The sequence below is a fragment of the Episyrphus balteatus genome, chromosome 1 (genome assembly GCF_945859705.1).
Source record: "Episyrphus balteatus chromosome 1, idEpiBalt1.1, whole genome shotgun sequence".
NCBI lineage: Eukaryota > Metazoa > Arthropoda > Insecta > Diptera > Syrphidae > Episyrphus > Episyrphus balteatus.
Window position 1 is genome coordinate 9,339,187 of NC_079134.1, and position 144,179 is coordinate 9,483,365.

General features: G+C 30.6%; 1 protein-coding gene and 1 pseudogene across 1 annotated transcript; one reads left to right on the plus strand and one right to left on the minus strand.

Moving 5' to 3' along the window:
- Positions 1-26,439: 26,439 nt before the first annotated feature.
- Positions 26,440-27,335, minus strand: LOC129907002 (uncharacterized; annotated as a pseudogene).
- Positions 27,336-31,194: 3,859 nt separating this feature from the next.
- LOC129907005 (major royal jelly protein 5-like) lies at positions 31,195-114,206 on the plus strand. The gene is made up of 5 exons (XM_055983039.1): positions 31,195-31,213; positions 31,410-31,458; positions 77,545-77,632; positions 113,614-113,910; positions 113,970-114,206. Exons 1-5 carry the CDS (start codon positions 31,195-31,197, stop codon positions 114,204-114,206), a joined length of 690 nt encoding a protein of 229 aa, XP_055839014.1.
- Positions 114,207-144,179: the final 29,973 nt, after the last annotated feature.

The following is a 144,179-nucleotide window of genomic DNA, read 5'->3' on the forward strand; positions in this document are numbered from 1 at the left end:
TTGTTCAGAATGTATGTTTTACCAACATGGTTAAGGAAGTTAAGAAAACCAACAAAAATATTTTTTTTTTTAACTGCAATAATAAACAATGACGCATATCCTAATAAAACAGCATGAATTCTCGTCGAAACCCAAACAACATTTATCATAAAATTATGAGGCCGAACAATATGATGTTAAATTTTCATTCGACCAGGACACACACACACACCCACACACAGACAAAAGAACATACAAATAGTTTAATGTTTAATCTGTTCTTTACGTCTTTGTGAACATGGCCATTACCGTTTTATATGATTTGTGTATTTTTGTTCTTTTCTTCTTTTTTTTTTTTGTACACATTGAATAGACTTCATTATTATGTGATACGTCATCGCATGTTAAAAGAGCTCAATGTATCCTTTTTTTCAGCTAAAAAAAAGAAACAACTCCCACATACATAACGAAAATTTAACTATTAGCCTGGGTAGAATACACTCTTTTTACGAATGATTGCACACAAAGTCCATAGAGAGATACACGGATACACCGATTAATTTATCGGTCAAATAAACAAGTGCACAGCTGCTGTGAAGACGTGCGTGTGCGTAATTATTGGCTTTTAAATGATTTAAGGTGCATACAAAATGCTACTTTCGATATAATTTATTTTGTGATTTGGTAATACATAGTTTGATGATGAGTTTTAAGAACGCACGTGTTTTGGCATTCCAAAGAGTGTTGAAATTTGAAGAAAAAAGTTTGGGTAAATAAAAAATTAGTTCAACTCTAAAATTCATTTGTTAAATGATGTTCATTTAATAGTCGACCGAACGACTTATATTTTTAAGGCTTTTTGACGTCTTATAAATCGATGAACCATGACAGCCACCACAAAAAAGTGACGCCATTTTCTAACGTTACACTCTCGCACTTTCGCAGTGCGGCAAAAAATTTCAATTCAAAATTAAAAATAAACTATTAGAGATACAAAAAATTCTATAGCTTATTTGAAAGATAATAACCTAAAGCTTAATCCAAATGAAGGATTTTTAAAAATTCCGTCATTTAATAGGGTAAACAGGGTAAAACGGAAAGATGAAATTTGGACTAAAATCTAAGAGCGAAGTCGTAGGGAATTGATTTTTTTTTGCTATAGATAGATGAAATTAATTTAAGAATAAGTGAATTTAAGAAGAAATTCTAAAAAATTTTGAAACTAAGCTATAACGTTTTGTTTGAACGTTGTACACGTGTTGGGGCTATGACAAAATGATGATTTTGGGTAAAGGAAATTTTTTTTGACAATTCTAAAGATGAAAGGTGAAAGATGAGGGAAAAAAATTAGGCGTCTGATACGGATTTTTTTCCAACACTCTGCGTTTCGAAATATGTATGAATTTCTGAAAAACACCTTGTTTTTTATAAGTTTTTTTGGGTAGTTTTTGATTTTTAGCTTTTTTTTTAAGTTTTCAAAAAATCTCAAACTTATAACATGTTTTGGCCTTATGCTTACATGTTCAAAACCTTGGAATCATTTAGTGAGTTTTGACTGAATAACAGAAGAAACAAGTTTTTAAAAAAACACGTTTTTTGACCGTTTTAAACCGATTTTCATCGTTTTTTATTTTTATCTTTTTTTCTTTAATATATACAGGAATAAAGTATGTAAAGTAATGATAGACCATGACTACGACTATATGTGTGCGAAGTTGCAATAATTTTCGTAAACACAATTTTGAGATAACGGTAAAATTAAATTTAAGAATTCAACAGGTTTTAACTTTTGACCAAGAGCAGATAGAAATTGTTTTGAACTTTTATGAGCATCCTGATACAATAACCTTTCATTTGGTAAATCACACATAACGATAGACTCACTACAAGCTACACAATGTTAATTCAAGAAACATGCGAAAAACCTCAAAACACCAGTGGAGATCTGTTGCCCCCCGCACAAATACCGTAATCTCAGTCTGGAAATTCGACATGGTTGACTTTAAAAAATTCTAACTTCTCTTGTAGGCATCTTTGAAATTAGATTGATACGTCATATGAAAGGTGAAATAATAAGCTTTTACATGGTATACATTTTTTTATAGGTTGTCAAACCAAAAAATTGATTCCATAGCCTGAGAACATAAAAATAAATGTTTTTTTGCTTTTTTTAATGAAATTTGATCGATTCTAGCTCTTTTTGTAGATGTCTCATAGACCTGATCGATATACATACTTTGAGCTAAGACAATAAGCTTTCAGATGGTATAAAATTATTGTTAGAGAAAAAAATGGAATTAATGACGTTAGAAGATAAAAATTCATGATTTTTTTGCTTTTTTGATGAAAATAATTGTTTTCAATAAATTATTTTTATACTTTTTGCGCATTGCAAAAACTTAAAAATGATTTTACTCTTAAGAAGAAATACTTGGCTTTTAAATTGCCAATTTTTAGCTTTTTCTTGTAAATTATGATTGTTTGAAAAAAGTAAACGCTTCAATTGACTCATTTTAAACAAAGACAACACCTGTTTTCCGACGACGTTATCACGTAAAATCATCGTTCGTAAACCGGCTTTACAGACAACCTCTTTTTATTTTCAATTTTTTTATCGCAAATGTTTAATTTGTATTGAAGTTTTTGCAATAATATTTGATCTTTTTTTAATTACACAGGGTGTCCCAGAATAAGAAAACGAAAATTAAAGGAGTTGTTCTTAGTTATATGTATTTTATTCTTAGAAAAAAAATCGTTCTTCAGTAACGTTCTATCTTTAAAGTTGATGATGATTTTAGAAAACCCTTGCTATATTATGAATTAACTCATATTTATTATAATTTCTTTGTTAATAATAGTGATATTAAACTTGGTAAAGACCTTTTTTTTTAGAACAAATATTATTCTTTGTAAATGTGTTTAAAACATTTTAATATCTTTTTTCATTGCTCAGATATTAATTTTTAAAGCTATTATCGGCTATCCTTCGAGGTACGAAAATTTTACTTTTAAATTTAAAATTTAGCTATTACCATGTTCTACTATTCATGCGTACACATTTTTTGCGTATCTTGAACCGTTTTCGAGATATCGATAAAAAAGTCAAAAATTTAAGATATATGCGATTTGTTTTTGACATTATCTATTTTTTGGTGATGAATATCCAAAAAATATTAAAATCAAATTTGTTAACCCTGTTTAGACCTAAAATTTCGTATTTTTTTTTTTTTTTTTTTGACATTAAAAAAAACATGAAGGATTGTTTTTTTCACAACCGAACGAGCGGCTTATTTGGCGGTGAGTGCGGACTAAACGAATTTGCGGGCGGCTGGAGGTCGTAATTTTTGTCCAAAAATAAAAATACGAATGTAGGTCTAAACAGGGTCTACAAATTTGACTTTAACATTTTCTTGGATATTCATCACCAAAAACTAGATAATGTCAAAAAACAAATCGCATATCGTAAATTTTTGACTTTTTTTATCGATATCTCGAAAACGGTTCAAGATACGCAAAAAATGTGTACGCATGAATTGTAGAACATGGTAATAGCTACAAAAAAGCTCCTTGTAATTTTCGTATCTGGAAGGATAGCCGAATTATTGTCAAAAAAGTTATTGCGGAAAAAGCTCATAATAAATTTTGATCGAAAACTTCAAGTTAAGCTTTTTTAAGCATCCCCTGCAACTCCAAAATTTAGCTTTCTCGGTCATTTTGCATTTCTAAGCCTTTTTTCCGACATAGTGACTGGCCTAATATAGTGTTTTATTAATTTATTCTTATGAAAAAAAATAATAATAAAGAAAAAACTCATTCACAAATTCACCAAAAAACTTCAAACATTTAATGATATTTGGGTAAACATTAGTGATGGGAACTATCAAATAAAAACTATCAAACTATCGATAGTTGTAAAATATTCATTTATTCAATACTTTTAAATCATTCAATCATTCATTTAGTTACTATTTTCATTTGAATAGTTTTTTTTAAACTATAGTTTTGTCATTAAAATAGTTTTTTTTATTTGATAGTATTCTTATTTAAACATTATTCTTTTTCGATAGTTTTTTCATTCAAATAGTTTTTCATTCGATAGTCTTTTAATTCATTCATTTAATTTTCTTAAACGATAGTTTTTTCATTTGAATAGTTATTTTTATACGATAGTTTTTATTCGATAGTTTATTCGATAGTTTTTATTCGAATGAATAAATGAATGAATGAATAAACTATTCGATAGTTCAAATCATACAGTTACTAACTATCGATAGTTCAAATCATTCGATAGTTCCCATCACTAGTAAACATGCCCATCAGGTAAAATCTTAAGAAAAATGTGTTTTTTTTTTAACTTAAACTCATTTACAAAAAATATTTGAACGGTCTTCTTTAATTTTATATGCATTTTAGTGATAATAACCTTCGGAATCTTTTGAAAAGCTTACTCAATTGCAACATTCCACCTTCTCAAATTCTTGATGAAATTGTTCATCCGCCTTCAAATTCATGCTTGCATCACCTCCTATAGCTCAAAAAAACCTTGCCTTCAAAACAAAAAAAAAAACACCAAAAACGGTGTAACCAACAAAAGCCCACACACACGCTTCAGAGAATCTTTTCTGGCTTTCATCATTTTTACCTTATTGGGTTTGCCACTATTTGCACTGCAACAAACATGCTTGCTCTTATAATATTGCAGGAAACCTCACCATGATGGAATTTCCCTAAACCACAAACTTGCACATTTAAAAAAAAAAACAAAAGAAAAAAAATATAACTTGAAACCCTCTAAAGTCAAAAGCGGTTTTCAAAGTGCCTGCCTGACGAGAATTCTGCTGACCGCTATGTTGTGTTATATTAAGGAAATACTACGAATACGAATACACATTTTCAAGGATGCACTATAACTGGTGCAGCAGCAGCAACATACACAATCGAATAATTTAACCAAACAATTTTGCCAACCTCAACGCGCTTAAAATGAAACATTCACCAGATCTCCTCTCCCTGATGATGATGATGATGATGGTTGAACCACAAGTGAAAGGATAAAACAGAAAACACACACATACCAAGTTAAAGTGGCGGTGTGGTGGCGAAAGTTAAAAAAAAAGGATATTTGTATGAAAAAATGAAATCCAAAAATACCACAACTTTTCCTGCAAACCCACGAATCACCACGAATGCACGAGTTGCTAGCTGTTGTGTAGCAAAAAATATCCTTAAAGGACTTATTTTTTTATAAAAACAAAAATCCAAACAACTATTAAAAATTTGTCACACGCAATTAAAAGTCCCAAAAACAAAAGGACTCCTTTACCCAAAAGAGGATTCATAGAAATAATATTTCGACTGTAGGCGACTTATTTCAAATGTTTTCTGCGAATCATCTAAAGTGCTCGCTCCTACGCTGATGTGATATTGGGAATATCCTGGCTAAGCGGAAAACAAAAAACCCGCAATTCCCCCGCTATACTACAACATCATGAGTGTGATGTGCGTTTACAACGATGATCCCTTTTACACACCTCCTCTGTTACTCACCATCACTTCCCCATTTTGTAAATATCCACAAGTACGGACGGAATTCCGGGTAAGGGCATTCACCGTTATGTATCCGAAATGGAGAAACAGAAACGAACAAAATTCGCTATAACTTTCTGCGTGAACGTGAATTTCATTTTAAAATTGTCAAACGAAAAACAGCTGGTGCTATTCCTGGCTATGGGAACTATGAGGCGGTTCTGGGTTCTGAGTTCTGGGCTTCTAGCAGCAGGTCTGGGGACTATAGTATGGAAGATGCCACTCAGGATAAAGATAATGGCACGTTGACGTAGTAACAAATCGCATGCTTTTGTGGCAACACTGAAAGAGAATTTGTGACGTGGTTTCATTGAACATGTGAACGTGTGTGTTCACGGTGAACGGTGATGGTGACGGTGAGTAGTAGTAGCACGTTGGATATGGTTTTGGTCCTTCTCATCGTTGGTAGTCGTTGTTGTTGGATGGTGGCGTTACTATATAAAGCTCTATTCAAGTTTTCAATGTTCATCTAGTTTTATTTTTTTGTTATTTCGTGTCTTTTGTCTTACATATATGAAAAGGCTTTTGGGGTTTTTCTCCTTAACTCAGCCAGAACCTTACTAAGGGAATCAAAATCGGTTGAGATGGGGCTTTGTGAGGGATTGCAAGGATATTATGTGACACAACGAGCGGGAGCTCCTTTCTACCAACAACAACTACAACTGAGATAGCTGGAAGCATGGTTCTGGAAATAGAACACATGGGGATTTGTTCCTTCGGCTGGACAACAAAATGGAGAGATGTACTTTTGTACACATCGCAGTCGTCGTAGTTTTTTGTGCTTCTCTTCTTTTTTTTTCTTAAAATATATGGCAATCCAACAACATATGTAGAATTTTGTGCAAATGTAATGTGTGCGATATGGGGACTCTTTTTGGATTTATGAACTCAAAGTGGTTACAAGGATTATGCAAGTAGGTACATATCTATTCAGTTTTTTTTTTTTGTAATTTGTCTCTTTTTTTTTCTAAAGTTCTTGGTTGTAAGTTGGATATGATCTTGTGTTATAACACCACTCATGAGATAAATTTTGTCTGAATTTGACATTTAAGAATAAAATTTAGGAGATTTTTCGCAGTTTTGTTATGCTTTCAAGTAGATTATATTATTCACGCAGATATTGGAAGACAATATAAGATGACCATCAGAAAAAATTGGTATTAATGTGCGTTTATACAAGTGTTGAAATTTTTGTGAAGTAGCTATTCCAATTTAATGTTTCCACAAACAATGTTTCAAGAGCTTAGATTTAAAAAAAAAAAAAAAAGGTTACGCATACGCCGTAGTGACCCATTAGGTGAAACACTGGACAAAGATTTTAGCTTAATAAATAATGCAATTTTTCCAGATGTACTGTTTTAAAACCAAGATATTCTTATGTGAGTGTAATTAATTTTCAAGAATGGAGGCGACCTACAGTTCTACAGAGTCCGACCGTTAACACAGTGTAAAATTTTTGACACAATTGAGGTGAATAAAAAATTTTCATCTGTTAAAAATTTAATGGGCTCTGGGACCTGGTTAAATTAGGTTAAATTTTTTTACATATGATTTTGTTTTTTTTTTTTTTTTTTATTAAAAAGGAGTTTCATGGCAGAAAAGAGGCAGACAAAAATATTAAACAATTTGAAATTTTTTTATTCACCCCAATAGTGTCAAAAACTTTTCGCGGGGTTAACTATTTAACGCAATTCACACACGGCCTAAATTGCATTATACTGTGAAGATAGGGGTAACTGGGGTTAGATGGCCTAAGGGCCAGTAACATAAAAACTAAATAATTTCTTTCAAGTTTATTGTTCTTATAAATTCAAGCATAGTTAACTTCATAGTTTCATTTTATTAATAAATATCGTATAAATTAAAGATAAACCAAGGAAAAATTAAAAGTTTTCAAAAAAAGTTAAATTTTGAAAAAAAAAATAAGAATTTGATTTTGCTCATAAAAAAGTCATTTAGAGCTGCAGAAATATCGTGTTTTATTTCATTTCAAAAGTTCAAACCCTCACAATAGAAAAACTGTTTGATGAATAAATCTGCAATTTCGCAAATTACGTAATTTAAGCTTCAATAATTAAGCCTCAGTTTAATCGTATTACCCATAGATATAACATAGCGAAACATTTTCTAAAAACCATGAAAATGCCGATTTTGATAGCTTTTTTAAATTGATCTGAAAAATAAGAAACAAATTTTTTACTTTCTTAAGAGAAAAGTAAAAACAAAAAAACAAAAAAATTGGGAAAATTTTGGTTTTTGAACAGTTCCAACGATTTAACTATTTTAACAATAGAAATAAAAATATTTTAACATAAAATTTTTAAACTTCCATTAAGAATGAAGCTTTCATAATGCTTTTTGTTTTGTCAATATACGATAATTTTTTACTAAGATACAGCCTATCAAAAATCACAAAAAAAAATAAAATTTTTGTTTGTTCCCTTAATTTTTTTGGCTAGGGTACCATAGCAAAATATGTTCAAAAATTTTAGCAAAAGAAGTTGGAGCATCCTTTTAGTTTTATTGCTGGGAGGTCTCTTATAGTCCAGTGCATTTATGATGTTCATATATGGGCACTCTCGAAATTCACCTTTCGACCGCCATCTTGGATTTTAGTTTTAGTTGAATATCTCGATTTCTATTTATCCTACATAAAAGCTGTATAAACAAAAAAGATAAGAAATTAAATTTCACGTCTTTTATGTTAGGAACACTTTTTCGATTTTATGAATATTAAAAAAGTTACAAGCCATAAAAGTAAAAAAAAAACGAAAAAAATGACAATTTTAAAGTTTTAAACACTTTTTATCAAAATTATGAAAAAACGTTCCGAGAAAAAATTATTCACCTTAAAATTTTCTACAACTCTGCTATACAACTTTTTTTGTATCACTATAATTAATAAAGTTATTAATACCTTTTCGTTAAAAAATACCCGTTTTTACGGAATGAAGAGACTTAAATACAAAAAAATGAAGGTCCTGAATTTTCTCTTGCACCATAAAGCTATAAAATACTCATAAATTATTTAAAATTCAAGATTTGGTAAAAAAAAAATTAAGAAAAAAGTGAAACTAAAAAACACAAAAAAAAGTTGTAGAGAAGAAATGTAGAAATTAAGGTGAATAATCTTTTCTCGGAACTATTTTTCATAATTTTGATAAAAAGTGCCTAAAACTTTAAAATTGTCATTTTTTTTGTTTTTTTACTTTTATGGCTTGTAACTTTTTTAATATTCAGAATATCGAAAAAGTGTTCTTAACATAAAAGACGCAAAATAACCTACCTTTTTTGTATATACAACTTTTATGTAGGATAAACAGAAATCGAGATATTCATTTACCTAAAACTAAAATCCAAGATGGCAGCCGAAAGGTGAATTTCGCAAGTGCGAAAAATCAGGGTAATGATAATCAGACAATGCTCAATCAAATGAGCAAAAAATTTTGGGGGGTGGTACAAACTGCTGGGTCAAATTATAAATGCACTGGACTATTAAGGATATCGCACTGAACCAAATCCTTACGTAAATACAACGAAAAAATTCGTTGAGCCAACGAAAATTTAATTAATTTTCAGCCGATGAAAAATTTAATTGGCTCAACGAAATGGCTTTCATACGTTAATGAAGAACTTCATCAACTAACGAAAACTGTCGTATTTTAATGAAATTTTTCATAAACATTTTTGATCGCGAATTAATGAATTTTTACATCACTTTACGAAACTTTTTCATTGATTAACGTAAAATTTAATTAACCACGGTCATATTTTTCGTTAGTCAATGTATTTTTTGATTAATTTATGAAAGAACTTTCGTTAGCTAACGAATTTTTTCGTAAATTTAATGAATATTTTAATTAAATTACGAAAAAAATATTCGTTAGCTAACGAAACTTTTCGTTGTATTAATTTTGTTTTTTTAGTAGATTACAGTATAAATATTTATTGGACTTTTTAAATTATTAATAATTTAATACAGTCCAAACAAAAAAATGGCGTTTCGACCCGGTGGAGCTCACTTGGACTCATCAGTTGACTTATCCGTGAGACACCTTGTCAATACGCAAATATTTTTTATATTGAGCTCAACTTCAATAGATTTTTAAACAAAAACCTAATGTGAACTATATCCAGCAAGATTCAATTTTTAATCCATAAAACAGAAATGCACCCAAGTCTACGTTAACGTCTACGTCAAGGCAACGATTTTTGTTTGGTTAACTGATGTATTTTTTCATAAGCCAATGTAATATTTCATTAGTATATGAAGAATTTTCATAAGCTTATGAAGATTTTCGTTAGTTAATGTTGAATTTCATAAGTTAATGAATTTTTTCGTTACTTAATTAAAACTTTGATTAAGTAAGGAAAAAAATCGTATGTTTGTTCTTTAAAATGAGTATGAAATTTTTCGTTAATTGATGAATCTTTTCATTGAATTGGATTTTTTGGCACTAAAAAGGGAGAAAAAGTGTATGAAACGTTTTCATTAATTGATGAAGGTTTTCATATTACGAAAAATTACATATTTTCGTTGAGCCAACGAAAGTTTCGTTGGGCCAACGAAAATGTAGTGTATGAAACTATTTTCGTAATTTTACGAAATTTATTATTTTCAGTGCGGTTACAATAAGAATATTAATTTTTTATTTCTAATAAAATTAATTTTTAATTCTATTTGCTTATAGTTTTTTAGTATGAAAAAGCTGGAAATTAATTTGTAGTCATTATTTGACCAAACTTGAGGTTGTTTTGTAAAAGGAGTTAGTATTAACTAATTTTAGAAAACATATTTTTTTATTAAGCAAAAACAATGTTTTATTAAATGGCTTAAGTTCGTGTTTATATTTCTATCTATCTTGGTTTATTTAATTTTTAAAGATATTCTACAATTTCAGTCTGCTATCTAGTACTTCTGCATACGAAGAGTATTTTTCCAATGATAACAACTAGCCGCTGAAAAATTCTGTGGAATGCTAAAGTTGGAAAAACATCCATACATTTTTTGTAGAAAGGAGGGACATAACTCCACTTTATTAACTCCACTGTTAAAAAAAAATCAACTTATTTTGCAAAATCCTAAAAACTTAATATTGCGTTAATAGTGAGATCCGTTTTGGCAGTATCGAGCCAAAAATTTTCTTGGGTGTTATGTCCCTGTGTTAGCTTTTATCCGTGGTTGTTACAACTAAAATTAACGGTATCTGCTATCGGAAAGTTGTTATTTTTTTCTCAAAAACGGATCTTTCGATTTAAATTAAGTAAAAGTAATACTTTTGAAAACACAGTACAATAAATGCTACACAATAACCTTCTTTCACTTTTCCATAGGGATCACATGCTGTTATTTTGAATTGAAAACCCGCACCACTACATACATTCTACTGAACTCTGCCTTAACTTTTTTTTTTATTGAAAAAGAGTAGATCTTTATGAGCGACTTACATCTTGCAAATTTTGTATATGAGGAATATTCTTTAAGCCCATAAATCCATGCTCGCTAAATTGTATATTATGGGCTGCTCCTATAGGTTGCTATTTGTGATGACAAACTTGGTATTACTTTGGATCTTTTTTTTTTTTTGCGTCTTTGTTGTCAACGGAAAAGCGGTATTACCATTACCATTTTGGAGACAACAAAAAACGCACCACCACACCAACCAAGTTAAGCCACCCACATCCCTAGGGAAATAGGGATGCTTTATTCCAGATTTTTTTTTTTTCCTTCCTTCCCATTTTGTCATGATGTCTTTTCTTTATTTTTTTTAATAATTTTTTTTTGAAAAGAAAGAACAAAATATTTTCTTGTACCTAATTACACCAGTGAATCCGGTTCTCCTAGACGTGGCTGGTAAAAGGATTTGAAGAGGGATATTTTCTTTCAACAACCCAACAACGAACAACTATACAACGAAGACGATGACGACGAGATGGGTTTGTTTTTTAAATAATTTTTATCTCAGCTTTTACGGATTTGCTTGTGCCTCTGGGGATGGATTCCAAAGAATATGGCTATAAGAGTTTGGGGTTAAGATGTTGGCTGGCTGGTGGTGATGGTGATGGTGGTGTTGGGTATTAAGGCGGAACTTGCCTTAAGCAAAACGGAGAGCTATTTGAATTATGGAAAAAAGGCTGCTTTGCTACTCTACAAAACTCTCAGTGGGGTTATAAATCGCTTTTTGTTTATTATTATTTTTTTTTTTTGCTTCAGCTTTTCTCTGCTATTATTACAACCCCATTCCCTATTGTTTAACTTAACAACCTCTCCACAACTTTTTTAGATGATGGTGGGGCTTTAGTTGTCATTGTATTTTTTTGTGTTTTTTTTTTGTCACGACTTAACTCACTTCGGCTCGTGTTTTACGACTGAAGTACAACTTGTAATAAATCATTTTATACTGACGCCAATAATAAAATGTTAACTGTAATGTTATTTCAGATTATTGCCGGAAATTATGGTTACTAATTAATTGGCCTAGGGCTTGGCAAAAACAAAGTGCCAATATTTGTCTGCATACACACCTTCGCCCCTCACACACGTGTGGGCGGGTTATATGTGGGACACACACAGCAGAATAAATCGTTTTGTTTATTTGTTTTTACAATTTCAACAGGTAAAATGTTATTTTTTTTGCATTTCATTATGTTTAATGTCGAATGGATTTGTTTGAATTGTTAAATTATTATTATTTTTATTGTTTGGTAGGTGTGAGAGAGAAAGCGATATAGAGTGTGAGATAGAGAGAAGCGCATAAATTATGCATAACACAATGTTTAATTGTATTGTTCTCTCTCTATACTGCAGGCATGTGGAGGATCGAGAGAGGATTTATAGCTTCTACTTTCCCTCTAACCTATACCAACCTGCCCAACAACGCTACTGAACTGAATTCAACTCCTTAGGCATGTAGATTAATTTAAACATGTTATTTAATTGCGCATTTAAATTTGTTTTAAACAGCTTTGTACATAAATTGTGAAACACTTGTAAAATAAATTGGTTATTTTAATGGGTTTTCACGTTGGGCGCCAGTTAGTGCGAGTTTATTATATTATTTTATATACGCCTACTCTTATTCTCTGTTGTTGTTTGTTGTTTTTATTTTTACAGTAAATCGAAGTGGAATTAAAATTGCTGAAAATGTAATTTAATATAACGTGATTGCAATTTCTGCTTAATGAGGTATCAGAACACTTTATTGACTCTATCTTAATTTTCATTTTGATTTTTGGTTAAAATAAAAGCTATAGGGTTGATAATTAAGTGAAGGTTTTGCTGTGATGCATTTGGGGGTTCAAAGAAGTCCTTAACTTTAAACATGTACTATAGCTAAGAACTTACTAACATTGAAAGGCGTTTGAAAAGAGAAAAATACTGTCGAGCAAATTAGCATTTATGTGCCAAATAAGACAAAAAATGGTGCATACTTCGAATTCGACATAAATGTACCCAAATTCGATTTGGGTCTTATATCAAGTGGGTACAGGTAGGTAAAAAAAAAAAAAGTAAAAGAATTCTCAATTCTTTACAATTTTTCCTAGGGAAGTAGGGATTCTTTCTTCAAATAACTTGTTAGAATCCCAGCTCAAATGTGAATGATTTTCAAGTTGATTGACCACAAAATAACACTCATACCACATACCACTTAAAATAGTTTGCTTTTCGGGTTGGTCCCAATAAAGTAGATATTACTCAAGCCTTCCTGCATATTTTCCCTCACTTTTAACTGACACCGGCGGATCCAGGGGGGGGGGGGCACGGGTGCACGGGTGCAAAAAAGCGACCCCTTACTTATAGACTTTTATAAATATTATGTTATTGAGAAAATTTCTTCAGGGATACCTTTAAAAATATGTAAAGAAATAGTGTTCCAAATTTCAAAAGAATCGGTGCAGTAGTTTTGAAGTTATAAAGGGCACCGGCTTGAAAACATTAGTTGTGGGGAGAGAGATTTAAAGTTTTGAACCCTTGACTAAAACGTTCGTAAGCGAAGTATTAAAATACTCATAACTTGGTCAATTTGGCTCCAATAGACCTACACAATATTCTTGAGATATAAAAAAAATGTATTGCAAATGAAAACAACAAAACTGGGTTTCCCAGAAAAAAAGTACCTACCTATGTTTCAGTTTTTTTTTAATCTTAGGAACTTTAATATTTTTAATTAGAATGAAGTCTTTAGTATTTGACCAAAAACTACGAATTCATTAAAAAAAGGTATAAATATGTCCATTATATTGCAAAATTTTATACAAAATCAATTAAAAAACGAAAACATTTTTTTTTTTTACATTTCATCTTTAAAACTTAATTTCTCAAAAACTATTTAATGAAACCACTTGACTCAAAAAATAAAATAAATAGGTAAATAACTTTAAGAAAAGTTATAGCACAGGGTTATACGTGCATTTTATGATTTTTAATATTTTTTTTTCTCCCGGCTAATCTGGAGATAAGTGGGTAAGCACTTAAGTGGCTTTTACCAAGAAAATGAAAATTTTTCCTTTCGAATATTTTTTTTGTCATTTGGTACCTATTTGATGTGGAAAATGTGCCCAAATATTTTTGGCCAGGTTTTAGACTATAATACCGCACTGTGCGTCGTTAAAATTCGCTGCTTGTCAGTCAGTCGTGTGATACTTCACTTTATTTCTAACTGTTATTGCTGAATTTTTTGCCAATCAGTCCCTTGTGACCCCCCCCCCCCCCCCCCCAGAAAAAATTCGGGATCCACCCTTGGTTTCTGAAGTTTGCAGATTTTTTTTTCAGCGACAACAAAAGCACAAAACTTAACCACTGAAAACAAAAACATCATAATATTCTAGTTAAAGACTATTCAAAACACAATTTTACTGAGCTAAGTAAGGGGAGGCCGACACAATCCCGAAATTCTGGATCTAGAAAACCTAGAACCTCCAAAAATCCGAAATCTCAAAAATTACCTATATAAAATAAAAAATTTGCATACATTTTTTATTCATTTATATAATTTTTCGGGACTTCGGGACCCCATCCGGGATTTTGAATTTTTAGATTTTGAAATTTCAGGATTGTGGGTTTTCCGAATGTGTCGGTTTTCAACCCCCAAAATCACAATCTAAAAAAAGAGGTTGTCTGTAAAGCCGGTTTACGGACGATAATTTTACGTGATAACGTCGTCAGAAAAATTTGTTGTGTGCTTTTCTTTAAAATTAATCAATTTAAGGGTTTACTTTTTTCAAACAATCATAATTTAAAAGAAAAAGCTAAACAAAATTACCTTTTTTTTCTTTTCTCATTATATAAATTTTTTACTTGAAAAGCTAACAAAAAAAATTACACCATAAAAAAGCTTAATATTTCTTTTAAAGAATAAAACCATTTTGAAATTTTTACAATGTTTGAAAAGTATTAACATAATTTATTAAAAACAATCATTTCTTATGAAAAAGTGAAAAAATCACTTCCATCAATCAAAAATCCATTTTTTTGGTGTAACAACCTATAATAAATTTTATACCATCTGAAAGCTTATTGTCTTAGCTCAAAATATATATATCGATCAGGTCTATGAGACATCTACAAAAAGAGCTAGAATTTTTTGAACTCGATCAAATTTCATTAAAAAAAGCAAAAAAAAACATTTATTTTTATGTCCTCAGGCAATTTTATCAATTTTTTTCAATAACAACCTATACAAAAAATTATACCATGTGAAAGCCTATTGTTTCACCTTTTATATGACGCTTCGATCATATTCCTGAGATGCCTACAAGAGGAGAAAGAGTTTTTTAAAGTCAATCATGTCGAAATTCCAGACTGAGATTACGGTACTTCCCACACTGGTGGCTGATCAACAGATTTCAACTGGTGTTTTGAGGTTTTTCGCAAGTTTATTGATTTAACATTGGGTAGCTTGTAGTTAGTCTACCGTTATGTGTGATATACCAAATGAAAGGTAATTGTATCAGGATGCTCATTAATGTTTAATCAAATTTCTATCTGCTCTTGGTCAAAAGTTATAACCTGTTGAATTCTAAAATTTTACTTTACCGTTATTTCAAAATTGTGTTTACGAAAATGAAATTGAAACTTCGCACACATATAGTCGTGGTCATGGTCTATCATTACTCCATATATTTTATTCCTGTATCTATTAAAGAAAAAAAGATAAAAATAAAAAACGATGAAAATCGGTTAAAATCGGTCAAAAAACGTGTTTTTTTAAATATTGTTTCTTCCGTTTTTTAGTCAAAACTCACTTAACGATTCCAATTTTTAGCAAAAATTCATATTTCGAAACGCAGAGTGTTGAAAAAAAATCCGTATCAGACCCCTAATTTTTTTTTTCTTCATCTTTCACCTGACATTTAGAAAATTTCCCTTACCCAAAATCAGCATTTTGTCATAGCCCCAACACGTGTACAGCTTTCAAACAAAACGTTATAGCTTAGGGTAAAGTCGGGGGATATGGCACCCATTTTCGTTTTTCGTTATTACTTGAGAAATAAAGAAGATATCTATTTCAAACAAAAGCGGATTTATTTTAAAACTATTTTTTAAATACAAAATAGGTACATAAGTGTAATTCAAAGATAATTTCTTGTTATTTTTTGCAAAAATAAAAAACATTAAAAAAAACATGATTGAAAAAATGGAGGGTGATATGGCACCTCATCGAGGGTGATATGTCACCCTATTTCTTTTTGTGACACTTGTTGCATGTGTTGTTGAAAGACGTACACGAATCATGAGACCAAAAGTGACATTATGATTACGCCTTATTTCCGCACTTTTCAGCCAATCTGAAAGCTATTTGGCAAACTTTTAGGTTCTGGTCATTTAAGAAGCCTTTTTAATGTAGTGAAGTGCTTAAGTCCTGCTTTTTTTGACATTCAGCAGCTCCAACAGCTGCAGTGATCTGGGTTTTAGTCCACTTGGCCTGGTTTGCTGAAGTTTTTTGTAAATGCAATTGTCAGTTGAAAAATTAATAGGTTCAAAAGTAGATGCGGGTGAAATGGCACCGGTGCCATATATCCCGATGTTTTTGGGTGCCATATCCCCCATTTGACTACACTTCTGTTTTTTTCAAATGACACGAATAATCGCACGTTATGGCAATGAGCAAACACAAGAATATAACCGTTACCGTTCTTTTTGTGTTAAAATGAACCCTCGGCGTCAAATACTATTGGAACCACACGTACAACAATTTTACACAAAAAAACTTTTCGCTCAAATTGAACTCACTTTTTTGTTTGTCCATTTTTTAAATTTTAGTGGCAATGGTTACTGCGGATCCAAATGCATCCACTGAAAGCTTACGTCAGACTGAATTCTTTTTTGCTCTTTTTGCTTTGAAAAGAAGTCACTAAGTGGGAGATATTGAAAGGGTGCCATATCACCCGTGGTGCCATATCACCCGACTTTACCCTAGTTTCAAAATTTTTTAAAATTTTTTGTTGAATGCAGTTATTCTTAAATGAATTTTATCTATCTATAGCAAAAAAAATGAACTCTCTACGATTTCGCGTTTAGATTTAAGCTCAAATTTCATCTTTCCGTTTTACCCCTGTTTACCCTAAAAAATTTTTAAAAATCCTTCATTTGGATTAAGCTTTGGGTTCTTGTCTTTGAAATAAGCTATAAAAGATTTTTGTATCTCTAATAGTTTATTTTTAATTTTGAATTGAAATTTTTGGCTGCACTGCGAAAGTGTGAGAGTGTAACGTTAGAAAATGGCGTCACTTTTTTGTGGTGGCTGCCATGGTTCATCGAATTATAAGACGTTATCACGTCAAAAGTTTTAAATAAGTTATCATTATCATCTAGAATTGTTATGTGATATTCATTCCATAGCCCTGGTCACCTATCATTACAACAAAAATACTCTTTTATAGTAATAAATGGGTTAATAAATGATACCTACTATAATTCCCAAAACCTGTTAGCCATTTGTTTTTTTATCAAAATCTGAGAAAATTCTTATTAATTTCGATAACACATGGCCATTGAACCTTCTCGTCATTATTGTCGCAACATTAGATAACTTTCAAAAAAATAATAAAACAGAAAAAAATGTCAAATCATTTGTCAAAAATAATTAACTTCTCAAAACGCACGTAACTGTCAAATACATTCCCATTCCCATACATTCCCATACATTCCTACACTCAAACACATAACTAGTAGCTATCTAGTTTCAATTTTCAATAGAACAAATAAAATCCATCACATTCTGTCAGTTTGCAATTTTTTACCAAAAAAAAAAAAAAAAAAAAAAAAACAACAAAACAAAAGCGGAAATGAAATATATTTTTTTTTCCGGAAGTTCCCGCTCACCGCCATACAAGTGGAATTCCTTGTCTTTCTTCCATTTTGTTTTTGTATTCGCGTATTTGAAGAAAAGGGTTCACATCTGAGCTTGTGACGTTTTTTTCTTTTCCTCCTTTTCTTTTTTTTTTTGTTACAATATACATCAGAAAAAGTACACGACCGAAATTCCATCAAATATGGAGGCAGTTAAACGTTTTTGCACAAAGTTTCCTTCCGAAAAAGCAAGCAAGAAGAAGAGAAAGAGAAATATATTGGGAGAGCTGGAAACTTTTTAATCTGCCACTGACAGAAGCAATTACTCAAAATCGATTTCGCAAACAGGAAACAGTTGTCGCATAGGGACTTCTAGTTATAAATTTATTTTTGTTTGTGTGTGTGTGTGTTTTTGGGGGGAGGGAATTTGGTGTTTTTGTTGGTTTTGAAAGCAGCCACAAGCCAAAAACAAAAAACGAAAAAAAACAGTAACATTGATCCTTTCAACATTTCGGTCGTTTGACTTCACTCCCAGTTCTGCCACCACTTCGTCCCTGATTCCCATCCCAATTCGCATCCTAGCGTCCCTGATTCACTTTCTGTGTTTAATTTTACGCTCAAACTGATTTCATAAATTGACATTTTTCACTTCATTGAATATCAATTGATGAAAGCGCTTAAAAATATCACTCTATTCACGGGAGCGGGTTAACTCTAATTAAATATATTGGGGAGAGGTCCTTCGCGAACTTTACCGGAGAACTTATATACAGCCACCAGCGAAAAGGCATAATGGTTTGCCCTTTTTTGTGTTTTGTTTTTGGATCGAAATTTAAAAATTAGGACTTTAATTCCATCGATTTATCTTCACTTCAGGCTTTTTGCTTGCGCTATGTGGGTAGGGTATTTTTTTTTGTTGTTGTTGTATTTGTTGTTTGCTCCTGATTCACTTCCTTGAATGTTAAAAATGAATAATTTTAAGAATCACAACTCTGGGCAGGACGAAATTATTCAACCAAGAGCTTGGCATAACAGAAATAATAAAAAAAAAACGAAAAATAAAATAAAAAAACGCGAAACAGGCAGGATGTTGAAAATGGCAGGATTAAAGAAGTGAAAATATTTTATGTTCAAATAAAAAAAAATAAAATAAAAAAAAACTTTTTGCATTTCCTTTGTCCTTGGGCCTGGAAAATACACAGAAAAAAATGTGAAAAAAAAAAAATAAAAAAAGATGAAGTCAAATGGAATTCGAAGTAGTATAAGAACTTTGAATGCCCAGATGCATGTCTGGCTGTGAAATGCGTCTGCAGGAGGAATTTTTTTCTGTTTGTTGCCGCTGTGCCGTACTTTTCAGTCGTAGCCGTTAGGCAGGATGCCTGACAGGAAAAAACAAACAAGGAATGCGACACAAAAAAAGGGTAAGAGAATAAAAAAGGTATTTTTTTGTTTTTTGTTTTTCACTGAGATATGAACATTTTGTACCTGTATGATGGTAATTTCTTATTATTCCATTAGGAAGTTTTGTTATTTAAATTCATAAAAACAAAACTTTGTCCCAGAGTACCTATATCGAAACAGACGTATGTTGAAAAAAGGGTTAAAATAAAATATTTTGTCTACTTCTATAATAACCAAATGAAGGAATGTTCCCACCAGGACTTTTCCTATCCGTACAGATAAGAAAAGACAGTTGTGGTCAATCTATATAGTGGAAATCAGAGAGTATTTGAGTCGTTTATTTCAGAAACGACATAAGTCCATGAGCATAAACTTTTCAGGAGCAACAAAAAACTGTTCTTTTACTCAAAATTCTACAACACTTTAAATTTAGCATTTAGAAACCTTTAAAATATAATTTTTTTTAAGGTCTTAGCGGGTTTTAAGCCTTTAAAGTCGCTGGACTTATGTCGTTTCTTATTTAGCTATAGCTTTCAAACCCAGCTTTCGATTTTAATATGTAAATAAAATAGCAGTAGATAGAGTAAATCTTTAAATTTTTATAAATGTATAACTTAAACGCTTGCGTGTCATGATGTTTGCCAAAATAATTTAATAATGGTAAAATGTCATATAATTGAAGAGTTAAAAATGCTGCCACCGCGAGAAATCTGGCTATAACTTTTGAACCCTGAGCTTAATTTTAATAAATTTAATAGATTTAGATAGAGTAATTCCTAACCTTTTCATAAATGTATAACAAAAGAGCGTGTGTGTCAAGATTGCTGCCAAAATACTTTTAAAACTGGTAAAAAGTCATGTATTTAGCAGTCAAAAATGTTGCCACCGCGTGAAATCTTTCCATATATTTTGAACCTTTTACTTTCAGTTTTCGTATTTTATGAGGTCAGACATACCTAATTTTTTTTTTTTTTCAGAAGATAAATAACATAAATGAGAAATTTCCAAAAAGAAAAATTTTTGGAAAAAGTGGACTTATGTTGTTTCTGAAATAAACGATTCATTTTTGATTCCATTAGATTTCACCAGTGCCAGCCATACCAACTCATACCAAACAATACCCCCCAAGAATTAACAAAGCCTTGTGACTAACAACTCTCAACCATTTATGTGTGAGCGTGAGCGTAATTAATTTGCAAGAATAGAAGGGACCTACAATATACCGCAGAGATGCACTTTTTCGTGACAATGATACTCTTGGAGGATTTGTACCCCTGAAAATGAAATGCACGACTTGGTCGCAAGCAGGTACTTGCTTTTATGTTAAAAGTTGCTTAAATACTAAAGCTTTTTTAAAAATTCGTAAAAGCATATTTTTTTAATTATTTAAATATAAATAAATTACCTACCTAATTAAAACTTAAAAAAAAAAAAATATAATAATATATATGTATACTAGGGCGTTCGTTATTTTTGAATCAAGTTCCTAAGTGGAAAAACTGTTTCTAAATAATAAAAAAAAATTTTTGTCAGATTTTTATTTTGACACTAGAGGGTTTAAGTTTTTTCGCATTTGAAAAAGGTATGTGCCATTTTTTAAATATAGACTTGAAACAAATATTTTTGATGAGGTTCTTTTCTACATTAAACAACGTTTTCAAAAAGGTATAAACCATTTTTCTAGGACCAGGGGTTCAGTCAGGGCATGCATGTTTTTTTAGGTTTATTAAAGCAAGCATGTTTCAATAAAAAAACCATTTGAAATAGTATGAAAAATAAAATACAACCCAAAAAAAACATGCATGCCCTGCCCTGACTGAACCCCCTAAAAAAAAATGGCCTCATAAGTCAACACAAACTTTAACCCTCTTGGGGCGCCATCTAGTGTCAAAATAGAAATCTGAACAAATTAAGGGATTTTTTTTTATTATTTAGAAACAGATTTTCCACTTAGGAACTTGATTCTCGAAAAAAAATCTAAATAACTAACGCCTGCTTGCATGGTTTTTAAAAAACCTTTCATAACTAAGTATTGAATTTTTTTCCAACACTCCATTTTTAAAAATGTATCCAACAAATACGGAACGAGATAAGAACATTTTCAGGGATGATTCTTGGGTATATTCTAAGAAAAAAATTGTTCTACAGTAACTCTCTATACTGCAAAGTTGATACCCTTTAGCGATGATTTAAGAAAACGCTTACTTTGGTATGCCTTTACTCATGTCAATGTTAACCCATTTCCGGCGGCTACCAGTTCCAGTTGACTTAGAAACATGAAATTTTACACACTATCTGTTTTTGGTCTAATTAAAAGAAATCTGAAAAAAAAAATTTTTAGAAAAGCTTTTGGTTTTCCAGAAAATTCACGTTGCGTTTTCGCAACGCTAGCCGAAAGGGTTACCTATCAAAATTTTTAAAATAATTTTAGTATTTGAAATTATTTGGAAAAATTATAATTTTGACGATATTTTTCAAAAGTTCAAAAATTTTACATCAAAATTTACAAAAAATCAAATTTTGATAGTCCTAAAAAAAGCACGAAAAACTTTTTTTACAAAAAAAAAATCCAAAAACAGGTCGATTAGGCAATTTAACTATCTCTCCATATCTATTTTTAGTTTTTTAAAATTTATTAAATGGGTTAATAACTCCTTCTTATCTCATTCCGGGAATCCCTGTATAATATTTTTGTACAAAAAACCTTGTGAAAACCGGTTATGTCGTTTACGAGAAATCCGGACATTAAGAATATATACGGTTTTACTGGCCACCTTTAATTACGTCCAAAAAGTATCCTTAGCTCCTTCTTTAAGTAATCTTTGCCTGTTTGTGTCATTTTGTTTGTCAGTTTTGTAGGTAAGGGATGAAAATTGTCCATCAATTTCTTGTTAGGTTGGACAATATTGTATTACCCTGAAATTATTAATCTGATCATTCTTGAAAAACCCATTCTTCATCGATTTAAGTTTTACCATTTTAAATAAAAACCAGCATTTATCACTGCTCCTTAACAATAATAATTTTTCCAATTCTTTCTAGATGACCAAACTATTAACACTTCATAGACAGTTTTTCTCTCAAAAAAAAAAAACAAAAAACTGAAACTCTTCACATTCCACGTGTCGTTCTAAATCTTTTTCGTTACAAAAAAAAAAAAAACAAACAAACGAAAAAGTGAAAAACTTTCACCTGCCAGAAATGACAAACAAAATGCCACAATCCTTCTTTTTTCCCATTGAAAAATATACAAACCAAGTTGCAAATAAAAAAAAATACTAAAACTTTGAACTTCTAGTGCTGCAGATGAAATAACAATGAGCAACTGAGTGGTGTTGTAGTTCCCTAGTTGTTCCTTTAGCCCTCTTCAATACCTTCCTCACCTAGCAAATGCGGGCTAGGTTGATACCATTTCCATAAAATATTTGCTACTGACACCAGGTTTGGTATGGATTTTCAAGCACCCAGAGCAACAGTAGTAGAAGCAAGCTGGAGCAAAAAAAAAGGCTAAACGCAAACTTTTTCTTAAATGGGAAAACTTTGACTGATCCTACAGATGGCTTACTCGATACTTGCTGAAGCCGAAGTCCTTATTCGTCCTTTTTTTTCTATTTTTTTGTTGTACCTCCTACACCCTTCTCCATATTATTGGAGATTCTCCAACGCCTACAAAAACTATAAAACGAAAAATTCAAACTCATATGGGAGCTAAAGAGGATTTTGTGCCAAAGTATCACATCTCGCACGAAACTTTTGTTTACTTTTTTAAGTTTTTCTTCGATTGTGGGGATAAGACCATCGAACGCAACACGAACCCTTAAGGGTGAATCAGCTCAATACAACCAACTCTAAAGCAATACACAAGCTAAAGTTTTTTTCTGAACAAAAAAAAAGAGAAAAACTGAAAAAAAAGTTGGAAAAAGTGGTCACGAAACTAAAAGGATGAGGTGTCTTGTAAAGGACTTCCCACAAGGAGACAGCTATCGTTTTCTGATTTTGCCATTTCGACTCAATCTCCATTTGGCATGATATAGATACCTACTTTTAGATGGGGCTAGCTAGTAGCTGGAGAAACAGAAGAGCGGGTTATAAATGTTTGGACAAGTTTTAGGAATTCCCGCCTCGAGGTCCCTATGAGGCTGCTTGGAGCTTGACACAGAGACAAACAAAGAAACACACTTTGAAGAGTTGTTATATAGTTGGCTTCTTTCTTTTTTTTTTTTACTGGTTTTCGGAGAAGAGAGATGGTAAAAAAAACCGTCGCATCTATGTGAAAATGCGATACGAAAAAGATATATAAGTTTCTAAGGGGCAAAAAGTTTTTTAATTACGTCTTTATCGGGAATTTTTAATCAAAATAATCGGTAGTTGTAATGTGGAAATAGATTTTTGCCAAGTGTTTTCGAGAGGAGGAGCAATGAAGTGCGATGCTGCGGATTTTTTAAGAGCTGGAGGATGCTGTGGTATAGAAAAGTTACTTCGTTACTTAGTTTGTTGTTTGAAGGCCACATTCTTTTATTTTCGGAGGGGAAGTGCGCGCTTGAATGGTGTTGATTTAAACCTTTAATTTAACGCTTCAAAGGTTGCATAATATACAGCTAGCCTTATTTGGGAAGCTGTTGAAATTGGTGTTTTCAACTTTGAAAATTTTTTGTCGTGAGTTTAGTACTATATGGCTTTAAATTACAAGAAGTTAATTTAAATATTAAGTGAAGTAAAAAACACAGTGGCGTCACATTTTCACTTCCCACTTCTCGCTTATTTAATATATCATCAACCAACACGACAATATTCAAGACTATAAATCATGGAATAATCAAGAAAAACGTATAGGTATTCAAAACTATAAATTTATCAATTGGAACTTTTTAATGTAATCGACGTCATCCGCTATCAGTCTTAAAATATACCTTATAGACTAATAAGCAACTGTAGGCACCGACAAGATTATAAATAGCTATATAACAAATACCTGCTAATTTATTTAGCACAGCCATGGTTTTGTTCTTGATTTTAGTCTTTTTTGTTATAATTCACAGTCTCTTAAAGCAAGAATATTTGTTTCATCAATTGCTTGTATAAACTTGTATGAAATTCAAACAGTCTTAACACTAGATTACAAAAAAATAAAAAAAAATTTGGACACCAAGTACCGTTATACTTTTCGTAAAGATTTGAGACCAGAAAATTCGAAAATCGTATCTAAAAGAATATTTCTGGATAGATTTTTGAGATATGATTTTTCAAAGTTTATTGTCGTTGTTTTTTTCCAGCTTACTTAGTATTCGGGCTATATCTTGAGTAATAACCGACTAATCTTAACAGAAAAGCCGGAGCCTGAAAGCTGAGTAAATAATTCCAGATGTTTATGTGCAATGTATTAAAACATTTTTAAAAATCGATTTTTTTAAGGAAATTTTTTCAAGAAATACTTTATTAGGGGGAAGTGGTCACCCTTCGTACACGGTCACCCTTCGTACAGTGAGCTTAAAACAAAAACTAAACGGTATTCAAACACGTGCTTACTAGTGTGCATAGACATAGTAGGCGCCGAGCTGCTAGATAAATTTTGAATAATAAGTGCAACGGATTCGGTCGCCACAAGACTTTTAGTGTTTTTTAGTGCTCTGAGTAATTTTTTTATGTACATTTGATGTCATGTTGTGTTTAAGTTAAGTATGTTTTTGGCTAAACAGTAATGAAGAATTGTTGTTTAAAGTGTTAAATTTGTGTTTTAATTATAAATATTGCAAAATCTCAGTACATTTTTTCAAAAATCGATTTTTCTGCATTATGTACAGCTTGGGGAGCATTCGTACAGTCAAACATGGGGCACATTCGTACGCATACGTATGCCCGCCAGTAAATTTTCTTGAGCAGATAACAATCAAAACACGGAGTTACAGTTTTATTGAAATGAAATTTAAACCTCTATAATAAGTTTTTCGCATTCTATAGTAAATTAAGGTTGGTATTTTTATATATGTAAATAATAATTTGTTTCAGAATCGTCGAATCTTGAAAAATTGAGTTAATTAATAAATTAATAAGTAATTAAATGTTTTAAAACTCAAATTTGGCATTTGACAAACCAAAAGTTAGTCAAATTAACGTTTTAAATATCCTGTACGAATGTACCCCATGTGCTGTACGAAGGTACCCCACGGGTGGGGAGGATTCGTACAAAAATCTAATCCCAGTAAAATGGCTATAACTATTTAAGCCTTTGACTTAGAAGTGTCAAATTTTTTTTTAAAGTGTAATAATATGCATATTACAAATAAAGTCCATTTTCTCGAAGCTGGAGTGAGTAAATAAATAACTACACTCAGAAAAAAAAATTGTTATGCCAAAAGATTTATACTTTGTCTCAAGAAAAAATGTAGGTTAAAATCTGCCCAACAACTACTTTTTTTAACTTAAAAGACTAAAATGTTATTTAAGTCTTGAAAACTTTTAATTTAAATCAAAAAATTAAGTTCTCAAAATACAACAACTTTCATATTTAAATTAAGAACATTATATTCAATACACAAGAATAAACATTGTTGTCCCAAAAATTTATTGTATCGTTATTGTTACGTTTAAGAACGTAAATTGTTGTCATTAAAACTATTTTAAGAACTTTAATTCTTGTCCCAAGAACCCCTCAATAAATAAAAATTTGAAATACTTACCTAAAAAATAAACCTTTTAGCCTAAAAAAATAATTTAAGTTCAACACAAATGTACGATATAATTATATATTATTTTTTATTGTCATTGTTTTTTTTTTTATAGAAAAAATACAATATTTACATACATATAATGTACATGTTTATGATACAAGTTTCTAATTCATTTAAATTAAATTAATAAACAAAAATAAAAAAAATAAAAATTAAATTCAATACATAAAAAAACGAATAACAGTTTCCATATTGTTTAAGACTATCGACTTAACAGACATTGAAATTTTTTTTAAAGTATCATATGCTTAATAAATATATGAGATCTAAATTTAGATATATGTTTTGAAAAAATTTGTTGCATAAATTAAATTAACATAAGTATTGAGGCTTGGTGGAGTTTTATGTTTGCATTTTAAATCTTGTTGGAATGAGTCTTCAAATATAGAGCAAATATGTGCTTTGATGTACTGTGTATGTTTATTTTGGAACATTTTCCAATTTTTAAATTACCTATATCTTATATTTTCGGAACCTTTTCGTCCGAAGAATCTCATAAATGTACTTCTGTTAAAACATCTACACATATTTGCTCTTTTGTGAGTATTCCAAGTTAAAAACGAAACACGTTTCTATAACCAAATCAATAGCGCAAAGAAGATTTGGAACCTTATAACGAATTTCTTCAAGCTTCAAAGGAAACATAAAAATTTAATAAACAATTATTGGTTGATTCACCTACCACAAATATTTTGGGTTGGGAGATTGCATTATTCTTGATCTCGTCTTCTTTTTGTTTGAAATTATTGAAACTCACTAGGTGGATACATCTCCTTTTGGGCATCGGTAAATTGATGGCTTGGATTTTCTCTTGATTCTCGGTGGTAAAATAATTGTATCAAGCAAATTGAAAAAAATGCCTCGAATCTGAAAAGAATACAAACTTTTTTAATTCTATCTATTGAACTAGATGTAAAATTAGTTTACCTATTCCAAGTTGGCTAGAGAGCATTGTTTTATATGCTTCCAAGAAATATTTTATTTCCTTTTTCCTCAAAATCATTGGTTTTGTCAAAAAGTTTATCATCTTTTCCTGGGCAAAGTTCTTTAAAATCAACTTTTATTAAATCGCATCCATATATCGAGGCCAGAATATTAAAAATGCATGTGAACAGAACATAAGTAAATGAAAATTAAATACAGGAAAAAATTCTTTTCATTTAGTAGGTATAGCCACTTACATCATTTTCTTCACGCCATTTGTTTAGATTATATCCAAACTTTATTTTCTCCAAAAATAATTGGCTTTTGTTGAAAGTTTCTTCGATTTCATGAGAATTTAACATTTTCAACAAATTCTCTGATGAATTTCGACATTCTGCTAAAGCATTTACTCCCTCCACAGACATATTCCACTCTTGAAACAAAATACACTTTAGTGTCCAAAGTCACAATTTCAATTACTTATTCATTAATATTTTACAATTTATTAAAAATAATTATCTTTATCACACGAAGTCAAACTCACGAGTCACGCGCTTTGTACAAATCACATCGAAGTGAAGTGCCGAGCAAAATAACATTAACAGTTAGATTTTGCAAATTTTAGGATATCAAGAACTGAATTGTTGTTGCGAAACAAAAATCATTTAAGTTAAGAATTTCGTTCTTATAGTCTGATTCGTTTTGTTCATGTATGTGTGTACCGTAAGTTACACATGTAAACTTTATGTTTGGTTTTACTTTGTAAATAGGAATTGGGTTCAAAAGCAATAACACCTCAAAAGGTAGTGTTGTTGTTTTAAGAATAAAACATTTGTTCGCAATTTTCTCACCCGAAATTATTTTCCTATCCCATAAATGATTCTGCTTTGACGAATGCTAAATCTTCCAATTTGTTGATTCAACTACTTAATTTTTATTTTTGAATTTCAAACTTAATTTAAAAATAAAATTCTTGTTTTAAGAATATGTTCGTTGAGATAAGAATTAAAGTGTTAATATTTTTCAAATGCGAGTTGTTGAGCTGCCAACAATGTTTTTTTTTCTGAGTGTAAAAATAAATAAGTAAAAACTGTACGAAGGGTGATCACTTCCCCCTACTGAAAGAAAAAATCAAAATCTTTCGAATCCTCATAGTTTAAAATTTTTTATGTAATTTCTGGCAAAGATAAAAAGATAATTTTCTTCAAAATCTATGGAAAAATTATAAAGATAACTATGACTATTTTTGTAATGATCAATGTTTTCGTCTTTTTCTGTTACTCTTTGAATTTTTTACTATAACTTGAAAAGCGAAAAGAGAAAAAAAATTTTTTTTTTTATGTTTTTACTAAATGGTCTGTTCAGTGTTGCCAATAGTGCAGATTTATCTGAATTTTGCAGATTTTCAACACATTCCCAGACTTTTGAGAACCATAAATCTGCAGTGCAGATTTTATCTGCAACTGAAACTTAACGTTTCAATAACAAAAATAGATTTCATTTCAAAAAATCCAGTAAAATGTTATAATTATTTAACTTTAGTTTTCAAATCAGCTGGAATTTGTTCATAACGTTCTATATTTTTCCTTCTTGACTTCTTGATTTCATTTTCTAAAATTCAAATTGTAACAAAACTCAGTATGATTTCGATTTTATAGAGGAAAAAGCCTAACGATATAATTATTTATGAACACTTCTAGGGTTCCAGGGAAGAAGCTATTGATACAAATTTAACAATTTCAGCGAGAAAAATTATTCTCGATATTAATTTTAGCTGACACCTGTTCGCAATCTTTTTCAAATCGTGTCCCCCAAATTTTAAGAAATCTGCATTGCAGATTTTTTTTCATTGTTTCTGCAGATTTTTCAAAATATTTTAATGGCAACACTGGGTCTGTTTGAGCATTTAGATACATATATTGAACATGTAAAGGAGAAAAGAAGATACTTTATCTTTTAACATAAATGGTCACAAAACTTAAAGACGGCTAAAATTGGATAGAATATGGACTTTCAAAATCTAGTATTTTTGGAACCATTTTTTCTTTAACATATATTTTTAAAAATGGTGTTTTTCTTAAGTTTTTTTACAATATTTAAATATTAATTTTTTTTAAAAGGATACATGTTTAAAGGAAATTTAATTATCTACAAAAAATTACTTAATAAAAATTTTCAAATTCAGCTTGCTTTTCAAGTTATAGACACAAACTCAAAAAGTAATGGAAAAAGTCGAAAATATTGATCGTTACAAAATTGGTCATATCTTTTTGATTTATCCATAGATTTTGAAGAAAATTATCTTTTTATGTTTGCCAGAAAGTTTTCTATCCATAATACATTAAAAACTATGAGGATTCGAAAGAGTTTGATTTTTTCTTTCAGTAATAATGTTTTTTTTTTGAAAAAATTTCCTTAAAAAAATCGATTTTTTTTAAAGGTTTTAGTACATTACACTTAAACATCTCAAAATTTGGTAATCATTTATCTTAAAAACTCGGACTAAAAAACCGTCAGTGAATTTTTGACCTGAAACACTGAAACCTCGAAAAGACTCGATAAGTTAATATTTAAATTTGCGAATTCATTTTGACACTGCTGCAGGACGAGATTTTTTCTACTGCACCGCGAAGAAAAACCTCGACTAATGCCGAAATGGATCTCAATCAACTTGGTGTGCGAATCTGGCGTGTTTTTGGAATTGATTTTTTTGTACCAAAAATAACGGGTCCTGTCATAAACCGATTTTGGCAAAGTTTAATGTAAACGAAAAAGACTCAAACGATTAAAAAAAAAAAAACAAATGATGGCTTTTAGATAATGTCTGTCTTTTAATAAAAAAAAAAATGGTTTTTGGAAAAAAATAAATAATTTTTTTTTTTTTGAAAAATTGAATTTTCGTAAACTTGAGACTGAATTTTGGTTTTAGGTACTAATTAGTAATTGCTACAAAGTTTCATGAAAAAAAAAAAATTAAATTAAATTTGTATAAGACTACCTATTCATAAAAAAATAGTTAAAAAACCGATCTAACTAAAGTAAAATATTTTTTTTCGAAAAATGCAACTTAATAATAGAAATGACATTTCTTAAATAATTAAAATATTGTTTTTGCTTTTAAAAAGGTAATTTTATTTGTTTTCATTTTTTTTTTTCAGTAGGTATTCATTTACCAAATTTCTATACAAAAAGTCTTGAAAATTTAAGCAACTTCACTCAAAGAGCAAGTTCATTAAAAGTTGTTTTTTTTTTTCAATAGAAATTCAATTTTTTTTTACATAAAACTTAAGAATTGACATTTTTCAAATCTTAACACACCTCCAACTGTATTATTATGCTTCATTATACTCTGTGAGTCATTTTTCTATTCAAACATTTAAACAATTAAATTTTCCATCTCTTCTGCTCTATAAATAGAGTCTTTCGTCTCCTTACTTATCCATCTCCTTGCCTTTTTTTTATTTTATTTTTCGTTATATTTACATCTCTAATGTGTCCTACAAATCATTAAGTCCTTAGGATGCGTACCGTTTTATATCAATTCTCTATCCCATCATGTAACACCCACGCTAACGATTTACAACAACCCCTCCTCAATTATTTTATTATCCTCGCATTCGAATACTGAAATAAAATTTGTGTTTCTTCATTCATTTTGGCTAACAAACAACCCAGAGCCGCGAATATAAAATATATTCAAGAAAAGAGTGCAAACAGAGACTAGCTTAAGGAAAAGGGAACGAAAATAGATTTTTTTTTCCGAGAATGGGTATTCAAACTCCCCTCCTATCCCCCTTCTCCAATTGAAAACGAATAAAAATACGTTAGAAAAAAAAAAACATTTAAGCCAAAAAAAGGAATAAGAATCTAAGAAGATTACCTACCCTTAAGGATTTGCATTGAAAAGAAGTTGAAAAAAAGAAGAAGAGAAAAGAAAGAAACACTTTTTGTTCCGCTATATTCCACAACTTCTTTACCTATTTCAGCTAGATCCTCTTTTTTTTCAAAAAAAAAAAAAAAAAAAAACCAAGAAAGGATAATTGACTTTCAAATCAGCTTCCGATAAACTTTTATCACTTTCGGGTGTCGTGCAATCAATTTCGATGAACAGTTTCTCTGCCGCTCCAAACGCTACCGCAATGTTCGAGCGGATATCATGTGTGTATGGCTGGGAAACGGAAGTATTTAGGTAAACGGAAATAACAACGAAGGTAATCAAAATGAAATAAAAATGTTAATGTAAGTTTTTTTTGTCACTCTCTTGTTTGCCTTTATCTGATAATAATGTCATATACTGAAAAAGGTAGGATAATTTTCTTATTTTTGGATAAAGGAGGCTTCTAATGTTATCGTGTATTGAGAATGTTTTAAAAAAAGGAGGAAGGAAGGAAAAAAATAAGAAATTTAAGGCATTTCAATCCTAAAGTTGGCATTAGACTGCATTATAAAAGAAGTGTTATTTACTCTTTTTAACTTATATTTTTTAATTATATTTTTAGCCTACAGATGCATCTGTAGTTTTACTGCTCAGCATTACATCAATCCTTTGTATGTACGGAGAAAAAAGACTACATAAAAATAAGCGGATTCCGCATCAAATTAAGCGGATTTTTTCATGGTTTTTTTCCAAGATGACTTCCGTCAAATCTTTTTAATTTCTTGAATATGTAAATTAAAAAAATTCCACTTTATTTAGGCGGAAAATCATCTTATTTTTATATGGAAACATTTAAACTAAAACAAAATTTAATATTTATTTATAGACGGTATTTTAAGATAAAAATTCTTAACATAAGACAAATTTAAGTGGATTTCGCTTAATTTAAGCGGAAATCCTATAGTTTTAAGGTAGTAGTATCAAAAGTGGGCATCATCTTATTTTAACGTTTCTTTTCTTCTTCGTGCGGTTATAGAAAATCAAATTTCCTTAAAAGACTTTAAAATTTTTTACATTTATAGTTCCTGACATTCATCTCTTCCATCATAACTTCTAAACTACTTAGATTTGTTTGCCATGTGATGTATCGTTGGAAGCGTCTTATATGTCAGCTGGTTATAGGCTATATGAAGTCATACTAAATTAAATATTATAGCCATAATATACATGGATAATAGTCCCGCTGTGAATATTTACTTAAATTTTAAATTTCTTTCCTTAAAAATTTTATCTTCAATTCTTATATTTCTCCAAGAAAAAGTGAATCCTTATAAAACCAAAACAAATAATACCTTTTTTGACTACCTTACAGATTTCCAAGGCGACCATTGACATTGATATAAAATACTTTAAAGCCACCCACAGCAACTGTCTCCAAGAAATAAATCTTTATTTATAAAATTTGAATATATTAAGGTACCCATAGGTAAGAGAGATATACCTACTCGTATCTTATTTCATTAAATTTTTTTCCTTTTGTCTTTTGGTTTTTTTTTTTATATATTTTATTCATATTGTGCCCTTGAAAATATCTGCTTACTACGCGTAGGTATGTCCTTAAAAAAAAGCAAAAAAAAAAAAGCAAAAAAAAAAACAGATTTCAAACAAAGACAAAAATTATTAAAGCTTCGCTCGCACTTTATGTGGCTGCAAAGGACATTATTTTTATTTATGAGTCGCGTACGAATATTTATGACTGCCAGAGCCCAGAGAATATGTATAATTTTTTTTTTTATTTTTTCGTCTTCTTCAACACATTATAAGCAATTTGTTATAAATTTACGATGCCTTATTCCATTCAAGGCGAAACTAACAAGAGCCCGACCAAAAAACAAGGACGATGACATTTTGTGCGCCCTCCCCAACCATCCATAAATGTGTTACACACACTTGCCACCCCTAAACACAGAAGTGGCAACACTTAAATGCGTATACGAAATTATACGAGTGTACGCGAGGAGTATCTTCTGCTGTTTTGTCCTGCACATAAATAAGCTTTTAAAATAAAATTTACAAAAAAAAAAATGTAAAAAGTCAAAGGACTCGAAAACCAAAAAAAAAAGAAATAAAAAAAAGTTAAATAAAAATCGGGTCTGAAAGCATTTTTCTGCCGTTCGTTCTATAGTGTGTCTTGTATGTCCTTTGAATGATGCATTGAACATGGGTATTTTTGGTGTTGTACATCGAGTGTAGTCGTGTATAGTGTCCTTGCTCTATGCTCTGGCGAGTTAAGTGGCGATGTGAAATTACATCATTTGTCAGGATTACCGCCAGGCAGCGCCACCATTCCGCACCACACTGAACTGTCGTCCATTTTTCGTGTCTATCGTGTTGTTGCCTATACACACTTTGTAGTTGTCCTAGTCACCACACTCTCGCCTCCGAGAAAGGACACAAGAAACGAGAAACACATTGTCGAAACTTTTAATCGGTGGTGATACAATTTGTGCTGTGGTATTTCCTCTTCCTCAATTGTGACACTGTATCCTGCAAATATATATTATATGGTGTTTCCTTGTTAGATTTATGAGTATATTTGTGTGTGTATATGTGAAAGTGTTTTTTGTTTTGTTTTAAAAAACTTTCACCAAAGAAGTTCTCCAGTGATGGTGATAATTTAAAAGTTTTAAGAGATCTTTAAGGAACAACGAGAACATAAGTCTATATGGGGTCCTTAAAAGCATTTGACTACTAATTGTGAGTTATGGCACATATTTTCAAATGACCATTAAAATTATGATGGTTGGTAGATATTGTTTTTGTTATTTATTTGGATATAGAATGATAAATTATGGTCATAACGACGAGGATCTTTGTCACACAAATGAGTCCTTAATGTGTCTAGCTTTTTAAGTTATTTTGTTTTGAATTTTTACAAAATAAATTATATCTTACCTGAAATGATTTAGAAGAAAAGTGAAGTGGCTATGTAATTTAGATTTTAGAAAAAATCTTTTTTACTTTACGGGGGCATAAAAGCAGTAACTTTAAAATTAATATTTTTGGGTTGACTAGTTTTGGTAGGACAATTAATATTGGAAAACTCTTTTCTATTTCTGAAGTCGAAATTCAATTCAAAAACGACTTTACACTCGCTAAATGGCAGGATCACATTCATTTGTGGTTACACGGTTAAAAATTCTTTCATATTTTTTAAGACATTGAAATTAGGACACTTTCAATAAAAGAAAATAAGTTCTTAATATTTTGATTTTATTACACAATTCTTAAATAATTTTTTTATTAGTTTTAAATATTTTTGTATTGAAATTTTTTATTTTGGTTACGAAAAACAATAAAATGTAATAAAAAAGTTATAAAATATAAGAGATTTGAATTAAAAACTAATTCCTCAGCACCTAAATTATAACTTTGAAATTGAAAATTAGGCACTTTCTCTAAAGGGCAAGTATTGGTTTTAGCAAAATAAAAATTTTAAAAATATAATTTTTCTTACCCTCGATTTTTTTTAATCAAGATCTATTTCCCAATAATTAACTAAGACTAAAGTACATTGAACTACAAGACAAAGTACATATAAACGACTCAGCAGTGGATTTTATTTTTTAACAGAAGAATGTTATATTTTAGCCAAATTGCATTAAATACCAAACGATAGCACCAGCCATGGTTGATGGTTTCAAAGTCCCCCTTAACTGAAAAAGAACTTATATCTTACAAAATAAACAAGATATAAATAAAAAAAAACTGCGTCAAAAAATTTTAAGCAAAAAATAGTTTTTTTTTGGTAAAATGATTTTGAGTAGTTAGTCCAAGTTTTTGCACACGTATGTACGTAAATCAATTAAGATTTTTCGAAAGGTTTCAAAAATTCCAAAAAATCAAAAAATACTAAAAAAATACCCCTTAAATTGCTGTTGTTGTTTTCCAAAAATTAATGTTTTTAAAAATAGGGCTTTAAAAAAAATCCATCGGACACAATTATTTTTAATCATATTTCCATTGGTAGGTATGACTAAAATTTCTGAAAAAATTCTCTGCCTATACCTAATAACCACTTTGTCTTCACTTGTTTTTAAAAAACAGTTCTTAACTCAGTATTTAAAATTTTTTGAAGTCATTTTACCCTTATTTACCTAATTTAAATTTTGAATTTTCAAAATCCTTTCTTACTGTTCACATTTAGGATATGACCTTTCAAATTATTTAAAAAATGTTTAGTACTTGTAGGGTTTCATCAGTTGAATCGTAAGTGATGCCTAGCTGCAAGCAATTTTTGATGATTGACAATAAACTAAACTACCACCTAAGCCGATTCCACCCCAGTATTTTGACATTCTCGAACTTATGGAAGACGTGTTTATTTTTATCTAAACGACTTGTTAAAATCTTCTTAGCAGTTAACCCTTTCGGACCCAGCGTTACTCTCATGTAACATTTTTTTAAAAATTCGTAAAAAATATTAAATTAAACAATTTTGTAGGTTTCGATGTCTTAATTGAAAGATAATAATGCCTAGTTACTGGATTATTACAAAAAGTTAGTCAAATATCATACCTTAAATTTTTTTGTTTCGAAAAAGGGACTGAAATTCACATTTTTTTTTGTTTTGCAAAAAAAAAAAATGTTTATATATGGTCATAATTTTGAAAAAAAGATATAAAAAATGGTAATGCAGAAAGTGTTTTGTTTTTTTGCTTAGAAGAAGTAGCATACATTATAGTTTCATAAAAAGTTATTTTCTCAGTTCTCCGACTTTTTTTGGTGGTCATAGGCAGTGCATGTTACTTACATGTAGCATGAGAATAACATATTAGTTTTGCTTTTAAATATTTTGGAAAATAACTTTTTGCTATTCATATTTCTTAGTTGTGATGTTTTTGACCCGATAATTCCGAAAAAACATTTTTTAATAATGATTTTTATAGCTTGTTTTCCAAAGGGTTAAGAAAACACTAAAATTGGTTGAAAATTGACTATATTTTTTACGACAAATTTTCAAAAAAAGAAAATATGTCAATTTACTGAAAATGTACGTTTGTTCATTTATCCTTATTAAGCGTACCTACTAAGTCCCAAGAACAGAATTTTTTTAATTTGGTCGTAGTCCTTCCTTTCAGCTCACCAGTTTCTATATGGAACGTTTAAGTAGCCGTAATATTAAATTTTCGAAAAAAAACAATTTTTGGATTTTTGTGAAAAATTTAATTTTTTTTTAAATATGTCGATTATTTTCATTGAACATTTTTTTTAAATCCATTAAATACTTTTTTAGAATAACATACCATTTTTCTTTTTTTTTTTGAAAAATGAGTAAAATATTTTGGGAAAGTTCGATTTTATAACTCAAGTATAATTTTACAGCAATTGAAGCATACCTAAAATAGTTTATGATTAAAGAGTAGTTTACAACCTGAATCTAAAAAATTTGCATCTTGAAAATAAAAAATAGTTCGTTTTGTAAATCTCAGCATTAAATAAATCTTCTAATAATCCACAACATAATTGCATTACTCCCAACAACAATTGAAGTTATTATATCTAACTTTTAAATTCTGTCTAAAAAATAGATCTTCATCTTGGTTATTGGTATGAAAGCACAACAAAAAAAAAACTAAGAAAAATTAAAATTCACTATTACCTCACATTAACACATAATTTTTGTAGAGTGGTCGTTCTCGTTCCATTCAGCAGTATAAAATAGTTTTAAATAATGTGTCATTTCGATGGATAACATGAACATACAATTTTAGCTTGATTGGTCCCCCACTCTTTCACATAAAGTTCAAAAAAAAAAAATCTAATGCATAAGTGCAAAAAATAGTACGTATACACCACAGTGCACGTGGACAACTGTGCACTATGATTTTCTATTTTCGACATACATAATTACAAGGACTTGTTTAGGGTGCGGAAGTAATTTTTAAAATGTAAAATTGAACTAAAGGTCTTAAATTAACGATTCATATGAAACAAAGTTCATTAACACCGCCTACAATATTTAACAATGTCCAAATTATTTAATTAATCACGAACATTTTAAATAACCTAAATCCAAAGCTGGTACATTTTGCCATGTAAACAAGTTTGGAAATTGGATTTTTTAAGAATATTATGAATTCTAAATCCACTGACCTTTGTTGAAATTGAAAGGATTTTCTTCAACATTTTGTTGGCAATAAAATGAATTGTTAATAATAAGCATGATAGTAAAAATTATGACAACAAAACCGCTAGAAATAATAAGTTTAACCTTTTACTTTATTTCATCAATTTCATCAATGGAAAACGTTTCTTTTATTAATACAGTTGACCTTAAATAAACAAAAGTAATTAAGGAATAAAGGATTCATATGGGTGAAAAGAATTTTTTTCAAAGTTAAAGAAATAATGTAAAAACAAAATTGGTAATAATTAAGTAAGAGTTTAATGTCAAAGTGTCCTTTCTAACATAATCAAAATCAAGTTGTTAACATGCACGTTGAATTATCAGGACATTGCTCACGAATTCGATCATTCCATTAAAAAAAAAAAGTATTTAACATATCCCATCCGATTAATGCATTTGTTATCCGCAGGATATTACACGTTCCGGCTTAATTTCGCTATGTCTTATTGGTTAAATCGCAAAACCCGCAACTAACTAGTTTTCCCGATGACAATATTACACTCTCTTGTCTGTTGTCCTCGTCCACACAAAACCCATCAACACAATACAACAACTTGCTCCAAAACAATTCCACTTAATTCATTGACATGTTCTATTTGTCCACCAGAATTCAGATGCTGCTGAAATGGACTGGGGGATTGGCTGCTTGTTGATGTCCTGGTTTGGTGGTGATGAAATTCAGCAAATTACCCTACAGCACAATTAGTACTTTCGTATAGTTCCCCAGATAATTCCAAAAATTTACCCATAAATGTACAATGTACATTGAAGGTATCTTTCTCTGTTTTCTAGCCCAGGATATAATTGTTGATAGAGTGGTGGTTTGCATGTAAATATGTGGCAAACGCACGCAAGGACTTTTAACAACAAAGCTGAGGTTTTTGGGTTTTTCCTGACATGGGATATAATGGTAAGAAGCTTGCTTTTCAAGGCTGCATATGGTAATAATTTCCACACAGAAAGAAGAATTGCAATTGTGATTAAATATTCAAAAAAAAATTCTTGCCAAGGACTCTTAGTCACTTGTGATGGTCAATTTTAAGGACTCCTCTAGCTCACACAAATATTTTCTATAGAAATAAAAAATAACTAGATTCCATGGAAAAGAGTCCTTATATATGATTTGATGTCAAATAAAATTTGAAATACCATCAAACACACTTGCATATATGACATATATTTACATTCAGATCCTGTCAAATCAGAAGCAATTGAATAACAGTCACCTTGGTTATAAAGCTTAGACGATATGAAGACTACACAAATTTACGAAGGACATTTGAGCATGTTGATGAGTATTCAGTGTCACACAGTGCTGTCGGTCGTCCTTGCTAGCTTCTAGCTCTATATGCATAATAAATTCTATTAAATCTAACCAGAAAACACACATACTAACACATGTCCTTTCGGCTTTCATTCTAGGTTCTCCACTTAACGACTCCATGATGAATCGTGACGGCTTAATACTCTTGCAAACGGATTCTCTCTTATTTATGAATTGAGTCAAATTACTATGTGTATCGTATTTTATGGAACTAAAATGCCGCTCTAAGGACATCATATCCTCCCTCTATGGTTGATTTTTTTTTTTGGTTGTGTAGGTAATGCTAAAATAGAAGGATTTCAAAAAATCCATCCTCCTTCCATACATGTCGGTACCTACTACATTTTCACAAAAAAAAAAAAAAAAAATCAACGAAAGAGACAAGCCAAACAAAATTTTTGTTAATTCTTATTTATGGACTTGAAACGTTAGAACGAGGGTGACAGTGATGATTGTGTAAGTGGTGGGGGTAGAGCTCGAGGCTTGGAAGCTTAATACTACACCATCATCATCATCCAGCATCGATTTAGTGTTATGTGTGTGCGACAGTATAATATTCATTTTCACATTTAATTATACAAACGGGGTAAGTTATTATCCTAAGAGTTAAATGGAAGAGCTTAAAAGTGAATGAGAGGATTCGGTTATGTTAGTTTTTTTTTTTTTTTTTGTATTTTGTTTATTTTTTTTTTTTTTTTGGTTTTAATTTTAAAAAAGGATGAAGTGAAACGAAACAAATGAACTTAACACAGCTTGAAATTTAATACCTAGATTAAGTGGAAAATAAAGATATATTTTTTTTTGGTTGACGACAATTTGTGTTAATTTAGAGGTTTTTTTTTAGCTACGGGATTATTTTGTTTACATTGAAGTTGGTTAGTAATGTGGTTCCTTTTAATATTAAATTGTGAAAAGAAAACGCTTTGTTGGCTTTAGTTTTTGGAGCTTGACTTAAAATATGATATCAACTTTAAAATTTGTTAAGACTTATTATGCTCGCGAATTGAACTACACTGAAAAAAGTATTATTCTTAAAAACTATGAATCTCGTTCATAAACCAAAATTTATACATTTTTAAGAAAAATTCATTAAATTTAAGAACAAATTCTTAAAAAAAAAGGTAATTTTAAAGAAAGATTCATAAAATTTAAGAATCAGTTTTCATAAAAATTTTCATATGGAAAATATTTTTATGAATTTTTTTTAACAACGAATACGAAAGTTTATGAATAAATACATAAACTTCTAGATTCATTTGGAAAGAATTTTTTGCTGAATCTTAGAATCTGTACATACCTTTATAAACGAAATTCAATATTATTTTGCATTCATTTGTATTATGAGCTAAAATAATTTTTATAATTGACTTTTTTTCCCTTCTAAAATTGAAAAAATCTATTTTCAAAACTACATTTGTAAGAAATCCATAAATTGAGTTTTAAAGTATTTTTTCTTAAAATTAATGTATTTTTTTATTAATCGAAAAATAACGAATATTTTACCGTTATCCTGTATTCAGTATTAAAAACTTATTCTTAAAATTTAAGAATCTGTTAATACTTTTTATGTTCGAAATTCATATTTTTCCAAAATTTAAGAATTAATTCATAAAATATTATAAAAGTATACATATAATTTATGAAAAAATTCTTACGTTTTGAGTGTTTAAGTATATTTTCTTAAAGTCTATGTATTTTTTCATCAATCTGGAAAATAATAACTGTTGTTTTGAATCTATGCCTTAGAAGGTTTTCTCTGCAGATTAAGTTTAAATTCTGATATTCAAAGTGGACAGTCGTTGCCGAAACAAGTTTGTGAATAAAAAACAATATTTATTATAAACAGTGTTAAGCATTTTAAACCACGTAAACAATTTTGAAGAGTATAAGACATTATACTCTTGTTGGTTCCCGTTGCCTCTTTCCCATATACTCAGATAAGTATAAATACATAATTTGTTAAACATTTTTTTTCTTTTATATATTAAATATATTAAAATTTTTTTTGTTATAGGTACATAATTTAGATATTTTTGTGAAACGAGTAGGCACGTGAATAATCTTCAATTTTAGACAATGTTATTTTCGCAAAAAAGCGAAATATAATAGAACCGGCAAAGGGCACTTAATACTGCACAATAAAAGCCATCTTAAAGGCTATTTGCAACAGATCCAGTACAGCCGAAGTTGTCATTGCAAAATAAACTCAAGTAGCACACTGGTGTATAAATCAGTGTAAATTCATTAATTTTGGTGTAAAATTGAGGAAATTGAAAAAATATGGTGTATTTCTCAAAATTATTGGTATACAAATTATACCACTGTCTTTTCTGTACACCCTGTGGACATATAATTCACCAGAATGCATAAGTGGGAGACGACATATTTTTCAATGGCCGCCATTAAAAAAAAGAAGACAGCGATTAAATATTTTACTATAATAGTATATTTATTGACCTAATTATCCCGAATTCTTGGTTTTTTCGCTTCGGTATATTATATTATAAAAGAACTCTTCTAAAAAAATGTAAAAGCAACAAAAAAAATTATAATTTTTGAAAAACTGATTTTTAAAATCGAAAAAAAAATCATTAATTCACTGACATTTTTGAGGCGCTCGATTTTTAGAGGGGGTAGTATCTAAAATTAGTAGACAGAATGTGTTTCGTTTTAAAATTAGGCAAACAAATTCATATTTAACCATTAGTTTCTTATAGCAATATTATGAAAGTGAATAAAAATTCATTTTCATTTATTTCATAAGAAATGGTGTGAATTAGAATTCATCAAACTGTTTGAGGTAAAAAATAAACTTTGGCTCAAATTTTAAATCAGAATAATTTAAATGGTGTATTTTATCCATAGATTTATTGTGTATTTTTCAATTTCAAAGGGATAATTTTCACCAAAAACCAGATCATTTAATATACCACTAGCGCCATTTATACACCAAAATCGGTATATTTTTTAAACCACCGGAGTTTATTATATACGAGAAAATGGTGTATTTTTTATATTGAAAATGTATATCACGAAAGTGCAAAAAATACACCAAATATTTTGGTGTATTTTAGACTTTTGTGCTACTTGAGAAGCAAACACATCATGCTTGGAAAACATAGAATTTAGTAAGTTGTTGCATGTTATTTAATTCCTTTAAATATTTAAATTTTGTTTTAACGTAATATTATCAACATTCCTCAAATTATTCTATATAATGCTGTATTTACCTAAATTTTTAAAATTTTGATTTTTCCCCAACTTATTCAATTTTGTATTGTTTTTTCTTTCAGCTGCAGAACCTAATGCTGCCGATTACAATAAGGTAAAAGATAATTCTACCTTCTATTTCGATTTTTTGAACCAAATAGTACATAGTCATTTTACTAATACAAACTTTTTTTTTATCTTTCCAGATGATGCATCAAATAAAAAAGAAAAATTAAATTAAAAAATAAATTTAAAGTGATATTTATAGTTAAAGTGACCAATAAAACATTTTGATAATATTTCTTTTATTTTTAAAAACTGTTTCATTTCTTTGTTTTAGATTTTGGGTTGTTTTCTTTTGCTGTTTGTTCGATTGGAATACAATTTTTTTCAGGAACAAATTAAATGCTTGGAATGGTAATGTATATTATATGCATCTATATAAATAAATGCATACTTTTTAATGAAAAGTGCATTACATTTTATGAAAACAATCATAAAACTTTAAGAAAAATTCATAGTTTTTATGATTTTTTTCATAAAATTTAAGCAACATTTCATTCAAATTTTTACGGAATTTATGAAAAAAAATCATAAAATTTAAGAAATAATCTTAAAATGTAAGAAACTTTTCTTAAACTTTGTTCTTAAATTGTATGAATTTTTCTTAAAATCTAAGAAACTTTTCTTAAACATGTTCAAAAATTTTAGAATTCTTGTATGAACAAAATTCATAAGATTTAAGAACTTATTCTTAATTTTTAAGAAAGATTCATTAACTTATGAATTTGTTCTTAAAAAGATTCTTAAATTTAATGAATTCTTACATTGGCTCATTTGCCATGAATTTTTACATTAATTTAATGTACAAATTCATTAATTTTATGTACTTTTTTGGTTCAGTGTACCATCTGATGCTCTCAATCTTCAATTCGATGTCGACCAACTTATTGTTCGAATTAGTATTGACAACTTGCATGATGTATTTATTATTTTAAGCTATATACCACCGAGAAGCTCATTTGAATTATATAATGTTCATATTGATAATAATTGCTCTAAAATTTTAAATGATATAAAAAATAATCAAAATATTATTATTTTAGGTGATTTTAATTTGCCTTTCATTAATTGGTCCATAGATCCTGATGATAAAACTTCTTTAATTCCTTTTAATGTCAGTAATGATTCTGAAAGTATAGTTGTGGATACTTTCTCTGAATTCGGATTAAAGCAAATAAATTGCTTTCCAAATAGTTTGAATAGATTCCTTGACTTAGGGCCAGTTTGTTCGCAGTCGATTATCTTTTAATCAAGGATTATTCCATAGTAAAATCCTTGATTAAAAGATAATCGAGTGTGAACAAACCAGCCCTTAGTGTTTGTTGATACCGAGTTCAGAGTGGGTATTCACAACCCAAACCCACCTTCATTGAGTAATTCTGACAATCATGTTTGTCCTTCTCTAAAATTTTCCTTTTATAAATATTTAAAACTGCAAAATAGTAACCTTTCTTATAATTTTAAAAAAATGTAAATTTAATGAAATATCCAATTTAATTATATCTTCCTGTCAGCCATCTGTCTTAAACAACTGCGAAATTAATATTGCATATAATTTTCTTGCTAATTCTTTAAAAGAGGCAATTGATTTATTTACACCTAAAATCTCTAAAAATTATGCATCAAAACCTAAATGGTTCAACAAAAAACTAATTAATATTAACAACAGAAAAACAAAACTTTTAAACTATTTAGAAATTCAATTAATGATTTAGTTCTCTATAACAAATATCTTCGATTACAAAAGGAGTTTGATTTTTTAAACAAATTCCTTTATAGACAATATGTCTTGAATATGGAGACTAATCTAAAAAAAAAAAATAGTAAATGTTTTTGGAAATTCATAAATGAAAAGAAGAGCTCAGCTGGTATTCCAAACATAGTTCATTTCGATGGTGAAACATCTAGTGACCCATTTAAAATGTGTAATTTGTTCGCAAGCTTTTTTCGTTCAGTGTACAAACCATCTGTACCGTCAACCATTGAGAACTCCGATTCTAACTTAAACTTAGTAAGCATTGGTGAATTACAAATATCTTCTGAAGAAATTGAAGATGAATTGAGAATGTTGAACGATGATAAACATCCAGGAGCGGATGGAATTGTTCCATTAGTGTTGAAAAATTGTGCAAAAGCTCTGGCTTGTCCACTCTCATTTTTAACCGTTCCCTTCATGAATGTATTTTCCTTGATGCTTGGAAATTATCATACATTCACCCAGTTTTTAAATCAGGTTGTAAGAATGAAGTTTGTAACTATCATCCGATCTGTAAAATTCCTGTAATACCTAAACTTTTCGAAAAAATCGTTTATAACAAATTAGTATTTCTTTTGAAAGAAGTTATTTCTCCTCTTCAGCATGGCTTCGTAAATGGGAGGTCTACTACTACGAACCTTGTAGTCTTTAATAACTATTTAGTTAACTCCCTTCAACTTGGTTTTCAATGTGACGTAGTTTATACGGATTTTTCAAAGGCTTTTGACCGCGTAAATCATTCAATATTGCTATCAAAATTGAAAAAAAAATTGGGTTTTTCTCCTCGATTTTAAAATGGTTAGAATCTTACCTTACAGGTAGAACACAACGTGTTCAAATCAATAATATTCTTTCTGATTCTGTGAATGTTACTTCTGGCGTTCCGCAAGGTAGTCATTTAGGACCACTATTGTTTCTTATTTTCATTAACGATATTCCTGATCAGTTCAATAATTGCAAATGTTTAATCAAGTCAACTCTCGATTGTATTAATTTACAAAGAGACTTGAATAGGCTTTTCGAGTGGTGTGAATTTAACGACCTTCATCTAAATGTTTCTAAATGTCAGTGTATGTCTTTTTATCGAAGTCAATTCCCAATAATTTTTTTCATATAGTTTAGGTGAAACACCTTTAGCCAGAATTATTGAAAAAAAAAAAAGATCTTGGGGTTATATTCGATATTAAATTAAACTTTTCTGATCACATTGACTATATTGTCTCCAAAGCAAGCTCAATGCTTGGTTTCATATATAGTAACTCAAAAGATTTCTCAGATCCTTTTACGTTAAGATCACTATATTTCAGCTTCGTTCGATCTGTTTTGTAATACTGCTGCATTGTATGGAACCCTATGTATAAAACTCATTCTATGAGAATTGAAAGGATTCAAAAGCGTTTCACCAGAATGGCTATCAAAATTCTTCATTGGAATATTGATATGCCTTCTTATACTTCGAGGTGTTTGTTATTGGGAATTCAATCTCTTGAATCTAGAAGAATATATTTTGAAATAATGTTCATAAGAGATATTATTAACTTTAAAATCAATTGCCCTTTCCTGCTTTCTTTAGTTTGTTGGTATGCTCCTGAGCGTAATCTTCGATTGCTATTTCAGATCCCTTTTCACAAGGTGAATTATGGTTACAATGAAGCTATTACTCGTTCTTTAAGACAGGCTAACTCAGTTTGTAACATTACCGATTTCAATATGTTTTTAAGCAGAGATGTATTTAAAAAAAAAATATTATAGGTATCTTTTTTCTTCTCTGGTGGGTAGAATATACATATATTATAATTCTTATTGTATTCTGTAGTCTATAAGAGATTTATAACTCTGCTTGACGAAATAAATAAATAAATAAATAAAAAAAAAAATTCAATAGTCCTACATTGGGCGCCATTTGTGGGATTTAATTTTTCAAAAAAAAAAGGCAACAGCAAATTAGGTACCGATGAACAAACACGGTATGGCTGAAATCATTAAAATTTAGTGGTTTACCTACTTGAAAATAATATGAGACTCTCGTTGGGCGCCAGTTAAACTAGTTTTTTTAGATAAGATTGACGAAATTTTTCAAGCGATATTAGATTTTTTATAATTAATAAAATATGCACTGTTTCACAAAATGGCAATAATTCGGTTAATATGGTCAAACTTTGCAAAATTCCAAGCACATAAAATCATAACTACGCACCGAAAACTTTTCAATTCCTTGTGCATTGGATACAATTGGGACCTAAGCCTCAGCTCACAGCGATATTATAAAACACCAATATCAACACAAAACCTATTTAACAAATTTTCTGTAGGTAAAATTTCCCAAAAAACCTCATCCATCGATTTTCATTCGAATATGAGTAAGTGGTTGACTTCTCTTCCATTCACATGTAAGTCTGTCATCATCATCATCCACGTCATCGACGTCATCATATTCCATAGTGCAGTCATTGTATACGCCATCAAAATCAACACATCAAACTCTAACCTAAACTGAACTGAACTGACTGACTATGGTTGACGTAAAAATATGTTTTCTCTTTTTTTTTCACACACAACTCAATTCAATGGAGTTGTGTAGTAATCCCTGTCAAAAGGATATTTTATCCTTGAACAAAAAAACAAAAAAAAAAGCATATATCTATCCTTTTCTGTGAATGTTACACAGTTGATGATGATGATAATGACGATGATGGAAATAGTGGTTAAAATTCAACACGGATATTGGTGGTTGAAATCGACCTCTAAAGCTTTAACAATCATTGTTGCTTTATGAAAAAACAGGAAAAAGTAGGTAGAAGTTTTACACTGTACGATGCATTGTAAAGGAACTGGATAACAAAATGATTCGATACAGAAAATCGGGATATTTCAGACAATTTGTTGAGGTTCTTTTGTGTTTAAACTTTAAGGATACCAAGGATATGAGATTATCCAAATTTAAGGACTTTAAAAATTGCATATTTTGGTACTAAAGGGAAAATTCTGAAAAAAAAAACATTGAGAAAATACTCTTAATTTCAAACCTTCAAACGCTGCTTAAAACCTAATTGATAAATCTTTTTGGCTAATCTCAAAAGATGCATCAACCAATTTCCCGGAGAAACCACCACCATCACTACTTTAACCAATCGAAACAACAACAACACCTCGAATTGATGCATAAAAATACATTCAATTTGCACTAAAGTACAAAAAAGGAATGAATTGAGTTAAGGACATCTTTTCCATCCTGAATAGCAGATGACAGGTTTATTTTCATGTCGAAGCTGCCAAGAACCAGACACATCCTTCGTGCTTTGTTTTTTTTTTTGTTTGTTTGTTTTTCTGTCCCGTGGAACGTAATTACGTCATTTCAAATTCTAAATCTCGAAAGCAAAATCGAAAAGGATTTTCACCCCCTTCGAGAGGTAACAAGGATACCTACTTTTTCCCACCTCAACAAAATAAAAAAAAAAAAAAAACAGCCAAGTGCAATGCCCCTTCTGCACCACTCTGTCAACCGCCATTACCACCTACTGCCACCTTGAAGCTTGAATAATCCAATTTGCAGGAATCACCCAGGATAATAGTATCCTGGCGCAGCAGCGGAAGAACAAAACCAAGTGACAGACAGAAAAACACTGCTGCGTTGTCGGTGGGTTGTCGTTATAGTCGGGTGTCTCTGGGAGACACTTGCGGAAGGCGTCTCGTCTTCGATCCGTCTTTTACCTCTTTTACCCCTTTTCTCCTACTTAACTTCCTTATGTTTATGTTTCCTTGTTATGACATCTTATTTTCATTGCAAGTCCTGGCTTGGCATCAAATGACACCATAAAGTTTCCACTCGGGACATCTTTGTTCTATCACACTGCACCGCTCTGGCCGCTGGGCACCGCCGAACAAGCCCTATGGTGTTCTAGAACGAACAACTTGGAGAAGCTTGAAACACCACAGAAAACATAAAATCAAAGAATATCATGTCCGTCCAGTAGTCGTCCCCTGGATTGCCATTGCTAATGATAAAATCAGAGAGGTAAGGTCATATTTTCTATCAAGTTGAGTTGGGGTTAGAAGGGTTAAGGGGAATTGCACACTCTTTTGCACAGGTCTCCTTGGAGAATGCTTTAAGGAAAATGCAAATCGCTTCCTGCTGCTTTCGGATATACCACTTCTTTTCTTCTTCTTATTCTATAAAAAAAGTATAACTCTATCTCTGTTTATATGTTTGTCGAGAGCTGTCACAGTGTCAGGTTGTTTTGCTATACAAATAATCCAATAGTTGGGTATTCCTTCGTGCCAAGCACCACCGGGACTAACCTCAATTATTTTTTTACCTCCCCCAGAGAGAGAGAAAGAGAAAAAGATGGTAGAATATAATATGAAAGTATTAGAAGAAGAAGGAAAGAGGAAGGAAAAAGAAAGAAAATATATATATAAACGAAGAAGTGTAAACATACCTTAAGACTGTTGCCAAAGAATGTTGTGTCTAATCGTTCAGGAAATTAACACGTTAAAACTGTACTTAGAATGGGAATTTATGGTCGCATTCGTATTCGGTGTTAAGCAGAAAATTGGAGAATGGGTATGACAAGCGGTTGAAAATGGCACAGGAGTGAGGTGAGGAAGGTATAAGTATAAACGCGGTTTTATGCATTGGTAGCACGCAAATAGCCCGCCAGAGGGCTGCTATACCTAAATGGAAAAGTTAAAAGATATATGGTGGAAATAGATGGCGCTAAGGATGAATATGTTTAGGATATGCAATGACTGTTCGAATGAATGAATATTGTATGAGAGTGTGTGTTTGAGTGTTGTAAGTATTTTGTCTGCAGAAATATACAAATAGCAATTCTTGTACTTTCATGATTTTTACGAGCTCTTAAGTTACCATTGTAACTTGGTCATAAAATATAGACCTTTCGAAGAGGATGAGTTTGGGAAAAAGAATTTCATTTTATATATGGAAAAATTTTAGTTCAATGTTTTGTAACAAAGAAAAAAAAAGTTACTGTAAGTCAAAGTTTAGGAACAAAAAGAAAAAAGAAAACAGCATAATTTTTTAAGGTCTCGATTGTGCTCATTGCTAAATGCACAAAAATGTACCACTTAAAAGTTTTGGATGCGTTGTTTTGATTTTATGGGGTCTGAAATATTGAAAATTTTGGCCCCAAAAAGATGCATATTAACCGGATTATCGCCATTTTTGTAGGAACAAAGCATATATTTTATTAATGAGAATTTTAAGGGTCCCAATTTTTTCCAATGCTTAGTTATGCTTAGTTTTGACTTTATATAGCTTAGAATTTAGCAAAGTTTGACAACACAAAGACCCGTAGTATCTGAAATATTGCACTTTTTAAGGTCCCAATGGTTACCAATGCAAAGGGGATTGAGAAGCAGAGCAAAATAATGTATAAGTTAGGTATAAGTTTTGGATACGTAGGTTCTTTAGATTTTAAGGGCTTAAAATTTTGCCAAGTTTGACCCCAAAATTCGCATATTAACTGAAATATCGCCATTTTTGTAAAAACGTAGCATATTTTTGTAATGTTCATAATGCATAAAAATGTATAATTTATAAGGTTTGGGTGCGTAATTTTGATTTTATGGTATTTGGAATTTTGCAAATTTTGAACCCAAAAATACAGATATTAACCGAATTATCACCGAAATATTTCCGAAAACATAGCTTTTTTTAAATGAATTTTTCAATTGAAATAAAATCACTAGCTTCAATTTATTATCTACCGATCGATTTTAATTTTTCTTTCATTTCGATGTCTTCTATTTTAAGGATATCCGTTTTTTTTTTAGATTCTATTTTTACTTATTTTTATTACATGAAGGACAGTCGTCGTCATCGCCATTTATTTTGGGAGCATTTTGCGGATAGTATAATATTCCCCAATACGAAGATTCTTCCTCGTAATAATGCCAAAAAATCAGAATATAGTTTTCCTGGTTTCCTTTTTTCATAAAGAAAAAACCCAACCCTCAAGGAATAAGGGTAAAGTATATTTGGGTAGTAAAAACTTACGTTTATAGTCGACAACATTTTGGGATGCTTATAAGTTTCCATATACACTATTTACACACAAAAACCGAAAAGGTAAAAAGGATATAAAAAAAAAAGAAGATAATAATAATATAAAATCCCCAGCAATCATACCCGTAAAACTGAGTGAGTAAGTATATCCTTAAACACAACAATCACTTTTATTTCACAACTACTGTCCGGAAAAATTGTGCGTATAAAAAAAAAGACAACAAAAAATCAGAAAAGGACATGAAAAAAGAAGAATCTTCCAAATAAATATTTCTCTGTTTTGTCCGTTTGTTTGGGGAAAGAACAAGAAAGAAAATAGTGTACTTACATTCATGCCACTGCCACCCCCTAATCTCTGTCTGTGTGGTGATTTCAATAAATTTGATGGCTTTTTCTTCTCATACTTCGCAGTAGTTCGTACTTTGGTTTTTGTTGATGTCAATGCGATCCTCTTTTACTGTCCTCAAAATACCCTATTTTTACTTCTGTTCGTCCTTATACCTTATAGACGGGTTAAGAAAGTATACGCAAACCTGATATCCTTGTTGAAATTGAAATTGATTTTTTTGTTTTCAATTCTATGTTTGGTATATTTGTGTGTGTGAAGGAGGCAGGTGATATAAAACGAGATACAAATTTAAAAGTGATTTTTGTGGGTTTCCTTTTTTCCCTCAAGGTACTCGTATATTTCATGAAGATGATGATGAAAATCGAAGGGATAGTAGATATAGACCAAGGCCATTAGACTGAGCATAACCTTAGTTAAGTTTTTTTGTAGTTGTAGGTAATGATTGAAATTTGGAAAGAAATCACAAATAGAAATAACAGTGTCACCAAAAAAAGGAAGAACATCGTTTTTTCTTCAAATCCCACCGAATTCCAGAGTCATCTCGAGAGAGCGAAGAAAACTCGACTATAGAGAAACATGAACCTAAACCACTCTAAACAAATGAAAGATAAACTTATTTCTTTTCAATTCTGTGCTTTTCAAATAACTTACATAAATAAATAATAAGTGTATTATAAATGTATTATTATCGGGTACAACTTCCAAAAACCAAAATCCCGTAGGTAAACACAAAATCCCGAAAACCCAGAATCCCGAATGAGATCCCAAAATCCCGAAAACCGATATTCCGAAATTTCAGAAAACCCGAACTCTAAAAAATCCTGAAAGCCCATAGTCCCGAAAAGCCAGCATTCAGAAAAACCGTGATCTCGAAAGGCATTCCGAAATCCCGAAAAATTATATTAAATAAAAAAAAAATGACCTTTCTGGATCTTGATTTATGGGTTTTAGGGATTTAGGATTTCAGGATTCTAGGTTTTCGATTTTCGGGATTTTAGATTTTAGGGATTGTGAATTTCATGGATTGCGTGTTTTTCGTGTTCATTTTTTTTCAACAAAGGGTTTTCCTACGAGTCAAATTTCAGTCCCCATTTGCGAAATATAAAGGGATTAAATCTATCTTAAGCTAAAGCCTTAAAAAAGGTGGTGATTCGCTATTTTGTACTTATTTATTAAATTTTAAATTATGTTTTATGTAGATAGAAAATTAACAAAATTTTACTTTAATTTTAAGCTTTGACGAAAATAAAATAAATAATAAATAATAAAAATTTAGTTTCTAAAAAACCTCTCACAACCAACATAATTCAATTTTGAGTTCATCTAAAAATTCCAAAAACCCTTTCAAAGAAACCTCTATGTTTAACTTTATTAAATTTTTTTCCCCAAAAACTCAGTAAAAATGCTCTCGCCTGTTATAAAAATAAAATAATAAAATAAAACACCAAATGAAAAATAAAAAAAATATATAATATATATATAATTCCATGGACTCACTAGCACATCCTTTAATTCACTTAAATAAAAATTTTACCCTTTGGCAGGAAACCTTATATAGTAAATCGCTTTGAATAATTTTCACACATTTTGTTCTCCCAACCCTCACCTTCGCACCGAACCGCCATATACTTTACCCCCATCACACAACGCATAGTAACAAATTGATGCTGTGTTGCAGTATACATCATTTACCTTCCGCCACCTTTTCTGCCCCCCAAACATCATCATCGTCATGTATCCTGTTTGCACATCAGGAGATCATATCTAGGTGTGCTGTACAGCGCTATACCAACATCCTGTGCGAGTTTCCCTCACCGCCGCGCCGCAGCGCCGCCGAAAATTCCATTTGGCTAGAAGCGTTTTAGCTGTTTAAAGCGTCCTGAAAATATGCAACGCGCGTTTAAATTAGTTTGTGCTCGCTGAAAAATATATTACATTTTATTTTATTTTTATCTCTCGAACGACTCTCTCGTTCGTTCTATCTCTCACACTCTCTTTGGCTAGAATGAAAATTCCTCTCGTAAAACCGCACTATGAACAGAAAACAGACCCATGAATGAAAAATAAAATAAAATGAAATAAAATAAAATTAAACGCAAAAAAAAAAGTGGAAAAAAAGAATTAATTTTACGCGCAATCATTTCCAACATGCCCTCAGTTTATGATGCCCAACCGTAACCATAACACCCTACACACATTAACACACACACACACATTGTGTAAGGATATTTTTGCTCATTTCGTATGGAAATGTGAAGCTTTGAAATGGCATACATAATTATTCAGGGCCCCTGAAAGTATGCAAGGCGGAATTTGAAAGTGAGCGAGAGATGATGATCTGACCCGGCTCGAAGCAAATATCACCTACTCCCGCTGCTAGAGTTGGCTAATAAATTGCTTCAAATGAAGTCCATGTGGGTGAGAAAAAGGGTTGGTGCAAAAAGGGGCTCATACAAAAAAAAAGAAACAATTCGCATGAAAAAATATTTAATTTCACTCTTTGACCCCAGGGCAGTTGTTTAAATTGCATTATTTGCGGGATATATGAATATAATTTTTTGTGTGTGTGTGTGTGTCCTGAAAGCACCTGAAAAGGATAATTCTTTTTTTTGTAAGTATCCACACTCATTCACATTTCATTAAGGATTTTTTTTTTTATTAAAAAACCTGGTTTTTGTGTTACTATACTACTGCAGTGCATATCGCCAGGTTAACTTATATAACATGAAAAAGGACGAATTGCAATAATCATAACTTGCTTTATGATTATCATGGAACATTAAATTAAGCGTCCATTAAAATATCCTTGAAGGTTTTTTTTTTATTCATGTTGAACCTTTATTAAGTCAAAAAAAAATACAGTTGCAAAATAGTTGTAACAAATTATTTAATGTTGGATAATTTAAATTAATGAGAAGTGAGTTATTTTAATTTTATTTTAAATAAAAAAAAAAAAAAACATAATAATAAAGTCAGAGTGTGAAATAAAATTTGTACAAATTAAATTAACAAATAAAATATAAAATTACGTATGAAGAGTGTTGTTGAAGCCAGTTTATTGGGGTGTTCTCATTCATAAAAAAAAACTTATTTGTTCTCACTAAAATCAGAGAGCTTTCCAGGATAAATAAGTTACAATGGTTTATTAAAATCAAAAGTGAAGAGTTGAAAATATAAGTTAGTTTAGGACTTGAGTTTTTCGTTACTATCTTAGACTCATTTCAAACAGAACATTCTAGTTTAGTTTTTTTAAATTGTCATAAAATTTGTTGCCGCTAAGATTTTCCAAAAAAAAAAAAAAAAAAAATCCAACAAGGCGTTGTGTTGTTATAGTTCAAATGACAAGAAAAGAGTGAAATGTCGAACTAAAAGACTTCAAATGTTCAGCTTATAATAAACTATAAATTTATTTAATGAATTATTCTTCATCAGCATCAGCATAAATTCAAATCCAAACTGGAAAAAAAATTATGAAGTCACGTTTTTGAGACATAAGAAGTTCAAAATGAATTTTTACCTACGAAATGTGACGTCATAGATATTTTTCTACTTCGGATTTGAATTAAGAATATTGAAATCTATAAGAAAAGTTGGTATCGAAAAAATAAATTCTTAGTTTTATCGAATACCTAATGAAATTTTTCATTATATCATGTTTTCTAATATTTACTTTAAAACATAGTTGGCAATCATAAAACCCCAAAATATTCAATTCTGTATGAAACATAAACAGAGGAGATATCAAAATTGTGCTACTAAAAAAAATCCATGTTATAGCTTAATAAGAGGTCTAAAAGTGTGTTTAACTAATTTGAAACTTTTTGGACTTTTTTTTTAATTTTTTGATTTTTTTTATGGGATATGAATCTATGAATGCTAAGATCTAAGATCAACACCCTTTTGATATGAATTAAGCCATATTGGAGCCGTCATTAAAAGAGTTGGAAGTTTTTTTCGTATTCTTTTTTACTTGCTCAATAGAGCATGTATTGGTTTCGTGTAAAAACAAAAATTCGAGGTTTTAATCAAAACTAACATTACGATGATGGAGAAGCCCAAAAAAGTGGGTTTCGTCATGACGTCCGTCGGTCTGTGCGTCGTCGGTGCATCGGTGCGTCCGTGCGTCCATCTGTACAAGTAGCTACAGCCTAAACGAGTGGACGGATTTTCTTGAAATTTGGTATGGAAGTTTTTTTCGTAATTTCCAAGGTTGTTTTTTTTTTTTTGTTTTTTAATATCTCGCTTAGAACGTATACCTCCCATACAAAATTTTCGAGTTATTGCAATTTTCTCGAAAACGGCTCTAACGATATCGATTAAATTTAGCACACGTAATGCTGTATATAGTTCTAACATAACTGCGTTTTTAGTTTTTCTCAAAAAATACGGATAGTGGAAATATGGTCTTTATATTTTTTTAAATCGCGGATGTCGGCTCTTCCCGTACATTACTATGGAGTTATTGCAATTTTCTCAAAAATGGCTCTAAGGATTTTGATAAAATTTTGCATACGTAATATTCAAAGTAATTGCAGTAAAACTGCGTTTTTAGTTTTTCTCAAAAAAGTCAAGTCAAATAAAAAAAAATTTTATTTAACTAACATTTGGCCTCCATGCCGGCTCTTCCCCTACATCAACCAAATTTCTTAAAAATGTATATAGAGGCAGCTCTAATAATATACAAGTAAGCTAACATAAAAAGGCTTTGAACTGCAAGAGCAAGTACGTGCGGCCCCAGTCGTGCATTTTATTTTATATTTTCTTTCCCGAGTAAAAAAAAAAAAAATAACGTCGTAAGAAAACAGGTTGTGTGCTTTTAAAATGAGTCAATTGAAGCGTTTATTTATTTCAAACAATCATAATTTACAAGAAAAGCTAAAAAAAATTACCTTTTTTCTTTTCTCATTATATTAATTTTTTTATTTTAAAAGCTTACAAAAAAATTATACCAATAAAAAGCCAAATATTTCTTCTAAATAATAAAACCGTTTTTAAATTTTTACAATGCGCAAAAAGTATTAAAATAATTTATTAAAAACAATCATTTCTTATGAAAAAATTGAAAAAATCATTTCCATCACTCAAAAATTAATTTTTTTGATATAACAACCTATAATAAATTTTATACCACCTGAAAGCTTATTGCTTCAGCTCAAAATATATTTATCAATCATGTCTATTAGGCATCTACAAAAGAGCTAGAATTTTTTGAACTCGATCAATTTTCATCAAAAAAAGCAAACAAATTATATAATTTTATGTTCTCACGCTATTGAATCAATTTTTTTTACACAACCTATACATATCATATAAAATCTTATAATTTCACCTTTCATATGACGTTTCAATCTTATTTCTGCGATATCTAGAAAAAAAGTTAGAATTTTTTAAAGCCAACCATGTCGAAATTCCAAACTGATCAACAGATCTCCACAGGTGTTTTGAAGTATTTCGCAAGTCTTATAATTTAACATTGTGTAGCTTGTATTGAATGAACAGTTATGTGTGATATCCCAAATGAAAGGTAACATCATCAGCATCCTCGATAAAGTTAAATCAAATTTGTATTTGCTTTAGATCAAAAGATAGAACCTGTTGAATAATAAAACTTTATTTTACCGTTATCTCAAAATTGTGACTACAAAATTGATTGAAATTTTGCACAGATTTATAAGACGTTATCACGTCAAAAAAAATTCTTGCGACCGCCGAACCACAGCCCCACCATGCATCGCCGCCGTTTGGTGAAAAACTTCGCCGCAGTACAGCACCCTTTCATTTTATATGAACCGCTCTGTGATAAATAATTTTGGATTGAAAAATAAGAAGGAAAATATGTGATCATGGTGCGGCGGTCAAGAAACCGTGCGGCGAATCTGCAGCGATGGTATTGCGGCGGAATTCCAGTCTCTCAGTCGAATGTCGTTTAGACACTTGTTGTTTTTGTAACTTTATCCAGCTTTTGCGTCAAATAACATGTTCAATTGAGTCCCACGATCTGACTCTTTGAAGACAAGAAATTAGAAGATGAGACTTGATTCCTTTCTTTCCAAAGCTTTTACGAAATCCCATTCCATTACCTATCTGTTTTTAAAGCATAAATAAATAATTCCATCGTTTAATGATAACAAATCAACCACAACCTTTAGGTTGCCGCACCTCTTTTGAAAACAAATTTTTTTTTAACTTTATGACAAAGGACAAAATAGCTTGCGAACATTAAAAAACAGAATAAATAAACACGCTCGCCCTTTAATGAAAAATTCACAAATCGCATAAATGACACACAGTAGAATTCTACTTGTTGTTGCTGAGTTGCTTATATATGTTGTTCAAAATATCCCTCCCATATTCTGGTATGCTAAAGGGTTGTCCTTATACCATCTATACACTGTCACCGCTGTCACCACATCACAGGCAATAATATTACCGTTTAACGACATTTCGCGGTCACCCTATATCGACCATTGAGTAGTATAACACGCTCATAGCAGCAGCTACCAACTTTTCGCACGAAATAGAGTCATTTCCACATCAGCTCTGTGAATATAGAATTATTCTTCTATTCACTAGGGGAACAGGACAGGACACGACAGGACACAAAACACAAACCGCCAATTTTCAAGAGAGCGAGAAATAGCTATTTTGAAGCCAACTCAATTATTGTCGTTTTCATTTTTGTCGTTCATCGTCGTTGGTCGTCGGTATATTCTTAAGTCCTGTCATTATAAACGACACAATGAAGCGAAAATATGGGTTAGCTTGAATGGCAAAAGCGACTATAAAATGCCAAACGAGCGCTCACACATGCACATTATGGACTAATAAAGAAAACAATTTAATAAATTGCCCAGGAAGGATATGCGCCACGACAACCGACGATATCCTGTTTTTTTTTTTTTTTTTTTTTTTTTTCATTTTATTTGGTATCCTTTTTTTTCAAATTTAGATTTGTTTTTTTTCATTGTAAGTAGGAAATAAATGAGAATCCAAGGCGAATCGATTAAAAATCAGAACCAACGTTTGAAGCCAGGACACAAGGAGCAGGAGGAAACCCTTTTACCACTGTACTATCTTCAAAAACTCACATGAGTATGGAATAGGAGAGGTTTTTGAGGTTGATGATGGGAGGGAGGAAGGGTCGGGAACTGTTGTGTTGTTTATTTGCCACAATGAATATTGCAAAACCACACAAAAGATATTCCTTGCCAATGTCCTTCGCCGTCACCGTCACCGGAGAGTCCTGGGGGTTGCCACTTAATCTCTGATGGAAAATCTCTAGTAATGATTGCTATTTTTCCGCGCTGTCTTTATGAGTTCATATTTACTCTCCTATCCTATAGCTTATCTACTACTTTTGTGTTCTAGGATATTCCACACAGATAGAGGTAAGAGTAGATGTGTGCTGAATGGCATTGTAGTGAAGGGTTTTTCAAGCAACGTTTATTGTGTATTGAATGTGTATATGGTAAATGGGCATCGACCCACCATCATCATTTCGTTTCGTACCACTGCATGCTCAATATCGAACACAGAGCTTTATATCGGTGGACTCTAATGCATTTTAATGGGAACATATAGTTGAGCTGGAGCTCGGGAATGTGGTCGGGGTTGTGTGGGGAGCACATTTTTACAATGGAAAAATATATATTTTGTTCTCAGGCACTCACGGTTGTTGGGTATTTTTTTTTTTTTTTTTGTATTTTGTTTTGTTTTCGTTTCCTCTTACTATTGAGGTTGTTTGCATTAAGGATACTCGATATCAGTGAATTGATAGACTAAGGGGAAGTAAAGGAGCACATTCCAGATTCAGAGTAGTTTTTATGGATTTGTGGAATGTGTCCCAAACGTGTCCCAAACCCTAAATCTGTCCCGAATGTGTCTCGAATGTGTCCCGAATGTGTTCCGAGCGTGTCCCGAATGTGTCCTAAACGAGTCCCAAACGTGTAGCAAAACGAGAGTTAATCCCGAATGTGTCCCAAACTGGTCCCTAAAGTGTCCCAAATTTGTCCCAAATTTATCCAGAATGTGACCTAAACGTGTCCCGAATGTGTCCCAAAAAATGTTGCGAGACACATTTTTTTAAATTAAAAAAAAAATAAATTGAAATGTGCTTCTGGAAAATCTGTGTTTGTTCATAAGCATTATAAAAATAAAACAAAAAAACAACCTTAAATGCACGTTCAACCATATGCAACACACATACAGATAAAAAAAGAAACAACACCGTTTCCAATATTCTCAATCAACCCAAGAAAAGTAAACATTTCTCATGAAATATCACAAGTACAAAAAAAATACGATATGAAGAAGTTCTTTTCGTATGAAAAGTTGACAAAATAAAGAATAAACAACGCCTAAGGACTGTTATTTTTCTACAAAAGATGTTTGAATAGTTATCCAAATTACAACTCTATAAGAAGAAAAAAACTGAAGAAAAACACAGAGAAAAAAGAAACAATTATAAGGAAAAAAAATATATATAAAAAAAGTTTTTCTTTATCTTAATGGGTTTTCTATTAATGTTTTCTCAGAGACACACACAAACACAGCAAGGAAAAAAAAATAATATCATATTATATTATCCTTCGTCAGATGAAAATCAAATGAATATTTAATGTTCGCTCAATGGAACACCGCTGCCGATGTTAACACAAACCATGCCAAGAAGAGCATCTTGAATCTAAATACAAACACTCTGGATAGATTGATTGATGTCACTTTAATACACCTACCTAGAACTAAGACTAACACACTTGGACCTTAAGACCCTATGACAATTTGACACTAAGATACGAAAACACAAAAACAATAAGAGACTAAGGCCCATTTGCTGAAACGAGTCTTAAATATTTATGTGAAACATAAACCCTTAAGTTCTACATTACGGTTTGCACGAACTTCAAACTGTGTCATAAATTCCTCTAAGTTTAACATAACTTAGGGGGAAGAAATATTAGAACTTAAGCTGTTATGTTCTACCTAGGCACTTTTATTTTATGAAAAAAAGCAAGAATGTCGCTCAAAAATTGATGTCGGTAGTACAAAGGACATGATTTATTATCAATTTAATAAAAATAAACTTACATTCATTAACTTAAACCATCCACAGATGGTACAATTTACACCACAGTTTTTTGTATGAGACACTATTTTGCTGTCATATTTCATTGACTAATTTTGACACACCAGCACATTTACACACACACACGAATAATTTTTGTTTAACCAATTAACACTTATTTTTGGCTCAAATATACTTTTTTACACTTTTATTCCGCAAGATAAAGACACAAACTTGAAAATTTAACGATATTGTTGTATATTAATTGCTAAATTGCTCAAAATCTATTTAAATTATTTGACGTTTCTATTGATTTGACTTTTGAATTTGAAGTTCTCAGCGATTTATATCATGAAAGTAAATCATTGCTAGGTTAAACATAAATATTTTTTAGCAACTTAGAATAAACTAAGTAAAACACAAGAGTTATGTTCGACCTAGCTAAGATGAGAATTTATGACTAGTATGAGCAAATGGGCCTAAGACATTAAAACGCTAAGACCCTATGACACTAAGACACTAGGGCACTAAGACCCTAAGACACTTAGATATTTAGAGGCTAAGACCAAAAACACTAAGACCCTAAAAAACTAAGACACGAAGACCCTTAGATACTGAGGCACTAAAAAACTAATACATTTAAATTCTAAGACACTGATACCTTAAGACACTAAGGCCCATTTGCTGAAACGAGTCTTAAATATTTATGTGAAACATAAACCCTTAAGTTCTTCATAGCGGTTTGCAAGAACTTCAAATTTTGTCATAAATTCCTCTAAGTTTAACATAACTTAGGGGGAAGAAATAGTAGAACTTAAGGATTTTATGTTACTTTTAAGCATTATTAATTGAGAAAAAAAGAAGTAATATTCCTTAAAAAATGATCTTGGTTGCAAAATAAAGAGCAATTTATTAGTCTAATAATAATTAACTTATTTTCATACCCCCTTATCATCAGAAAATGGTTTAATTTCCCGCACAAAATTTTTAAGCACTGTTCATCATTTTTTGTTCATATTTTCAAAACATATTTTGACACACAAACACATTTACAGATCAAATACATTCACATGAACACATTTTTTAGAATCAGATTTATCACATATTTTTGGTCACTTTCTCTATTTTAGGCTTTTTTCTTGCAATAAAATTGCACAAATGTTAAAATATAAAAAAAAAATGTATTCTAACTGCTAAATTGCTCAAAGACTGATTTAATTAATTGACATTTATTTCGATGTGACAATTAAATTTGAAGTTCTCAGCTATTTATATCATGAAAGTATATCATTGCTAGGATCAACATAAATATTTTTTAGAAACGTAGAATAAACTAAGTAGAACTAAAGAACTATGTTCGACCTAGCTAAGATTAGAATTTATGACTAGTATGAGCAAATGGGCCTAACACAGAAAGACACTAAGACCCTTAAACAAAAAGACAATAAGAGCATTAAATACTTAGACCCTAAGACACTTAGACCCTAAGACTTTAAGACACTGAAAAACTTAAGACACTTAAGCAATAAGACACTAAGACACTAAGACACAAAGACCCTAAAACCCTAAGAACTAAAATACTAAGACCCTTAAGAACTAAGGCATTAAGACGCTTAGACCCTTAAACAAAAAGACATTAAAGCATTAAATACTAGACACTGAGACCGTAAGACACTAAGAGAGAAAGGCACTAAGACCCTTAAACAAAAAGACAATAAAAGTATTAAATACTAAGACCCTAAGACACTTGGACCCTAAGACACTGAGACCCTAAGACACTGAGAAACTTAAGGCACTAAAGCAATAAGACACTAAGACCGTAAGACACTGAGACCCTAAGACACTAAATCCCTAAGAACTAAAATACTAAGACCCTTAAGAACTAAGGCATTAAGACGCTTAGACCCTTAAACAAAAAGACAATAAAAGCATTAAATACTAAGACACTGAGACCGTAAGACACTAAGAGAGAAAGGCACTAAGAGAGAAAGGCACTAAGACCCTTAAACAAAAAGACAATAAAAACATTAAATACTAAGACCCTAAGACACTGAGAAACTTAAGACACTTAAGCAATAAGACACTAAGACCCTAAGACACTGAGAAACTTAAGACACTAAAGCAATAAGACAATAAGACCGTAAGACACTGAGACCCTAAGACACTTAGACCCTAAGACACGGAGAAACTTAAGACACTAAAGCAATAAGACACTAAGACCCTAAGACACTGAGAAACGTAAGACACTAAAGTAATAAGACTCTAAGGTCCTAAGACACTAAGACCCAAAAACACTAAGACCATAAGACACTTTGACACTAAGCCACTAAAAAACTAATACACTAAGACCCTAAAATACTAGGACCCTAAGACTCTAAGACACTAAGAACCTAAAAACTAACATCCTAAAACACAAAGACCCAAAAACCCAAAAACACTGAGACATTTAGACCCTTACACACTTAAACCGAGACTTTGATCTTCCAGAAAATTGTTTCAAGTCAAATTTATTGAAAAATATAATTCACAATACAAAAAGTTATAAGGAAAAGACCCAGAGTGTGTTGTTATAGAAAATCAAATCATCATTGTAGCCTTTTTTTTTCCCTTCCATCATCGTCATCATCATCATCATCATCTTTCTCGGCATAAATGTCCTTTTTGCTGTGTTGCGATACAAATTTCATTAATGTCAATTGAAAACGCTCCACAAAAAGTGGAACGAGCACACCGCGCCCCGCCATCAAGCACCCAACTGAAGTTAAATCAAAAGATAATGAACGAGCAGCTTTTGCTACTCGTCCCATCTAAAATCTACCTCTATAGCCTTTTTCCATAGAATTCTATGAATATATAGATAAATCATCACTTGCTGTCTGGTTGGTTGGTTGAGTTTTGAGTGGTTGTGGGGCAAAAAAGGACCATCACGCAGAGGGTATATACAGGATACACTCTATACTTTTCAACTCGAACCTCTCCTTTTTTTTTGTATAATCATCATTGTTGATGGCAGGAAATTTGGCTAAAAATTATTTTAGGATCTAATGTTGCTGTGTTGTGTTGTGAGTTAAGAACCGAACCGAGCATGAGAGCTCGCACAAAACAACGACACACCATTACACTCGATGGAAACGCGATTCCTACTCGCTTTCCATCAAAATAAAAAAAAAAAAAATAATTCTTAAAACGGCGGCGAAATTAGATTTTAGCCACTTAAACCCTGCCGCAGAGTGGCGCCCGGGAATCGCTCGCGTGCGTGCGCTCAAAGCTCTTGGATCCTTTTGATGTTTTATACGAATTGAATTATGCAAATTGCTTTTGGGGGAAAAGAAGCGTTATTTCTGTTATTTTTTTTTTGTCTTCGTTTCTTTCGTTGTTGTTATTGTATTCTTGTCAATGAATTTGAGATGGTGTGGTTGCTTGGTTGGAAAAGACATCGCCATATCGTCTTTTGGGCCCAAAAATTGAAAAATGCTTGACAAAAAAAAAAAATGAGCCAAAGGGATTTGAAATTACTTTGTTTGATATCCCTTTTTGGAAGAATTGAGCGAGTGAATACATGGTTGAAAATAAAAGTGGGAGAAAGAGATGAAAGAAGGGGTAATAGAATCACCATCAAGGAGACGTCACGCACATGTGCACGCATTCATTCATTCAAAAAACGCTTAATTCAATCAGGCTTTTACTACACTGCCACGTCCCTAGTGAAATGAAAGAGCAGCAACACAGCAATTAGAGCGGCAAAAAGGCATCACAGATAGAGAGGCTATAGTTTACTCATGCAAAACGACGCACAGTGTGGCCAATCACGAATCTAGCTGGACAAAATTAATAACTCGCGTTAAATCGACTTTTTTTCTAAACAGTTTTAAACAAATGAATGTGAATAGATAAAATTCTATAAAAAAGAAAGATTTTTTAAAAAGAAATCTATAATTTCTGCAAAAAGTGGGTCAAAATAGTGATAAAGAAAATGCATTTTTGAATTTATGTTTCCGTAAACATATTCTATGATTGGATATACTTAATTATTTAAAAAAACGCTTGAAAAATCTCAATAAATAAAAACTCTATTGCTATTCACGAAAAAAGAGAGGCAGAATAATTAGTTTTTATTAAGAAATAGAACTTTTACACACGTTTTTGACAGGTGACATATATGATTTATTTTCTCAATATCATGCTTTAAATTAAAAGTTTAGCAATGATTTTAATTAAATATGTTTCCCAATCATAAAAAGTGGCATCACCTTTAAAAATATCTGCAGATAATTTAAAAAAGTAACTCCTTTTCGTGCGATGCAAACTTGAAACTTAAGGGCCTATTAAAAACAGCTGTGTTTATATTACCTTCGATGTTTTTCAAGCTAAAAATTCTCTAAATTTCTTCGTGACCCTATTTCTGGCCTTTTACACTTGCTTGCTTTTTGCATTTAACTTGTTTTAGGTGTTCCGACAGAAAAGCATCATTCATCAATGATAATACCTCATTAGTTGAAAATTCCAGTGGTTTAGTGGTTCCAGAGGATCAGAACTTAATCTTTTATACATTTTGATCCTTCACTCAAAGAAAATTTCGTTAAATACTTTTCGGTTTTATTGGAATATGCTTTTTCAATTTTGCGGAGAGCGATTCTAATGATTTAAACTATTTCTAATGGATAGGTGCACTTTTAACCTTCCGTTTGTTATATTTTTCCCGTTTTTTTAATTTTTAAAAACTCTTTTCGTCTTTGTTTGACTATCTACTGTTTTTGTTTATTTAGTTACCACATAATATTGGTCAAGCAAAATGAAATTCAGTTTAAAGAGCGGTCCAAAGTGTCTTCCACCTTTTTTGTTTTTTTTTTCGCTTAACTTGAAGAAAAAAACTTTTATATAATTATGTTTTTAATTTTTATTTACTGTCAAAAATGTTCCAAAGATGATACCCGCTCAATAAAAGTACAAAAAAACTGTCTTTTCGATCTTATTTGGCAGTTTTGACACATTTTTCGAAAATTTGTTTTTTTGAAAATCTTGACTTCATTTTGAAAAGTGAAAAAAATTGTATGGCGGTCGAGAAAACGCGAGACATGTAAATAGCTAATCTCAATTACAACACTCCACAATACATTAATTAATTAATTTCAGACCGGAAAAATGCGGAAAAATTAACTTTACCTCTAATTGAAAAACAAAGATATTTTTTTTTTTTGCACTTCCTAGCCTTCTTACAGATTTTTTTTTTTTTAATAGTTGCAATGGTAATTAATAAATAAAAATTATAATACTTTACCTCCAAATGTAGATTAACAATTAAAAAAAACAATTACAACAAAAAAACTACCACAGCGTTTTTAATCGTCAACTAAACTCAAGCGAAAAATAGAATACTTTGTATTATCTCCATCCAACTGTTGACAAGAACCAACTTTCAAGCTTAGCTTACGCTAATCCGAGATGAAAACCAAAAAACCAAACATGAATTACAGTTACCCATTGTATTGAGAAGCTCAACTCATGATTTAAAATCATGTGGCTAAACTTTTTTTTTTCTATTTTGTCCAGTCAGATTGGCGAATTACCACACTGTGCGACGTATAGACGACGTAGTTTGGCCAAATACGCGTAAACATAGTTCCCCGGAATGCAATTTGCTGATTTAAGACCCCGGACCCCAACCATTATATAGGTCGATTGAGTTGGTACGCAAAATTTACATTCGACCTGAGCTTTAGAAGAGCCATCCATCGAAATGCGTTTGTCGTTGTTGTTCAATCGGTGAGTAGGTACCGAAGGATTATAGCACCACGTTCACATTTGAATGTTGACTACAAATATTGCGTCGAGGACGAAGGACGACAATTCGAAAATATAAGTGAAACAATTCTGTCTCTCCAATAGATTGTCCCTTGACAGAAGGAGATATAAATTCGATTTTGTTATATAAGTTCAGCAGTTAGAGTTGTAGTTATAGGTACTGGTGATTGAGGAGTTAATTTATTATACTGCAGACGAACAGTTGACGCTGATAAGATTAAAGGGTTCAAATGAGTTGTCATTTATGAGGATTTGCATAGAAGTTGATTCGTTATCTTAAATTTCCAAACTGTGGGAGAATTTACGACAAAATGGGTTTAAACGAAAAATTTCGGAAAAAAATATGTGGACTGATGGGTTAAAGGTAGAAGATTATTATACACACTTATTATGGTTACTTAAACTAAGGTTAAATGGTAGAACTTACAGTTCCAGTATCCAGTTAGGAACACACCTCTTACATATGAAGCATTTTAGGTGATTTGGAGCATTTCTTTCGATTTTAAAAATATATCTGGAAGAATTTTGAATTTTAAGCCCTGATAATATAGTTATTCCTAAGGATGATACCACCAAAAATAGTTTGTACAAGTTCCTCGAAAAACCAACAAACAAAAATCGTTTTGAATGATTAAATGTTATCATAGCTTGTAAGAGATTTCCACACAGTAAAAGGGGAGGGAAACCTCTAAACCCTTTGCTCCCGTCAATAAATACAAATATTTTGAAAAAAAGTTTTGATATTTTTTAATTACACACTAAAATGAAAAAATTATGATTGTACTAGTAATAACATTGTATAAGGAATGTTTTGAGCTGAGAGTACAAAAGAAGAAGTCCATTTTTTAGTAAAAAAAAAAAACTATCAAAGTAGTTAATAGGTGGTTTCATGCTGAAACCACTAGGAAGCAAAGGGTTAAGAAGTCCTACAGCACCAGCAAAACGTATAAGGAACTAGTGACAATATTGCCACGAAGACATATCAGATAAGTCACCTCTTCTGTAGTTTTGGGTTCGACAACGAAACCGCTGGTTTAAGATGAATGCCGAAAATCACATGAAGTGAAACAAAAAGCCTACAAAAATAAAAAGAGGTTGGTTGCAAAGCCGGTTTACGGACGATGATTTTACGTGATAACGTCGTCAGAAAACCGGTTGTGTGCTTTTGTTTAAAATGAGTAATTTAAAGGGTTCTCTTATTTCCAACAATCATAATTTACAAGAAAAAGCTAAAAAAAAATACCTTTTTTATTTTCTCATTATATTAATTTTTTATTTTAGAAGCTTACAAAAAAATTATGCAATTTAAAAGCCAAGTATTTCCTCTTAAGAATAAAACCATTTTTAAAATTTTACAATGCGCAAAAAGTATAAAAATAATCATTTGCATAAAAAAAAAACATGAATTTTTATCTTCTCACGTCATTAATTCCATTTTTACTTGCTCTATAGGGCAAGTATTGGTTTCGTGTCAAAAAAAAAATTCGAGGTTTTAATCAAAACTAATATTACGATGATGGAAAAGCCCAAAAAAGTGGGTTTCGTCATGACATCCGTCGGTCTGTGCGTCGGTGCGTCCGTGCGTCCATCTGTACAAGTAGATACAGCCTAAACGGGTGGACGAATTTTCTTGAAATTTGGTATGGATGTTTTTTTCGTAATTTCCAAGGTTGTTTTTTTTTTGTTTTTTAATATCTCGCTTAGAACGTATACCTCCCATAAAAAATTTTCGAGTTATTGCAATTTTCTCAAAAACGGCTTTAACGATTTTGATTAAATTTAACACACGTGATGCTGTATATAGTTCTAACATATGTGCGTTTTTAGTTTTTCTCAAAAAATACGGATAGTGGAAATATGGTCTTTACATTTCTTTAAATTTTTTAGTCGGCTCTTCCCGTACATCATTATGGAGTTATTGCAATTTTCTCAAAAATGGCTCTAATGATTTTGATAAAATTTTGCATACGTAATATTCAAAGTAATTGTAGAAAAACTGCGTTTTTAGTTTTTCTCAAAAAAGTCAAGTCAAATAAAAAAAAAAATTGTATTTAACTAACATTTGGCCTCCAAGCCGGCTCTTCCCCTAAATCAACCAAATTTCTTAAAAATGTATATAGAGGCAGCTCTAATAACCTTCAAGTAAGCTAACATAAAAGTGCTTTGAACTGCAAGAGCAAGTACGTGCGGCCCCAGTCCAGTGGCTTATTGAGGGGGGGGCTCAGGGGGCTGAAGCCCCCCCCAAGCCTCCAAAATCATGTTATTATTTAGCTAATTTCATCAAAATCTACATGATTAACTGAAACTTGTTCGAAAATCTTAGAGATTTAGAGGCAGCTCAAATGATCAAGCCCCCTCCAAATTCTGAAATGGTTGTTTGTGTTTGTTTGAGTAAGTGCCTTAGTTGACTTTGAAGGTTGGGATAATTTTGTTTAGGATTTTAGACCAATTCAGAATTCTTCAAATATTTTTTTTTTTTTGTTATTTTGACGTCGAATTACATCATCACCGTTAAATTTTGCAAAGCTTCTCATGCAATCACGCTGTATTTTATTGTCTATATATTTTTTTTTTTTTTCAAAAATAATATTTTTCTCAATGATATTGGTAATAAAAATTTTTATATCTCCTTTTGATTTGCATTAAAAAAGGAACATACTATGAAAAAATGTATAATTCGGATTAAACATCAAAAAGAATTTCATTGAAAATTAGTTTTTGAGACTTTCACGTTCTGCATTTCACTTTTTGAGCATTCACTTGCCGATAGGGAAATTAGGTGTTCTGTATTTTCTCACTCATTTAAAATTTTTTTGATCGAATTACATAGATTCACTTTTTTTCTTTTTGTGAATTTGGTGGCTTTTTTAATGAATCTGCAATTTTTTGACAAAATATTTAACTATCAAAACTTATATTTTTATTGTTTTGTAATGTTTATTTGTTGTTAATTTAAACAAAAATACATAAAACACATGAGGCATGAAATATCATAATTCATCATAGCCTCTGTGTTGCAACCTCATTCGCTTTACACTTTACCTAATTAATTTTTCTTTGAAAATTTGCAATAATATCGCCCATGTTCGGCATTTCACTTACATATTTGATATGTCTCGCAAAATGTGACGTCGTTTTTTTCTTTAAATTCTGCTTTTTTTCCATTAAAGTTGCCAATAAAATTGCATCCATGTTTAAAGCAGCAGTAATTTAACTTTAGAAACAAAATAAAAATGGAAAATCCTTCAGTTTCGACAGTTCAAAGCATTTTTGAAAGTTTCGAAATCGATCGAACATCAATTTCACGTGAAATTGAAAAGTGATTTCAATTCACATTCGGTCGAATTTCGGAAGTCGAGAGCAGTAAAATGCTACTACACCCTTTCAGTACCGTAGCACATCGCTTTTCTCTCGATCAAAGATGAATAAAAATAATTATTTTTATCAAAAAACAAAAGCGACTTTCATGGATCAAAACTGTGTTTTATGATTTTTCTAATAGTTTCTATGGCCAGAACGAAATTGAAATCGGACCACATTGTAGCCACCAGCTTTCCAATACAAAAAGAATTATCAAAATTGGTTCACTTAGTCCAAAGTTATGAGGTAGCAAAAATAAAAAAAGAAAATAAAAAAAAAACAGACGAATACCTCCTTATTTTTGGAAGTCGGTAAAATAAGAAAAAAATTTCGTACTCACCATAGGTATAAAAAATTTTCAAGCCCCCTCCAAATTTTTTTCTGGATACGCCACTGCCCCAGTCGTGCATTTTATTTCTCTAACAACCTATAAAAAAATTTATACCATCAAGCTTATTGTCTTAGCTCAAAAAATATATATATCGATCAGGTCTGTGAGACATCTACAAAAAGAGCTAGAATTTTTTCAACTCGATCAAATTTCATTAAAAAAAGCAAAAAAAAAACATTTATTTTTATGTCCTCACGCTATGGAATCAATTTTTTTGTTTGACAATATATAAAAACTTTTATATCATGTGAAAGTTTATTATTTCACCTTTCAAATGACGTATCAATCTCATTTCAAAGATGCCTACAAGAGAAGTTAGAATTTTTTAAAGTCAACATGTCGAATTTCAAGACTGAGATTACGGTACTTTCCACACTGGTGGCTGTTCGGGGGGCAACAGACCACTGGTGTTTTGAGGTTTTTCGCAATTTTCTTGATTTAACATTGTGTAGCTTGTAGTTAGTCTACCGTTATGTGTGATATACCAAATGAAAGGTAATTGTATCAGGATGCTCATAAAAGTTTAATAAAATTTCTATCTTCTCTTGGTCAAAAGTTATAACCTGTTGAATTCTAAAATTTTATTTTACCGTTATCTCGAAATTGTGTTTACAAAAATGATTGAAACTTCGCACACATTTAGTCGTGGTCATGGTATATCATTATTCTATATACTTTATTCCTGTATTTATTAAAGAAAAAAAGATAAAAATAAAAAACAATGAAAATCGGTTAAAAACGGTCAAAAAACATGTTTTTTTTAAAACTTGTTTCTTCCGTTATTCAGTCAAAACTCCCTAAACGATTCCAAGTTTTGCCTATGTATGCATAAGGCTAAAACCTACATGTCCTATAAGTTTGAGATTTTTTGAACGCTCCAAAAAAAGCTAAAAATCAAAAACTACCCAAAAATACCCCTAAAAAACAAGGTATTTTTTAAAAATTCATGTTTCGAAACGCAAAGTGTTGGAAAAAATCCATATTAGACCCCTAATTTTTTTCCCCTCATCTTTTACCTGGCACCTTTAGAATTGTCAAAAATCATCATTTTGTCATAGCCCCAACACGTGTACAACGTTCAAACAAAACGTTATAGCTTAGCTTAAAAATTTTTTAGAATTTTTTCTTAAATGCAGTTATTCTTATTAATCTCGTCTATCTATAACAAGAAAAAATCAACTCTCTACAACTTCGCGTTTATATTTTAGCCCAAATTTCATCTTTCCGTTTTACTCCTGTTTACCCTATTAAATGACGGAATTTTGAAAAATCCTTCATTTGGATTAAGCTTTAGGTTATTATTATTATACTTCAAATAAACTATAGAAGATTTTTGTATCTCTAATAGTTTTTTTTTTTTTTAATTTTGGATTGAAATTTTGAAAGTGTGAGAGTGGAACGGGAGAAAATGGCGTCACTTTTTTGTGGTGGCTGCCATGGTTCATCGATTTATAAGACGTTATCACGTCAAAAAAAAAATTGGAGTTATTACTCAAAGAATGTTTTTCCATCTAAGAAGTGAAACTCCATGTCCTTTACATTTAACTTCAATTTAAAATTTTGGTTTGATTAAATTTTTCAAAATCTACCTAAATCACATAAATGAACAACTCTGACAAATATTTCAATTTAAATGGTAAACACTTTTCCATCACACTATGTCAAACCGATCACACAGGATGTTGTGTGAATAGCAGAAATAAGTGTGATGATGATGATGACAACCAAAAATACAATATGACAACATTATATGCCAAACGAACCATGTCGCTATTAATTCATCAATCAAATTTTACTCTCTCCTTTTTTTCTAACACCACACACATACAAAAAAAAACATATAAAAGAAATGAAAAAAAAAAACAAAATAAAACAACTATGTTATCCTTTTAAATCAAAGAATTAGTAATTTTGCCCGAAGTAAAATAAATGAAGACAACTCACTCGAGTTATAGAGAAAACAAACGACCAAACATAATATGAATGAAAACCCAACAACTTGTAATAAATTGAGACGCTGCCGTTAATGGAAGGATATGCCCACGTGATTATAAATCATAATAAAATATTATTGCGACAATATTGTATTTTGTCTGTGTGTTTGTGTTGTTTTCTTTTGGAGAGAAGAAAAATAGTGGAGTGATGAGTAAAAAAAATGGTATGTCTTCTTAATAATGATCCTAGACTATAATGGAAGGACTATACAAACAAAACACATAAGGAGAGAAAAAAGGACCCACATACAAATAAGGATAAGCTTCGTTGAATCAACTTAATTTTATGTCCTTTTTTATGTGATATATTGTGCCGGTGATTCACACTATGTTGTGACATTTGACATGTGTGTTCTTTGTGTTATACTAACGCACAAAACCCTTCATCAATCAGGATAAAAATTGAAGAACATCTTTATTTTGGTCCTAGTCTATTCGGCTTGTTCTTAAAGTGGACGACATAAAAAAAAAAGAATTCAATAAAGAAATCAGCTTTAAAAAAAGAAAAGATCATTGTCCTTGTAGTGTGTCTTAGTTGTAAATCTTTTACTGATTTAAGGATAAAAATGTCCTTATTTTTTACATTATCATCATCACAGTGAAATAAAATCTTTTTTTTAAAGCTTACCTTTGGAGAGCTTAAATTCTTATCTCAATGCAATGTATCCTTGTTTCAATTCATTTGCAAAAAAGAGAGGATTTCTTCGGAGTCAGTCCATCGTCGCATCAGAAACTTAGAGTTTATTCATGAAGAAATTTCATATCAACAAAAGAACCAAATTGACAAATGCACTTGAAGTGGTCCTCTTGTGAATAATGATATTGGAATTTATCTTCTTTTTTTTTCATTTTTAAGTGCTTTTTATTTGCTTTTGTGTCAGATTTGCTCTTTGCGTTTGTATAGTACTATCGGTGCACTACGGTGTATACGCATTATTTTAAATTTTTCTGCTTTAAAAATATTAAATTGAATTTTTTGTTGGAGTGTTTTAAAATTTTCAAACAGATTTTATGTCTTTTAAAAATTTATTTGGGATTGATTTTAGTTTTATTAGATCAGGTGTTAAAAAATACCCCGAAATCATGTATCAAATGAGTATACACAAAATATGTGGAACACAAAAAAAAAATTTTGTTTCTACCTTTCCGTATATCAGTATCTCAAAAAGTGACAACAATTTATATTGACCATCCATGCAAATTTCATACCTTTATCAATAATCTTTTTTATCAAATAATCTTTTTTATCAGAAAACAAAACCGACTTTATGGGTTTTTCTAATAGTTCCTATGGCTTTAACTGAACTTACAAAAAGAATTATCGAAATTGGTTCACTCAGTCCAAAGTTATGAGGTAACAAACATAAAAAAAAAAATACAGGCGAATTGAATATGAATACCTCCTCCTTTTTGGAAGTCGGTTAAAAGGTCTCGAATACCTTGGTTATCCTCCTCACTAATATTCACGTTCTTAAACCAATTATATTTTTACATTGTTAGATTCGAAATTAATAATTTTCTAGTAGAATATTTAAATATTATAATAAAGAAATTATTATAAAGGGCAATTTTTTAATTGAGCGCCAAATCTCTACCGAAGCTAAAAGATTTGACAGAAGATAGCTTTGGGAGAGTTTGTATAGCTTTTTAGTACAATTCTTATTGAACTTGTAGAAATGACAACAAAATCAAAAAATATTTCTGGAAGTTCTAAAAGGCTTGTATAGCATTTTTATACAAGTCTCATACAAGTTATAGAAACAAAAACAAAAAAAATTCTTTTTTTGATTGAAGTTCTATCGAAAAAGTGGATATGGATACATTAGTTCTAGAAACTTGTTAACCAAGTCTTTTCGAAGATCAAACTTTCCTTAACTTCTATAAGTTCATTTACCGAAGCTTATCCAAAAAAAACAACATTCTTCTACTAATAATCTTTAACAGTATTTAAAGAACTTTATAAAAGTTGCTAAACAAGTTTCAACTTTTATATATAAGCAAATTGTTTCTGCAGCTAGCTTTTTTATACAAGCTATTACTTGCGAGAAGCTGCAAATAGACCAAAAATCACTAATTTATAGAAACAAAATGAAAACTGGTTGAAACGTTACCTCATTAAACTTCTCTTGAAAAAATTGAAATTAAAAGATTACTGCAGCCTTATGTTCTTAATGCACAAACTCTGAAACCCATTTTGTATGCATCAGAACTTACTTTAAATAATGTTTATTCAACATTGCACTCTTTCCATTTGTGTCTTCCTTTTTCTTGGAAAATATTGAATTTGTAATTAAAAATTTATTCCACCTTTGCCATATTTACATTTATTAAAATGTGCACATGAAAATTTTCTGAAAATCTTTTTGATACCAATTCACACGTTTGGTTTTTGAATTCTAAGACAAACATTACTTCACACTCAAACCATATACATACGTCTCCTCCTGACACGTTATGTCGTTTACACACATTCTCATAAAATTCACAAATAATTGCTTTTCCTTTTTGATGTTCCCAAGACTGTACCTATACATACATAAAATCCTAACGAAACGGAAATCATTTAACATCCTTAATTTTTGACATTGTAATTATCTTTTCAAGTACCATTTTGAGAGTATCGTCATCAACCGTGGCGTGGCGTGGCGTGTGTGTCGAATTGCACGGTTACATTTACGATAACGTTGATGGCGGCTGTTTCTTCTTCTATGTGAAACCACAAAAATTGTGGTTAAACATACATATTTTCACATTCAAAAGGAATAAAATTCAAATTGAAAAGTTTTCGTCAAGAAGAAACCTCAAGGCAAAACGAACGTTCTTTTCCCAGCAGAATAAAACCGCACAAAAACCAACAAAAAGCCTGCATCATCTGCACCTTGAATCTGAGGCATTTGCCCTCGTTTTATCATCATCAACAGAGGGACCCATATATCTAGAAAATGTGTGAAAACAAGCATATGAGATTGGAGCATAGCGATATATTCTCTATGAGCCAAATTCTGTCTAAGAAAAACCGCATCATACTCCTACACACACAAAAACGGAGAGAGTGTGAATCAGGATTTTGAAACATTCTGAAGGATGTTGTTCCACTCCATTGCTAAACCATCTCTGAGCCACCATTTAAATCAGCGTTAATTACCGACTTGTTAAAACGGCATAAGTCCCAGAGGATGAGTTGTTGGTAATAACGAAACGAAATGAAACGACACGACATACGACGACGCGAGACGTGTATTAAAAAGAGCACCGCGTCATTTTGAGCTTCACCATCAACATCATAGAATCAACACAACCATCCAGAGAGGAGATAGATGATGGATTTGGGGAAATTTTATATCTACGACTGTGTATAGCTTCATACGAACACCCGAATACGGATTAACCTCTGAAATTTTGCATCCATTCGTTTTCGCAGTGGAAAATAACAATTTCGCAATTCAAGGAGTGAAAAATTGAGTTTTCCAACTCTGCCTTGCCAAACTGAATGGTACCGAACTGTACCTTGCCGCACCGCAGCACAACTAACACCATACGACACGACATCAACTATATGACTTCGATGATTCCGATTTGGTGAATTTTGAGAACTGTTTCATACTGAATGGAGAAGGTGAATTTCACAATGAATATAGACCAGGTTACCAGGTTTATCTGAGCTTAAGGAAACGAAAATGTTATAATGATCTGTTGCAGAGGTCGCTAACAATATTAGTTCGACTTCAAACATGGATATTAAACGAAAAAAACACTTTGCTGTTGAAATTATCCCACTGAACAAACAAGGCCATTAAGTTTCCAAAATTAACACTGATACCATCACCATCACCAGAAACAAGAGCCTCGAAAATCCCACAGCTAAATCTCATATAGGAAATCAAGCGGAACTTCAAATTTGACAGTGATTCTAAAAGCATGTCAGGCATCAGCTGTGAATAAATACTCAAAAATGGCTAGATAACAAAGTGATCAGCATTATTTAGTGCTCACATACTAAACTAATTTAGGTACCCCAGGGGACACAATTTTGTAGCGGCAACTGGCAACCTCAAACCTAGTTTTCGTTCTACCAAAGTTGCAAAACTATGTCTGCAATGATAAGGATCATGAAGCGATATTATTGTCTACAAACCTCCAACACCTGATCCCAGACCAACTTGAAAAATACATCAGCTAACACAAACTTGATGCTGCTATACTGAAAAGTGACATCGAAGAGGGAATCATCTTACCTACAGTCACAAGAAACCTTTTCAACTCAGGGATTGAATCCGCCATTAAGCCATAAAAATCTAACCAAAATTCTGAATGGGAATAAGCATTTTTAGTTTTTTAATCAGTGTTTGAAAAACAACAAGAAATATGAACTTTAACCTTTCATTGATAATTCGGATACGTCTTATAAATCGATGAACCATGGCAGCCACCACAAAAAAGTGACGCCATTTTCTAACGTTCCACTCTCGCACTTTCGCAGTGCGGCAAAAAATTTGAATTCAAAATTAAAAATAAACTATTAGAGATACAGAAATCTTCTATAGCTTATTTGAAAGATAATAACCTAAAGCTTAATTCAAATTAAGGATTTTTAAAAATTCCGTCATTTAGTAGGGTTAAACAGGGGTAAAACGGAAAGATGAAATTTGGGTTAAAATCTAAACGCGAAATCGTAGAGAATTGATTTTTTTGCTATAGATAGATGAGATTAATTTAAGAATAACTGCATTTAAGAAAAAATTCTAAAAGATTTTGAAACTAAGCTATAACGTTTTGTTTGACCGTTCTAAGGATGCCAGGTGAACGATGAGGGAAAACAAATTAGGAGTTTGATACGGATTTTTTTCCAACACTCTGCGTTTCGATATATGAATTTTTGAAAAACACCTTGTTTTTTAGGGGTATTTTTGGGTAATTTTTGATTTTTAGCTTTTTTTGGAGCATTCAAAATATCTCAAACTTATATGTCATGTAGGTTTTGGCCTTATGCATACATGTGCAAAAACTTGGAATCGTTTAGTGAGTTTTGACTGAAAAACGGAAGAAACAAGTTTTTTAAAAAACACGTTTTTTTTACCGTTTTTAACCGATTTTCATCGTTTTTTTTATTTTTATATTTTTTTCTTTAATAGATACAGGAATAAAGTATATGAAGTAATGATAGACCATGACTACGACTATATGTGTGCGAAGTTTCAATCATTTTCGTAAACACAATTTTGAGATAACGGTAAAATAATTTTAAAATTCAACAGGTTATAACTTTTGACCAAGAGCAGATAGAAATTTTATTAAACTTTTATGAGCATCCTGATACAATTAATTTTCATTTGGTATATCACACATAACGGTAGACTAACTACAAGCTACACAATGTTAAATCAAGAAACTTTCGAAAACACTCAAAACACCAGTGGAGATCTGTTGCCCCCCGAAAGGCCACCAGTGTGGGAAGTACCGTAATCTCAGTCTGGAAATTCGACATGGTTGACTTTAAAAAATTCTAACTTCTCTTGTAGGCATCTTTGAAATGAGATTGATACGTCATTTGAAAGGTGAAATAATCAGCTTTCACATGGTATAAATTTTTTATAGGTTGTCAAACAAAAAAAATTGATTCCATAGCCTGAGAACATAAAAATAAATGTTTTTTTTGCTTTTTTTAATGAAATGTGATCGAGTTCAAAAAATTTTAGCTCTTTTTGTAGATGTCTCATAGACCTGATCGATATATGTATATATTTTGAGCTAAGACAATTAGCTTTCAGATGGTATAAAATTTTTTATAGGTTATTAGGGAAAAAAATTGAATCATTGACCTGAGAAGATAAAAATTCATTTTTTTTTTGCTTTTTTTGATGAAAATGATTGTTTTCAATAAATTATTTTTATACTTTTTGTGCATTGCAAAAATTTAAAAATGGTTTTATTGTTAAGAGGAAATACTTGGCTTTTTAATTGCATAATTTTTTTGTAAGCTTTTAAAACAAAAAAAATAATATAATGACAAAATAAAAAAGTTATTTTTTTTTTAGCTTTTTCTTGTAAATTATGATTGTTTGAAAAAAGTAAACGCTTCACTTGACTCATTTTAAACAAAAGCACACAACCTGTTTTCTGACGACTGACGTTATCACGTAAAATCATCGTCCGTAAACCGGCTTTAAAGACAACCTATTTTAATTCAAATTTTTTTTCTTTGTGAAATTCAACTAAGATCCATTTGGATCCTCATATGCTCCTTAAATCCTTTCAATTTTAGTTGAATGTTGGCTGGTTTGGGCTGGCGATGGATAGCTACAGCGTTGGTTGGTTTGTTTGTTGAATAACTCGTGTGCAATTTTATTGAAAGGAAAAAATTAAATTAAAACATTCCGCATTTCTGAGCAAATTTCATATATATCCCACTTCTCTATATGCTCATATACACATATTTCCATCATCATCTCTGTCTTTGTTATACCTCAAGATTGAGCGAGCGTATTATGACAATTTTTATGAATACAAACATTTTGGATATGATTTTCTACTAAAAAAAATGTAGGTAAAAATATATGTTGTAAAAAAAAAATGATGTCATCATTGTGAGGGAGAAAGATGACAATGGAAGATAATACCTCCATATCCCATTGAACTGTTTTAATTGCAGGACACAAATTGGAGCAATCCTTCTCGGATGGTTGAATGGATGAGATAATAATAATTATTTGTGTGTCAGTTGGTATGTGTATGTGAGGGTGTTTGACGCGTCTGAGCGTCGTTGGTCTCCCTTGGATGCTATATTCCATAAATGACACACACAGAGCAAAGCTATTATATGGGAGCGCTTTTCCGCATGACTTCAGGTAGTGGCACTTAATTTTATAGGTCAGTTCACAGTGTAAGGATATTAATTGGCACTTATATCTGCTCCTTCATGAGCATTCCCAAATGGCATACCTACATTATTATTTGTGTGTAGCGCAGATATTGATGCAGAATATTGTTATTGGTGATTAATTGAATTTTGATTTTATTTTATAGTAAAAAAAAATTAAAGAAAAGGAAAATATGGGAAAAAGAATTATTTAATGGGTTTGAAAAGTTTCATAAAAAAGAGATCCTTGAAAATTGTGGGATAACTATATATTTTTCAGTAATCCGTAGAAATGTACCTTAATCCGGTGGTCAACTCTCTCACGGTTGACTTTTTTTAACATCATCTAATGGAAAAAAAAAACTTGTAGGCTCTTGTTAAAAGACACTCGTAGACTTAACGCAACGAGTGCTGGAAGTACTAGCGTTCGTGAGCAGCCACAGGCAATACCAACAAGAGTAAGTCAGTTGTATGAACGGAATACCTAAGTCCATTTTGCAAAATTGTTGGGCAAACACAAAAAAACTGAATAGCTTCTATATTTAACTGTTTTCAGATGTTTGACCGTCAGATAAAATAAAGATTTGAATGAGATAAAAAAATTTATTTCTATCGGTTTCTGGTAGGCAGGTATAACGGTTTAAAAACGTTGAACTTATTCCATTCTTAAAGCTTACGGTTTGAAATTTCATACAAAATTTATTTAAAACAAAAGTTTTAATGGTAGAATATATTAACTATTGATAGAGTTTGAGTCATCAAAACAAATGTGTTGTATAGACCAGTGCCGAAGCCTTCAAAAACATTAAAAAGTAAGAAAAAACCATAGTAGGATGAAACCCATTGGAAAAGGAGGTGAATATGATAAAAATTAAAGGAAAAATAAAGTTCTATGGAAAAAAGTTGTATGGCAAAGTTGTAGGTAATAAAAAGATCAACAACTTATGCATTGACAATTTTTTCACATAACCTCAAAATTTATATGAAAAATTAAAAATACCGAGTTTTTGGTTGTTTATTTTTATCTTTTTCAAAAAGATGTTTTTTTCTACGAAATTTGGCGATATTTTCCCGATATTTAATTTGACTCTCTTCAACAAGTTTTAAAATCAATTTATCAAAATTATACTTTGTTTATATCAAACTTATATTACAATTTTTCAAGCTATGTAACTTCGATACCCGAAATATTTTTTTGTTTTTTTTTTTTTCATTTTAGAAGATTTGTCTACGCCTAAAGATAACATTTGCATCAAAAAGTCAATTTCGAAAAAAAAGTGGACTTATTCCGTTCTTAAAACTGACGATTCAATTTTGTTTCTATAAAACTATAAAGGTACTTTTATTGTTTCTCTAAAGCTTTATAGAAGCAAATTTCTTAGTGATATTCTCAGTTCGGGAAGGCCACATACATTTCTGACAACATTACCCAAATGGGAATTTGGTAGGCTCAACCTTCTCCCAGTTTATATACTCTCAGATTTTTTTGTATAATTTTTAATAACTTCCATAAATTTTGCTTTGAAAGCTTTTATATAATTATTCTTGTTCAATTTTGTATCTTTTCTTTTTTTTTCTTTAAGTTTGAGTACAGTTTGCTGCCATTGATATGGTAGAATATAATTAAAATTCTTCTCATAAACAAAGTGAAGATCCCTTACAAAAACCCTTTATGGCCTAGATTTTGCTCCCCATCCTCTCATATACACAAACCAATACCCAAACACATTCCCGAAGCAATGAAATTATTTTCCAACTTTAACAATTCCATAACGTCGCATTAAAATACATATTTTAATGTAACTCCTTTGCTAATGATTGTTCGCGTTTGTTAGCTCTACTCTCCCTAACCACTTCTACTATATCTCTGTGCTATCGTTTCGCATTTTGTTCACACAATGTTGTTGTCATTTGTATATCGTTGCCGTTGGTTTGAAGTTTCCTTCCACCATTTTTATACTTTCTCCAACTCTCAACCCTTTTCACTAAAAAAAAAAACCCCCTTTTGATGAAACGAATACACTTTATATCGCACATAGCGAACATTTCGCCTATCAAATGAGCACTAATCATTGCTACATGCGCTGCTGCTATATCATAACCTCTATAACAACATAAAGGCACGACATACAAAGTCGGAGGATGAGAAAGAGCACTTAAATTCATTTTTGGCAAATGTATGCGCCACCACACTGATGCCACATCGTCACCATCAGCCAACCCCCATATCGCCATCACCTCCTTTTCTATACTCAACACACTTTTAAAGAAATAAAAGGATAACGTTTGGAAACAGCAGCAGGAGCAGCAGCATAACATAGCGTGGACGATACGATATGATATCGTAGCCATAATGTTCTTTAATGTGAAAACTTTTGAATATCAGCACATATTTGACAACTGTGTGAATAGAAGTTAAAATTGGGTACAATTTTGTTTCTGGTGGGAAGAGAATATAAGAACGACCCTTTTGTAGTCAAATTTTTTTTTTTGTTTCGTCTTCTTATTCTTTAAAAAATTGCAACAATTTTTTAAATATTCTATTCATATTGGCTATAGAGAGAATTTGTGTGCGGTCTTATGAGAACTTTTGAGGTTTAAACAGGGCTGGATTTTGCTGTAGTGCTTTCTTAATCTCTTTTAGGGGTAGTCTAAAAAAAAACTATCTAAAGTGTTGGGAACTATCGAATAAAAACTTGATTCAAACCAAGCCAAATATCAAGAGCTAATTCAAAAATCAAATGGTTAGCGATTGAAATTTTATATTGACTGTTTAAGTTTTTCCATTGAAAAAAGGTTACGCATACACCACAGTGACCGGCTAATCGGTTGATTTGTCACTTAATTTTAACCTTTTCTTGGGAAATTTCATTAGATACAAGTTCAATTCTACTATTTATTATTTCTACTAAAGTATAACACAGTTTGACAAAAATAAAAATATTTTTGGTGCTTGGGTTTAATTTGCCCTTTTTGGGTTCATGGTAAACCAAAACAATAGATAACACTGGTCTGCAAGGAAATCCTTCATTAAATAAAACTATACTTTTTTAAAGGATTTTTGTATGCTGATTTCGAATCCGAAGTCAGAATTGACCTAGCACGTCACGTTTTTTAGATATTCTCGTTAGAAAATCTCAAAAACCCATATTTTCGCTGTTTTCGAAGAAATATTTTGGCATAATGTAATCTTTTTCAATTAAAATTAATACGGGTTATGAAAGAACTTATTTTTTTCTTTCAAATTCAGTTTCAATCTTCTCAATATCGCTTTTCTTCTCCGAGATATCTTAATTTAAGTAAGTTTAGTAGGTTTGGCATATCTTACCATAAAGAAACTGATCTCTAAAAATTAATATATCTTTCTCTCCAGAACAAAAGTATACTTTTCGAATGGACTTAAGTGTGCTGATTTTAAATCCGAACTCAGAAAATTCCGGTCAGCTCTGGTTTTTGAGATATAGTAGTTTTTTTTTGAGATTTTCTAAAAAAAAAACTTGATTTTGTGTAATGCGAATATCTCAAAATCCTGACGTGGTAGATTTTTTTGACTATGGATTCTAACTCAACACATCAAAAACTATAAGAAAAGTATACTTTTATTTCTAGGAAAAACAAATCTGAAGCCTTGCAAGGCAGTTAATCGGATGGTTTATTACAAATAAGATATTTCTAAATAGAAAAATAGTACCTATATAAAATTACATAACACGAACAAATTTTGTTTAATGTATTTTATTATGGTTTTTTTACATATTTGACTTTTTAAATATAATGGGCGTTGATATTTTACAATTTTCTTCACTAAGGTGTTTTTTTTTTCATGTAGGATTTACTAAAAAGTGAAGGATTTCGATATTTCTGCTTTTTTTTGTCTATCAGTATTTTAAAATATGAGTAAACATTATTGTAAAAGAACATATTTGGTTTCAATGGATAGGTCATATTATAAGGAATAAGTTTACCAAAATGCGACAAATAGTTTTTATTTTATACAGGTTCAAATTAATCTAAAAGGGTGATTTTTAGAAACTACCCACATTTTTCAAAAATCATTTTTACAAAAATTGTACCTAATAGAACTTTTCTAAAACCAGATTTAGATTCAGGAAAAACTAATCTTTTATATAATATCAAAAACATATTTGGGAAGTTTGCAATAAATTGAAAATTTTATTTGTTATAAGTGAGATATATAAAAAAGAAAAACAATTTACCTTACAAAATTTTATATCAATCATCTGAACCAAACTTGAAGAAAATCTGTCCACCCGTTGAAAGTAAAAATGTAGAATGTAAACTAATTTTCATTAAAAAAATGTTTGACTCTTGAAAATTTTTGCTTACACCAAATTTTACTTTTATACAGGGTGTCCCAAAAGTAATGGATCAAACGAAATATGCTGATTGGGGGACTTAAGGGCTCTCAGAATTTGGTAACTTGTTCATCCCAAAGCCTAACGGTTTTCGATTTAATTCAATTCTTGTGAAATTTCGAAAAATCCATACTCTGCTACAGTATTTTGCTTCCTGCGCCCATTATTGATTTTTGTTTTTTAAAATTCTTTTACAAAAACATTGCCAAATAATTAGGAACAATTAATTAAACAAAATATTTTTTATTCCATACGCCATTTCGCTGCAAATTAACTAACAGTTTCAAGTTTTATAAAAAAATCAATTTCTAACTTATTTGAGAGCAACACCGCAAAAAAAAATTTGTACGGTGTGAGAATGGTTTATTATTTTAAAAAATTGCCCTGTTATTGTAGTTTTCAAAAAAGTAAAAAAGTTTCCAAAGTTGCAGTTAGATCGCAAAATATTACAATTTGAATTCAAGAAAACAGGGTTTTTCAGAGCATCAAAAAAAAAAAAAATGTCTTTGTGACCCAACTGTTAGAAAAAATAAATGAGCAATAAGAGAACTTTTATTCATAAGAAATTAGTTCATCAGTAAAGCCGAAAACCTTATTTGTCTTTATGACAAACGAGTTTTGTATAAATTTCCCAAAAAAAAAATCTATTATAGGTATTCCCAGAAACTTGATTTTGTATCCAAACTGAAGACCAAAAACTAAAAAAAAAATTCTACTTTCCTCATATTCTCTTAAATAATAATGGAAATTCCTTTTAAGCCTTCTAAATACTTTTCTTGGAAGAGACTCAAATAGGAGCTTTTCTAAAGGAGGCTTCCAATTTCACTTTGAAATCACTCACATAGCTTCTTAAAATTTAACAAATACGGCACTGAGCATCAGTTTTTTTAAATCTCAAAGTATGTGCAACTTTTCAACACACAAACAGTTTCCTGTTTGCTTCTTAACCTCATAGAAGTGGGTGCGTGCTGGTTGTCTTCCTGAATATTCTTCCTTCCTTACAATTGGTATTTTCCTATATATATCCACCTACACACAATATCGTCTACCTACCCTCTAGCTTATATTACCCCCATCCATTCCCCCCTAGAAGGATGATGAGCAGTTTTGGTTTGGTGGCTGGTTTCAGTGTTTTTATTAAGCGCCCAAGGATATAATTTATTACACCCCAGTGAATAATCAAATAAGTTTTCCTTATACGAAAAAGAAACACAAACTCTCTGTTTATCCTTCTTCTGCAAGAGTTTGTTTCTTCTTGTTGTTGTTTTTATACGAGTATTATATATATCTGTCTGTTGTTTTTGTCCTTTTGATAGTGGAGAGAGATAGAGTTTGATGGTTGGTTATAATAATGGTGGGTGACGGGTGATAGTGTGCGGTATCAGGGTTTCACTCTTTGCGGTTTGTATGGAACTGTCTTCGATAAGAAGTTCCTCAAGAGTTTTAACGGCTGTCGTTTGTTGGTTGTAAATGAATGTGAGAGTGTTTGTTGCAAGTGATGTAATTAAGTCCGAATGAAAGAAAAAGGACCCCATCTCACTGACTTTGACTTCATTTAATTTTCATAGCAAAAGTCCTGCAAATAAATTCCAAAGCTCTTAATGTGGGCTCTGTTCGACCACGAAAAGGGGCGATTTAACATCAAACATTGTCGCCGTGAATGTGATGTCCTTAAACTTTGTGTGGTTTTATTTTTCTTTACTTTTTTTGTTGTTGTTGTTGTAACAAACATACGAGGGAGTGGAGGTGTTGTATAGGATACTTGAATAGTATTTAAATATAAATCATTTTGCCATGGCTTTTCCACAGCAGCAACTATCTCATCTTTTTTGCTTCAGAGCATTTAATCAGATTTTATCAACGCGAAATCCCTTAATACCACACACATATCCTGGGTATCCTTCTGGCTGACTCTATATATGGTTGGTGTCCTGGTGCTGTGGTGTGGCGTGTGGCTTGGGGTTTATGTATTCGAAATTCGTTTTTGATAGTGTGATTACGTAGACAGGTTGGTTGGGTGTATAAAAACCTTTTAAAAAGAAAAAGAGACAAAATAAAAATGGCTTCAGATTGAATCTGAAAGTTTTTATATATAATTTTCTTATTTTTTTTCTGTTTAAGGTATCCTGTCAACACTGCCGCTTTTGCTACCTCCCGCTCTACTGTCGACGTATCTCTTTTGCCTAAGCAAATGCGTTATTTATTGTTTTTTCCACAGAGTTAATCTTTCTGCAATTTTGTCTGTTTCTTGTTATTTTGTTTTTTTATCATTTTATTCTTATTGTCCTTTGAGTAGATTTAGAATTTAGTCCTGGCTTGGATGTGGAATCTATTGCGTTTTAATGTTCTGTTCTGTTTATAATGGTTCATTGAATGTTTATTTTGTTGAAGACATGAGACGAAGTGAATGGTTTTATTACTCATGAGTTCATCTTCGTCCTTGACGTGTCATCAGACAAATAGAATTTACATACGAAAATATTTTTTTATTTTATAAAAAAAAAATAAACAGAATTTAAATACTTTAAAATTTTGAATATTATGTGGGTGTTGGAGCTTTTCAATAGACAACAAAACAAATTACAGGAATTAAGGTTTTTAAATTAAATCTCTTTAAAAACTTTTTTATATAAAACGAAATTAATTTATGAGCATTTATTTTAGAAAAATAATTTCTCAAGGTTAGTCTAAGGTACAGATTAATTTAAAATCAAAGAAAAAACAACATCAATAAAAATGACAAAATATTAACAAAAGTCTTGTGGTGAATGAAATTGGAGAGAGAGATTAAAAAAAACTAGTGTTTTAGAATATAGAACGATCCTTAAGATAATTTTGTATGTTCTATTCGTTTTGAATTTATTCCTGATTTCAAATATAATTGAAAATATGGTGTAATTAATGAATAAAAAGTAGGTATGTGAATATAGGGTAAAAGCGGGTGAGATGGCATACCTTTTTTGTTTTTGGCATATTTTTCAAAGTAAACCACATTTCATATTTCTAACAATGCAAAAATGTTCTATATTCAATATCCAACGTATTGTTTGTTTTACAGAATTTTATATTTTAAATTTATATTTTTAAATTAATATAGAAAAAAAGTTAAAAAAAAACCATCTCCCCCTATAGGGTGGGTGAGATGGCGCATGAGTTTGTTTTAGGTTTCTATTGCCAAATTCATTGCACAAATGGTGGAACTATGTGAAGGAGTCAAGCACCAATGCATGCTGTATAATAGATTGCAACTAGTCGTCTTTTTTATAAAATTTGAACTTGGCTGAATTACTTAAAAAAAATATTTTGAGGGTGATATGGCACATGCTAAAACTATACTCAACTAAAAAATTCTAGTAGGGAATGCGCCATTTCACCCGCAAAAAACTGCGCCATCTCACCTTTTTGCGCATAACTCATATTCGTAAGCACCCATAAAAAGCAGATAGAACTAGAGCTCAGATTTCACACCCAATGCATAACTTATACTCTCTTGTATGTATTGGTGTATCAAGGGCATCTAAGATCCCAACGACTCACAAAATATCGGAACAAAAAAAAAGGGCGAAAAAAAAAAAATCCAAAAAAATCATCACATGATTTGCTTTGAAATTTTTTTTTATTTTTTGTATCACAGATAGAGAAACGATTACTGGCTACTTCGATTTAAAATATTTAAAGAGAGCTAAAAATATTTTTCGTACATTTTTAGAGCAATAAATGTAAAAGATATTTAAAGTGCGCCATCTCACCCGCCGCGCCATATCACCCGCTTTTACCCTATTTCATTTTTTTAATAAGAAATAACTTCTGAAAAAATAGTAGGTATTTCAAATTGAACTTCTTTGTTACGTCTTCATCATTGTAAACTTTTCTCTACATCATTACTTTTTTCATCGTTAAACAGATCATTAGATATGAAGAGAATAGAATGCTCACACAGTGCAATCAGAGCATGTGTTTTGTTTTTTTTTCAGAAATGATAGGACCGTAAAATTTTTCAATCATGTTTGCCTATTTTAATCTTTCTATAGTCATTTTAGGTTAATAAAATAAGGAAATCAACATTTTTTTTATATCCTCTTAGAAACCTAAAGTTACTTAGGCCCAATTTATTCACTCTCCATTATTTTTAAAGGCTCCATTAAAAATTATAAAACTGTCAAATCGCATACAAATTTTAAAATTTCCCTTTTTTAATGGCGACTTTAAATTTAATGGAGTGTGAATAAAATGGACCTTAATCCATAAAATTTAACTTTTTGTGAACAAAATTTTATAAAAAGGCATGAAATAATAATGAAACGGTTAATCTGTTTAATCACGAAAACCAACTGAATCAAACTGAAAAATTCATCACTGCTCAAAGCATTGGACGTAACTTATGGAATTTCAAAAAAATTCCACTCCACATTGCAGCTCCTTGCAAAATTTTCTGTAAGAGACTTCATCTCTTACGATATTGTTATTCAACCTATAAAATACTAAAACTGCATACATGGTAACTCTGTACGATCATGCATTTGCATTGACTCCGAAAAGAAAGCTTTTAATATTACTCGTTTTCAACATATCATTTCTATTATGTATTACACTGGTCTACAAAATTTAATTTTTTTTTGTTGCCGAGACTATGATATACTTTTCTATAGGTTTATATCCTATCCTATCAGCTAACGTTTTGGAAATATTACCGTTAGAAAATGCAAAAAAACGTTTTTTTACCACTTTTGATGTTATGCCTTAATTTGAAGAATTTTTTAAGAATATAAATTATAACGGTTTCTATAAGAACTATTTTCCTTCTTTCAAGACCTGTTTAAATCTTTGCAATATCTTTTTTACTGCCGGAGATATCTTAAAATGAGCTAAGTGTGTTTTTATCAAGAAGGAGATGAAAACGTGATATCTGTTTGATACATTACAATAAGCCAAAAAACTGACGATATCTCGAAGAGTAAAAAAGATATCGACAAAATTGAAAAAGATCTTGAAAGAAGGAATATAGTTCTTATAGAAACCGTTATAATTTATATTAAAAAAAAAAATGTCTTCACATAAAATCATAACCTCAAAAGTAGTTTTTTTTTACATCTTCTAACGGTAATATTTCAAAAACGGGAGCTGATAGGATATTTCTGACTTCAGATTCGAATTCAGCACACCGAAAACCTATAGAAAAGTATATCATAGTCTCGGCACCAAAAACCTTGTAGACCTGTGTTATCTATGTATTCTCTTTACACATTACTGAAAGATCGAATGATCTACTTAAACTTTTCTTTTTTTATAATATTCATTGCTCATGCTTTTGCTTACTGTATTACTTTGCATTGTTATTTTTAAAAAAGCTTTTTCAAAATATATCTCATTATTCATTTCAAAGTTATGTTAGAATTTAAGTAAGTCTTTATAAAGATTTCATAAGAATAAATTCTTGTCTTTAATGATTTTAATGCTTATTATTTATCTGCTGTCGCTTTAGTTTTGTTTTTTTACTAGAATTCGCTTGCATGATTTGCTTTTTAATTAGTAATAGACTCTCACATTTCCAATTACGTTAAACTTGACGATTGGTAATTAGCTTTTCCAAAATTGTTTGGCCCTTTTTAACTGACTAATGGGCAAATGATTTATGTGTTTGAATTAGTGATGGGAACTATCGAATAAAAACTATCAAACTATCGATAGTTGTAAAATATTCATTCATTCGATAGTTTTAAATCATTCATTCATTCATTCATTCATTCATTCATTTAGTTACTATTTTAATTCGAATAGTTTTTTTTATACGATAAATTTTTCCTTGAAATAATTTTCTTAAACGATAGTTTTTTTTTTTCATTTGAATAGTTTCTTTATACGATACTTTTTATTCGATAGTTTATTCGATAGTTTTTATTCGATAGTTTTATTCTATAGTTTTTATTCGAATGAATAAATGAATGAATGAACTATTCGATAGTTCAAATCATTCGATAGTTCCCATCACTAGTTTGAATGGTACTCTGTACACCCCTCCTCAAAAGTTTGGAATGACTTGTAATACATGTCAATTTTTTGTTTTGTTGAAAATGTTAGTTTTTTTTAGCAAAATCGGCGGGATATTTAAAAAAAAATGAAAGAAGGGTCTGGGTACCCACATGGAAAGTTTAATACATATATTTCCTTATTTAAATCAACAAAATAGTTTATGGAAAATGAAAAAGTTACAAAAGTGACATTATAGCTTCTAAACTGTTCATTGTTATTCTTTCACAAATTTATAACCCCAAAATTTATACAAAAAGTATGTTAAAAATTTTAAACTTGGCTACTCCAAAATCAAGCTCTTAAAAGTATGAAACAGGAAAATATTCTCGTCTAAATTTTGTATGTGGTGTATGTGCCACCAGGGGAAACCGACAAAGCTACGAATACCAGAGTTACGAGCGACAGAGTTACGAGAATACTAAATGAGTAAAGCGAAAATGGGTGTTATTTAATGTTGTAAAATTTTGATTGGATAGGTATAGATATACATATATGGTTTTGTTTTTGTGAGAAGATCGCAAAAACGTTGAAATAGAAAAAAAAACATGAGTATAATTATGTAAGTTTGGGAGACATAATTGAATTTAACTTCTTATTTGTCCAACTAATATTGCAAACTAATATTGCAAACTAATATTGGTGTGGTGAACTGTTGTTGCAATTGTTGCCAACCCAAAAATCACATGTTATAGCTTAACATAACTTTAGAATTCGTAACTCTAGTTTTTCGTAACTTCGGTTTCGCGTAACTTTGACGGCCGTAACTCTGTCGCGCGTAACTCTGTTATTCGTAACTCCGTTACCATTTCGTGCCACCAGCACTTACTAAAAACATTTTCCAACAGTATCTAATATGTGGTATAAAAAACACAAATTGGGTCACTATGGTGTATGTGTAATATTTTTTCTATTTTTCTATTAACGGCTTAAAAATGTGTTTCGTTAATTTTTTTATTAAACCAATGACATTTTTTCTGAAAAGTACTGTTTGAAAAATTTTAAACTAGCTACAATTTAAATAAATAAAATGTTAAAGAAAGTCCCCAGATAAACATACCAACCAATACCAACTGCAAATACTTATTGGCATGTTTTTTATATTATTTTTTATTTTTTTTTTGTTTAAATAAATCCTCAACAAAAATTAACATATGATATTTTTCATTCCAATTAGAGAAATATCCTTCCACTCAATTGGCTGTGTTATGTTTTTGCATAATTATTTTGATACCAATCTTTATGCAGTGGATTGCATATATCCATACGCCACGAGTATACATAAGCCAAAGACCATCATATGGAATTGTTTTATACAAGCTCAAATAAATATTCGTAGTGGTGGTAAAGTGGTATGTGTAGTGTGTGTAGCATTATCCTTTCATCCATAAATCTATAAATGCACTCTCTTCTCCTCCTTCCGAATAATGAAGCTCCCCTTGCTTTCACTCTCTCGCTCTCGGCATATTCCCAAAATGCATCCAACAGTAATTGATATCCAGGAGCACATATACAATATATATAACGCATTTCGAATAATATTCGAGCGCCGCGAAGAGGGTTTCTGAATAATTGAAGTTAATTGAACCGAAAATTCTGTCGCAGGATATCGCTGATACGGCCTCATTATGCTCCAGCTAATTTGACTTCGATTCTCTTCCTTTTTGCTGCTATCGCCTCTGCCTCTCTTTCTCACCATCCAACCAAAAGTGACGACGACAATCCGAAATGTACAGATAAATTTAATTACACATCAAGGAACAGATTGTTAAAACAAAGCTTTAAATTTAAAGGGTGGCACAAAAGTAATTAATGTCACAGAGCTTGGATATATGTTGTATGGGTGACGAATTGTTGCTCGAGAAGGATACACAAAACGTGTATGCGCCCATTCCAAGTAGTCGTGAGTAAGACTCGAAGTTTGCTATAAACTGTCATAAAAATGAAGGCTCCTTTCGTTGGGTTTGTCAGTGTTGTCAGTATGAGTGTGGGATGGACGAGAGGATGACATTTTTATGGCATATTAAATGCTCTCTCTAAAAAAAAAAAAAAAAAAAATACTCAACACAACACACAGGATCTCCATCTTCATCGTTTCAGGATGTTCTCATAGTGGCGACGTTAAGAGGACAATAGTACAAGCGACCGACCAAATTTTTGTTGAATGAAATAACGGTGTACATCCGAAGCATCATGATTTTCATCGTTCTTGTTGTTGGTTTTGTTGACAAGGCGAGAGAGGATTCTTTTCTTTGCCATCATTCCAGCCAGGGTCCTTAAATGGTTGGTGTATCTTTTTTTTACTCCTGGTTCATTTTGTATGTCCTTGCAGTGGTTTTTACGATCACTTAAACATTTTTATTTGGTCCCGACAAAATGCCATGGGTTTGTCTTTGTCCTTCTTTATATATATTTTTTTTTCTGATGGTAATGTTAGGGTAGGGTAAAAGGGGATTCTACAGAGATTGTAGCGTGATGGCTTTGCAACTCATGTATGCACGACGACGTGCGTCGTATTCAATAAAATCAAGTTATAAACCAAAAGTATAGAGGATCTCTCCTCGCTTGTTCGTAGTAGGTCCTGTCAATATGTAGGACTTTCTTTTTTTTTTTTAACTGTCAAGGAGGAGCAGAAAAATAAATAAATTTATGTGTGATATGTTGCTATATGGTGGGCTATGTGCAAACCATAAGTGCTCCGTCTGATGATGGTGAAACTCCCAAAATAAGTACAATAAAAGGGGATAGGTACATAGGTTTGGGTGAAATGTGTGGTAGGTATAAATTTTTTTTTTTTTTTTTTTTTTTTCAAATTATACGTGACTGACATGTGCGTAGGTAATGAAGTTGAACATCTCTGTCTGTCAACTGTGTCTTGTGAATTAAGTTTTTTTTTTTTTTACTTTACTTTCATATTGTTTTGCTTTTGATTGGTAACTTGATTGCGTGGTTGACAGTTATTAAAGTTCGACAATAAAGCTAGGTACTATTTTTATATTTTTATTCTGGTGACGAAATATTTAAAGAATTTAAGATTTTTTTGTTTTTTCTAACGCTGCTCAGCCGATTCTTTAAACTAATATTGAAGCATTTCGCAGTAGGTACTGATATGACAAAAAAAAAACTCGTGACATTTTAACGTCAAAATGTTTGTTCATTGAATTCAAAAAATCTGTTAAGATAATGACAGTTTTAAGAAGAAAGAAAACAGAAAACTTAAATAATGAAAATAAATTCATATTTTTTGTTTATGTTTTGTGAACTTTATGAATAAAATTCATATCAATTTAAAAAAAGTTTTTATGATCTGTAGGTAGTCAAAAATGCGTTTCGCCCAAGTGCAACAGTTGGGCTCATCAGTTACATGCTGTTGTACCTTTCAATCTGCAAAGAAACTTGAGCCCGTTGAACTAAAAAATCTACAATGTTTAGTTCACTGTGGCGTATGAGTATTTTTTTTTCTTTTTAACTAAATGTTAGTTGATGATATGAATTGAAATCGAATAACATTCGTGAATCATTTTCCATTACCTAATATAATTTTGGCTTTTGAGGATCATAACGCTCCAGTGGAATATGCTTTAAGCCGAACAGATCTGGGTATGGAATAGGCTAAGGTGACAGCTGACTGTCGCATTTTTTATTGTTGTGTTTGATTTATCAACTATTGTTTAATTTTTACTTAGTAACTTAAGGAACTTTTTAAATAAATTTTTCACAGATCAATTGCTGCATACCTGCAGAATTTCTTTTTTTTTTCATACTTTTTGATATAAAACGAAACCCTAAATTTTTAAGACCTTCAAACATCCAACCTACATATAGAGATGTGGACTTGACCCATTACACGGTGTTACAAAAATGAGGTTTTAAAATATACGCGGGCGGAGACCTATCACGTTTTGTAGAGCTAGTCGCACTGATTACGAAACTATACTTAAAAAGTCCCTAACATCCCCAAAATCTGGAGTTACGGGCAAAAAACGGTTTTTTGACCTTCACCCATTGAAAAAAATCTTGCTTCGTCAAATTTTTACCCATTTCGGATACCTTTTCAACAATTATGTATAAAACATGTACATAACTCGGTTAAACCACCTAGAATTTATAAGCTGTCAAAGTTCAAAAATTCCATTTTTTTCGTCATTTACCCAACTTCGACATCAAATTAAAGTATATATTTTCACAACAACATGCTGTTTTAAAAATATATTCTAAAATAATATTTATTTTCAAATCAAACGAGGTATTTTTTATGAAAATCAGTTTAAAATTGGCTTAGAAAAAAAAATTTTACAATTTCAACCCGGATACAGAAATTCGAACTTTTACGTATAGAACAAAAATGTTGTTTTGGCACGTAGTAGGATAACTTGGGCGCCAGGATTTGATAATAGGTTATTGTAGAGGAGTTCAATACAAACATTTTTTTCTTTGGGAGGGGGGTCTAACTCCCCCCGTTTAGGTGGGAGGGGCAAACAATTATCAAAATAAAAAAAAATATAAGAAAACAACGGCAACACTTACAGTAATAAATGATACCATTTCCGAAAGGCAAAATTGTACATTTAATTCTTATTTTTAAATCAATATGTTATAACCAATAGTTTTTGAAATAATCGATTTCAAAGTTGAAAATAGGCGAACAAAAATTTTTAAAAACTCATTTTATACTATTTTTGTCCAGACTGTGAATTTAAATAAAAAAAATTTTCACACAGAATTCTGCCTCAATTGATTCCTTATCTAACAGTGGAAACTTTATGTTTCTATGTCTTCTAGTTTTTGAGAAAATTCAAAAATAAAAACAAATAAAAACAAAAAATATTTTAAAAAATGAAAAATTTGATAAAATAATTTTTCAATTTTCTCAAAAACTAGAAGACATATAAACATAAAGTTTTCACTGTTCGATAAGGAATCAATTGAGGCAGTTTTCTGTGTGAAAATTTTTTTTATAAAAATTCACAGTCTGGACAAAAATAGTATAAAGTGAGTTTAAAAAATTTTTTTTTCGCCTATTTTTAACTTTGAAATCGATTATTTCAAAAACTATTTTTTTATTCATTATTTTGGGATTGGCCAGAATACCCTCACATTCACCCACATAAGACATTCGTTTTCCTAAAAATATTCTTACTGCAATTTGCGTTTTAATTCAAAATTTCTTAATACAATTCGCTTTAAATACAAATTAAAACGATTGACATCATTTTGACTGATCCTGTTAATGTAGTTTGATACCGTACTATCTGATTGAAAATGTAAACATTTTTGAATTTTTCGATAAAAGCTTTCAACTTCCAGAAAAAACACATTTCTCGCTCTGTTTACTTTCTGTAGGTGTTTCTTCATTAAATATGACTCAGTTAAAGGTAATGTGCCAAAGGCAATCCTTTTACTCCTGAAGTTCAAGGCCTTCCCTTTTAATTTAAAACTAAAAACTTCCGTGGATTCTTGTATAATGAATGAAAAAACCTTGAGTAGGTCAAAGGCCACAGCTTATTCATGTTTTAAATACTTCACAGCAGAAGATTTTCACTTTAAAAATATATTTCAATATTACCTGGGATTTTTTCCACTTTAAAAATAAAATTTTTGGTTTTAAAAGCCAATTGAAAATCCACTCCTTCATGTGACCAAAAAAAAAAAAAAAAAAAACTCGTGATATTCCAATTGATTCACTGTGAAATATCTCATTTACCATTTGCTTTAACACCCACACCAATCCTTCATACACACTTGATTCCCAATTTCCATTCTCTTCAAAAGTCTATAAATTTTCCATAAAAAAAAAAAGAGTTCAAGGATTGAAACAATCTCATTCCCATATCACTCCAGGACGAGTGATTTAATATTGTATTGCTTCAACATCAGCAAATAAAGAGGTAATAATATTTTTTTGTGTTTTCTTTTGTTTTTTTTTGTTTTTTTTTTTTTTGAAAGGATAAAAAATAAATGTATCTCTCTTTACTCCTTTTCGTTTATTTTATTTTAAAATTCATATAAAACAATCGCCCACAAGAGTATTTTTAAAAAGAACACTCTTTTTCTCTAAAGTTGAAATCACTCAGATTTTTTTTTTTTTGTGTTTGATTTACACCTACTTTTTGTTGTATTTTATTATTTATTGTTATTTTTGAAAAATTTATGGAAATAAAATAAAATTGATGATACAATTGGTTTTAAATTGATACTCAAATCATAAATAACTCGTTTATTTATTGTCTTATGTACCTACTATAAAACAGAAGGTATATAAAAATCTTAATTCTGAAATTAAATAATTATGAGATTGGATTTTTCTAAATTCTTAAGCTCTGTTTAAACTTGTTACTAGATTAAAATGTGTATTAAGACATTGTTGAAGCATACAAATTTAAACTTATACAGGGTGTCCCACAGTCACCACCCCAAATGAAAATCATGGATTCCTGAGGTCATTTTAAGTCGAAAAACTTAGAGGTAATTTTCTCGTTTTCGTCCCGTTTTCGAGTTACCACGGTTCTTATGATTTTTGCTCTCTTGTCCTTTAACTGGCATTATCTTTGCCAAACTACGTTTGATTTGAAAGATTTTTCTTACAACCAATCAAGAATTTATTGCAGTTTAGGTTTGTCTTAAAACTTTTTTTTTCTGTGGACAATCGTTTCTCCACAATTTTGCATCAAATACAATTTTCTTCGTTTTTTAAGTTGTTTTTTTACACTTTCATATCATTTAAGTCAAAAAAAAAAAACGTTAATGAGTATTAATTTTTTGTGCTTTTTATTAAAGCCCAGTTTATTTTCATAAAAAAAATAAGTTTTATTTTATAAAAAAGACTACTGAAAGTAATTAAAAAAAATAAACAAACTGAGTGAATTAAAAAAAAATAATTTTTAAATACAAAATTAATTTAAATGAATTAAAACTTCTATTTTATCGTTTGTGTGCTTATAATTCACACCCACTTTGTGCCAGGTATATTGATAAGAAGGCACCGAAGGGCCAGCAAAAAGCAGGTTGAGAGTGTTTAACTTAAAGCCTAAATACCATACGGATACCGAAGATTTCCCCCCACCAGTGGTAAGGGATCTAAGGTTTATGTATAGCCGGTACCATACCGTAGATAAACCGATTTACAGTCGTTGAAATCTAGAGGAAACTCTGTGAACAACCGGTTAAAAACCGTTGAAAAGCTAAGGCAAACCTTAAAGCTAAACCGATTAAAAATCGTTGAAATCCAGAGGAAACTCTGTGAGCAACCGGTTCAAAACCGTTGAAAAGCTAAGGGAATCCTTAAAGCTAAACCGATTAAAAATCGTTGAAATCCAGAGGAAACTCTGTGAGCAACCGGTTCACAACCGTTGAAAAGCTAAGGGAAACCTTAAAGCTAAACCGATTAAAAATCGTTGAAATCCAGAGGAAACTCTGTGAGCAACCGGTTCAAAACCGTTGAAAAGCTAAGGGAATCCTTAAAGCTAAACCGATTAAAAATCGTTGAAATCCAGAGGAAACTCTGTGAGCAACCGGTTCACAACCGTTGAAAAGCTTAGGGAAACCTTACAGCTAAACCGATTAAGAGTCGTTGAAGAACCGGTTAGAAACCGTTGAACAACCAGAGGTCACTCTGTTGAAAACTGGTTAGAAGCCAGCAGTGCGTTACACGCGAAACCAGGGAAGAAGGACCGCCAAGAGCAGAGACCAGAGTTGCCGCATTCAGCAAAACACCAGAGTTACCGCCGTAAAAGTAAAATAGTGTTTATTATTAAGTTTTATGAATAAATAAAGGATTAAAAATAATAAATGATCTTTTAATATGCCAAGGTTCAGTACCTCCCTTGGTTGACCCTGGACCAGACGAGCATACCTCAGCTATAAAATCCAAGGTACATCACAACTTTCGTTAAAATATAAAGCTCAATTTTTTTATATTTTTTTAAGGATAACTTCAGAAGTCTCGTCGTCCATTGCCAGACAGCTATGACGGTTGCTTCCTGCCAGACACCCCTAAGGTTGAAAAAATTATGAATGTACTTTCGTCATAGTATAAAAGCTAAATTTTATATATGTTATTTGGGGACCTATGAAAAGATGTTAACTCAAGAGCCAGACAGTTTTGATGGTTGCAACACCTTGCCAGACACAATTTTCTAAAAAATGACTCAAAATAAAAAAATATTAAAAAACGACGGCAACACTTACAGTAATAAATGATACTTTTTTAAAAAGACAGAATTGTACACTTAATTTTAATTTTTAAATCAAGTCATTTCAATCAATAGTTTTTGAAATAATTGTTTTCAAAGTCAAAATTTGTGGAAAAAAAAGTTTAAAAAATTACATTGAATTTTATTTGTGTAAAGACTGTGGATCTAAATATAAATTTTTTTAATAAAATAAACTGCCTAAATCCATATGTTCCTATGCCATCTAGTTTTCGAGATATTTGAAAAATAGGAAAACTAGGTACTTTTTTATCAGATTTTTATTATTTTTGCTGTTTTCGTTCGTATGTATATAGTTTTTACATTCATAATTTTATTACATTCATAGCCATGTTATAGAAAGTAATAAATAAAATACAAAAGAAAATTAATACCTATTACAGGTAAAAATATTCATTTTAATAAAATTCATCATTGTCGTCGATATTTTCATTTTCTTCATCACTACTCCTCCAGTCGATGTCATAATCGTCGTCAATATCGCTTTCTTCGTCAGTTTCCAAGGTCTGGCCGTTGTGGGCTCTTAGTCTATTACAAGAATGGTAGTTGAAAAAATTCAAAACCGGTTTTATTAAACAAAACCATGAGGTAAGTCTTCGACAAAATGGTTATTATGTGAAGAATAAACCGTTCAGTGGCGTATTGAGGGGGGGGCTCAGGGGGCTCAAGCCCCCCCCAAGCCACCAAAATCATGTTACTATTTAGCTGATTTCATCATAATCTACATGATTAACTGAAACTTCTTCGTAAATCGTAGAGATTTAGAGGCAGCTCAAATGATCGAGCCCCCTCCAAATTCTAAAATGGTTGTTAGTGTTTGTTTGAGTAAGTGCCTTAGTTGACGTTGAGGTTTGGAATTTTCAGGATTTTAGTCCAATTTAGAATTCTTCAAATATTCACGTACAATAATCACGTCGTATTTTATTGTCTTGAGTATATTACTTTTTTTCAAAAATAATATTTTTCTCAAAGATATTGTAATTGGAAATACAATGTTTTTATATTTCAATATCTTAGTGGTCAACATAACTAATGGTGTATTTAAGCAAATTCCAGTTTGTGCTTCTGATTTGTATTAAAAAAGGAACATATTATTAAAAAATATATATTTCGGATTAAACATCAAAAGAATTTCATTGAAAACTAGTTTTTGAGTCTTTTACGTTCTGCATTTCACTTTTTGAACATTCACTTGCGTTGCCGATAGTGAACTTAGGTGTTCTACATTTTTTCGCTCATTTCGATTTTCTGATCGAATTCAATTCGCTTTGTTTCTGGTCGTGAACTTGGTATCTTTTTCAATGAATCTCCAATTTTTGGACAAAATATTATCAAAACTTATATTTTTATTGTTTTGTAATGTTTATTTTTTGTTAATTTAATACAAAATACATAAAACACATGAGGCATGAAATATCATGCCTCTGTGTTTGCAACCTCATTCGCTTTACACTTTATCTAATTCATTTTTCTTTGAAAATTTGCAATAATATCGCCCATGTTCTGCATTTCACTTACCTACATATTTCATATGTCTCGCAAAATGTGACTTCTTATTTTTTCTTTTAAACTCTGCTTTTTTCCAATAAAGTTGCCAATAAAATTGCATCCATGTTCAAAGTAGCAGTAATTTAACTTTAGAAACAAAATAAAAATGGATGATCCTTCAGTTTTGACAGTTCGAAGCATTTTCGAAGTTTTTGAAATCGATCGAGAGCAATTTCACGTGAAATTGAAAAGTGATGCCAGTTCACTTTCGGTCGAATTGTGGAAATATGGGCATTTATACCGAAAAAAGTGATGAGTATAGCTCAAAAACTAGACGTGATAGGAATAAATCTGTAAACAGTTTTGAATTCAGCACATGAAAAAGTTCCAACGAAAAAGTGTATTTTTTTTTTTTTTTAAGATTACTAAACACCTTGCTGTTTGTGTAAAATGTTTGGGATACAAGAACTTGGAAAAATAGCTACTTTGAATGTGAAAGGAAACAGTAGTACGAAGTTGTCGGGAGCAGTAAAATGCTATTATACGACTTTCAGTACCGCAGCACAGCGCTTTTCTCTCGATCAAAGATGAATAAAAAAAGAGACAAATTTGTAGTACCTACATTTACCTTATCAAAAATGTTTGAAAAATTTTTCAGCCCCCCCCAAATTTTTTTCTGGATACGCCACTGAAACCGTTTACTACAATTTGAATTAAACCGATGAAAAGTTAAAAAAGAAAAAAAAATTAACTTACCTACAGTTATTTTAGGCATTTTTGCATATACGTGTGCAAAAACTTAGATTCCTTAGAAGATTTTTGAGCGAAAAACGAGAAAAACCATTTTGTTTTCCCCATTTTTACTTGCGATATAGGTACTATAGGGCAAGTTTAGGATTCGTAAAAAAAATCGAACTCGAGGTAACAATTTTACATGACATTACGATGATGGAGAATGCCAAAAAAGTGGGTCCGGCAATTCTGTCTGTCTGTCTGTCTGTCTGTCTGTCTGTAAGAACCTCGAGCTACAGCCTAAACTACTGAAGCGATTTTCTTCAAACTTGGTAGTTAACAGTTTTGGGTGATTCCCTAGAGGAAAAATTGAAGTTTTTTTTTTAGGACCAAAACTAACGGTACCTGTCATATAACGGATCAATGACAACCGGACCTGAACAACCCGAGTTAAGAAGCTGCCAACAGAATTAATATTTAAAACAAACACAATGACAATTAACTGTAAATTTAGCTTAAAAAAAAAAACAATGTAAAAACGTTAGGCCCCTTTTGTGCCAACATATTACTAATATAATCAATGTACATTTTTAGATTACTAGCTTTAAGCAAATTGTATATATAATAACTGTTCAATAAAAATATCAAAAAATATCGTCATATAACGGAAACAGAAAAGTTGATTTATTTCAAAAACGGCTCTAACGATTTTCATTCAAATTTTTCAGCTTACTGTTACAGATAAGAGCCTCCTTTGATAATAAAAAAAATATTTTTTGTACCGTTATTAACGGTACCTGCCATAGAACGGTTTTTTTGGATTTATGAATTTCTCAAAAACGACGAAACAGATTTCGACCAAATTTTTTAATACAGAAACGTTTAAACAATCATTATTTAAAAAAATTTTTAATTTTTCAAAAAAACACATTTTTGGATTTTTAAAAAATATTTCAAAATTTTTTTTTTTTTAAATCAATTTTTTGGAAACGATTTGGTGAAAAATTTTGAAATTTTGTTTTTATGTGTAAATTAATTATTTATGCAAAATTGCATATCAACTTTTTTTTTGAAAAATGTTAGAAAATTTTTATATAGAAAAAATTATTTTTTTAAAAAACGGCTCTAACGATTTTCGAAAAATTTTTTCTAAAAATTCCTTTTTATACTAGAAATAAAATGGCATACTTAGTTTTTTGTAAAAGATCATTTAAAACGGCATTTAATTACACTGGTCAACAAGGATTTTGTTACAGACACCAAGATATACTTTTCTATAGGTTTTTTGGGTGCTGAGCTCGAATCTGAAGTCAGAACAATTCTACCACATCACGTTTTTGAGATAATCCCGTTAGAAAATCGAAAATGCCGCTTTTTTACCAGTTTTCGAGATTATTTCTTAGCTTTTGGTTATTTGTTTTAGATAAATTTGTAACGGTTTCTAATAGAACTAAATGTTGTCTTTCTAAATCCGTTTAAATCTTTTAAAAATCTCTTATCTTCTTTGAGAAATCTGAAATTGAAATCAACGTGTTTGGTATATCTCATATTTATTTGCTTTTAATAGTAAATCTCGAAATGTTCTTTGCCAATCGCTTTCAAATTTTGACACAACGTTTCATTTACATTCCAGTAAGTTCTTATCTTGTTTTTAACAAGAAAAAAAATTATATTTTTCTCACTAGTAATTATTTAGTATAAGTATCTGACACGGTCACGCTTTGATGTATCTCACTGCGATTCACCACCTTCGCAAATATAAAAACTTGCAAGATTCTAAATGGAACGTTGTGTCAAAATTTGAAAGCGATTGGCAAAGAACTTTTCGAGATTCGCTATTAAAAGTAAATAAACATGAGATATACCAAACACGTTGATTTCAATTTCAGATTTCTCAAAGAAGATAAGAGATATTTAAAAGATTTAAACGGATTTAGAAAGACAACATTTAGTTCTATTAGAAACCGTTACAAATTTAATTAAAACAAATAACCAAAAGCTAAGAAATAATCTCGAAAACTGGTAAAAAGCGGCATTTTCGATTTTTTAACGGGATTATCTCAAAAACGTGATGTGATAGAATTTTTTTGACTTCGGATTTGAGCTCAGCACACCAAAATCCTATAGAAAAGTATACCTTGGTTTCTGTAACAAAAAAAAAGTTTAATTTTGTTGACCAGTGTTATTTATAAAAACAGATTTTATTTTTTTGCACCACTAACGAAATTCCGTGAAAATATCAAATTTTAAATCTTCCCTTATTTTGTTCAGTGAAAAACTTTAACATTAGAGTAACTTTTACCATAAGAGCAAGTACGTGCGACCCCAGTCGTGCAATTTTTTTTTCTAGTAGGTATCTTCTTAATTTTAATAGATATATGAATGAAATTTATAGGGAAGATATATATTTGAACAAAGTTTCTATCACATAACGGTACATGTACTAAAAAAAAAAGTTCAAAATTACCAGAAAACATCTGTGGAGTTCATTTGCTGATGAGGATGACCATGACCAACCACCGTAATCTCAAATTTACATTTTGACATGGGGCTTTAAAAAAATTTATTTTTTAATAGATGCTGTAGGTACTTATATAATTGAGACACATAATTAAAGCCTAAATGATAAGCTTTCAGATGATAAAAAAAAATATTGTATGTTTTAGTATAGGTATGTAAATAAACTGGTTAAAAGGTGAATTAAGAGAAAACAAAATTTTTGATTTTTTTGATTAAAATTAATTGATTCTAAAAATTCTACCTATTTTTGAAGATTTTGAACAGAGATGATTGAGGTGAATAATTTTATAAAATTTACAGTAAATGTTTATACAAAAACATTGACAAAATATTGTGTAAAGACAAAAAAATGGATTTTTTTCGCTTTTTTCACGAGAAATTTGTGATTTCAAAAAATCATTTTATATACATAGGTAAATACTTTTTAAAGAACATTTATAGACTTGAATATGGTTTTATTATTAAGAACCATATTCAAGTTAAGTTTTTGTATTCTGAAAGGTTCTGAAAGGGTACAAAACTTGAATAATATGGAAAAATTACCTCATAAAAAAGTCGGATTTCTTAAGAAAAAAAAATTTATCTCGGTTATTTATGGAATATTCCTAACAATGTTGTACCATTTTGAAAAGAGAATTGAACACACCAACTTTTAAGGCAACTTGCCGAAATATCGTAGTGTATTTTTTTTACACTACGGCTCATTGAATTAGAGTCATGTAAAATTTTTTAGTACTAAGTTGGGTAAAAAAGTAATATTTTCTTTAAAACTGATGCAGGTGAGTTAAAATTTTTGAATGCATTTGATAGCAGGGTTATTCAAGGTTCCGTAACAAAAGAAAAAAATGAGAAAAATTAAGATTTGTAGTCACGGCGCGGCGCATGAAAAACCGTCACAGGGTGACCATTTTTTCGACTTTTTTTCAAATGCCCATAACTCCCAAAATATATGGCTGCGATTTTTTTATTATTTTTCTGATAACTGTCACCACCTACCCTATCTACCGTTTTCGTTTCGACGTTACTTTTTGGGACACCCTGTATAAAATAAATGACGAAATGATACAAAAAAAAAATTGTTTTTTTTTATGGTTATCTTGATAATGATTTTAATGTACCTATAGTTTTACTTATTAATATTAATTAAGAAGATAATTAGATTAAGTTAAATACATAAAATTCGTTTCTGAGGATCTTGCCTGCATTTAATTGAACAACGAATAAATCTCTAAATATCATAACGAAATTGTGCTTTTGTATACCATAACTTATAACAATTTTCCTAGAAAACCTTATTCTTTTAATTTTTTCTTCAAGCCTGAGTATTTTTTTTTTTTTTTTTTTTTTTTTAAACAACATTAACTGTGGTAATTATAATTTCTTTTGAGCTCAGCAAAAACAAAAAGACCTCCCGTTTTAAATTTATAATTTTTTAATGACAAAGAGAAGAAGTATAAAGCAAAGTAAAGTAAAAGACAAGTTAAACATTTTTAACTTTTAAATGGCATTTCTTTTTTTCTCAAACTTGAATTAGAAATAAAAGAACGAGCAGCATCTTTCAATTAAAATTTTAAGATAAAATTAAATTTTTTTTTTTAAATTGGGTTTCCATTATTTTTGAGTTATTTAAGAAGAAAGTGCTCTTTAAATTACCTACGACGACGAGTATTATAAGAAATAAGGAAAGATACTCCCCTAATCTGGTGTTTTCTTTCTTTTTTGATAAAAAAAAATTAAGACAAATTAAAAATTTCCCTCACAAAGGGAACAATGGCTGAATTAAAATGTTACCGTTGAAGGGACACACCAATCTTTTTATTCGCCTTATAACAAAAATGATCTCAGAAACATTTCATGCCTCATGATTCATGATTCCCTTGGATACTCTCATTCCCCCAAAAAAAAAAAAACCTAACTCCAACCCCAAACTTAAGAAATGGAATGAATTAAAACAAGAATATTGTGTATAGAAACATCAGAGAGGGTCCTTTTTTGGGGTTCTTGGTCCTTGCGTCTTTATCTATGTGTACTTTCAGAAATGGTGGTTTTGGTTAGGGTGGTTATTATTAAATCATATCCCACTGCAAAGCTATATAAGGTGACTCTGCCTTCTACATAGAATGCAAATGAATGTGTTCACTTAACGTACCACAGGCGGCACGTACAAACGTTCTAATGGCTAATTAATCTTGTTGTCCGCCAGCGGAACGGTCCTCAATTCCAAGCAAACAAGAGAATGAAATTACGCGCTGGTTATCCTTTTAAAAATGTATAAAGTAAAAAAAATAGTTTTTTTTCTTCGTTGGTTGGTTGGTCTCTCAACAAAAGCAAACATGGCGGAACCATTCAACTTGGATTTTTATTCCATTTGGAACCGGGCTGAGGTTCTTTGTCGTAAATAATCCTCTTATAGCTCGGAAGATGCTCACGTTTACAAAATTTATTTCATTTTTTTTTCCCTTAAAAAAAATAGTGTATAAGGTGCAACATCGTTGCACTCTCGTCTTTCACTGAGAGAGGAACTATGAAAGCACACGTGTATATAGTTTTACAATGTACCTGATACAGTATACACCTTATAGCCTTCAACCTTCCGGGTTGAAAGTTTGAATAAAATTACACTTATAATGAATGCTTCGAGTTATAGCCTCAAGAGCGGGGAAATCCCCCAAGTAAAACGAGCGTGGGTTTTTTTTTTTTTTGCTTATCTTTACCCATTTAAATGGAAGAAATGAAAGCAGTTAGATATACGAGTAGTTTTGTACACCATCAAAATAAAAAAAATGGAGGAAAATCAAGGATGTTTCGTAAACATTTTACGGTAGTAATTTTGAAATAACATTTTTAAGCTTTTCCTATTAATCCAAATATATTTTTGTATGTGTAAGTAGAGTATAGAGGAGGATGTTTCTGTGCAAAATATTCTTAAGGGGTTGAAATTAAGTGCAGTCAACTAAGTTTGAATAATGAGGGAGAACCAAAGAAAGAGGGTAAATCCTTACAAAATGAAGAAGAATTTATGTAAGACACAACTTACCTACCAACAAGGTTTCAATTTATACTCCAAGTGAAAATTTTATTCAGATTAAGGTTTATTTTTGGAATTCAATAATTTATGTTAAAAACATTAAGCCAACAGTAATACCATCCGTTTCTTGTTTTAAAGCTTAAGCCTATATTTTAATTTTATCGAGAAATCCATGGTTCCCATTCATTTTTCCAAAAAAAAGGACATTGAGAGGGTACCACATGTTTTTGGCTACACTTGACCAGTGGCGTATCCAGAAAAAATTTTGGAGGGGGCTGGAAAATTTTACTAAAATTTTTTAGAGGGTAAATTTGCGAAAAAATTTTCATTTCTTTTTATTAATCTTTGATCGAGAGTTAAACGCTGTGCTGCGGTACTGAAAGTGGTATAGTAGCATTATACTGCTCTCGACAGATTCGTACTACTGTCTCCTCCTTTCACATTCAGAGTACCTAGTGTTTTTTCAAAGTTCTCGTGTCCCAAACATTTTACACAAACAGCAAGGAGTTGAGTCATCCTTAAAAAAAAAAATACTTTATTTCGTTCGAACTTTGTCATGTGCTGAATCCAAAACTGTTTACAGATTTATCCCTATCACGTCAAGAGTTTTTGAGCTATACTCTTCAATATTTTCGTTATATACGCCCATGTTCCACAATTCGATCGACAGTGAATTCAAATCACTTTTCAATTTCACGTGAAATGAAATATCAATATTCTTCATTTCGATCGGTTTCGAAAACTTCGAAATTGCTTCTAACTGTCAAAACTGAAGGATCTTCCATTTTTATTTTGTTTCTAAAGTGAAATTACTGCAATTGCAGATTCATTGAAAAAGGCCCCCAAATTCACGAACAGTAACATAGTGAATTGAATTCGATCAGAAAATCTAAATGAGTAAAAAAATGCAGAACGCCTATTTCACTTTCGGCAAGTGAATACGCAAAAAGTGGAATGCAGAACGTGAAAGTCTCAAAAACTAATTTTGAATAAAATTCTTTTTGATGTTTAATCCGAAATATATATGTATGTTTTTTCGTAATATGTTGCTGTTTCAATCCAAATCGGAAGCACAAACTGCAATTTACTTAAAGAAACCTGTTGGCCACTTAGATTTTGAGATATCAAAAATTTCTATTTGCAATTTCTTTGAGAAAAATATTATTAAAAAAAATAAAATGCACGACTGGGGCCGCACGTACTTGCTCTTATGATAAAAGTAGCTTTTATGTCAAAGATTTAAAAAAAAATATTTTGAATTAGTTAAAATTTGATTTTTTTAAGGAATTTCATAAGAAATGCAAAAATACGAAATTATTTTTTTTTAGTTTTTCTTACGCCATATTTTTGTTACTCGTGTTTTTTTGACAAAAACAAAAAACGCAATTAGCTACACATATTAAAATCACTTAAAGCATTATGTATGTCAAATTTAGTCTAGAAAATTGTAATAACTCATTAACGGTGTACGGGAAGAGCCGACATCAAAGATTAAAAAAATGTTAAGTCATATTTCTATTATCCGTATTTTTTGAGAAAAACTAAAAATGCAGTTACGTTAGATTTACGTATAAAATTACCTGTGTAAAATTTAATCGAAATCGTTAGAGTCATTTACGAGAAAATTGCAATAACTCCATTAAGATGTACGGGAAGAGCCGACATCCGCGATTTAAAAAAGAGTTAATGTCATATTTTCACTATCCGCATTTTTTGAGAAAAACTAAAAACGCAGTTATGTTAGAACTGCAAACAGCATTACGTATGTTAAATTTAATCAAAATCGTTAGAGCCGTTTTCGAGAAAGTTGCAATAACTCCAAAACTTTGTATGGGAGGTATACGTTTAAAGCGAGATATTAAAAAACAAAAAAAAACCAACCTTGGAAATTACAAAAAAATCATCTGTACCAAATTTCAAGAAAATCCCTCAACCCGTTTAGGCTGCAGCTTCATGTACAGCTTTTTGTGACGACGCACCGACGCACCGACGCACAGACCGACGGACGTCATGACGAAAACCACTTTTTCGGACTTCTCCATCATCGTAATGTTAGTTTTGATTAAAACCTCGAATTTTTTTTTACACGAAACCAATACTTGCCCTATTGAGCAAGTAAAAAATGTAAATATACTTAAGACGATCAAATACGGCGTTTTGAGATTGAATAAGAAGTTTTGCAATAGGGGTATTCACGACCCGGTTTAACAAAAAGGTGTAAAAATGCAAAATTTTGTTTTCTTCTACCACAACTACAATAGACAAATTTTGCAATAGGGTTGGGGTATAGCAAAAGTGTAAATGTGTAAAAAAAATTTTAGTCTGTATATTTGGTTGTTTTATTTTATGAAAATGTTACTCTTTTGCACTTTTACAACGATACAAGACCATTTGCATCGAATTGTGAATACCCCTAATAATTTAACAGTGATGTAATTGGAAGTCTCTCTTACTTAAACAAACCCAAACAGCTGTTTCAGAATTTGGAGGGAGCTCGAGCATCTGTGCTGCCTCTAAATCTCTAAGATTTACGAACAAGTTTCAGTTAATCATGTAAATTATGATGAAATCAGCTAAATAAAAACATGATCTTGAAGGCTTGGGGGGGGGGGGGGGGCTTGAGCCCCCTGAGCCCCCCCCCCCCCCCCTTCAATACGCCACTGCACTTGACGTGGAAGCTTTTTATGGAATCGGTATTTTGTGATTTCATTCAGTTAAATTAGAACAAAAGAAACTCATCTTTTCAGAGCACTTACATCATTTTACACAAAAGTGCTTTCATACTAGGCATCGGATATTCGTATTTTTAAGACTTTTAAATGTAGTTTAACATTTTTCTAGCCGTCAGTAAATACTAGAGCCTACGATTTTGTTCGTGTATTTAATTACACGTGTACCCGATACACGTGTACACGTGTATCTAAAAAACGTTTACACGTGTATCTTATTTACACGTGTATTTATTAAATACACGTGTATTTATATTTACACGTGTAAATACGAAACAAAATGATTTTTTTGCTTTTTGGGGGTAAAATAAAAGTTTTTAAAACTAAACAACTGAAGATTATTGTGCAAATAAATAGTTCGAATTGGAAAAATAGTATTTGAACTTTTTGAAGACCTTATAAATAATTTATTAAAAAATTAAAAATAATGATGTGCCTTTTCATTAAAAAAAAACTAATAAATTTTTCCAAGATATATTTGCATATTGCCTACTGTGTCTTTCTCAGAAGAAAGTGTACCAACTGTTACATGTTTTTTTTTTTTTTTTTTTGTTAATCACCGTTTATTTGAAGATCATATGGTTTACTAAGTTCATAGTGAAAGTGTAAAAGGTGTTTTATAAATAAAGCGACAAATTCAATCAAAATAAATTTTAAAATAAAACTAAAATATGAAGCCAAGGAGTTGGGTATGGCAATATGCCCACCGAGAAGGGACAAATGCCTACTGTGACTTATGTAGTTCACAACAAAACAACCGTTTTTCTTGTCCCGGTGGAACAACCGGAGCCCTTGGACGGCATTTAAAGGGACTCCATGGAGTCAATTTAATTATTTTATATGTTTTGTTGCTTGGTAATCTAATCTAATCTGCTTTATTTTTTTACTTTTTAGTCGTATAATATTTGAAAGAAGATGATAATTTGCTTGGGTGGTATGAGCTCCCAAAGCCCCTCTCTTGCAATTTACCTACAAAAGCTTTTGCGATATTTAGAATGGGATAAAATAGATTTGGGGTGTTTCAACCCCCTAATGCCCCTCCCCTGAGTTCGGACCCCAAAATATTGCGTTGCAATCCAAACTTCATATGTGTACAAAGTTCAGTTCGATACGATAATGGGAATCGGGTCAAAATTTTTTTCCAAGATTTATATGGCTAGGGTTGAATAAGAATTTCCAATTAAATTTTCCGTGTAATTTCAATGTGTAAATCTAGCCAATAACCGCAAAAACCTGAACAATATCCTTTTCATTCAATATAATACATATTTTAGGAAATCGCCACCAAATCTACCTGTTCGAACGCTATTTACACGTGTAAATATAAATACACGTGTAAATATAAATACACGTGTATTTACAAATACACGTGCTTCGGCACGAATTATTTAAATACACGTGTAGCACGTGTACCTTAATACACGTGCAATAGTAGGCTCTAGTAAATACAGACTTTATTTGTAAATTTCAAAAAAATAAATCCTGCCCCATTTTGGAAAATTTTACTTTTCAATAAAATATTTTTTTTTTTAAAGAATATTTCGATAAAATTGAATTAGTTGCTAGGAAGAAATTCCGGAATTAACAAAAGCGTTCTATGGCATTCAATAACTTGATTTTTTTAACCAAAACCCTCTAAGCCATTTTTGAAAAAAGTAAAATTTTTCAAAATTGGAACATTTGAGACAGCGTTATTTTTGGTCTCAAAAATTTTTTTCCAAAAATATATCAATTTTGAAGTTGAAGTAAGACGCATTTGAGGGGCTCACTTTTTTTGCAATCTCTATCATCGTAATATTATGACTGATTGTTAGAATGTGGATAGACACAGTTAAAAAAAAAGCAACATTCAGAGGCACCAATCCTGCAAACAAAAAATCCAGATCTTAAGAGACTGCCGAAAAAATTAACCTATTCTAAACGAAACAATCAGTTGGACCGGAATGTACTTCCAATTGCACCAACAATGTTTACTTCCCTGCACAGAAGCAGTAATCAAAATTATTTTGTTCTTTTAATTATTCCAGAAACTTCTTTTTACGAGTCTGTGATTACAAATTAACAATCAAGTGCATAAGAGCTGAAGTTGCCAATGGACAAAATTTGAACCTTTCCTCTATACCATTTGCTTCACTCATACTTAACTCCAAGTCCATTTCGCCAGTGAAAGCTGTCAGGAATTTCAAAGAGGTACCTAATCAATGACATTCCTGATCTTAGGATGATCTACATATATGCAATAGTTTTTCCGACATGTCATTGCTTTTACAGCAACGAGCGACTCTGTAAGGAAACAAATATATTTAGGTACTGCAATCTATTCACAAAGCTTCCATTTTTAATAAAGGTGCACTTAACATGTTCGGACTCGGAAGAAAATTATTCATTCTTGCAAAAACAAATCACTCAAAGATAGCAAAATTTGTGTTCTTGCAGAACAAACAAACCAATTTTTTTTTACGTACTAAGGGCTTGCAAAAAAACTTAAGAAACATTTTGCTTCTCACCAGTAATTTTTCGGTTTCGAAAATTAATGTTTTTTCTTGTAATATTTATTTTAAGAAAAAAAAGTCATGTTTGCAATTAACACGTGGTTGAAGTGAAACCTTAAAAATCATTTTTCATGCAATAAAAAAATCGAAAAAATTTAACTTTTTTTTTTATTCCATCACTTTTTACTTGCGATATAGGTACTATAGGGCAAGTTTAGGATTCGTAAAAAAAATCGAACTCGAGATAACAATTTTACATGACATTACGATGATGGAGAATGCCAAAAAAGTGGGTCCGGCAATTCTGTCTGTCTGTCTGTCTGTCTGTCTGTCTGTCCGTCTGTCTCTATCTGGAGCTGCAGCCTAAACGAGTGAAATGATTTTCTTCAGACTTGGTAGTTAGCAGTTTTTGGCGATTCCCTAGAGGGGAAATTGAAATTTTTTTTTTATGACCAAAACTAACGGTACTTGCCATATAACGGAAATAGAAAAGTTAATTTTTTTCAAAAACGGCTCTAACGATTTTGATTAAAATTTTTGTGTGTAATACTACACATAAGGGCCAACTTTTTAAATAAAAAAAATATTTTTTGTACCGTTATTAACGGTACCTGTCATAGAACGGTTTTTTTCGTTTCTGAATATCTCGTACAAAATTAACCCGATTTAAATGAAAATTTTTATACAAAAGTGTGTAAGTAAAGATAATATTAAAATTTTAGAAAATTTTCAAAAAACGCATTTTTGGTTTTTTAAAAAATATTTCAAAATTTTTTTTTGAAAAATCAATTTTTTGAAAACGGATTAATGAAAAATTTTGAAATTTAGTTTTAATGTGTAAATTAATTATTTCTTCAAAATGGCATCCCAACTTTTTTTTTGAAAAATGTTAAAAAATTTTTATATATAAAAAACTATTTTTTAAAAAAACGGCTCCTACAATTTTCGAAAAATTTTTTCTAAAAATACCTTTGTATACAAGAAATAAAATGGCATATTTGTTTTTTTTTTTAAGATAATTTAAAACGGAGTTTAATTAATTATAAAAACAGATTTAATTTTTTTATACTACTTATTAAATTTCTTCAAAATATCAAATTTTAAATTTCTTGAATAAAAAGCTTTAACATTATAGTTACTTTAAGCATAAGAGCAAGTACGTGCGACCCCAGTCGTGCAATTTATTTTATATGACAACCTACAATAAATTTTATACCATCTGAAAGCTTATTTTTTCAGCTCAATATTTATATTGACCATATCCATACAACATCTACAAAAAGGCTAGAATTTTTTTAACCCAATTAGTTTTCATAAAAATAGAAAAACAATCTCTTTTCTCTTCTAACGCCATTAAATCCATTTTTTAAAAGACAACCTATAATAAATGTTATACCATTATTATTTCACCTTTTATATGACGCTTCAATTATATTTCTACAATGCCTTCAAAAAAAGTAAGAATTTTTTAAAGCCAACCATGTCGAAATTTCCAACTGAGATTACGGTACTTCCTCTACTGCTGGCTGGCATCGGCAACAGATCTCCAAAAGTGTTTTGAGGTATTTTTCAATTTTTTCAATTTAAGATTGTGTAATTTGTGGAGCATGTACCGTTATGTGTTATATATCAAATAAAAGGTTATGTTATCAGCATGCGTATTAAAGTTAAATCAAATTTGTATGTGCAGTAGATCAAAAGATGTAACGTGTATAGAAAAAGAACATCTTTTTACCGTTATCTCAGAATTTTGAACATATATTAATTTAAATTTTGTACAATTATAGGTTATTTAATTACCTATCCACAGTACAAATTTCATTCACTATCTAGGTATTAAAACAAAAAAGTTATAACAAGTTGAATGTTCGTCTAGCGTTTTCGTTTCATCTTGTTTCAATTCACTACGATACTAAAGAAGTTTTCACTTAAAAAATTTAAAAATTTCATTAAGGCCCATTTGCTGAAACGAGTCATAAATATTTAGTATAACTTATAGCATTAAGTTTTACTTATTCGTTTGCACTAAAAATATTCTTAATCATAAAAGTTGGTAAGTAGGACATATGTATATTAAGAGGAGAATTTGTACAACCTTAGTCTCTTAAGTTAAACATAGTGACTAAAGTTTGTTTTGACAAATAATTTTTCTGTGAATAAAAATAAATAAATTGGTTTAAGATGAATTTTGAAATCCTGGATTAACTTGAAGGTTGAAGTTCTCGAAATTTTAGAATTAGGAGTGCCACGCCAAATATACTAGAGAAAAGAATATTTCTATTCTTTTGATGAACTTTCTTAAGGATCCTTAACTGTATATGGATTACCACCTCCTGTTTGAAATGCTGAAAATTTTTCTGGATTACCACCTCCTTTTTATTTTTAATTTTTTATATTTTTATAATAATTTTTTTTTTCTTTCAAACGAAGTCTTATACATTTTTCAAAAATGGTAATGTGCAGAAAATTAATGGGGAAGTTGGTTTCCCAAATATTTTAAGTAAGTTTAAAAATTAATTAAAACATTTATTTCAGAAAAAAATAATTTATTTCAAAAAAATAAAAAAAAAAAAACATTGCTTAAGTGATTAATTTGACTTTAAAATATTCATGTATTATTCTAGAGTGAATTCCGATTTGAAATCGAGAAGAGAATTTCTCTTCTGAGAAGCGTTTTGGCTGTCATTTTCATGCCAATAAAACAGTTTTAGAAGACTTCTAAATGCTTTCGGACGCTTCAGGACGTCCAATCGAAAACGACATTAATTAATTGTCAAACCGATTCATATAGCTGAGACAAAATATTATTTTTCCTAGCAACGTAGAATAAACTAAGTGAATCTTAAGAACTAGGTTTCACTTAGAGCTATGTTTAAAATACTTAATTAAAAGAAGATTTATGACTCGTTTCAGCAGATGGGCCTAATTGATCTCAAAAAATTATCTGTGCACAAATTTTTATTTATCAAATTCACTTTCCCTTATACTTTCCTGAATACCATAAGTCAAACATAACCTTGTAATTCATTCTAGCCACTTTTCTTATTACTTTTCAATTTCTTGGTAAAACTGAAGAACATCTATTCTTAGAGGCTTTAACTCACGTTAAAATATTTTTCATTTCTTAAATAAAAACACCTTTTGAAAAGATTCTAGAGTTAAATAAAGCTCCCCATCTCCATTCGGGCAACAACCCGAAAGCATTCTGAAGAAATGTATCTCTTAATTATATCCCTTTTCATGACTCAAATAAAAGTGCAAAAATCCATCGCGTGTTCAAACAATGAAGGGCAAAGAAAAGGATTATATACCTACTTCTACATTATACTTTTTCGAAACACTATAACTTCCTTGTGATAAATAAACATTCTTTTCTATGAGTTTTTTGGTTGTTTTCGGTCCCTTCCCCTAAAACATTTTTCTTCAAACATGAATAGATATCTCCCTTTCATCTTGATTTTTTGTTTCTTCCTTTTACATCCAACTTTCATTTGAAGGAAGAAAAAAAAACTCCTGTTTTGGAAATGTTACATATTTCCTCTATCTCATAATCTTCACCTGCTCTTATATAGACCTCTTTATAAAAGGTTATAAATAGTATGGCAGAATACTTATACACCTATACAAGCTCACAAACACTCAAAAGAACGCTTAAAAAAAAAAGAAAATTCACATTCACATAATTTTAACATCAAAACCGAAAAAGAAAGATTTTGATCCTTTTTTAAAGCTTTAGATTGCTCACGACAGACAGCCTGAAGCGGTTGAAAAATTTATCGTGCTTGCGATTCAATTACATAATTAAATCCGTTTAAGGATGAATTTTTCTTCATGATTTTCATTTTCATTTTTTTTCTTTTCGTCCTTTTTTTTCTGTTTTGTTTCTATATTTCTCCTATTTTTTTGCTGCCTGCTAGTTTGAGAGAGAATCCTTTACACCAGAAGAAGAAATAGCAAGGGAAACTTTCTCAAACGTTTCATTTCGGTTGCTGATGATTAAATAGAAATATTGCTCCATTCAGGATGAAACACTATACTACACCAAGTGCTGCTGCTGCTGTTGCGACAGAGAAACTTTTCGACACCATCCTTTACCACCATCCTCTCATCATCATCTATCGCCTCCTCACAGACGACTAGAGCTATACAAGTTTGTAAATAGCAGGAGTTAACTATACCTACTTGTGTAGTTAGTATCGGGTTGTTATAGGAGCAAAAAGAGTGTCGGTGGCGGTGTAAAAACTTTCTGCCAGGAGTAGTTTCTCTATACGAAGAACTTCAAGGTATTTAATACATGAAAGGACTCTGACAAGTTTTCCTGCCATTTTCACTTACTAGTAACGAAGTGATGCATGGCAATGAATTGAGTGTGTGCGTAATTTTGTCACTCGATAATATTCCTCTCTTGCTGTGATTTTGTAAGAGGCAACAAACGCTCACTGTTGAAGAGGAAATAAGGAAAAAATAATATTAAACACTGTTCGTGTGTGATGTTGTTGTGCCTTGTCAAAGTGTCGTTAGAACGACAGTGATATGAAATAAAAATCAACGAAAAATATACACAAGAAGACGGATGGAGAGAGAAGTTATACGAAATTGGTCATTTACTAGCAAGGACATTACATCATCATCACATTACGTATGCGTTACGCATTTGTCTATTTTTTTGTTTCTTGCAAGAGAGAAGATTGAAGAAAAAGGATAAGGACAAGTTTCAAGAAAATTAACTAACAAAAGGAAAAGTGAAACAAAAGCGACATAAGCGCCAAAAGCGACTGATAAGTGACAAAAGAGTGTCAAAAGTGACAAGTGTGACAAGAGTGACAATTTTGACAAGAGTGACAAGTGTGACAAGAGTGACAAGAGTGACAAAAGTGACAATTGTGACAGGAGTAATAAGAGTGATAAGTGTGACAAGTACGATAATAATTGTGAAAAGTGTGACAAGTATGATAAGAGTGATAGGAGTGACAAGAGTGACAAGTGTGACAAATGTGACAAGTGTGACAAGAGTGACAATTGTGACAACAGTGACAAGATTGTAAATTGTGACAAGAGTGATAAGTGCAACAAGTGCGACAATAATTGTGAAAAGTGTGACAAGTATGAGAAGAGTGACAGGAGTGACAAAGTGGCAAGAGTGACAAGTGTGACAAATATGACAAGTGTGACAAGAGTGACAATTTTGACAAGAGTGACAAAAGTGAGAAGAGTGACAAGTGTGACAAGAGTGACAGGAGTGACAAAAGTAACAAGAGTGACAATTGTGACAACAGTGAAAAGAGTGTAAATTGTGACAAGAGTGATAAGTGCGACAAGTGCGACAAGTGCGACAATAATTGTGAAAAGTGTGACAACTATGAGAAGAGTGACAGGATTGATAAAGTGACAAAAGTGGAAAGAGTTAAAAGAGTGACAAGAGTGACCTAAGCACATCACTTCTGTTCGTTCAGAACCTTTTCAACCTCTTCTTGCGACTTGTTTGTAGACTTTATAAAAAAAATTATCTGAGTCCAGCAGTGAAATTGAAGAGGAGACTGATTTTGTTGGTATAATCATTATCTACGGTTTGCTTTCAGACCTTGAGGCGACACACATACCAAACCACAAAACGAAATGAAAAACGACATTCTATATTGAATTCTAATATAACTGGTGTAGTCCTTTATTTTTTTTTTTTTCTTATTTTCTTTTACTTACGACCAATTTGAATTATTTATGTAAGAGTTTATTATTGAGGAGACATTTTTATATGCAATTTCGAACTGACCGACCACCTTATTATGATTTGGTGTCTCGTTTATAGGTTTTTGCTGGTTGTGAGGAGATAATGTGATTTTATATGGTCGACACAACGATAGAATAGTCGCTGGATGGTAGATTTTTTTTAAATGAACCCCAAAATTTTGGCATTTTATTTGGAGGTCATCGTCACCAAATCTAAAATGACTTATTTGAGGGTAAAGGCTGGTTATGGTTACAAGACAGAGATACATTGGTCTGATGTTTACTCTTTTAGGTCACGTTCGTGGTTCGTCTAGGTTAGTTATATTGTTTATGTTGCGAAAAGTGTATACGTGATATATTTTGGAATAGTCGCTAGAATTTTGTAAACGAATCTATTCGAAAAGCTTATTCTACCTGTGGTTATTTTTTTTAATGACTAAAATGAGAACTTTTAAGACTTCAACTCAATCTAATGCTAGAAAAGGACATTCTGTGTAAAAATGGTACAATTATTTATATTAAGGATGTTTAAATTTTTTTAAATCCTTTTGCTTTAAGTTTTATTCGAACTGCAATTAATTCAGGATGGAAAATTCTGGAGTTTTTCTTACGTGTTTCGCACAGTAATGACGGCAACTCTGAAATTTCATGAGCTTTCATACCTTTAAAGTTTAAACATTTAAAAATCAGCGGCTTCTTTCTTTCAAACTCAAGACCAAAAACAGTAGATTTTGAAAGTCCACATTTTATCCCATTTTAGCTGTATTCAATTTTTGTGACCATTATGTTAAAAGATAAAGTATCTTCTTTTCTCCGTTACATGTTTAATATCTATAAATATTTAAAGGATAAAAATAGACTATTTAGTAAAAACACGAAAAATGTCATGTTTTTCTCTTTTTCGAATAGTTTTTCATTAGTTTTTTACAATATTTTAATTTTAAATATTTTTTAAAGGATACATATCGATAGGAAATTTAATTATCTACAAAAAATTACTTAATAAAAATTTTCTTAATCGGCTTCCTTTTCAAGTTATAGACGAAAACACAAAAAATAACAAAAAAAAAAGTCGAAAATATTGATCGTTACAAAAATTATCATATCTTTATAACTTATCCATAGATTTTGAAAAAAATTACTACTCATAAAAATATAAAACTATGAGGATTCACGAGATTTAGATTTTTTATGTCAGTATAAGAAACTTTTTTTTTTGCAAAAATTTACTTTAAAAAACCGAGTGACCCAAAAAAGTTATTCCAGTGTTTGTTGCTGATTTGATCAGCTTTCAGGAACCGGTTTTTCTGTTCATATTAATTGTTTATTACTCAAGATATATCCCGAATACTAAGTATGCTGAAAAAAAAACGACAAAAAATTTTGAAAAATCATATCTCGAAAACCTATCCATAAAAAATATTTTTTTAGATAAGATTTTCGAGTTTTCTGGGCTCAAATCTATACTCAAATTTTCTGCTTACCACAAAGCTATATGCTGTTTCCATTCTTTCAAGTACTTTCCGTAGTAAATATCGGAGTTTTTCATCCTGCGTATGCCTTTTCCATTCCATCGCAATTCCTGGATGGCTGTGATATTTGTTTTATGCCTATCGGCAAAGGCCGTCAATATTTGGATCTTCCATTTCCAAAGGTTGTAGTTGGTTCATAACTCAAGTTACTCATACGTCGGACAGGTATCCCAGCAGCGGCAGGAGTCCCTAACCTTTAAGCCCAGACTTATTAATGACGAAAGTTGGAAAAATAAATTTGATGTTGTAAAATGCGATACGCTAGAAAAAATTCTAACCAAACTGGTATAAAAATAAATTCTTATTCTATGAATGACTTCATCAGCTGCAATGATTTCTACTCCTCCAAGCGTAGTATCAATCATTTTTTAAGGACAAGAATTTTTTATAAAAAATATAAATATATGAATTTATCCTTTTACTTGTAACACTTTTCAACTTTGCACTTTATACCTTCTTAATGATGTTAACCTAACTAAATCGCTTGTTAACGCTTCCACGCCATTGTCGACCCTGAGTTTTGGCACAGACGATGAGAGTCCTAACACACTCACTATACTTAACTTTTTCACATTGTTACTCATGTTTATCCATAAATACATAGACGAGTAAGGACACTTTTTTTTTTATTTATCGCAAACATTGAAAAGATGAGACCATTTTAAGCAGCAAGTTTATCTTTATAGATTTTATTTTGTTGGTATAGAGATGAGTGTTTTCCATGTACATAAATGACATATAGCTCATATATGCATGCATGGACGACGACATATAAATATACATATTCAACTGAGAATATCCTTTTACAAGCTTTTTAGCGCAACTTTATTCTGGGAACTGGAGAACTGGGATACTCGTATTTAAATTCACTTTGGCCGTTCTACTTTTTACTTTTTTTTTTCCTATTTTTGGAATTTATATCTATTTTTTTTTTTATAGAATTACTGTAGCATGTAAATTGTGTCTGCTTCAGCACAGCGGTGATGCATTTCTCATGGGAGATGAGGATCAAAATGGGACGAGGTAGACCGGAATCAGGATGCGATACTGGAAAATGTTTCGTGTAATCGAATTTGATGCTAGGCAAACGAAGTTTAAACTTTCACAAGGGTACTTCGTTTATACATATGTATATATTCAAAAGTCTGTGTGTTATTGAGAGAGTATTTGTATGTTGTTTGGTGAAAAGGCCAGTATGAGTATCAATAAATAATATTTGAAGACTTTTTAGAACTTATACCAAGTTACATTATATTTACATATAAAATTTTATCAATTTATCATATAGTACAGAGAGAGAGAGAACGCTTGACTTGCCAATAAAGTTATGATGCATTGACATTTGAAAAAGATTAGATCGAACTTTGATTGATTTAGGGTACGTGTATCGTATTTTGTAGTTTCAAGTTGAGTGACTTTTGTATGTTGTTGTTGTATTGTAATATATATGTAAGTGATATAAAGGCTTTCATATGTTTTAAGGTGAATTTGACATTACTGTTGCAATAATTTTCAATTTCTGAAGAGAGTTGTAGAAAGTTTTTTAGTGATTATTACTTTTAGAACATTTTGGAATAAATTTGTCAAAGTTTAGGTATCGCTACCATCATAAAGAAGTGCTTCATTTGGAATTGAACCTCATTTGTCCGCATACCTACCCAAGTTGTTGAATCATTCTGAAGAGAGTTGGATCATTTTTTCAACGCTCGTTATAAAGAGATCCTGATATCTAATGTTTATATTATTCCCAATTGCAACAATTAGTGCGATATGTCTCGGGCAGATCTTGCAAGAAATAAAGGCAGCCCAGGAATATTTTTCGACGCGATAAAAGCTTAATAGATTGCAATTTAATCTTAAAGGCCAAGTACAACTGAAGACAAAATTTACTATAGCTTATTTGAATGGTTATTGTCATGAAAGAACTAAGAAAGGATTTTTAAAAAAATTCAATCATTATATAGGGTAAATAGGGGTAAAATGACATGGTAAAAATAAACAGTCGAGGAGAATTAACTATTTTTTATGATCCTAAACTTTGCAGACAATTTGTCTGCTGAGGTTTGGACAGCCACCAAAGTCGCAAAACTCGTCTGGTTTTGAAAAATTAAAAGCCAATCGCTTCGTTAAATAAAAACCAATTAGCGATATTTTTTAATGTTTCTTTTTTTACCGACTTCCAAAAAGGAGGAGGTATTCAATTCGTCTGTATTTTTTTTTTTTTTTTTTTTTTTATGTTTGTTACCTCATAACTTTGGACTAAGTGAACCAATTTTGATAATTCTTTTTGTATTGGAAAGCTGGTGGCTGCAGTGTGGTCCCATTTTAATTTTAATCAGTTTTAGCCATGGGAACTATTAGAAAAATCATAAAACCCTGTTTTGATCCATGGAAGTCGGTTTTGTTTTTTGATAAAAAAGATTATTTAATTGTCTTAACAAAAAAGTTTTGGCCAAAAAACGCAAAAAACACCAAAAAATTAATTTAAAAATTTTTGGACTTTCGTCACAACATTTTAATAATGGAAACATTTTCATGAAATAAATGGCAATCGCTTCGATTAATCAAAATCTAGGGGCGATATTTTTTAGTTTTTTTTTTATTTGTCTTAACAAAAAAGTTTTTTTGGCCATAACTTTTTTGTTAAGACAAATAAAAAAAAAAACACAAAAAAATATCGCCCTTAGATTTTTATTTAACGAAGCGATTGGCGTTTAATTTTTCAAAACCAGACGAGTTTTGCGACTTTGGTGGCTGTCCAAACCTCAGCAGACAAATTGCCTGCAAAGTTCAGGATCATTATTTTTTACCGATTTGTAAAAAGAATGGCAGTCAGAATTCTTATTCAATTCAATACTGGCTAATGATAAAAATTTTGAAATTCGTAACAGCCACTTAAAAAAATTAATTTTTTATAAATAAAATTTTTCAAACCTCTTTCAAAAATTCGAAAAAAATGTTATTCAGCACATAAAAACGAAGTTCCGATAAAATTCAACAACCCGTTTCCAAAAAAAAAATTTGAACTATTTATTTTTTAAATCCAAAAAAAAGAAAATTTTGTACACTGAAAATAATTAATTTCGTAAAATTACGAAAATCGTTTCATACACTACATTTTCGTTGGCCCAACGAAACTTTCGTTGGCTCAACGAAAATATGTAATTTTTCGTAATATGAAAATCTTCATCAATTAGTGAAAACGTTTCATACACTTTTTCTCCCTTTTTAGTGCCAAAAAATCCAATTCAATGAAAAGATTCATCAATTAACGAAAAATTAAGTAACGACAAAATTCATTAACTTATGAAATTCAACATTAACTAACGAAAATCTTCATAAGCTTATAAAAATTCTTCATATATGTACTAATGAAATATTACATTGGCTTATGAAAAAATACATCAGTTAACGAAAAAAAATCGTTGCCTTACAAAAAAAAAAAAAAAAAAACGTAGACTTGGTGCATTTCTGTTTTAATGATTAAATATTTAATCTTGTTTTATATAGTTCACATTAAGTTTTTGATTAAAAATCTATGTAAGTTGAGCTGAATATAAAAAATATTTGTTTATTGACAAGGTGTCTCACGATAAGTCGGACTCATCAGTTGACTTAAGTGAGCTCTACCGGGTCGAAACGTCAATTTTTTGTTTGTAGGTACTGTATTAAATTAATAAATTTAACAAGTCCAATAAATATATACTATAACACAGGTCAACACGAAATTTGTGCTTGGGTTGTGACTATGAAATTATGATATATATATTGATACTCATCTGGAAAATATTTTTTTTTTTAATTTGCTTTTGAAGCAGAGCAACTTCCAGTTTTCAAGTAAATCTGTCTTTTACAAAAATTGTCGTGCGTAATTTTGGCAAAAACTCGAGAACATCTTACCCGTTTTGGCTGATTTTTGTTTTCTTTTCTTCATTTTAATGCTGCTTTCATATTCATATTCAGAAAAATAAAATAAAAAAAGGAATTTAAGAAGAAAAAAGAAAAATTAAATCGAAATTTTCGTTTTTTTCGAATTTTTGTCAAATGGGAGCTTGAGACATTATTTGACACCTTCTTTTTTTAATATTTATGGTAAAAGTAATTCACTCTGATGTTATTTTTATTATACAAAAATAACTGCTTACACAAATAACTGTAGCCAAACTAGTTCAAATTCTTTATTTATTGAAAAGTTAAATTAATTTTTTTGCATATTTTTTTTATTTATTATTTTGTGAGTGTCTAAAAAGTAATGGATTAAACGAAATGGGCTGATAGGCTAACTTAAGATCTCTCAGAATTTGGTAACTTGTTCATCCTAAATACTTACAGTTCTTGTGAAATTTCGAAAAATAATTACTTTGCAACAGTATTTTGCTTCCTCTGCCCATAATTAATTTTTGTGTTTTACAATTTCTTCAATCCAATTTCTTACTTTTATTTCAGAGCAACAAGACCAAAAAAATTTGTAATGTGTGACTCTGGTTTATTATTTTTAAAACTTGTCCCGGTATTGCAGTTTTCAAAAAAGTATAAAAGTTTCCAAAGTTGAAGTTAGATAAAAAAATATTACGGTTTGATCTCAACAAAACAGGGTTTTTCGGAGCAAAAAACCCTTGTATTCATCATAACTTTTTTGTTATAATTTAAGTCGAAAAAAGTGCTTTGGCAAAAATGTAGAACTTTAAATTATCTACATTTTATACCAAAACAGTTTTTTTTGCACAAGGCACGGTTCTTGCACTATAGCTCATAAGACTCGAGTTAGGCTCACAGGGTATGAAAATTGTATTTTTGCTCCCAACACCACTGAACCAAATCCTTACGTAAATACAACGAAAAAATTCGTTGAGCCAACGAAAATTTAATTAATTTTCAGCCGGTGAAAAATTTAATTGGCTCAACGAAATGGCTTTCATACGTTAATGAAGAACTCCATCAACTAACGAAAACTGTCGTATTTTAATGAAATTTTTCATTAAAATTTTCGATCGCGAATTAATGAATGTTTACATCACTTTACGAAAGTTTTTCATCAATTAACGTAAAATTTAATTAAACACGGTGATATTTTTATGTATTTTTTGATTAATTGATGAAAGAACTTTCGTTAGCTAACGAATTTTTTCGTAAATTTTATGAATATTTCAATTAAATTACGAAAAAATATTCGTTAGCTAACGAAACTTTTCGTTGTGTTAATAATTTTTTTTTTAAGATTATAGCAGGTATATATTTATTGGCCTTGTTAAATTATTAACAGTCCAAACAAAAAATTGGCGTTTCGACCCGGTAGAGCTCACTTGGACTCATCACTTGACTTATCCGTGAGACACCTTGTCAAAACGCAAATATTTTTTATATTCAGCTCAACTTACATAGATTTTTAAACAAAAACTTAATGTGAACTATATCCAGCAAGATTAAATTTTTAGTCCATAAAACAGAAATGCACCCGGCAACGATATTTTTTCGTTAACTGATGTATTTTTTCATAAGCCAATGTAATATTTCATTAGTATATGAAGAATTTTCATAAGCTTATGAAGATTTTCGTTAGTTAATGTTGAATTTCATAAGTTAATGAATTTTTTCGTTACTTAATTAAAACTTTGATAAAGTAACGAAAAAGTTCTTATTTTTGTTCTTCAAAATGAGTATGAAATTTTTCGTTAATTGATGAATCTTTTCATTGAATTGGATTTTTTGGCACTAAAAAGGGAGAAAAAGTGTATGAAACGTTTTCATTAATTGATGAAGGTTTTCATATTACGAAAAATTACATATTTTCGTTGAGCCAACGAAAGTTTCGTTGGGCCAACGAAAATGTAGTGTATGAAACAATTTTCGTAATTTTACGAAATTTATTATTTTCAGTGACTACAAAAGCAAACCCTATTAGGGGAAAGGGTGATTATCTATTGTTTTGGTTTACCATGAGCCCAAGAAGTGCAAATTAAGCCTAAGCCCAAAAAAATATTTTTAATTTTGTCGACCTGTGTAATCTATATACAGATATCAAATTTATTTTCACCTGGATTACCTACGCAGAAACAAGTTTCAAGATTATTTCAAACTGATATTTAATTTTTTAAGGGCGTGTGAAGGTTGTATTTTTCACATTTAGCCATGTGCAGGCTTAATATCTTGTTTCTTTTTAATTTTCAAATTGAAAATTGTATGCAGTATTTGACTCTGAACATTAACTTATAGAATTGAGCTCGTGTCGGATAATACCAATTTATTATTCTCAATCCATCGAGATTAATAAAATATGCATTTTCATACAGTACCAAAAGCCCACGTTGGCGTTGGCATTGGTTGCAAATGAAATATCAAACCATTTAAAAGTTCAATTTTATTAATGATAAGAAACAATAATCCACTTTAAACCACGTGAACTACTTTGAGTAATATTTTATTTATTTTAACGAAATTGTTTCATTGAATATTGCTCATTAATGGCTGAATTAATATCTTTGTTCGAAGTTAAACAAAGTACTTAAATGTCTTTTGTTTAAAAATTCCTAGAAATCTTTTGAAAAATTCAGATCAATATTATTTCAATATTCTTTTGTAATCCTGAATCTTCCTTCCTCTCTCTTAAAAGCAATTTATTAAAATATTGCTTAAGAACCCCTCAATTTTGCAATATCGACAGCAATTTTTTTTTACAACGCAATAAATTTAAACATGCAAAATTGTATTTCCAAGAACCCATCAAATGCGATTAACCGCCAATATAAAAATCATAAAAAAAAAAAAAAACAGAACAGGAAAATCGTCGAAATGAGGTAAATATTTTCGGGCAAACCAACATAAATGGCAGCTCATTTTTAACACAATCATTCGCATATTCCAAGCCCCCATCTGAAAACCTTGTTGTTCTCCTATGATTTCGATAGTCAATAACAGGGGTATTGAAAATGAAAACCTTATAGCTACCATGTGTCAATCCATCAATCGGGCAGCCAATTGGAAATTTATATTCGAAAGTAAATTATTTCGCTTGATTTTTGCTGTGTTCCAATTGAAATTGGGTATAGGGTAGATGGGTACTACCCACACCCTTTTAACCAAAAAAAAAAACCCTTTCCTTTTTTTTTTGATATTTTTTCAACCGTTACAGCTCTTTACTTCTATTTCGCTTCATTTTACTGCTTTTTTGTTACTTCATTTTATCAAACAACCAACAAAAAAAAAAAAAAGGACTTTATCATGTTTCTTCCAAATGGGTAGAGATTTGGGGTGTGTCTAGAATTTTTGTCTTGTTGTTGTTGGGATTTCTTCTGGTTTACTATATCCCGGCTGAGTTACTCTTCGTAAATGGGTTAGATTTCAGGATGATTTAAATGGATTTGCCGCATTTTTGTCTAAAGGATGCATGAAAAGTGATCTCTGCCTTAAATTTTTGTAACTTAGTTTTTTTTTTCTTCTTCTTCTTCTATCAAATGGAAATCCATTTGAGTAAGAGATGCCTTTATACGAGGGAACGAGAAGAGGCTTTATACGCTCGACAAGACTCTTTGATGGGAAAAATAAAATTATTAAAGAACGATTTTTGTGAAAAAGAATTCAATACTTTGTTGCCTCCTACTTCTCGCTGCTAAAGTTGCTGCTGTTGCTTTTTCCTATGGCTGGTTGGGCTCCCTTGGGGTTTTTAAAAAATATATAGAAAAAAAAAAACAAGAAGAACCGATTTGTTTAGCTTTCCCCCGTCAGAGAACATAAAAGGCAGAGAGTTTGTTTTAAGATTTTGATATTCAATGGATTGGCTAATAAAGCTTTAGCACTTCAATTGAATTTTTTTTTTTCTGACTCTTGTTCTTCGTCTATGAAAGATTTTTGAATGGTGAATAAAATTTTTAAATAAAAATTGCTGAGGTAATTTTTGTAATAAAAATAGAAACTTATGGGGGATAGAAGTGTTGTTTATGCTGCTAAAAGGTTGTAAGGAAAAATATTAAACATGGAAATAAAAAGGGTTTAATAACATTTTCATCAATTTTTATAATGTTCCGATCTTCTTTTAAAAGTTAACGTACAATTTTCTTATATTGATTGAAAACAATTTTCACCCGTTTAATGACGCTTTTGCTTAGTGATGCATAAAGATCATATTCCGACTTGAATTAGGAATACGTCAAAATAATTTGTCACTAACTTCACGAGCTTGTATTAAATAATTTTCCATTTAAATTAATCAAATAAATACTTCAACAAAGCTGCGTGCATTTAACACTTTAATCCTTCTAAAAGTTTATATTCGATAGCTAAAAATATCAAATACCTATAATAAAAACGAAACGTTGAATAAGTATGGCTTTTAACGAATTTACTCCTTGTTTGATGAAACCTTAGCATGATTTTATAAACTAAAACAAAAGTCAACAATATTGCAACTAAAAACGACCAAACATACTTATCGTATTTTATGTGCATGATGTTAATTTTTCAATTGCACTCAATAAGGTAAGGTTAACAATCAATTGATATACGAGTGGGAGTGAGAGTAAAAACATTTGTATAGGGGCAAAGCAGAGAAATAAACGTGTTTATTATGGTTAGAAATCACGAACAAATTGACTTGTTAAAAAGGTTTTCGTGTCAGCTTGCTCTATATAATGCCCTGAAGGTATTTATATTGCAATCCAATATGAACAAAGAAGAAGGTGTTCTGGGAAAAAGGACACGTAGGATTTAGATAATTCAAAAATTCCATCTCCTACATAATCAGAAGAGATAAAATGCCTCATCAACGGAGAGAGAGTTTCCTTCACCAAATATAGGTATATGAAGGAAGAATCTGAGATAGCAAACGTTTGATTAAGCTGATGTCACATCGATCAACTGGTATTAGATTATGGCCTACAGAAAATAATACTACTGCCGTCTGATGACCAATTAGGGTTGGTTTCAGATAAAGAAGAAGCAATCCATTGTATAAAAATCAATTGTATAAACCTAAATCTCAAAAAGATGTTCCGTAAGGATCAATTTTGGGAACTTTCTTGTTTAAACTTTTTATAAATGATCCTCCCTTTTGCACTACCGACTTAATTCAATTAGGATTATTGTGAATTAGGATTAGTTGAAGATGGTGTTTATAAAATTAAGCAAAATTTAGAATGTTTGGTCTATAAAACATAAGCTTATAATAAAATCTTAAATATTAAACAGCTTAAATAAAGTAGGTACGCCAATTACACATCTCGCAGTATCTAGAGCTATGGAAGAAAACATCAGATCTTGTCCAAATTTTGACGGATACTAACAAATTCTATGTAAGCCTGTATTCATTGGAATTTTAACTTTGTTCGTTTCTTATTTTTTTCGAAAAAATTTTAGATTAAAATTGTTTTAAAAATAATGTGCCATAGTTTTAATTTAGGTATATATGCTAAGAATGCAGGTAAACTGATAAAAATAATTACATTTTGTCAAATAATTTTAGTCATTAGTGTCCACGAGACATCAGTATGCTTAAATTAGAGAAGAATTTCAGAAATGGATGATTATAGACCTATAGGAGCAAGTACTAGCAAACATAAATCCCCCACAAGAGCCAACGAAGAATTCCCATTGAAAAATGGTGTGCATCAAGGCAGCATATTGGGTCCTGTACTTTATGTTTCTTGTCTATCTGGTTGATAAAAATTGCGGCATCAGAAATAAATCTGCCATAATTCTCAGTTGACGATGGAACTTGGTGTTAGGTAAGTTTTTAAGGACGTTAATCCAAAAAAAAAAGGTACAAATAACGAAGCTTTGTCGAACAAGAATCTAGTCAGTAGGAGCCTTCACAGAAAAAAAAATCATCTGTGCATTTCACACGTGGTAGAAGAAAAAAAATCGAAAAATCTATCTTTTTTTTCTTCCATCAACTTTAAATACATTTTTTTATATGACCACCTATAATAAATTTTATATCATATGAAAGGCTATTATTTTACCTTTTATATAACTTTTCAATCAAATTTCTACAATGCCTGCAAAAATAGGAGGAATTATTTAAAGCCATCCAATACAAAATTTCAAATTCAGATTACGGTACTTCCTACACTGGAGGTTTGTAATCGGCAATAGATATCCACAGGTGTTTTGAGCTATTTTTCAAGTTTTTCAATTTAAGATTGTGTAACTTGTAGAGCATGTTCCTTGTACCATTATGTGTGATATATTAAATGAAAGGTAATATTATCAGCATGCGTATTTTAGTTGAGTCAAATTTGTATGTGCTCTAGGTCAAAAGATATAACGTGTTTAGAAAAAGAACATCTTTTCACCGTTATTTCAAAGTTTTGAATATAAAATTGATTAAATACAATTATACAACTATAGTATATTCTATATTACCTATCTACAGTATAAATTTCATTCATCTATTATCTCTTAAAAAACAAGTTATAATCAATTGATTTTTCCTGTCGCTTTTTCGTTTCATCGTGTTTCAAATCATTACGATACTAAAGAAGTTTTCACTTCAAAAAAATAATAATAATAATAGATGAGTAAGCGGTAACTGCCATGAATGAAAAACGTTAAATTAATTTACCAAAAAATGAAATGGTCTGTATTACTTCCTAGTTTTATTCAAAACCTCCAAAAAAATCACAATTAATTTCACATTCGTCAAAAATTAACCAAATCCATTACCACCAGAGATAATGTAACAAAAATACCATCATTACTTCCTGGATTCCTCGATGGCCCTTAAGCCATACCACTCGTAAGTGTCTTATACCTACCTTTTATAGTTTGGTTTTTGCAACAAAATAGCTTTGTCCTCTGTGCTTCAAAAAAAAAAAAACTTCAAAAAGACTTTAAAATTGATTTTCCTCGGGGCTTTACCTTTTCAAAGTGGCTTCTCTCAAAAGTATCTCTATGAAGTAAAAACAATTTGTCTTGCCTCAAGCATCCAGTAGATATAAATATCTATATAAATATCTCTTTATATACTCCACTTTTACCAAAGTCAAAACAACTCACTTCAAAACTCTCCCAAAGTTGGATTAAAACCTCAAGTAGACATTAAAGAATTATTATTTTATGTACCTTTTTTGCAAGAGAGAGGATACATATCTCAACCAACTTTATTGCAATATACTTATGTTTTATATAAAACATCCTTTGACTATTAAAATTATTTAATTAAAAACCATCAAGCCTGTTCCATTCCATTTTTTAATCAACTCCATATTGCATGTTTTGTTGTGTAGTAGACTTGTGTGTATTTGTCGGTTGGTCTTCATACAAAAAAAAAAATAATAAAATAAGAGGAAACGGAAACACAAAAGGCTTCCATTTATCAAACACAAGAGTCGAGTTGTAGCAGGTAGCTTCCATCTAATGTACAAGCAGAAGAAGATGAAAATGACCGATGGTGCGGGTAATTAAAATGGCTGCAAGCCAGAAAATTTTACTCCCCCCTCCCCCTCACCATTCACCATCACATGACAACCAACAACGCCGAGAATATAAACATACACAACTAAGACACCTTTGCTTGTAGTTAATTTGTGTGTTTTTGCTGTGTGTATTTCTGAAAAACGGTAGAATATGGACCAAAAATCTGAAGGACTTTCAAATATGCCAACAAGAAGAAGAAGAACAAGAACAGAAGTTTTAAGACTTTCATAACTAACTCATCATGTCTCACCACAAAAGCAAGTCCCCCCTCCTTTTATAGACGCAAGGAGTAAAAAGATGGCCAGCAAGGATACCAACCTACACAACACACACACAAAAAAATAGAATTAAAAAAAAGAAATTGCATAAAGATTGCAATATCCTCCTCATCATGAATTAGAAGTCGACCGGCTGAGGAGGACCATAGAAGGCAGGTGGAAATAAAGCCTCTTATACAGCCTCAGTCTCTACTGTAACAATGGGCTTTTGCGTATGACTTAAAACCTGCACAAAGTGTAATTCATCATTTTTCTCTCTGAAAAATTACCATGATAAAAGATTTCCGGTTAATTGCGTATAAAATGTCCTTCTGCTGAGCCACATAAATCTCCAGCTTGAGAATAGAAAATATACAAAGGACATGAGTCTTAAAATTCACAACGCTCACAGAAAGAGAGATTCATCTTGACTGCTTTTCTGCCTTGATTTAAGGCAAACGGAATAGTTAAATAGCTCTCATTTTCTAACTCACACCGAAATTTTCATCTCATTGTCATCGTCCTTTTGGTCCTTCGTTGTCTTTGTCGTCGTCTTCGTTGGTCGTTGTCATCATCGTTACCATTGTAATTGTCATTGTCTTAGTTAGGGGTGCTCTTGCTCTTTACCGTTGTGTCGTCCTTTCTTAGCTCTTTGACGACGTTCTATTCACAGTATTGCCGCCGCCGATGATGCCGCCCCCTACTGTGAACTTTTAGTATTTTAAAACTTTATGCAAAAAACTTTTCTAATGAAAATCTCACTCCCGTGTCTCCGATTTCATAAGAGAGAGAGAGGTTGATATAGGAATATTATAGACTTCGCTTCGGTTGAAGCTGCTGCTTTAATGGTTTGGTTGGTTGGCAAAGTAATTGTGGAAGCCTTTTGTGGAAGAGTCAAAATGGTCTTGCAAAGTTTAGAGTAGAGATATAGGAGGAGGATAAATGTTGTATAAGCAAAGCAAAGCATATCAGAGTAACCGTGGTATTCGCAAGTTTAGGAAATAATTATGTGAAGAGGGACTTCCAAGATGCTGGCTGAAACAAACAATCACATTGAAGCCAAAAGACTGCGCGACAGAATTGCGAGGGAAACATATATATAGAGCGCTATCAAGTTCTTTGGAAGAAGTTTGCAAAATTAGATGTCAAACAAATGTTTGCTCAGAAACAACAAAACACGAGAGATGGAGTCATATTATATGAAGTGGAAAGAATACATATTACGGAGTGGTTATTTTATGTTTAAAGAGTTCTTCAAACTCCTTCATAATTATTTTCGAAAGGTCATTGCTCTTCATTTGTACTGAAATATTTCAGAAAAAAATATAATTCGAATTCTTGACAAAAACACTTTTACAATTTGCAAATCCAATGCTGGAATTGATATTCCAACAGAGACATTTTTGCATTGGCAAAATATCGAGTTCCAGAAGTATAATTGCATGTAATCCAAATGAAGTATTTCGCAAAGGAGATCCATGCAATCAAATCAAATCCCAAATCACAAGGATCGATTTTCGAGGATAGTAGGTACCTGCGTTAAAATGAATAATATAGATAAGGCGTAGAGATATTCCCCAAGACATCCATTGTGACAATGCGAAAAATTTTGCTGGCGCACAGTTAACATGTAGTGAGGCGGCTTAGCATCTAAATCGTGCACTTTGTTATAAAAGCATGAAATTTATATCATTGGTAGTACTCAATATAAGAGTTATTTTGAGATATTGGGCCACCTTGTATTCCATCCGGAAGGGTAAATACAAGACTTTTTCTGTGTTGCACTCGATTTGTTGCATATCATAGTATAGGAAATGAAACATTTATATTAATATGATACATGATTTCGAGGTATTTTCTAACGCCCGATCGAATAAAATCAATAACAAAATGCCCCGACCATCCTGTAAAAAGTTATTGGACTCTTTATGAATTGTCTTTTACTCAAAGAGCAAAAGTCAGAATATTACCAAGTACTCCTTGAAAAAAAGTGGTAGGTTGATAAAATTTCGTGTGGACGTTTCAGAAACCATAGAAAAAAATAATAAAATATGTCCATCAAAAAATTTCATGTCAAAGGGTGTTTTTTTTAGCGAGAAAGAACTCTTTTGAAATGGTACCATTGCAGCACATGGGGAATTTTTGCATTTTTTTGAACCGCATATATATTTTATACATCGTATGAGAATCAAAAATAATCAAAAAAATGAATTATATTTACCATGGAATATTGAATTTTCATGCAAACTTAAATTGCTTGCTTTTATTTTTTATTAAATTTTCATACAAATTAATATTTTGAAGGAGTGAGATGCAAAAGTAAAAGTATGAAAAAAAATTGTGCAGTTTGTGATAAAAAGATCAAATTAATAGGATTGTTAGTACAATATGTAACCCTCATTTTAAGATATTGGGCCACTTAATATTTCACCTATGAGGATGTACATGAGCCATCTAATAATCACAAATTTCACAAAACTTCATTGAAATTGCTTTCTGTGCATCGTTATAAACATCCTCATAGGTGAAATATTAACTTTTTACAGGATGGTCGGGGCATTTTGGTATTGATTTTATTCGATCGGGCGTTAGAAAATACCTCGAAATCATGTATCATATTAATATAAATGTTTCATTTCCTATACTATGATATGCAACAAATCGAGTGCAACACAGAAAAAGTCTTGTATTTACCCTTCCGGATGGAATACAAGGTGGCCCAATATCTCAAAATAACTCTTATATTGAGTACTACCAAGGATGTTAATTTCATGCTTTTATCACAAAGTGCACGATTGAACTCTTTTTTAATGCTAAGCCGCCTCACTAATGGGTTTAGTATAGGTAATTTAAAATTAAAATTTTGAAGAAATAAATTTTTGGATTTTTGAAGAATTGTTTTTTTTTTTTTTTTTTACGTGATAACGTCTTATAAATCGATGAACCATTGCAGCAACCACAAAAAAGTGACGCCATTTTCTAGCGTTCCACTCTCGCACTTTCGCAGTGAGGCAAAAATTTCAATTCAAAATTAAAAATAAACTATTAGAGATGCAAAAATCTTCTATAGGTTATTTGAAAGATAATAACCTAAAGTTAAATACATTTGAAGGATTTTAAAAAATTCTATCTTTTAATAAAGTAAATAGGAGAAAAACAAAATTAAAAAAAATTGGCTATTTTCTAAACGCGACAATGTAAAGAGCTGAATTTTTACTTGCGATATAGGTACTATATATCAAGTTATGCATTCGTACAAAAAAAAAAGTTGAGATAACATTTTTCCATGACATTACGATGGTAGACAATGCCAAAAAAGTGGGTCCCGGAAGTCCGTCTGTCTGTCTGTCTGTCTGTCAGTCTGTCAGTCTGTCTGTCAGTCTGTCTGTCTGTCTGTATAAGGAGCTACAGCCTAAACGGATGGACCGATTAATGTCAAACTTGGTATGTAGCGTTATTTGGCGACTCTCCAGAGGGGTTTTTGGAATTAATTTTTTTGGACCAAAAATAACGGTACTTGTCATATACCGATTTTAGTAAAATTGAAATATCTCGAAAACGGCTCTAACGATTTTGTTAAAAAAATTCAAGTGTTAGTTTAAAGTTAAGGTCTATCTTTTAATGAAAAAAAATTTTTATGAAAATCATTATTAACGGTACCTGCCATAGAACCGTTTTTTTCAAATCCGATTATCTACAAAACCGCTTATTCGATTTCAACGAAACTTTTTGTGAAGAAGCATTTATATAATTTAAATATAAGCCAAAAATAAAATTTTGAAAAAAATAATTTTTGGATTTTTAAAAAAATTTTGAAAATTTTGTTTTGAAAAATCAAATTTTCGAAAACGGGACATTGAATTTTTTTGAAATTTTGTTTTTAGATGTTGATTAGTGATTTCTAAAGAATGGCATACCAATTTTATTTTAAAACTTTTTTTCCAAAAAATTATTTATAAAAAATTAGTTTTTTAAAAAACGGCTCTAACGATTTTTAAAAATTTTTTTCTAAAAATGCATCTTAATATATCAATCAAAACTGCATACTTGTTTTGGAGGGCAACTTAATTTCAGATTTTATTTTATTTTTTTTTAAAAACGAATTTTATTTTTTTTCCAAATTTCTATATAAAAAGTCTTAAAAATTTAAGCAACTTTAACTCTAAGAGCAAGTTCGTGCGACCCCAGTCGTGCATTTTATTTTTAATCAATAGATAAATTTATTGCAAGACTGACAATGGTATTGAAAAAGCTTTAAAAAATTTCAAAACCGAGCTATTAATGGTTTTTTAAAATTAAAACATGAGGTAGACCTTTGACAAAGTAGTGATTATAGGTAGGGGAATTTTTTTTTGATAGTTTGAAAAACGTCATTCGAAAGACAATAAAAAAAAAAGTAAGGGGTCTGATACGGATTTTTTTTAAGTCTCTGCGTTTCGAAATATGAATTTTTGAAAAACACCTACTTATTTTGGGGTATTTTTGGGTGAGTTTTTATTTTTTTAAATTTTTTTTACCAATCAAAAAATCTCAAGCTTATAGAACATGTAGTCTATGACTGTGCGCATACATGTGCAAAAAATTGGTCTTTCAAAATGGTTACCTTTTTTAACCGTTTTTTATTTTTATCTTTTTTTCTTCAACAGATAAATAAATTAAATTTATATTTTAGATAGATAATAGACAGGAGATAACGGTAAAATAAAGTTTTATTATTCAACAGGTTCTATCTTTTGATCTAAAGCAAATACAAATTTAATTTAACTTTATTGAGGATGCTGATGATGTTACCTTTCATTTGGGATATCACACATAACTGTTTATGCACTACAAGCTACACAATGTTAAATTAAAAAACTTGCGAAATACCTCAAAACACCTGTGGAGATCTGTTGATCATCGCAGTTTGGAATTTCGGCATGGTTGGCTTTAAAAAATTCTAACTTTTTTTCTAGGCATCACAGAAATAAGATTGAAACGTCATATGAAAGATAAAACTATAAGCTTTTACATGATATAAATTTTTTTATAGGTTGTCTAAAAAAAATTGATTCAATAGCGTGAGAACATAAAGTTTTTTTTTGATGAAAATTGATCGAGTTCAAAAAATTCTAGCTCTTTTTCTAGATGTCTAATAGACATGATCGATGTATATTTTTTGAGCTGAAGCAATAAGCTTTCAGGTGGTATAAAATTTATTATAGGTGAAATTAATTTTTGGGTGATAGAAATGATTTTTTCACTTTTTTCATAAGAAATGATTGTTTTCAATAAAATTTCGGTTTCAGGCGTTGATCCTTATTTACTACAAATGTTTCACCAACTTTATTTAATTAAGAATTAAAAAATGAAAAATAATTGTGTACGTAGCCGTACCCTAAGGGGAAATGTCTGCCTTTTTTTTTTTTTTTTTTTTTTTGCACGCTACATGTTTTGTCGGCCAATATAATAGTAAATTTCCATATACTTTATAGAATAGGTACCTACTTAAACTTAATAGTAAAATTGGAATTAAGTTAAGTATCGGTCATTTTCGCTCTGCTGTCCGATTAAGAACATAAATCGATTTAAAAAGACTTTTTTTCATCAAATGTAACAGGAAAAAAGTGTCAAAAATATTGTAGTTTAAAAAAACTAAAAATACGCTTTTATCACGCACTAAAAACTATAAAATAATTTAATTGACTTAGGTATTGGAAATGGTTAGATCTTAGATCCAAAAAGCGTTGAGCGCTTTATTCAAACTTTTTTAAAGTACGTGCAACAAAAATACGCTCTATGCTTTTTGATCTAACCATTTAAAATAAATTAATTATTATTAAATTAAATTATTTTATATAGATTTAAGTGCGTGATAAAAGGGTATTTTTAGTTTTTTAAACTATATATTTTATTTTTTACTTTTTAGTCGTATCATAATTGAAAGTAGAGGTGTTTCAACCCCCAATGCCATTCACCAGGGTCCGGACCACTAAAATAATGTACCAAGTTTCATTTCGATACGATAAATTGGAAGTAGTAGTTTGTACCTACCAAGTTTCAGTTCGGTAAGATAATTGGAAGTGGGTCAAAATTTAGTTCCCAGATTTTATTACATGATTGTTAGTCAGTTACAAGTGAAGCTAATAAAAGCGTATTAAAAAAAAATTCAATTGAGCTACAAAATTGCGACTTGTCGCTCGTAATCTTGTATTTATAAATAGGGTATTTATTTCTCTACTAACTCAAAATCCAGAGTAATGTAATGTAAAGTTCTTATTAAGAAAGAAAACAATGTCCTTAAACTTAATTGGAAATCATTAAAATTATATAACACAATTTATGGTACTAATTGATCAAAATTTAAGTGATTTGTTTTGAATAATGTCCGAAGAGTATTATTATTATTATTTTTCAATATTCAAGTATGCACTCATAATAAAATACGCTTTTTCTCAGATTACACATTATCTTCAAAAATTAATTCCAACATCAAATTAAATCCCCATAACAAATTTCTTATCCTCAAAAGCAAAATTTTGAAAGGACCAGACCAATAAATTCAAAATTGATTATTCTACCAAGTACCACCAGTACGAGTACCTTACCATACACTCTTTCAACAAGAATTAAGCTAACAAGTATATTTTGTTCTTATCTTGGGATACCAAATAACCTTCTATGCCAAGCAATTATCCTATAAGAAGTTATTTTTCCTCAAAAATGATTTTCAATATTCACATGAACACAGACAGAGACATGCTGAGAGTGAGGAGACCCCAAAAGAAACGAGTAAATGAATAACTTACCAAAAAATCATCCAAATTATGGCATCATACTCCTCTCAAGGAATCTTTTACATCGTTATTTTTGAGTTTTCCAAAAAATAATAATCCCGTAATTTGCCGCAGTTAAGCCGATTATACTTTGAATATATTATTTTCTATTATATCAGGACCCAAAAAAAAGAAAAAAATGTATTAAGCTACCAAGAGTTTCTGGTTGCACCAGAACGAACCAATAACTCAAATAATAATCATGATAATAATAGAAAATTGAATGTAGACAAAATTCATTTGGTATTTCTGTGTGTAGAATTTGGGGGTGAAAAAAGTATCACCTCAGTAAATGTTACGTATACACCAGAGTGTGCACTATATATTGATGTTTTTTTACTTGCGATATAGGTACTATAGGGCAAGTTTAGGATTCGTAAAAAAAATCGAACTCGAGATAACAATTTTACCAGACATTACGATGGTGGAGAATGTCAAAAAAGTGGGTCCGGCAATTCTGTCTGTCTGTCTGTCCGTCTGTCTGTCCGTCTGTCTGTCTGTCTGTCTGTGTGTACCTCGAGCTACCGCCTAAACTAATAGGGCGATTTTCTTCAAACTTGGTAGTTAACAGTTTTGGGTGATTCCCTAGAGGACAAATTGAAATTTTTTTTTTAGGACCAAAACTAACGGTACCTGTCATATAACGGAAATAGAAAAGTTAATTTTTTTCAAAAGCGGCTCTAACGATTTTGATTAAAATTTTTGTGTGTAGTGTAACACATAAAAGCTTCCTTTAAAAATAAAAAAAATATTTTTTGTACCGTTATTAACGGTACCTGCCATAGAACGGTTTTTTTGGTTTACGAATTCCTAGTAAACGACATAACAGATTTCAACCAAAATTTTTATACAGAAACGTTTTAATAATCAATATTTTAAAAAATTTAGAAATTTTAAAAAACCACGTTTTTGGATTTTTAAAAAATATTTCAAAATTTTTTTTTGAAAAATCAATTTTTTGAAAACGGGTTGGTGAAAAATTTTGAAATTCCGTTTTTATGTGTAAATTAATTTCTTCTTCAAAACGGCATACCAACATTTTTTTTGAAAAATGTTAGAAAATTTTTATATATAAAAAATTATTTAAAAAAAAAACGGCTCTAACGATTTTCGAAAATTTTTTTCTAAAAATTCCTTTTTATACAAGAAATAAAATGGCATACTTAGTTTTTTGTAAAAGTTCATTTAAAACGGTATTTAATTATTTATAAAAACTGATATTATTTTTTTTTTGCACCACTTATGAAATTCCGTAAAAATATCAAGTTTTAAATTTTCCCTTATTTCGCCCAATGAAAATCTTTAAAATTAGAGAAACTTTTACCATAAGAGCAAGTACGTGCGACCCCAGTCGTGCAATTTATTTTTTGTTGAATTCATGTGTGTGTGAAAAAAAAATATCGACAATTTAAATAAGCCAATCGATAAATCAGCATTTAACTAATAGAATAGAATTTAAATGATTCTCTATTGGAAAAGCATAAAAAAGTCAAAATCCATTAATGGGATATTGAGTTTTTTTTTATTTCCGGTTGATTTATTTATAATGATTGTGTGTTGTTTTTTTTTTTTAATCTAGGAACTAATTTTTGATAATATTTTAATGCGATATCTTTAAGCCTATTGAGTTATAAAAATTTCGAAATTGCTTCTCAATAAAGCCCAGTAATTTTATTATCACATGTTTAAGTATATACACGAATATTGGTTTGAAAAATCTAATGACAAAGAGATAAATTAATTATTTTTTTTGCTATATTTTTCTGCCTAAATTTTAAAAGTTTGGTACTGAGATTTTTTTTACCAGAAACTTTTTTTGCTTAAAAACTTTTGGTTTAAAACTTTTAAATTTTACATCAGGTTGCTTATATTTTTTAAACGGGTACTCAAGTGTATCCAAAAGTGGTTACTTATATACCGTTACTGACTAATAACATCGATGTTCCCATAGCTTTAGCTATGTACCTATAATTTAAAAGGCACATACTGTGTTGCTAAATATTCAAAAGCTCAGAGTAAGATCAGGAAAGGTGATTTGTCGACATGCATTTGCAATTTTTTGTAGAATGTCGAAAAACATAAAACGATAGAAATCATCAAAATTGATGTTCTGTAGCCCGGTAAATCTTACCACTTACCAAAACGAGGTTGTCCGGAAAGCTGGTTTACGGACGATGATTTTACGTGATAACGTCGTCAGAAAGCAGGTTGTGTGCTTTTAAAATGAGTCATTTGAAGCGCTTACTTATTTCAAACAATCAAAATTTACAAAAAAAAGTTAAAAAAAAATACCTTTTTTATTTTCTCATTCTATTAATTTTTTTATTTTAAAAGCTTACAAAAAAATTATGCAATTTAAAAACCAAGTATTTCTTCTTAAGCATAACACTATTTTTAAATTTTTACAATGAGCAAAAAAGTATAAAAATAATTTATTGAAAACAATCAGTTTTATCAAAAAAAGCAAAAAAACATGAATTTTTATCTTCTCACGCTATTAAATCCATTTTTTCCCTAATAACCTAAACAAAATTGTATACCATCTGAAAGCTTATTATTTCATCTTTCATATGACGTATCAATCTCATTTCAAAGATGCCTACAAGAGAAGTTAGAATTTTTTAAAGTCAACCATGTCGAATTTCCAGACTGAGATTACGGTACTTCCCACACTGGTGGCTGTTCGCAGGGCAACAGATCTCCACTGGTGTTTTGAGGTTTCTTGATTTAGCATTGTGTAGCTTTTAGTTAGTCTAATGTTATGTGTTATATACCAAATGAAAGGTAATTGTATCAGGATGCTCATAAAAGTTTAATAAAATTTCTATCTGCTCTTGGTCAAAAGTTATAACCTGTTGAACTCTAAAATTTTATTTTACTGTTTTCTCAAAATTTTGTTTACAAAAATGATTGAAACTTCGCACACATTTAGTCGTGGTCATGGTCTATCATTACTTCATATACTTTATCTATTAAAGAAAAAAGATAAAAATATAAAACGATGAAAATCGGTTAAGAACGGTAAAAAAACGTGTTTTTTAAAAACTTGTTTCTTCCGTTATTCAGTCAAAACTCACTAAACGATTCCAATTTTTTTTTACAAGTATATGCATAACATACATGTGCTATAAGTTTAAGATTCATTGAACGCTCCAAAAAAAAGCTAAAAATCAAAAACTACCAAAAAATACCCCTAAAAAACAAGGTATTTTTCAAAAATTCATATTTCGAAACGCAAAGTGTTGGAAAAAATCCGTATTAGACCCCTAATTTTTTTTCCCTCATCTTTCACCTGGCATCTTTAGAATTGTCAAAAAAAATGTTCCCCAACCAAAATCATCATTTGGTCATAGCCCCAACACGTGTACAACGTTCAAACAATACGTTATAGCTTAGTTTCAAAAATTTTTAGAATTTTTCTTAAATGCAGTTATTCTTAAATTAGTCTCATCTATCTATAGCAAAAAATGTCAACTCTTTACATTTTACAACTTCGAGTTTAGATTTTAGCTCAAATTTCATCTTTCCGTTTTACCCCTGTTTACCCTATTATATTTACATTAAGCTTTAGGTTATTTTCTTTCAAATTAACTATAGAAGATTTTTGTATCTCTAATAATTTATTTTTTATTTTGAATTGAAATTTTTGCCGCGAGAGTGGAACGGGAAAAAATGGCGTCACTTTTTTGTGGTGGCTGCCATGGTTCATCGATTTATAAGACGTTATCACGTCAAAAACTATCGTCTGCAGGATTTTTGACCGACCGTGTGCCCCGCCCCTTTTAGAAGGTTGCTAGGTTAAAGAACATAAACCTTGCGTCTAAAATTGACGGCCGGTTGCCGATTTTTTGCGAAATTTCGTTTTGATCCATCGGTTAGTTGAGTATTAGACATTGGGCGATGATGATTTTTAATCACGTGACTCGGATCATTTTCCAAAATGAGAACTTCTTTTACAGGCACATTATTTTTTCGAAAATTTTGTATTTCAGGTTACAAAGAAATTGTGGAACTAATCTTTAAAAATAACCAAGCTGATTATATACAAATTGTTTTGGGCACAATTATCGAAATTGCCTAGGACAGTGTGATAAACAGCGTAAAATGGACTTACAAAGGTCTTTCTGCAGAGGTTTCTAGGTCCTCTCCGAGATTCTACATCATTTGGAAAGCATATGGCATTACTGTTTGATTTAGATATTACTCCTAGTGTCTATAATTACTTTTTTGAATGAGAAAAATAATACAAAATCAAAAGTTTCTTTGAAATAACTTTTATAATCCACAGAAAAAAGAAAATAAATTCAATGAAATTGGTTGTAAAGCCTTTTTGAGCTAAATGATACAAAAGTTTACAAGTGAATTTTCTTAAATCCGATTTGAAAATAATTATTCTAGCTACATAAATATTCACTTCTTTAGTAAATGCATTCAATTCCTATCACCCAATACCTTCTCCACCATCATTCAATTCAATTACCATTTAATTCAAATAATTTAAATTAAGCTTTAAACAAAAGCCCCCTTGCAAATCAATCAAAGTCTTATAATAGCTAAAAATGTTTTATTCTTAATTGACATAGATCCTTAAATGATTTAAAATATCCAATATATCTAACCTTTCCTTCAATATCTACCAAGATACAAAAAAAAAAAAAATTAAATTTAAAACAAAAAAGCCTTACAAAAAAGAACCGAACCGAAACTTGAAGAAAAATCACATTTAGCATTGTGTAGCTTTTAGTTAGTCTAATGTTATGTGTTATATACCAAATGAAAGGTAATTGTATCAGGATGCTCATAAAAGTTTAATAAAATTTCTATCTGCTCTTGGTCAAAAGTTATAACCTGTTGAACTCTAAAATTTTATTTTACTGTTTTCTCAAAATTTTGTTTACAAAAATGATTGAAACTTCGCACACATTTAGTCGTGGTCATGGTCTATCATTACTTCATATACTTTATCTATTAAAGAAAAAAGATAAAAATAAAAAACGATGAAAATCGGTTAAAAACGGTAAAAAAACGTGTTTTTTAAAAACTTGTTTCTTCCGTTATTCAGTCAAAACTCACTAAACGATTCCAATTTTTTTTACAAGTATATGCATAACATACATGTGCTATAAGTTTAAGATTCATTGAACGCTCCAAAAAAAAGCTAAAAATCAAAAACTACCAAAAAATACCCCTAAAAAACAAGGTATTTTTCAAAAATTCATATTTCGAAACGCAAAGTGTTAAAAAAAATCCGTATTAGACCCCTATTTTTTTTCCCTCATCTTTCACCTGGCATCTTTAGAATTGTCAAAAAAAAATGTTCCCCAACCAAAATCATCATTTGGTCATAGCCCCAACACGTGTACAACGTTCAAACAATACGTTATAGCTTAGTTTCAAAAATTTTTAGAATTTTTCTTAAATGCAGTTATTCTTAAATTAGTCTCATCTATCTATAGCAAAAAATGTCAACTCTCTACATTTTACAACTTCGAGTTTAGATTTTAGCTCAAATTTCATCTTTCCGTTTTACCCCTGTTTACCCTATTAAATGACGGAATTTTTAAAAATTCTTCATTTATATTAAGCTTTAGGTTATTTTCTTTCAAATTAACTATAGAAGATTTTTGTATCTCTAATAATTTATTTTTTATTTTGAATTGAAATTTTTGCCGCGAGAGTGGAACGAGAGAAAATGGCGTCACTTTTTTGTGGTGGCTGCCATGGTTCATCGATTTATAAGACGTTATCACGTCAAAAACTATCGTCTGCAGGATTTTTGACCGACCGTGTGCCCCGCCCCTTTTAGAAGGTTGCTAGGTTAAAGAACATAAACCTTGCGTCTAAAATTGACGGCCGGTTGCCGACTTTTTGCGAAATTTCGTTTTGATCCATCGGTTAGTTGAGTATTAGACATTGGGCGATGATGATTTTTAATCACTTGACTCGGATCATTTTCCAAAATGAGAACTTCTTTTACAGGCACATTATTTATTTTTTCGAAAATTTTGTATTTCAGGTTACAAAGAAATTGTGGAACTAATCTTTAAAAATAACCAAGCTGATTATAATGAATGCCTATAATCCGAAGTAACAATTTCACTTTCATAAGGGACAATGCCAGCTAGTTTTTTTATTTCTATAAGAAAAAAGAAAAGTGTTAGGTATATCGAAATTGCCTAGGACAGTGTGATAAACAGCGTAAAATGGACTTACAAAGGTCTTTCTGCAGAGGTTTCTAGGTCCTCTCCGAGATTCTACATCATTTGGAAAGCATGTGGCATTACTGTTTGATTTAGATATTACTCCTCGTGTCTATAATTACTTTTTTGAATGAGAAAAATAATACAAAATCAAAAGTTTCTTTCAAATAACTTTTATAATCCACAGAAAAAAGAAAATAAATTCAATGAAATTGGTTGTTAAGCCTTTTGAGCTAAATGATACAAAAGTTTACAAGTGAATTTTCTAAAATCCGATTTGAAAATATTTATTCTAGCTACATAAATATTCACTTCTTTAGTAAATGCATTCAATCCCTATCACCCAATACCTTCTCCACCATCATTCAATTCAATTACCATTTAATTCAAATAATTTAAATTAAGCTTTAAACAAAAGCCCCCTTGCAAATCAATCAAAGTCTTATAATAGCTAAAAATGTTTTATTCTTAATTGACATAGATCCTTAAATGATTTAAAATATCCAATATATCTAACCTTTCCTTCAATATCTACCAAGATACAAAAAAAAAAAAAATTAAATTTAAAACAAAAAAGCCTTACAAAAAAGAACCGAACCGAAACTTGAAGAAAAATCACAAAAAAAAAAAAGAAAATCTTAACATTGTAATTGAAATGTAAGGAAATTACACAGAAAATAAAAAAAAAAAATGGAATCAATCTTATTCTTACAAATGTCGTACAAAGGATTTACAGAAAATCACTTCTATACGTCTTTGAAGCATGTTTAACCTCAAATTCTGCCAGACGACTTTTGATCACAGAAATTGTTTTTTTTTTCATCTTAGCCTTTATTTTTCATTTTGTATGAATTTTTGTTTCCTTTTTTTTTTGAGGAAGTAAGAGAAGAAATGAAAATCCAATTTCAATAAAAACTCGCCTTCTTTTCCCCCTTTTTTTTTTTGAAGAAAACGCACATTCACATGTCAAAGAGGGTTCCAAAGAACAGCCAGCCAGTTTCCAGGAACCCCAGAATCATAAATACGTAGGAATATATATATAGAAACGTATATCCATCAGTTGCAAAAGCAGGAGGGACGAAGAAGGATGAATGAAAGACGAAAAGAAGCCGTTTCGATTTATAGGGAAAAACGTAATCACACACAATAATCCTTTAAAAATGTAATCCTTTTAGGTACTTGATTTTTTTTTTTTTTTTGTGTTGTTCCTTTTTTTTATTTTATTCTTTTTATTTTATTATTCTCTTTAACCTAGATTGTCGTTTTGTGCGTGTGCGTTTTCTCCACTCCAACCAAATTCAAATCGAAATGACAAAAAGTGTCAGTCGTTTATTAAATGTCGCGAATTTTATTTGCAATTTAAGAGTTTTCTTTTGCTTCTTTTAGAGGTTTTTAATTTGGAGGAATGGAATGATGAATATTTCTAATTTAAGCCACGTGCCTTTAATGTTTTTTGAGATTTTTTAAGAAATTATTTATGGTTGAATATTGAGACTGATAGATGTGTTTCATTTTGGGCGTTTTTGTATTAATTTTAATTGTATCAGAAAATGTATCTACTCCATTTTAACCCTCTGTCGGCACACGGGTCCGAATTTGGCAGGACAAAAATTGAGAGAGGTCACAAATAAGTGTCTTTATAAGGGTGAGAATACATTTTTTTGAATTGTGAATGCAATATTCGAATTCCTCGGAATATTCTACATCAATTTCATATATAATTCTCTATAAAATAGTGAGACCGAAAAAAGTTCTAGCGACATGAAAAAGTATAAACCAAATTCGCAAAAAAGAGGTGTGCTTACAGAGGGTTAATATTACTCTGAATTAGCGTAATAAGTGTAATTTGTAATTGATCATTGAAATTTTGCTGTCCTGCATGGGGGAAGGTTATCAGACGAATTTGAAGTTCAAAGCGGAGTCAAACAGGGCTGTATACTAACACCACTTTTGTTTTTTTTTTGGTAATAAAGTGATTTACTGTGCGTAGCGTTGACAGGAAATGGGAGAAATAATAGAGTCTGAAATCTAATCTCAAATATCTAGATTACGCAGACGACATATCCTTATCATGATTCTTAATCAAATCACATCGAGGGTTAAGATGGAAGCAGAAACCGTTTAGCTGAAGAACAACATATCGGGAAAAATAAAAATGATCAGCCTCGGAAATAATTTGTCTTTACCAAAACAGGATCCCCGTCACTTCGGAAAGTAGAAGAATTGGAAGAACTTGTAAAGCCTTAAAAGAAGTTAATGAACATCTCCAGAAACCGTTTACGAAGCCGCGTAGGTTAAGTTGAGGCGGAATGTTTTACCAGGGACCACCCATGGGACTCACTAATGTTCACTAGTAATTTTGTGTTCAGCCTTTTGAAGTATTTTGTCAATAAAAAAAAAACTTAAACCAAATTTATCTCAGAAGATGAAGACAATACGTATTTGGTTTATAAAACTCTAATAAGAACTTGGCCAGCGTCTTTTTAAATGCAAACTGCATGGCATTAGTTATAAAAAATACAAAGATAGAGCCTTTTTGATTCAAATTCCATAATTAATTGGCGCCCGAAGAGGGACTTCAAGGTCCATTTCAAAGAGATAATTTTAAAGTTATAAGACAGATAAAACATTTATCCACATCCAAAACCGAGACCAAATTTCTTTTAAAAAAATGTCAGGTCCTGAAGAAGAGTTTGACGTATTCTGTATCTATCTTCTAGGGAAAGAAGAGCTTATTCAACACATGGCAAAGCCATTGAAGGCACTCTAACGACTCTTCGTACACTTTCCAGTTCATACATTAAGAAAGTAAGATCACAAAAACCAATTCAAAACATTTGCGAAAAGTTAGAGCAAATCTCTGTAAAAAGAGGAAATTGCCTTGTAAACACCCAACACCTAAAAGTCCACTTTACAAAAGCCAGTATCGCATTGTGGCAGAATTTTAAACAGATAAACATGATGCTGAAATGAAGGATTTTTACTGACTTTGTACCAAACTTACATAAGATAGATTTCGCTGACATCAAACGGCTTATGTTGTCAATCAAACAATCACTACAAGTCGAACAGATTTCTTTATCTTCGAACGATTCTCACCGGCGCACAGTGGTGCCATTCTTCGTTTTTGGCGTCAAAATTCATTTGCACGACCATTTCTGGACGAAAAGTCATGAAATTTGGTACACTGAATGATAATAGTATGGAGAATACAAAAAGGCTGCCAATTTTTTTTTTATTCAAAATATCGGCTCCAAAATGGCGGAAAGAATGAGCTTTAAAATAGAATTTTCATTTTCAAAACAGTATATGAGCTAGAAATTGGGCTAAATTCATGTCAAAAAGGTGTTAGATTTAAGATTTAGGATTCATAGATTCATATTATTTACAAAAAAATCAAAAAAAATTGAAAACAAAGTCCAAAAAATGCCAATTCAGTAAAACACATTTTAAGACCTCTAAA

What these genes read in the sequence shown, in the direction of transcription:
- LOC129907005 (XM_055983039.1), top strand. An exon ending in CAGCATTACATCAATCCTTT is followed by an intron (nt 31,459 to 77,544) that starts GTATGTACGGAG and finishes AAAAACTTGTAG; the next exon opens with GCTCTTGTTAAAAGACACTC. An exon ending in CACAGGCAATACCAACAAGA is followed by an intron (nt 77,633 to 113,613) that starts GTAAGTCAGTTG and finishes AATTTTGACAAG; the next exon opens with AGTGACAAGTGTGACAAGAG.